A 135,981-nucleotide genomic window follows, 5' to 3' on the forward strand; every position below is an offset into this window, starting at 1 on the left:
ATTTCAAAAGTGATGAAAGGTGACATACTACTCAGAGTTACTATGACTGAGTAGAAGACTCGGTTATGAAAATGAACCGAGATGTAGACAGATATACTTCACTTTTGTGAAAGCCTCACTGAAGATTAGGTGTCATCACAGTTCCCACGACAATAGTTACATTTTAATCCTAGAGTATTGAAAGACTGTGCACAGGAGCACCTGAAGTCAACATTATACAATTCTTACCAAATGACGTGGTTTCAAAGTTTTGTCCAGAAAACTCAATCTCTCTGAGTTTCTTGCACGAAGCAAGCTCAGCCATGAGAGACTCACAATTCAATAGTAAATCACATTTTAGATGGAAGACATGAAGATTTGAAGAGTTCTGAATCAATTTAACTGCAAAAGATGAAATATTTTCAGAAATTAGAGAAGGCCACAAATTTCTATCAGAATTGGGCCCTCAGTCCATCAGTCCCAGCCACACTGATTAAACGGGCAGTGACACAGTGACGTGGTAACACATGGTGCACAGTGCAATTTCTCAGTGTCTAGAGCTCAGGCCATGTTGGGCTTGTGCTCAGCTTCTGGAACTGACCTGGGACAAGTTCCTGGCGCTCTCTGGATCAATTTTCTGTTCTCAGAATTCAACATCAAGGCTTGCCATCAACTAGCACTGGCTGCTCTTCCAAAGTTCCTGAGTTCAATTCCCAGCAACCACATCGTGGCTCACAATCGTCTATAATGTGATCTGGTGCCCTCTTCTGCTGTGCAGGCATACATGCAGGTAGAATAATGTGTAAATAGTAAATAAATAAATCTTAAAAAACTTTACAGATAATTTTGGAGAGAAAATAATTTTGGAGATAATTTTGGAAATGAAGAAAAACTGAGAAAATATGTGTTGTTTCAGTTACGCTGGTATGTTCAACAGTGGAAGGCAGGACTATGGCAGACCAGCCACTGCACAGTACTAGGTTAGGGTGAGGGGGTTGTTTCAGAGGGCGAGGAAGGAAGCCCAAGTATCAGGGAAATCGTGCTTCGTAAAGAGGTAGGAAGAAGAGAAGGAAAGGGTCTGCTTCCCTGAGTAAGGGTGTAGAAAATCATCAGGCTTATCATGGCAACATGGCTGTGGCTGCATAAGCAGCCTGTTGTAGCTGAGAAAACTTGTGGAAATCGCTTAACATCTTTCTTTCTGCCTTAATTTCTCCAGCTGCACAGTGGCAATAATTGCAATACCTCAGCTCACACACTGAGCACACTGAGTGCAAAGAGTGAGTTAATATTTGTTAAGTGCTCAGAACAGGTCTTAGTATATAGTAAAAACTCAAGGTTCTCAAATAAATCTCCAAGGAAGGTTAGTATTCCCACAGTTCATGCTGTGAAGCCCAGGGAGGGTTTAACTAATGATGATTTAACGGTTCTAACAATTACTAGCCAAGTAGCTTTTCCAGCTGAGACATGAGCTGGAGATTCAAGCACCATCCTTACCTAGTCTGGAGATGTCAGACTCCCTGGAAGTTTGGATGGATAGGAGGTTTGGAAACTCTCCAGGAAGGACTGAAAGCACATCTACTTTGCCGTCTAGTCTCACAGACATTTCTTTCAGGCTGGGAAACTTGTCAAAGTTAGCAAAGAGCTGATCTGGAAAGCAGCACATAGTTCCTATCACTCAAGGTCCCCAGTGGAAGTTCTCAAGTATGCTGTGACCTTCAGCCATTTTCATGCTTTCAAGATGAAGTTTCTCAGACTTCCTAACATCTAGGAAGCACATCCAGGAAGATACTGCCAGCTGCAACATCTACTGATCACAGAATGCAGGGGAAGCCCTGTGCTGGTCTCTAGATTCACAAAATAAATGAGACATCTCCCCAACCAACAGCATGGGAACAACTGTTTTTGCATATGCAAAAGAACACAGTTGGATTCCTGCTTCCATCTCATAAAAAGGTTAACTTGGATTGACAACATATGTAAGAGATAAAACTATAGAACTCTTAGAAGAAAACAGGTAATCTTTATGACCTTGGATTTCACAATGGATCCTTAGATATGCTATAAAAAGCAATAGCAAAAAAAAAAAAAAAAAAAAAAGACCTTGGGAAAGGCTTGGTTGTTAACTTCATTACATCTAAAATTAACTAAAACCTAAATGATTGGGCACACCTGTGAGGTTTTTTTCTTTTTTTTCTAATTAAATAATTTGAAGTGGGAAGATCAACTTCTAACTCGGACCTTTGAGTCGGGAAGAGCCATCTTTAATCAGGACCATACTTTCTCCAGGCAGCCTACTTAAGGACATAAAAAAAGAAAGTTCTCTCTCTCTCTTTCTCTCTCTCTCTCTGCCTGCTTGCTATGCCTCTTCTTAGCAAATCTGTTCTTTCACTATCATTAGAGCCTGTTTCTTCAGGATTCTAGCATATACTGAAAACCAGCTGAGACAACCAGCCTCATTAACTGAACAACTACTGGATTCTTGGACTAGCAATTGTAGACAATAATTATTGGACTAACTAGACCACAACTTGTAAGTCATTCGTATATGTATATGTATATGTATATGTATATGTATATGTATATGTATATGTATATGTATATGCTCTGTAAGTTCTGTTATTCTATGGGACCCTTGCTAGTACAGACCTTATCAAAATTAACAGTTGTTCATGCATCAAAGGACATTACAAGATGAAATGACAATCTACAGGATGGGAGAAAATGTCTTTCAAGCTACATCTCTGACTTTAGGTTTTGATAGATTTTTTTTTCAGGCTGTGACGGAACTCCAGGTCTTACAACTGGTAGACCAATGCTCTCCCAGTGAGATGCCTTCCCTGTCTCATAAGGGTTTAATATCCACAGTACACAAAGAACTCCTACAATAGAGCAACAATGATTTTGTTCTGTTTGTTTGAGATAGTTTTACTCTACAGCCTTGGCTGCCCCAGACCCATTATATAGCTCAAGCTGGTCTCAAAGTCAGGACTGCCTTCTTCCCTCACTCTGGATTCCTGAGAGTGCAGGTATAAACCTCCATACCTTGACAACATGTTTATATGGACAAAGATTTAAGCGCACTTTTCTCTCAGAAAGGTACATAGTCACATGAAGAGGCCCATACAGTCACTAGAGGAACGTAAATCCAAACTACAGATGAGAATGCTCACTTTCTAGAATGTGTCTAAGATAAGCAAAACAAAGGGAAAATGGGGTGGAAGATGTAGAAAAAGTGGAGGCTTGCACATTGCAGTGGGAGATACATGGGGTAGCCACCATGGAACACAGTTGGGGAGTTCCTGAAAGGTTAAACACAAAAAAGATATGGTGCCTCATAGATCTAACCCCCATGACTGGGAGGCTGAGGCTGGAAGATTCCTGTGAGTTCCAAGCCATTCTAGCCATAGAGAGAGACCCTGTCTCAAAAACATAAGAACTATATAAAGCAACAATTCTACTCGTGGGAATATATAAAAACCAATACAGCAGAGCTCAAACAGACACTAGTAACACAAACTATAACTGCAGCATTAAAACTCAGTGTCCACGAACAGATTAATAGATAAACAAAATGGCACGTGCACAATTATAAACCTACATACAAAGTAATATTATTATTATTCACTTACAAAAAGAAATGAAAGTCTAATATATGTTATGCCATGGTAAACTTTGAAAACATTATATGAAGGCAAATGAGCTACACATGGGGTTAATTATTATATGATTATACTTATATAATATATCTAGGTAGATAAGTTTGTTGGGACAGACAGTAAAACAGATTCTACAAAAGACTGATGGAACTATCCCTGATTTTAACCTGTACTACAGAGTGACAATGATAAAAACTGCACGGTACTTGCATTGAAATAGACTGGTGAATCAATGGAATCGAGACGAAGACTGAGAAATAAACCCAGACACTTATGGACACTTGCTTTTTTTTTTTTTTCAATGCAGTTTATTCAGGAACCTTGAATAATCATCTGACCCTGGGGAAAGCCAGCCCACAGCTTAAATAGCCTCTGGGTAGCCAACCCCAGCGTGCCACGTGGGCAATGCAGATAGGTCCACATACATGGAAGCAAGCCAGATCCTCAGCCTTAGCCAAATGTGGAATTGTTCATGACAGAGAGCACTCACCATCGGGAAGGTGGAAGGCGGAAACCAGCTCCATCTTTAAGGCATAGCATTCCGCAGCTCTCTACAGTTCCCCCTTTTTGTTTTAGACACATCAGGCAAGAGTAGAGGTCTGATCTCTGATATTAGAAATAAATTGGGACTTTGTACTGATGTTCATTTGCTTTTTGACAAAGGAACCGAAACCTTACAAGGGAAAAATAATAGCATCTTCAACAAATGACACCGGTTTAACTGAATGTCTACATGTTTAAAATGTAAATAGATACATATTTATCACCCTGCACAAAACTAAAGTCCAAGTGGATCAAGGATCTTAACATAAAGCCAGAGATACCAAATCTGTTAGAAGAAAAAGTGGGGAAGAGCTTTGAACGCATTGGCACAGGAGACAGCTTCCTGAACATGACAACAACAGCTCAAGCTCTAAGATCAACAATCAATAAATAAGACCTCTTGAAATTGAAAAATTTCTGTAAGGCAAAGGACACTGTCAACAGAACAAAATGATAGCCTACCGATTGGGAAAAGATCTTCACCAATCCTATATCTGACAAAAGGTAAACATCCAAAATATATCAAGAAATTAAACACCAACAAAACAAATAATCCAATTTTTAAAATGGGGCACAGAGATAAAAAGAGAATTCTCAACAAAGGAATCTCTAATGTCTGAGAAGCACTTAAAAATGTTCAACATCCTTAGTCATCCAAGAAATGCAAATCAAAACAACTCTGAGATTCCACCTTACACTAGGCGGAATGGCTGGGATCAAAAACTCAAGTGACAGAATATGCTGACAAAGATGTGGAGAAAGGGCACCACTCCTGCATTGTTCCTGGGAGTGAAAACTTGTACAACCACTTTGAAATTCAATCTGGCAGTTTCTCAGAAAATTGGGAATACTTCTACCTCAAGACCCTGCTATACCACTCCTGGGCATATACCAAAAGGATGCTCTATCACAAAACAAGGACATTTGCTCAGCTATGTGCATAACAGCTTTATTTGTAATAGCCAGAAACTGGAAACAACCCAGATGTCCCTCAACCAAAGAATGGATAAAGAAACTGTGGTACGTTTACATAATGAAATACTACTCAGCTATTAAAAACAAGGAAATCATGAAATTTGCAGGCAAATGGTGGGAACTAGAAAAGATCATCCTGAGTGAGATAACCCAGACCCAAAAAGACACACATAGTATGTTCTTACTTATAAGCAGATAATAGGATACAGGACATACAGGATAACCATACTACAATTCACAGATCCAAAGAAGCTAAGTAACAAGGACACAGGTGAGGATGCCTGAATCTCACTGAGAAGGGGAAATAGAATAGATAGAGGAAGTGCTCAAAGAGAGGGGACAGGATAGGAGAGAGAGCGCTGAGGGACATGAGATAGGGATCTGGTGTGGGAAGAGAAGGAGAGGTGGAAGGAGGACAGAGGGCATGCAGGAGAAGAGAAATCATGGCCTGGGCCATCTCTGAGAAAGGCTGGAGACCTACAATAGGGTAGGCTTCTGGGAGTCCTTGGGGGTGACTCTAGTGGAAAACCCTCCTAGCGAGAAACATGGAGATTAAAGAGGCCACCCACTAACTGGACAAGACTCCAAGTAGAGGGAGGGAAACACCAACCCACCTACGAAAACTTGGACCCAAAATTCACCCCGACTACAAGATATGCAGGGATAAACTTAGAGCAGAGACTGAGGTATGTACAAGCAATGTTTGGCCACACCATGGGAGAGAGGGAACCCCTAACACTATTAAGGGTTCTCTGCCATGCTTGTAGACAAGAGCTAGCATAGCTGGCTTTTGAGAGGCTCCACCCAGCAGCAGATTGAAACAGATGCTGAGGCTCACAGCCAAACATTGGGTGGAGCACAGGGAGCCTTGTGGGAGAGTGGGAGGTAGAGTAGAAGGACCTGGAGGGAACATGATCTCCACAAGAAGTCCAACAGAGCCAAATAACCTGGGCACAGGGGGCTTGAGGAGACTGAAATAACAACTAAGAACCATGCATGGAGTGGCTCAAGGCCCCTACTCATATGTACATGATGGACAGCTTGGGCTTCATGTGGGTCCCTTAGCAAAGGGAGCAGGGTCTGTCTCTGACAAGGACTCTCCTGTATGCTTTGTGGGGCTGCCATGCCTGCCCTCTGTAGTAGAGAATGTGCTCAGTCCTGGTATGCCTTGATGTGCTGGGAAGAGTAGGTGGGAGGTGGATTCCCTTTTATAAGGGGGAGGAGAGGAGGGATATGGGGAAGAAGGAAGGAGGGTGGGAGAAGAGGAGAGAGTGGGCTGAGATTGGGATGTAAAGTGAATAAATAAATGAAGAAAGAAAGAGAGAAAATGGGCTAATGAAGGGAAGAGTTACTGTTTAGGGCTGGAGAGATGGCTCAATGGTTAAAAGCCTGCTCTTCCTGAGTTCAATTCCCAAGATAAACATGGTGGCTCACAACCATCTATAATGGGATCTGATGCCACCTTACAACATGCTGTTGTACATGCAGGGTACACATATACACAAAGTAAATAAATGAATATTTTTTTTAAAAAATCTAAATTATAAACAATAAAGTTTCTGTTTAATGGAATCAAGTTGCTGGATGGGAGAATTAAAAGGTCCTAAGAAAGGGTAGGGGTGATGGATGGACAAGAATGTGGATGTTATTTATGCCATTAAATCATATATTTTAAATGGCCAAAACATTATTTTGTTGTTTGTAATTTGGTATAATCAAATTCAGGCAACAGGACAGGAGCGTAGCACAGAGGGCTGTTGAAAGACTTTACCCAGCAAGGTAAAGGAGATGCTGAGACTCATAGCCAAACTTTGGGCCGAGTGCAGGGAATATTGTGAAAAAAATGGGGAGACAGAAAGACCTGGAGGGGACAGGAGCTCCACAAAGAGAGCAACAGAACCAAAAAATCTGGGGTCTTTTCTGAGACTGATACTCCAAACAAAGACCATGCATGGAGATAACCTAGAACCCCTGCACAGATGGCATCTCAGTCTCCAAGTGGGTTCCATAGTAATGGGAACAGGGACTGTCTCTGACATGAGCTCAGTGGCTGGCTCTTTGATCCCCTCCCCTTGAGTGGGGAGCAGCCTTACCAGGCCACAGAGGAAGACAATGCAGACAGTCCTGCTGAGACTTGATAGGCTAGGGTCAGAGGGAAGGGGAAGAGGATCTCCCCTATCAGTGGACTTGGGGAGGGGCATGGAAGGAGATGGTGGACGGAGGGTGGGAGTGGGAGAGGATGAGGAAAGGGGCTACAGTGGGGATACAGTGAATAAACTGTAATTTATAAAATATTTAAAAATAAAGTGGAAATAATAGTTTAAAATAAAATATTTCTCTTTTTTGAGCAAGCCTGTGGTATTTCTCTCCCTGGCCAAAGCAGCCACTAAACATTTGATCCTCCTGCCTCTACCTTCTACATGCTGGTCTCACAGGCATGCACCACCTTGCCCAGATTGCAAAATTCTATGGCCAAACCCAGCTATTTGTGCCAGGCAAGTAATCAACACCTGAGCTTCATCTCCAGCTGGTTTACTTAAAAGTCAATCAACGTTTTTGTAATGAGTGAGTTGGTACTTATTAAATTTTGATGCTGTTTCAGAGCCAGGATGTGGTGCCATACCCTGCAATCCTGTAATCTAGTGCTGGGGAAATGGAGGCAGAAGGATCAGGTAGATAACCAGGATAAGGCCAGTCTAGACTACAGAAGACATCATCTCAAAGCATGTCCAACCATGCAACAGGCTGATGAAAAGGAAGCTTTACTATTCATTATAAAATAAAAAAGTTAAATATTTACAGTGATATCAACATGTCAAAATATATTGAAGGAAATCAGGTGACGCTCACCTATAATTCAGGAATAAATGGGAAGGATGGTGGCAATATTTTCCTAGTGTTCTCTGAGTTACTTGAAACCCATTCTAGGATTCAGGGCCATATACACTGCCCCAAACAGTGAGAGTATTCAGATCTCTCCTATCGAGGCAAATTCATGGCTTGTGCCTGAGAAGTTTTACTCATCTAACACTAAGAATGAGAAACAACAGAGTCAGCCAGAATGCTTGTGAAAGCACACTCAGGGATACCTGGTAGCTGGTTCATCCCCTAGACCTCAAGAGACTGCAAGGCAGGAAGGGTGAGAAGCAGCTCCTGTTCTGCTGTGCTGAGCTCCAGCCTGCACACAAAGCACTTGGTGACAGAGGTCTTATTCAGCTCTAGAGCTTGGCGGATGCTTTCAAGAAAGCCACTGCTGTCGGACAAGCAGAGCTCAATATTCTTTGAAGCTGAGAAGACTTCCATTAGGACTCCGAGCAGTGCTTGGTCTGCTGGCCCATGTTGGCCACTGCAACTTCCAACCTAGGGATCTTGTGTGGCTTGTGTGACAGTTTCCAGTACCCTTCACTGATGTCTGGGGGGGCCCTGGGTCGGATATTTACATATTTATTGATGATTTCCTCATTTTCAGTAAATGTTTTCTTCCAATCTTTAATATGTTCAAAAGCACATGTGTAGTCGTTATCTATAGCTGGTGGCTGTAAGTTTTCAAAATATGTCTTGAATGAATATAGATTATTCATTCAAGAAGACATTTTATTTCCTTTTATGGAAACCTGTAAACTCTTCAACAGTAACAGGCTTTCTGGGTGGTCCCAAAAGTACAGGAAATTCAATACTCTCAAAGCCAATGTTCTCCCTCGAGGGAATTGCAAAATCAATGGAGAACATGCAGAAACTGTGTTGCTTTCATAAGCAATGTTTAAAGCAATATCTAACAAATGTTCTGAAAGGAATGAACAGAAAGCTTCTGGAGATTCCTGGCACAGCGCCCTAACAAACTCCACCCACTTGAAAATTTCCAGGTAGAGCTTCTTGTAATTCTCATAGTCAGACATCTTCTCCAGCAACTCTTTCTCATCCACCAACTGAAGCAAATGAGACACAACTTCTGGCCCTGCCCTTGATGAATGGTGGCTTGAGACATACTTCAAAAAGTTGTTGTAGGTGGTCAGAGCCTTCAAGGGTGAGTTAATTTGTCTCAAATAATAAATTCCCAGGTATGGTCTTCCTGCCTGTCTGAACCCAGAGTTCAGTCAGCCTCATGGCAGCAAGAAATTCTTGGAAGAGAGGACTTAAATCCCGGTAGACTGGTCTCAGCCTCTGGGCGGTGAATTTGCTCATCAAGCAGGTGGTCAGGTCTTCATTTTCATCCACTCCAGCCTCTGTGAGGTCATCATTGTTGAACTCAAAGCATGAAGAAAAACACCCCCTCAAGGCCAGGTGACCACATGAGCACACAGTGGCCTTGAGGGCCTCAGCTGCAGCTTTGTACTTTAAGGACAGGTACTTCATATAGGACTTGAAAACTGCCACATCATGAAAGGGCTGGTCAGAAGGATTTTGAAACCAGTCAGTACAGACTGCAGCCATGAAGAGAGGAGTTTTGGAATTCCCTGTAAATCCACATTCTGTCCAAAGTAAATCATAAACTCTTGCAGAAGTGTTATACTCTGTGAGAAGAACTTCCACAATACAGAGAATGAAGTATAAAAAGGAAACTCTTTGATCTCTAGAATTGTATCCAGGTATGGACAGATGGACCTGGCCCTGTTTGTATGTACAGCTATCAATAAGCAGGTTTGTGACAAGTAGTTTTTTGTAATCATTGTCTCTAGGTCTTGGGGGAGTGAGTCCACCCATTATAGTCATCCAACCAGAACAGCACCTGGTGTTTTAACTGCTGGATGATCCTGCTCAGGCACGCTTCACTAACAGAGCCTCCTGCATCTAGGAGTTGGGCACAGATGATGCTGGACAGACCCTGGTCTGGTCTGGTGGAACTAAGGGAGAGGTAGAAGAACAGCTGGAACCTGTTCAACAGGTGAAAGCACCCTGATGACCAGAGAAAAGCTATTTTCTTCAGGAAGGTTGTGTTCCCACTGCCAGCTTTCCCCTCCACACACATGACTGAGCTGAGATTGGCGAAGACCTCGGGGATTGTCAGGGCCCCTTGCATTGGCCTGCTGATGTGCTTTGAAACGATGGACACATCCATAGCCAAGCAAGTGGTCAGTGCCTTGGCTGGAGCACAACTCTGGCAAATTTATGTGGTGGAAAGTGGCTTTGGTGTAGGTGCCTCACAGCTGCTCACTCAGACTCTTTGCCTCCTGAAACCACTGGGCTTCCCTCAAAGGCAAGACTGTGGAGAGAAGAGAGGCAGAGGAAGATGTACCTTCACATCTCTCTGATTGCTTTGCTTGTCTGCTAAGGGTGGATTAGGACTCTCCTCTCCTTCCCATGACCCCCTCCATACCCTAAGACCCTCTCATCTTTCTATAGCATCAGAATGTGGGGTAAACTGTCTAAGGCCTCTCATTTGACAGGGACTTGGATATCCTGGCACCCTAACTTCCCTTTAGGATCTCAAGTGACCAGCCTGCTGCACGATGCCTTTAACACTGGCTGCTTTGGATCTGGCATGAGGACCGCTGTCTGTAGTCCTGCATTCACTCTCAAGATGCCACGGGAGCACTCTCTCACCCACAGCTCCCTTCACCTCAGTGCTCTCCTCTAGGAGCTCCTTGGACAATTATAAACACACTTTCCTGTCCAATGTGCAAATACACAGAATCCCATGTGCTTTCATGTTCCTACCAGCCTCCCTGGGATGAACTGGGTCCTCCTGATTGCTTTCACTTGTGATTTCCTTTGAAAGAGAAATCCTTTATTAAATTAAAATTTGCATGATAGTGAGACATTATGTTATCATTGAGAACCCAATGTCTTCTAGACTTCACTCTGTTTGTGGCATGTATTCTACCAACAGAACAACATTTCCAGACCTTGCAATATTATTTTGAAATTCGCAAATATTTTACACATATCACATCAACCCAGAGTTGATTATATTTTCAGTTTTCACCTTTTTTTCTTCATTTTTTTCTGGTTTGTTTGCTGTCGGTTTTTTGTTTGTTTGTTTGTTTTGTTTTGTTTTTAGAGATGGGGTTTAATAGTATAATCCAGGCTGATCTTGTACTCATAGCCATCTTCTTGCCTCAGCTTCCAGAATGCTTTATTGTAAACATGAGCCATGATTCCCAGATTTGCTTTTGCTTTGTGGGAAGGCAATAATAGCACACCTACCAAACAAGTGGGGCATGCAGCAGTTGGTATGCCCATTGGATTGACAGTTGTGTCTTCTATTGCAAAAATAGATTTCCTGATTTACTACTTGGCATTTGGTTTTGTTCACAAAGCACAATCATAGGCCAGAAATGTATATCACTTCAGAGTGCTTGTGTAGCACAAAAGGGGTCTTGGTTTCAATACAAGAAACAACATCAAAATTCAAATCAGCTGGACATGGGTGCAGACAGTTGGAACCATAGCATTTTTAAGGCCAAGGCAGAGATCACAAGTTCCAGGTCAGGTTTGACTACACAGTAAATTCAAGATCAGCCTAAGGTGAAAATCTGAAAATCTGTCTCAAGCAAAAGTCGAACCAAGGAAAAGGACACATGACTTTAATGTTCAAAAGTTCTAGCAGAAAGTCAAGCCTACTGCCCTGCAGGAAAAGGGCAGATGGAATGTGTTTAGTCTGCATTTTAATCAAGTTGAAGTCTAAAAGAGTCTCAAGGGTCTACTTCTTCTGGGAGAAGGGCTCACTGTTCACTGTGAAGCCCCATTTATAGGTATTGTGTGGCAGCTGCTTCTTAGATTCTCGTGGACTCTATCTATTTATGATACATTTACAGTTCACAATTGCGGCTCAACCCCACAACCATGTGTTGCTGAGTCAGAGAAGGAGCAGGCTCATTACCATGGCTTCCAGAAGTGCATGGTGGCTCTCAAGGGCTGGAATCACTTCTGCAGAGGACTTCAGGTTTTGAAGAAATATGCAACTATGCAGAGAAGATAAAGTCGTGAAATGGTTCCATGCAGTTAAATGCCTGCATTAGCTTTATGGAGAACATGAAGATTCAGGACCAAGAATGAGGGAGAAAGTGAACATTCTCGTGACTCTGTCAGTTTGCATCCTGTATAACCTTCAGTCTGTGGGTTCCAATAACCAATGCATGCGGTTTGTAAAGTAATGGTGAGAATATTCGGGGAATGTGTTGGAGTGAGAACAGAGTTAGTGTGCTAGGCCCAGCAAGAGCCTAAATATAAAAAGGTATGAAGAGAACTCAGGACACTAATCATCCATCCATGCAAAATCACAAGAGGTTCATTCTTACCATTGGGCAATGGGGTCAACGCTGCTGGTCAGCAAGGAGTGGCACTGGGAGACAAAGACCTTAGGTTTTTAAAAGACAAAAGGCAGGAATCTCCTGGGGTTGCTATCTTGGCGATTCGGGATTGGATGAGGTGTTTAACTTTTAAAATAATCGGTTAGTTCTGGTCACCCTTATGTCCGGTCAGCCCTGTTGTAAATATCTCCTCTTCAAGTCCGTTTGGAATTTCCTGCCATATGAGATAAAGCTACAGTTAAAGTGGGAAAGTGATTAACTCATCTCAGTTTCCAAACAAACGTCATCTCACAGGCGCAGCTGGTGATTTATTCTCCATTTAGTAGGGATCTCTGCTTGTTCTCTTCATTATCTTTGCCCTAACAGATGGCTGATGTCAGGAACCTTTTCATTCCTCGGCTCTCTGGAGAAGCACTAAGAGGCTTTAATTAACATGGGCCTAAAACTTGAAAATATAAGTTATAAGGCAATTGAAAGAAACATAGGTTACAAACTTAGTCTGATTCTTTCAAGTGCCTGTCAGTGAAACCAGCTAAAATAATCTTAAAGAATAGAAAATAGTGACACAGAACTGTGGGTGCAGAGGCAAGAGGATAACTAGGGCTTGTTGGATGCTACCTTTGCTCTAGGTTCAGAGAGAGACCCTGCTTCAAGGGAACAAGAGGGTGACATAAAGGAGAGGAGACTCCCTGTCTCCCTTTGGCCCTATGTAGAACACACAATGCACACACAAACACACATTAACTAAGTTAACAAGGTAAAAATATAAAATAAAAATTCACAGATTATAAAATAAGAAAACTCTATAGAGTCATGAAAAAAGAACAACAAAGGACAGTAAAAAAATACTCAACAAAGTGTACAATTAAGAATTTAGTTAACAATAATTTTTAACTCTTGTCAAACTGTCAGAAACATACCCACAAAATCTGAGGGTGCCAACTACATGAAATTCACATTATGAATAAAAACATAGATATCACACAGTTAAATAAAAATTTAATGCTTGCTGGGCAAACATGGAGACTGGGCTCAGATCTCCAGCACCTGTGTAACAGCAAGGGAATAGGGACAGTGTAATCTTAGTGCCAGATAAGGAGAGACAAGAAGACCTTAGGGGCTCACTAGCAAGCCAGTAAATCTAATTGGCCAGCTCCCGGTTTAGTGAGAGACCTGTCTCACAAAATTAAGTTGGACAGAACTACTGACCTATTTCTGAATACACAGAGCATGTTGCTTTTAGGACAGAGAGGAATAAAGCTGGAACTGACTCAGAATTTCCTCCCTGCTGTCTCCCTGTCACAGTACTGGAAGAGGCTTTGCAGTATGCTGGGGGAGGAAGGCCACCTGCATTCACAACATCACCATCATGCCAGGCAAGATGTGGCCAACATTGAAGAGTGGCCTGAATCTTTGGGGAAACCGACTGCTTTTGAGTTGGACTTGAGGCTGCTTCACAGATGCTCTAATCGTGGTCAAGCTGGGTGTGGTGGTGCAGGTCTGTAAATCTCAGCACTTGGGTCTCAAAGACAGGTGGATCTCTGGGTCAAAGGCCAGACTGGTCTACATAGCAAGGTCAGAACAGAAAGGGGAATTCAGTGAGACAAAATGAAAGAAAACAAAACCTAAACTAAAGAAACTAAACTAAAGAAATTAAACCTAAAGAAAACAAAAACCCAAACTAACCCTGGTCAAAAGCCCATGGGCCAGAAAGTCTATAAAGGTCTTAACAGGGCAGGGTCTACTAATGCTATCTGGCTTAATGGACATCCTGTAAAAATTCCTTCTAAATATTTATGTTCCTATGCAAAGAATGATGCTGCTTTGAACCTTGGCTTAGTAAGCTTCTCTCTGTAGTACATGTTGTGGTGAACTGCAACGTTAGCAGCAGAGGTTTCAGACAGTGAAGTGGGAGTTTGGGGAAATGAAAGCCTGCAGAAAGAGTACTTTGGGGCAGGTCCTGAGACCCATAAACAAACTTTGGGCAGAGTGCAAGGAATCTTGGGAAAGAAGAGGGAGATAGTAAGACCTGCAGAGGATAGGATCTCCACAAGGATAGCAACAGAACCAAAATATCTGGGCTTAGGCGTCTTTTCTGAGACTGATACTCCAACCAAGGACCATTCATGGAGATAACCTAGAACCCCTGCACAGATGTAGCCCATGGCAGCTAATAAGGGGACAGTCTCTGACATGAACTCAGTAGCTGGCTCTTTGACCACCTCCCCCAGAAGGGGGAGCAGCGTTGCCAGGCCACAGAGGAGGACAATGCACCCAGTTCTGATGAGACCAGAAAAGCTAGGGTCAAATGGAAGGGGAGGAGGATCTCCCTTATCCATGGACTTGGAGAGGGCATAGGAGGAGATGAGGGAGGAAGGGCAGGATTGGGAGGAGAGGAGGGAGGGGACTACGGCTGGGATACAAAGTGAATAAACTGTAATTAAGATAAAATATGAAATTTAATTAAAAAAGAGTACTTTGGTGAAGGAGAGTTAGCTTTGGAAATGTGATATTTCAATGCCTATTGAAGATGTATCTATAGTCTCAGGCTAGAGCTGGAGATGGAGGAGATGGTGTAGACCTGGAACTCAAAGCCATTGAGCTGGATGAAGTGGTCCAGGAAGTGCACTTAACAGAGACGAAGTCAGGAGAACTCAGACTCCTACTTCCCCCACCACACATGTGGTCAGAGAGGAGAAACAGCAGGGGGCTGAGCTGCAGCTCTCTGAGGAGGAAACAGGAGTGATGCCTCAGGGAAGGTGGAGCAGGTGCTTCCTGAGGCCAGTGATGGGCCCCACTAGAGTTACCAGTAATGAAGTGGAATAAGGTACAAAAGGCCAATTAGTAATTATAGATTTATTGATTCCTTTAGTGAAAGCACTGCCCGTCCACCTTGTTGTCAAGCATAACTACACCTTGCTACCTGGAACAGAGTGACCTGTCATTTCTGTCTACTCACTGGATTCTGATATAATATTTAAACATTTCTGACAATAAAGTATTAACATGTCAAATCAGATAATAAACAAGATAATGTCTGATCCTATAGAGAGAGGCTGTCTCTGACTTTGAGAGACAGGTCTCTCAAACTTGGTCTACAGAGTGAGTCTAATAACAGCCATGACTACACAGAGAAACCCTGTCTCAAAAGAAACAGAGAGGGAGAACAGAAAGAGAAACAGAGAGAGAGACTGTCTTGGAACCAAACATGGGTTCTCCTTAAAAGTAACAAGTATTCTTAACAATCTCTTAACAAGTGTTCTTTTTTTTGTATTTTTTTAAATTTTTTATTTAACTTTTATTAATTACACTTTATTCCTTTTGTATCCCCCCATAAGCCCCTCCCTCCTCCCCTCCCAGTCCCACCCTCCCCCCCTTTCTGCATGTATGCCTCTAGTCCACTGATAGGGGAGGTCCTCCTCTCCTTCTTTCTGATCTTTTTTTTTTTTTGTTCTTCTCAATGCAGTTTATTCAGGAACCTTGAATAATCTTCTGACCCTGGGGAAAGACAGCCCACAGCTTAAAATAGCCTCTGGGTACCCAACCATAGCCAACCCTTGTGGGCAATGCAGATAGGTCCACATACAGGGAAGCAAGCCATATCCTCAGCCTTAGCCAAATATGGAGTTGTTTGTGACAGAGATCACTCACCTTCGGGAAGGTAGAAGGCGGAAACCAGCTCCATCTTTAAGGCATAGCATTCCGCAGCTCTCTACAGTTCTCCCTTTCTGTTTTAGATGCATCAGGCAAGAGTAGAGGTCTGATCTCTGATATTAGAAATAAATTGGGACTTTGTACCAATGTTCATTTAGGTGTCATCCACCCAAAGAGCATCAGACCTGTCTGATACCTTTTTCTCAGAGGTGGGACCTGGGGCATCAACCCACATGCAATCAGACATACTCTTCTCTGAGTCAGAAGCAGCTGACCCTGAGTGCAGTGCTTAGCCTCGCATCCTGAGCATAACATTTTAGCTTTTTATGGTAGCCAACCATGCTTGGGGAGACTGTCCTGCTTCAATGGCTGTAAAGGCCTGAATGATCATGGATGCATAGATGTGAGACTCTAATCTTGCATATACACCACAGGCAAACCAAGGAGACCAACACCAGAAGGCCTGCTAATGCTCCCATGCCCGCCCATTCCTTCAGATGATTCATGGCTGCAGCAATCCATGATGATAATCCTGTGGCTAGTCCTGCGTCCACTCTGGTAGAATTTACTGTGATGATGGCCACTCTCAGCTGCTCCATCGTAGTATCGAATTCTCCAGTCCAATTACCTAAAATATAGCTAGACAATTGTTTAGACATATTTGCAGCACAGGAAAAATTCTCATATTGTATGCTAGTGACACAAAGTCCAGCATACTTCCATTGACAGCCAAGTTGAGCAATTTGCCAGATTTGCCATAGGGTATCAATTTGCTCCTGCACGAGGTCAATCTTCTGATTGAACACCATCAAGCCTCCTTTTAGTTGAGCATTAATTCCTTTTTGTACATCTAATGCATGAGCTACATTGGCTAAAAGATTATTTAGGGTCTGAGCAGTCTGCATAGTATGACTCATGGCTAATGCTGCGGTGGTAGCTCCAACAGCCGCCAATGAGATGGCAGCAACAATGGCGGCTTTAACAAGTGTTCTTAACATCTCTCAAAGTCCTGAATCTTTATTTTACACATAAAAAAAAAATAAAAAAAAACAATAAAAAACACAGAGAACTGTAAGATAAAGAATAATACAGAAAGGGGTAGAATGGAAAGTAAGAATACTTTCTGACTCAACTTTACAGATATAATCAAAGATTTAAAAAAATTTTAGAGCTGTTTGGAAATATATTTCTTCAAAATTTATTGAGGTATAAATTGACCAATTAAAAGTATATATTTATGTTAAGCCAACACAAGTATCAAGGTAAGATTTTTATATACATATGGAATACTAAATGACTGTCAAACCAAGTTAATATATCCCTGAGTCCTTAATGTTTCCGCAAATATGATTTTAACAATCCTAGTCCTAGGAGGCAGAGGCAGACAGATTTCTGTGAGTTCCAAGTAGGCCCGGTCGACATATTCAGTTCCAGGCTATCAAAGGCTACCTAGTGAAAACCTGTCTCTAAACAACAAAATGGAAAAACAAAGGAAATCTTAAGACCATTACAGCACATGAAAACTTTTCAAAAGCCTCTGGAACAAAAGCAGTTTTCTCTAAGCCCATTTCCCCCCTCACATTGGCAATGAATGAGAGATGACAGCAAGCATGGCCACACCAAGGCTGGTGAACATACAAAAGCCCTGCAAAGAGTAAGCAACTCCTGGAAAGCCAGCTGCATCCTGTGGTGAAGTTGACTCGTGCTTCATCATGTATGAGACTGATGCAATACTAAACCGTCTGTTTCTTACCTCCATCAAATACTCCTTCCATGTTCTGGCTTTTATACACTGATGTTCTTTTCCCCAGCCTATTCCTGTTGACCTTGCAATGGAGTGGTCTCTAATCTTTAGACAGGAGGACCATACAAGGACTGCCAAGGCACTGTTCATCATTGCTGCTAAGTTTAGTGAGGAACAGGCAGGCTTCTAGAAAAGTATCAGCAGCCTACACCTTTAATAAATATTATTTCATATGATGGCTAGTTATGCCTTTATTTTTTTTAACTTTTATTAATTACACTTTATTCACTTTGTATCCCCCATAAATCCCCTCCCTCCTCCCCTCTAATCCCACCTCCCCCTTCTTCACACATGCCTCTCCCCAAGTCCACTGATAGGGGAGGTCCCCCTCTCCTCTCTTCTGATCCTAGTCTATTAGGTCTCATCAGGAGTGGCTGCATTGTCATCTTGTGTGGCCTGGTAAGGCTGCTCCCCCCTCAGGGGAAGGTGATCAAAGAGCAGGCTGATCAGTTAAGACAAGATCTTGCTATGTAACACAGGCTGGTCTGAACTTCTTGATTCTCCCACTTCAGTCTCCTAAATGCTGAAAGTACAGAGGAGTACCACCTTGCTTAGCTACAGTAAAATGTTTTAGGAAATCAGATATTTAAAACTGTCAGTAGCCTTCAGCTGCATCCTTCACTTCTGAATGACAGGAGAGAATGGCAGTACCCATTTCCAGAAGATAGTCAAGAGTTTGCACTGAGGATGTCTTTCCTTCATAGCATTCATCACTTTCATGTCCTCTTCATCCAGGAGCCAGCTGAGCATCCCGAGCCTGATGAGGCTGGGCAGTCTCATCACACACTGGCTCAGAGCCTTGACAGTGGTGGCCTGAACTTGGATGTATTCTGAGAGATGCCTGCTGATGTTCAGCTCTTGCAGGTTTGGCAAGTTGTTGAGGGCTTGAAAGAAATGTCTGTATCCTTCCTCTGTAATATTATGATTTACTGAAAGATTTAAGTTCTCAAGTTTCTGAAAGCCTCCACTGGTTGCTACCTTGGCTAGAAAACAAAACATTTATGAAATGAGACTCCTGAGGCTGTCAATAATGGTGACAAGTTACTGGTACTACTCCCAACCCTGACAATGAAAGTAGGAAATGGTCAACATGATGTTTTAGAGGTCATTCTTTGAAAGCACCAAACAGCTGCCTGGCCGATAGGGAATGACCTTGCCAAACTGCAAAGGGGAAACAGAAACCAGGAGGAAGTGCCAATACTGGTAAAAAAGAAACAAACAAACAAAAACACTGATCTATCAGAAAGATCTTACAACTCTACATGTGCTTTGCACTTAGCTTGAAGATATAAAAGAAAACTAGAGCCATAAGGAAGGCAGACAGGTGGCGGGGATCAATAGATTGAATGACTGACTGATTGATGGAATGACTGATTGATTTTTGTGGTGTTTGGGCATGATCTCAGGGCTTCACATAATCTAAATGAGTACTGCTGAGTACATCTCCAGTTTCACATCTGGAGATTTAAACACACCCTCTGGAAGTAATTATGGTGTAAATAATGGAATCTATCTCACATGGAATCATGCCCTTAGCTCCTCTTTTAAGGGTTAATTATGTGGGGCAGGTCAGGGACCTCAATAGGAGACCACCTTTAGGAAGATGGGTTCACCTTAAGATAATGTGTTTTTCTTCTTAGAATTTTTGAGCCCTAGTGCAGTATCCATGAGCCAAGTACGATCTATCTGGCTTCTGAGGTGCGTCTCAGAAAGGTAATCCATTTCTTTTTCCTCTCATGCTTTTCTTTCAGATGCTGGTCAATCTGAAAGATGTTCCTCAACTCCTCAAATAAATTGGTGCAGGATATGTGATTTCATTATGAACCCCATAATTGTGAACTGTAAAACCCTGTTTCTTATCTCGTTTGGTTGAGCTGAGAGTACCTGGCCTGACCCCCACCCCCCAAAAGTTACCATTGGGCATAACAAGCCCTATCACACACCTTTAGTCCAAGAATTTTTTATTGTGAACAGGTGATTATGGTGTGGTTCACCCAGCCCTAACACACACCCTTAATTCAAGACCTTTCTGTACACCAAATTTAATAAAGTTAACCTTATATCAAGAGGCAGAGCAATAAACAAGCTTATAGTGATTAAAGAATAGGAGGGACTTTGCATTGAGGGGTATTTAAAACAGTGTGGAGACATAGAAAGGAGCTATTACATCAAGCTCTAGCTTTATCTTAGGCTTCAGCTCCTCAGCTCCATGGCTTTGGGGCTTTGAACTAGCAAGCCCTCAGCCTTGGGATTTTTGGCCTTTGCTTCCTGAGCTGCCACTTGAGCTAGTAAACCTTTTGGGTTTTTCCATCCAGACCTGAGCTGAGAAGGAATGTCAGCTGGGTCCTTTCTCTGCCTCTCTGAGCTAGTAGGTTTTTATCCTGGCATCTGGCTCCTGAGTCTTTATTGGTAAAATTTATTGGTAAAAAATTGTTTATAACAACAGTTGTCAGGGACCACCTGTGGAAGCTCACCGACTTGCCTCAACTTGCCAGTTCCCTTACTTGCGGTAAACATACTGCTTGGCAGCAGCAGAGATGTGCTCACAGAACCGTGACTTATCACAAGATGTCTCAGGCCCCTGGCTGAGAAGAATCTGTAACTTTTCACCCATCCTACTTCCTCATCTTGAACCCTGTATAAAAGCTGATTTTGCTCAGTAAAGTTAGTCCTTGACAAGCACCTGTTTGCTTGGACTCCTTCTTTTCTCTCAACCATCTTTTCACAGGATCAGATATTCTTCTATCCCCCAAATAACAAGCTCTGCTGGCCGGGACAAAAAGTAAAGCTTTGGATTTTATTACCCATGAGAATCATCAGAGTAGCCAAACTACAAGGGTTTGACAATATTTACTGGGGACAGAATGTCAACCAACCTCTGTTGAAGGTAAAAGCTACCACAACACCATGGAGACTTTTGCTCCTGTTTCTTTGTTTGTGATCAGTCTCCTGTGACCCAACCTGGCCTTGAACTTGCTATTTAGACAAGGAACCCTTGAACCTCCTCAAGTGTAGGCTTACAAACATGTACCACATCTAAGCAAAAAACATGGTCTAATCAATATATGTGAGGTATCTCAGAAATTCCATCCCCAGAAATACCCAACACGTATATTTTATAAGAATGCTCTTAGAAGCACTTCACAGTAATCAGCTACTAGAAACAAGTCAAGTGCCCATTGAATAGACACACAGAGGACACATGTGGTCAAATAATGAACAGATGCATAGCAGTGAAATCAATGCACTATGGTCATATGTATTATTCTGAAATAAGATACAAACACAATTTTTGGTGAAAAAAGACAAAACATTGCCTATCTTATAGAATTCCCTTATATGAAAAGTCTAGCTGCAAATAAAGCTACAGTGAGAGAGAGCAGTGCAGTGGTCATTTGTGTATGGAAGTGGAGGGCGCTGTTGGAGAATGGATACAACTTGGGTTTTTGGGCACTGGGGAAGCTCTGTGCCCTAACCTGGTTCATTGCCACACTGACTTAGATGGCAAATGTTTCAGTAACATGGACAGGAAAATGGATGCAGCTCTATATTTCAAGTTGCTACAACTTGTTTACATATTGCCAGTATCCAGTTGACTAAAAGGGGATATGGCCAGATATCTGAAGCAACAAGTGTGGAGACATAGATTTTACCGTGGTGTGGTTTAGTAGCGGAACACTACTCTGGTGTATGTGAAGTATTGAGTTCAATCCCCAGCACTGGGAAAACAAACCACAGCCTGAACACTTCTCTACCTCCCCTCCCTTACCCTCCTATCTTGACCACCTCTAAAGACAAAAAAAAGGAGAACATTGACTTTCCACTTAGACCAAGATAAATCTAAATTTTCCAAAGGGCCTAAGAAGCAGCAGCATGATAGTGCAAAATGAAGAATGCTTTCGAAGCCTTTCTCAGGTCTAGACATTTGCAGCAGGTAGCACCAGGGACACCACTGCTTACACATGGGGGAAAACTTTTCTCTGAGGGAAGCTCACCAATTTCCATCATACTGTTGTCATCCAAGGTGTGGTGAAAAGCAAGAACTTGGAGACACTGAAGCTGCAGACACTGCTGGACAATCAGTCTGGCCACTTGGTGAATCCCGTTCCCTGTGGGAAGAAGCAGTTCCTCCAGGTTCCTGAGAGAACCCAGAGCCAGTGCTGTGGGAGACACAGCAAGCCATCCTCTGTAGTTGTTGCATTATGAGCAGCTGTGACCTAGTCATTCTGCACTCTAGGAGGCCCCACCTAACAGAGGCCCTCCTCATCACTGCCCTCTCAAAGAAGAAGACAAAAGGCGTTAGTGCTCAAGGATATTTGATCACACTGTGAACCCCGAGATTGTGTTGTTTATCAAAATATCCTGTTTCTACTTGTGGTGGGGCTCAGCCTTAGCACACACCTTTAATCCAAGAACTTACTTGAACAGGATTAAATAAAGTCAACAAAAGTTCAAGAGGTGGAGCAAGCAACCAGTTGATAGGGAGTGAATGTAGAAAAAAATAGTAAGAAAAAGCAGAAGGATGGATAAAGAAACACATGGGAAGTAGAAGGGTAAGACACTGAGTTTTGAGGGGTTTTTGAGATGGTGTTGGGAAAGAGAGTTTCCCTTTGTCACATAGGTTGAGGAGGAAGGTTAGCTGGATACTTTCTCTGCTCTGCCTCTCTCATACAGCAGCCTTTTTAAATTTTTTTTTACCCAAGCATCTTGCTCCTGCATCTTTATTGGTGAAATTGAGTGATTGAAATTTGTTTATATATAGTGCTTTAACACATGGCACAACCACATGGACAGGGAAATTATGCCAGTGCAGACAAACTGAGAAGCTATAAGATTTGTTAAGTCACCTGGAAGTTCTCCAAGAAAGAGTTAAGATGGGAAATACCATAATACAAGGTGCTAGGACCCTGCATAATCCTGCTTTAAATGGCTTTAAAACAACAGCAGTAAATGAAAAGATAAATGACTTAACTGAGATTGACATAATTCAGATTATAATTACACCAGCCTAGCAATTAATATTTTATCCTTAATAGCCATAGTAGATTTTTGTACCCTCTCAAAGGAAAAAAAAGAAAACTAGAGATATAGGGAAAATAAAAATATCAAAAGTGGACTGATATGATACAAGCTTTAGAAGAAAAATTAGAGATACTTATAAATAAAAATGAGAACAACACTCAGACAAAGACAGAGACATTTAGATAAGAACTTACTGTGCCACTGCATGATGAAACTGAAGAGGGGTAGCTTAAGTTTATTAGAAAACCAACCTTAGATTATACAGTAACTATACAAAAGATGATAGACATCCCCAATGTTCTGAGGAAGTTAAATGGAATCTTAAAGGCATATTGAATTTGAGATTTAAAGAAGTAATCATTTTATTTGGTATGCATTCACCCTATGTGAAGTAAATATTAAAGTTATTGGCAACTTAGAACAGAATTATCCTTTGTCTGGAAAGATTTGGCAACAGCAATATTAGAAGCCAGTTCTCAGTTACAATGGCAAACATGGTAGAAAGAGGAAACTAGGACTATAGAACAATGATATAAGACTAGATGTATTGGAGGAGGGGCAAGATGGCAGCACCTGGAGGACTCTCATTCTGAGCAGCAGCAGCAGGATCATCACAGTGACCAGCAATCAGAACTTGCAGCCATAAAACACAGTCATTGTGTTTCCCAGGTGAGAGGATACTCTATGGTGGGGGATTCAATCAGCTTTTAACTCACCCGGCTAAACCGCTGAAGAGATCCTGGTTCCGCCAGATGCTTGGCTGCTGGCCGCCAGCCCCAGCCCCAGCCCAGAGCCACAGCCAGTGTCTCTGGTCATGGTCCCAGATTGAACCGTGTGCATCACACTATCAGAGACTGGAATTTTCAGTCGAGAGATAACCCCACGATATAGGAAACAATTGGGACTGACCTTAGGTCACTCAGACATACACTGGAAAAGACTCGGGTTCCACAGGCGCCCCAGGAGCCAGCCTGGAGCCAGAGACGGGGACCCAGGCTCGGGGACCCAGAGCCTGCCTGCCTGTGCGCCTGATTCGTCACCTGAGATAGAACTGTGGACACCAGGGCACCAGTGAATGAGTTTCACACAGGGACGGAAAAGGCTGGTCTGATCTCAGAGCACTCAGCCGACAACCCCACCCCAAAAAGGTCTCTGGAAAATTACCCAGTTTAGGCAGACGCCCAGGCTCCCAAAGGCGGAAAAGGCAGACACAAGCAGTTTCTGCGCACCAGAGAGCTGGCGGAGACTGAGCCGCCATCACTTAGCTGTGCTCCAGACACAGGCAGTTTCTGCAGCCAGCTAGCTGGCAGAGATGGAGCAGTGCACACCAGGGCAAAAAAAGAGACTGGGATTCCCTGTCTCTAGAGAATCCACAGGGAAGGAAGGAAACTGTACTGACTTAAATCACCCAATCCTTCCTTGGAAAGTCTAGCAGACCGGCGGGGCCGAGTCGCCATCACTCAGCTCTGCTCCAGACACAGGCACAAACAGTTGTGCACACCAGATGTCCAACTGTGTCACAGCATCTGATCATTAAATTTGCAGCAAGAAACCCAGAAACAGGGCAGCTGTCCTCAGGACTTCCCTGGGTGAGAGGAGAACCCTCTCGACAAACAAAGACCACAGTTACCACTCAGATCTCTATCCCTGAGGTGAACAGCAGCAACTCCTGAAAAAATGCCAGCCATCCAGGGACTATACCCAAAAAGCTGAGAAGACATCCTTCAGGAAAAACCAGCTTTCAGCAAAGGGGATTCTCTTCACCACAGGATCCCCAGGAACCACCAGAAAATAACCCCAAACACCTAAGATAGCACAATGGGTAGAGGCCAGCGTAGAGGCTCAAGCAACAAAAGACAGAGCAATATGGCATCTCCAGAACCCAGTTACCCAGAGGCAAGTAGCCCTGGACACCCCAGCATAACTGAAATCCAAGATGACCTAACAACTATACTCATAAACATGATAACAGAGGAAACAAATAAGATTCGTAAAGACATAGAGGAAGATAAACTCAAACAGAATATTGCCATCCAAAAAGAAATAGAGGAAGCTGCAGCCAAACAGTTTATGGCCTTTAGAGAGGAAATGCTTAAAGCACTAAATGAAATAAAAGAAACTGAGTTGAAAGAACAAATAGATAAACAGGAAAGTACAATCAGGCAGGTGAAGGAAGTAAACAAAACAACTCAAGACCTGAAGATAGAATTGGAAAAATTAAAGAAAACACAAATGGAGGAAATAATGGAGAAAAAGAATCTAGGGAAGAAAACGGGAATTACAGAGGTAAGCATAACCAACAGACTACAAGAGATGGAAGAAAGAATCACAGGTGTAGAAGATACAATGGAAGAAATCAATGTATCTGTCAAAGAAAATGTTAAATCCAAAAAATTCCTGATACAGACCGTCCAAGAAATCCAAGACAATATGAAAAGACAAAACCTAAGAATAATAGGTATAGAGGAAAAAGAAGACTCCATTCTCCAAGGCCCAGAAAATATTTTCAACAAAATCATTGAAGAAATTTTCCCTAACTTGAAGGAGAAACCAATAAGAGTACATGAGGCCTACAGAACACCCAACAAATTTGACCTGTAAAGAAAATCCTCCCGCCACATAATAATCAAAACAGTAAGTATACAGAACAAAGAAAAAATACTAAAAGCTGCAAGGGAAAAAGGCCAAGTAAATATAATGGCAAACCCATTACAATCACACCTGACTTTTCAACAGAGACTATGAAAGCCAGAAGGGCCTGGATGGATATCATGCAGACCCTAAGAGAAAACAGCTGTCAGCCCAGGCTACTATACCCTGCAAAGCTATCAGTCCTCATAAACAGAGAAAACAAGATATTCAATGACAAAAACAAATTTCAACAATACCTACACACAAATCTAGCATTACAGAAGACACTGGAAGGGAAAATACAACCCCATAAAATTAGCTTCTTTCAAGAAAACACAGGAAATAATTAACTTTACTACAGTAAAACAAAAAGCAACCAAGCACACAACCTGATGACCACAGCCAACATCAAAATCAAGGGATCTAACAGCCACTGGTCATTAATCTCTCTCAACATCAATGGATTCAACTCTCCAATAAAAAGACACAGATAAACAGAATGGATACGTAAACAAAACCCAGCAATCTGTTGCATACAAGAAACACACCTAAGGCACAAAGATAGACATTACCTGAGGGTTAAGTGTTGGAAGACGACTTTCCAAGCAAACAGACCCCAGAAACAAGCAGGAGTAGCCATTCTAGTATCTTATCAAATAGACTTTCATCCAAAATTAATAAAAAGAGATGGGGAATGACACTTCATACTCATCAAAGGAAAATTCCACCAGGAAGAAATCACAATCCTGAACATCTATGCCCCAAATACAAGAGCACCCACACTTGTAAAAGAAACATTGATTAAATTTAAACCACGTATAGATACCCACACATTAATAGTGGGAGACTTCAACATACCCACTATCAACACAGGACAGGTCAACCAAACAGAAATTAAACAAAGAAACAATGCCTCTGACAGAGGCCATGAATCAAATGGACCTAACAGACATTTTCAGAACTTTACACCCAAACACAAAAGAATTTACCTTTTTCTCAGCACCTCATGGAACCTTCTCCAAAGTAGAGCATATAGTTGGTCACAAAGCAAGCCTCAACAGATACAAGAAGATTGAAATAATCCCTTATATCTTGTCTGATCACCATGGAATAAAGCTGGACCTCAACAATAACAGAAATAGCGAAAAGCCTACACACACATGGAAACTGAACAACTTGTTACTAAATGACAGCTGGGTCAGGGAAGAAATAAAGAAAGAAATTAAAGTCTTTCTAGAAATCAATGAAAATGAAGACACAACATACCCAAACTTGTGGGACACAATGAAAACTGTGCTAAGAGGAAAGTTCATAGCACTAAGTGCCTTCAAGAAGAAATTCGAGAGAGCTCATTCAAGCAACTTAATGGCTCACTTAAAAACCCTAGAAAAAGAAGAAGCAGACACACCAATAAGGAGTAAACAGCTGGAAATAATCAAACTCAGGGCTGAAAGCAATCAATTGGAAACAAATAAAACAATTCAAAGAATCAATGAAACCAAGAGCTGGTTCTTTGAGAAAATCAACAAGAGCGATGAACAATTAACCAATCTAACTAAAGGCAGAAAGACACCACCAAAATCAACAAAATCAGAAATGAAAAGGGGGATATAACTACAGACACTGAGGAAATCCAAACAATCATTAGGACTTACTTCAAAAGTCTATATGCCACAAAATTTGAAAATCTAAATGAAATGGACAATTTTCTTGATCGATTTGACTTACCAAAGCTGCATCAGGACCAGGTAAATCAACTAAATAGTCGTATATCCCCCAAAGAAATAGAAGCAGTCATCAAATTCTCCCATCCAAAAAAAGCCCAGGACCTGATGGTTTCAGCGCAGAATTCTACCAGACTTTCAAAGAAGATCTAACACCAATTCTCTTCAAACTATCCCACAAAATAGAAACAGAAGGAACATTACCAAATTCATTCTATGAAGCCACAGTCACCTTGGTACTTAAACCTCACAAAGACTCAGCAAAGAAAGAGAATTTCAGGCCAATCTCCCTTATGAACATTGATGCAAAAATACTTAACAAAATACTTGCAAACCGAATACAAGAACACATCAAAGATATTATCCACTATGACCACGTAGGCTTCATTCCAGGTATGCAGGGGTGGTTCAATATATGGAAATCCATCAAAGTGATCAACCATATTAACCAACTGAAAGAAAAAAAAAAACCACATGATAATCTCCCTAAATGCTGAAAAAGCATTTGACAAAATCCAACATCCATTCATGTTTAAAGTATTGGAGAGTTCAGGGATACAAGGCACTATCTAAACATAGTAAAGGCGATATACTGCAAGCCTATAGCCAACATCAAACTAAACAGAGAGAAACTTAAAGCAATCCTACTAAAATCAGGGACAAGACAAGGCTGCCCAATCTCTCCATATCTCTTCAACATAGTGCTGGAAGTCCTTGCTAGAGCAATAAGACAGTTGAAGGAGATCAAGTGGATACAGATTGGAAAAGAAGAAGTCAAATTATCACTATCTGCAGATGATATGATAGTATACATGAGTGACTCCAAAAACTCTACCAGGGAACTCCTACAGCTGATAAACACCTTCAGCAAAGTGGACGGATACAAAATTAATTCAAAAAAATCAGTAGCACTCCTGTATACAAAAGACAAAAGGGTTGAGAAAGAAATTAGGGAAACAGCATCCTTCACAATAGCCACAAATGACATAAAGTACCTTGGTGTAACCCTAACCAAGCATGTCAAAGACATGTATGAAAAAAATTTCAAGTCTCTGAAGAAAGAATTAGAAGAAGATATGAGAAGATGGAAAGATCTCCCATGCTCATGGCTTGGCAGGATTAACATAGTAAAAATGGCCACCTTACCAAAAGCAATCTACAGATTTAATGCAATTCCCATCAAATTGCCAACACAATTCTTTACAGACCTGAAAAGAAAAATTCTCAACTTCGTATGGAATAACAAGAAACCCAGAATTGCTAAAACAATCTTCTACAATAAAAGATCTTCTGGAGGTATCTCCATCCCTGATCTTAAGTTGTACTATAGAGCAACAGTTATAAAAATTGCAAGGTACTGGCATAAAAATAGAATAGTGGATCAATGGAACTGAACAGAGGACCCAGAAATAAACCCACACACTTATGGACACCTGATCTTTAACGAAGACATTTTTTCTTTCCATACAATGAAAAAAAAGATAGCATCTTAAACAAATGGTGCTGGTCCAACTGGATGTCTACATGTAGAAAAATGAAAATAGATCCATACTTATCACCCTGCACAAAACTGAACTCCAAGTGGATCAAAGACCTCAACATAAAACCAGACACATTAAATCAGCTAGAAAATAAAAAGTGGGAAATACCCTAGAACTCATTGGTACAGAAGAGAACTTCCTGAACAGAACACCAACAGCACAGGCTCTGAGAGCAACAATCAATAAATGGGACCTCCTGAAACTGAAAAGCTTCTGTAAAGCAAAGGATACTGTCATCAAAACAAAGTGACTGCCTACATATTGGGAATGAATCTTCACTAACCCTTTATCTGACAGAGGACTCATATCCAGTATATATAAAGAACTAAAGAAGCTGAAAAGCAGCAAATCAAGTACTCCACTTAAAAAATGGGGAACAGACCTAAACAGAGAATTCTCTGTAGAGGAATATTGAATGGCAGAGAAGCATTTAAAGAAATGCTCAACCTCATTAGCCATTAGGGAAATGCAATTCAAAACAACCTTGAAATTTCACCTTACACCCATGAGAATGGCCAAGATCAAAAACTCAAGTGACAACACATGCTGGAGAGGTTGTGGAGAAAGGGAAACCCTCCTCCATTGCTGGTGGGAATGTAAATTTGTACAACCACTCTGGAAATCAATCTGGCGCTTTCTCAGACAACTAGGTATAGTGCTTCCTCAAGATCCAGCCATACCACTCCTAGGCATATATCCAAAAGAGGCTCAAGTACACCACAAGGACATTTGCTCAACCATGTTTGTAGCAGCTTTATTTTTAATAACCAGAAGCTGGAAACAGCCCAGATGCCCCTCAACTGACTAATGGATGCAGAAATTGTGGTACAGCTACACAATGGAATATTACTCAGCAATGAAAAATAAGGAAATCATGAAATTTGCAGGTAAATGGTGGTATCTGGAAAGGATCATCCTGAGTGAGTTGTCCCAGAGGCAAAAAGACACACACGGTATATACTCACTCATAGAAACATACAACATAGGATAAACCCACTAAAATCGGTACATCTAAACAAACTAAGCAAAAGAGAGGACCCTAACTAAAATGCTCAATCCCCGTCCTGCAATGCAAAGAGGATGGACATCAGAAGAAGAAGAGATCAGGAAACAACCTAGGAACCTGCTACAGAGGGCCTCTGAAAGCCAGAAGAAGAAAACAGGAAACAACCTAGGAACCTGCCAAAGAGGGCATCTGAAAGCCTCTGCCCTGCAGACTATCAAAGCAGATGCTGAGCCTGATGGTCAACTGGCGGGCAGAGTGAATGGAATTTTATGTAAGAAGTGGGAAATAGCAAGAGCTGGAGAGGACAGGAACTCCACAAGGAGAGCAACAGAACAAGAAAATTTGAACACAGGGAACTTCCCAGAAACTCATACTCCAACCAAGGACTATTCATGGAGATAATTTAGAACCCCTGCACAGATGTAGCCCATGGCAGTTTAATGTCCAAGTGGCTTACATAGTGATGGGAAGAGGGACTGCCTCTGACATAAACTGATTAGCCTGCTCTTTGATCACCTCCCCCTGAGGGGGGAGCAGCCTTACCAGGCCACAGAAGAAGACAATGCAGCCATTCCTGATGTGATCTGATAGACTAAGATCAGAAGGGAGGAAAGGAGGACATCCCCTATCAGCAGAAAGGGGAGGTAGGGTGGGATTGGGAGGGGAGGAGGGAGGGGCTTATGGGGGGATACAAAATGAATAAAGTGTAAATAATAATAATAATAATAACAAGAAAAAAATAAAAATATCACATACTAACATAAAAAAAGACTAGAAGTATTAATATTTCCCAGGATCCATTGCTAGGTAAAGGTCAATATGATGAGGTACAAAGGTAGCTTGAATATGATAATCACACCATGACACTATGTTGCTTAGCAGCTTTAAATGTTTGGTACAAAGTTGAAGAACCAGGAAAGAGGTTGGAGTCATTTACTAAAATCTACAAGGACCAAAAATATGCCTATACTGACCCTTTTGCAAAGATTGACTTCAAATGTGAATAAAATAGTATCAGATTCACAAGTCAGACAAATTTTGATTGAATTTTTGGCTTTTGAAATGCTAATTCAGAGATGGGTGGTGTTGGCACATTTCTCTAATCCTAGCAGCCAGGAGGCTGAGGCAGGTGGATCTGTTAGTATGAAGCCACCCTGATCTGCAGAGTGAGTTCCAGACAGCCATGGCTACACAGAGAAATCCTTTCTCAAAAAACCAAAACAGAAAAAATGCTAATTCAGAATGCAAAAGTGTGAGCAGTCCTTTTAAGCAGGATTGGCACCAATAGATGAATGGACCAGAAATATGGCTGATATTGGATCTCATGATTATAATGCTACTCTGATAGCAGAAGAAATTTCTAACAGTCTTAAGAACAATCAAAATGTGAGATGTTTTAATTATGGTAAGCCAGGTCATTTTTAAAGGGATTGTAGGCAAGGCATTCTTAGAAACTATGGGGGTGTTTTTCCCCTAGAAATTATTGAAAAAGAAGGCCTCTCAGCTTTTTGGAGTATGCAAAAGGTGTGGCAAAGGATGGCACCGAACTAATGAATGAAGATCAACAAGTGACAACCATTAGGGAGGGGGAATGGGAGAGGTGAGACTGCATATCACTATGGTGTCCTCCAAAGGACCAGCATGACCCATAATTTGGTGGATCATGCACAGCCACCCAACACAGACTTGAAATAAGTCAATGAATGTAAACAAAAAAGGCCCAGTGAAAGGCCACTCCTCAGGCCTCATAAGACCCAGTCAGGAAGAGGCAAGTGTTCAGATTTCTGCGCTGAGTTTGAGATCTAGTCTCATCAAATAATGAGCATTTATGGGAAACACTTGGCACATCTACACAATGGAATATTACTCAGCAATGAAAAATAAGGAAATCATGAAATTTGCAAGTAAACGGTGGGAACTCAAAGGATCATCCTGAATGAGCTGTCCCAGAAGCAGAAAGACACACATGGTATATACTCACTCATATAGACATGTAATATAGGATAAACCTACTAAAATCTGTACATCTAAAGAAACTAATCAAGAGAGAGAACTAGAGAACCCTGATTAAAATGCTCAATCCCCATCCTAAAACTCAAAGAGGAAAGGCATCAGAAGAGGAAGAATACAGGAAACAGGCTGTGAACCTGCCACAGAGGGCCTCTAAAAGGCTCTGCCATGCAGACTATCAAAGCAGATACTGAGACTCATGGCTAACTGTTGGGTAGTGTGCATGGAATCTTATGAAAGAAGTGGGAAAGAGTAAGATCTGGAGAGGACAGGAACCCCACAAGGAGAGTCACAGAACCAGAAATTGAACACAAGGGTCTTCCCAGAGACTCATGCTCCAACCAAGTACCATATATGGAGATAACCTAGAACCCCTGCACAGATGTAGCCCATGGCAGTTTAGTGTTCAAGTGGGTTCCATAGTAATGGGAAGAGGGACTGCCTCTGGCATAATCTAATTGGCCTGCTCTTTGATCACCTCCCTCTGAGTGGGGAGCAGCCTTACCAGTCAACAGAAGATGACAATGCAGCCACTCTTGATGAGATCTGATAGACTAAGATCAGAAGGAAGGAGAGGAGAACCTCTCCTTCCAGTGGACATGGGGAGGGGCATGCATGAAGAAGGGGGAGAGGAGGGTGGGACTGGAAAGTGAGGAGGGAGGGGATTATGAGGGGATACAAAGTGAATACAGTGTAATTAATAAAACAATTAATAAAAAACAATTAATAAAAATTCCTTAAACAAAGATTTTGGTAATTAATAAATGCAAATATTGGTATGTAAAAAAAAAAAAAACGCAAGACAAATGCCAAAATAGGGTAGAGAGCTTTCTCTTCACAGTTCTCAGATTTATTGTGCATAAAGAGAGCCTGCGTTTCTCCTTGATCCCTTTTGTTCCTTTTAGGTAGAGATAACAACTCTGTGTGAGTGAATGTGTGTATGTGTGCACATGTGTGTACATGTGTGCTTTGTGGGGAGACTGAATAGATGAGTCAGTGTGCTAATGTATGGGTACATTCCACAAGCCACAGGCTGAATTTTTAAACATTGTGACTGTACCAAACACATACAGACTCTTCTCCCTCTTCAATATTCCCAGAAGAACACAGCATAACATTTGTTTACAGGGCAATAGGTATTGTAGGCAATGGAGAGATGGATTAACGTACATGGAGGATGTGTGGAGTCATGGGCAAACATGGCACCATTTTATATCATAGAGGATTTTCTAGTGTTTACAACAGCAGCAGGCCCTAGACACAACTGCCATGGGTGTCAAGGAACAACTATACACAACTTTCTTGGTGGTGGGTTCACTCTAGGAGGAGGGAGAGGAGAAGATGAAAAATAAATTAAGAAACAATGTTTTACAAACTTACCAAACTTTGCTGATATTTCTTTCTCTGGAAAGCATTGGTCTTTAAGATTCAATATCTTCAGAGAAACAAAATTTGGCAAGATGGTGACTAGGAAAGGGAAAATAAATTTTAGTTAGGTCAGACGAGTTTCCTATGAAATACAAGATTACCATTGAAATAAAGAGTATTTCAAATGTGATGAAAGGAGATATAATACTCAGGTTGAATTACTATGACTAAGTGGAAGACACTGCTCTGAAAATGAAAGATTTAAATTGTAGACAGATGTGTTTCACTTTTGTGAAAGCCTCAATGAAGATCAAGTGTCTTCACAGTTCCCACGATACCAGTTGCATTTTAATCCTAGAGTATTGAATGACTGTGCACAGGAGCATCTGTAGTCAAAGTTGTACAGTTCTTACCAAATGACGTGGTTTCAAAGCATAGTCCAGAAAACTCAGTCTCTCTGAGTTTCTTGCAGCAAGCAAGCGCAGCCATGAGAGACTCAAAATTCAACAGTAAATTACATTTCAGATGGAAGACATGAAGATTTGGAGAGTTCTGAATCAATTTAACTGCAAAAGATGAAAGAATTTCAGAAAGTAGAAAAGGCCATGAATATCTATCAGAATTGGACCCTCAACATCAATTCCAGCCACACTGATTAAATAGGCAGTGACTGGGTGGCCCAGTGCCTCTATGACACAGTGGCACAGTATCTAGAAGTCAGACTACATTCATTGGGGTTATGGTCAGTTTCTGCAACTGACTAGAGAGCAGATGACCCGGGGCAAATTCTTGACCCCCTCTGGAAACATAGAACTGAAAAATAAAACTATTTCTGTTCACTATATTTCACCCCCAGCGTCAGCATCCTAATGTCTCTATGTTTGCACACTTTACTGACACAATAGGAATTCTGTGCAAAGTAACATAAAAAAAGAGAACAACTCTGAAACACAACTTTAAAAACATGTAAACCTATTTATTTTGTCTGTGTGTATGTGGTGTGTGGAGATCATCCATGTGCCAAAGCACATATTGGGAGGTCAGGGGAAAACTGGGAGAACTCGATGTTTCCTTTCATCACACAGATCTATGGGACTGAAGCCAACAGGACTGACTTAAGCACATTTACCTTCAACTTGGAAAATGTTTTGTTTGCTTGCTTTTGTTTCTTTTCAGACGGGGTCTCATATTGTATCTCTGACTAGCCTGGAAATAACTACATTTACAGAGAGAGGCTGGCTTTGATATGATAGTCTTCCTGTCTAAGCCTTCCAAATGCTGGGACTATAGGCAGGAGCCTCCATACTCTAGTGACGTTTTGACATGCAAATCTGCCATGTCAGTTCCTAGCTTACATCTCCTTAGTGTTCAATGCTTTAAAAATTAAGGATCTGATGGTGCTTTTGTCATTTTGCTAAATGCATGTTCTAGAAAGATGGCTACACAGCTGCCTGTCAACAGGAGGCTGGGATGAAGAGAAATGGAGAAAAGGTTCTAACTGCTTCTTGGCTATTCAAGCCAACTCAAAAGCCCTGTACTCCCTTTGTAAACTTTGTGTACATTGTAAACTCACAAGGCCCCAGGCCTACAAGTAATAAAATTGTCTCAATTCCTGATCTCATCCCAAAAATCAGGCCACAGAATCCCTCCACTCCTAGACCTCCCTGGAAAGCTCTGCCACTCCAACCGCATACCATGCAACCCTACATAAACTCTGTGTTCCACCCAGTTCTCTGCTGCTTCTTGCTTGAGAAGAAGCAACCACCCTCCCAGGTTTTCCCTCCCAATAAATCTCTTGTGCGAGGTTTGTTATGTGGTGTGGCTTGGTGGTATTCCTTGGCTCTGGACTGCCAGGATATCTTCTGGAGCACACTGAAACCCTTTTGGCTGAGCAGAACTTTTGCTGGGGAAACCTTCCCAGCAGAAGCAGAGCTATTACACTTGCAATGGGGAAACTCTCCAGGCAACTGGTGCAGAACTCCTGTAGGGGAAGCCTTTCCCTTCAGAGTTGCAACACCTACAGTGTTCCCAGTCAGATTCCTTTGCCCTCAGTAGACAGATCTGCACTTGCCACTCAGACAGCAAAAGAAGAGGACTCCACACACTGCTTTGGAGAGGAATTGTCAGGAGTGTAAAGCTCAGGCTATGCAGTCAAACCTTCTGTTTGAAGACACATTTCCTTAGCCCTGAGCCATCTCTGACCTCATTTCCCAAGCTGACAATCAGCAATAATCATCAAACCTTCTCTCACACAGGGGCTGTGAAGACTGAGTCAGCGGTTGTGAAGGGCTGAGAACAGTTCCCCACATGTTAAAGACTTGGGTAACAAATAAATCTCTGCTCTCTTAAGGAGGAAGAGCACTGTTCCCATACCTTCCCATGGACACAGTTCACGCTTTGAAGCCCAGGGAAGCTTTAACTAATGATGGTTCTAACAATTACTAGCCAAGTAGCTTTTCCAGCTGAGACATGAGCTGGAGATCCAAGCACCATCCTTACCTAGTCTGGAGAGGTCAGACTCTGTGGAAGTTTGGATAGATAACTTCTCCATGTGGTGGAGGTTTGGGAACTCTCCAGGAAGGACTGAAAGCACATCTGCTTTGCCATGTAGTCTCACAGACAGTTCTTTCAGGCCGGGGAACTTGTCCAAGTTAGCAAAGAGTTGATCTGGAAAGCAGCACATAGTTCCCATCACTCAAGATCCCCAGTCTAAGTTCTAAACTATGCTGTCATCTTTAGCCATTTTTCATGCTTTCAGAACAAAATTTCTCAGACTTCCTTACATCTCTGTAGGAAGCACAGCCATGAAGATACGGCCATTTGCTTCATCTGCTGATTATAGACTATAGGCGAAGCCCTGTGCTGGTCTCTAGACTCACAAAATATATAAAATTTTCCCCAACCAACAAACAACATGGGAAACAACTGGCTTTCCACATGCAAAACATTATAGTTGAATTCTTACCTCCACCTTACGTAAAAATGTAACTCAGAACCTCTCCACCAACCTGATTCTGTGCATCCTCTTCCGAAGTCTGTCCAGGTACCTCTCCAACCCTCCTCTATCATCCATCCCCAAACTGCTAGATCTAGTTTGGATCCCACATCCAGTACCTCGGCCTAGTCCATCTATCTCTGCCTGTGTCACTGCCAAACTCTAGAATTCTTTCACAATCCACCCTGCCTTCCTTTCCATCCCCAACCTTCAGCCACATCCTACACAATCTTCTCCAGGGTCTAGCTGGGTGAGTTTTCCTGATGCTCCCTACCTCCCACCCTCTCCAACCCCCACAAGTTTGGATTAAAATGCATATCTTGCATATCAGCTCAGGCTCTGGTGTCCACCTGAGCCATATCCAACTTGGAGGCCCAATCTAACCCTCACAATCATAAAACTGATGGAATGACAAAGAAAATCCAGGATTTGAAAATAAAATTCAATAAAGATAGAAACACTAAGGAGGAGTCAAGCTAAATATATATATAATTGAAAAACCCAATAACTGAACTAAAAAACTCAAAGGACAGACTTACAAGTAGAATGAATCAAGCAGATGATTCAGTATGAGGACTTGAAGATAAAGTACATGAAATAAGAAAAGAATATGGGGGGAAACACAGCAAAGAAACATACAGGAAATGTGGGACACCAAGAAAAGACCAAACTTTTGAATTTGAGAAATAGATGAGGGAGAAAAAGCCCAAGTCAATGACATAGACCAGCTCTCCAACAACATCATAGAAGAAAACTTGCCCAAATCAAGAGAAGACATACCCACACAGAAGATACAGGAAGCACAGAGAACACCAAATAGAAAAAACCTGAAAAGAAACTCTTAATGGCATTTTTTTATTTCAATAATTTTATTACTAACTACACAATAATGCTGATGTCTTTTTTTAACCTTTCAACTATTACTGTTTCTTTTCTTTTTTATTTATTACACTTTATTCACCTTGCATTCCAGCTATAGCCCCTCCTTATCTCCTCCCAATCTGACCATCCCTCCCTCTTCTCCTCCCATGCCCATCTCTCAGCCCACTGATAGGAGAGGTCCTACTCCCCTTCCCTCTGACCCTAGCCTATTAGGTCTCATCAGGAATGCCTGCATTGTCCTCGTCTGTGGCCTGGCAAGGCTGCACCCTCTCAGGGGAAGGTGATCAGAGTACCAGCACTGAGTTCATGTCAGAGACAGCCCATATCCTCTTTACTAGAGACCCCACTTGGAGACTGAGCTGCCATAGGCTACATCTGTGCAGAAGTTCTAGGTTATCTCCATAAGTCGTCCTTGGTTGGAGTATCAGTCTCAGAAAAGACCCCTGTGTCCAGAATTTACGGTTCTGTTGTTGTCTTTGTGGAGATCCTGACCCCTCCAGGTCTTTATCGCCCTTCTTTAATAAGATTCCCTGCACTCTGCTCCATGCCATATTTTAATGAAAACATTAAGTATACAAAATATTTGAAAACATCAGGAGAAGAAACACAAGTCACACATACAAGAAAACCCATCAGAATAACAGATGATTTCTCAGTGAAAACATTGAATGCCAGAAAATCCTGTGTCACTGCATTCCAAATCCTAAAAAAAAAAAAAAAAAAAAAAATCACAACAGACAATCTAGATTAATACTGATAGTAAAACTATCTACCATACTTGATTGCGGGGAAAATTCTATGATATAAATAGGCTACAAAACCTATATCCAAAAAACCAACTTAAAGAAATTAAGGGACACAATATTTCAGACTGAAGAAAGGGGTGAACTGAGCTAAGAGATGAAGAAATTTGAAGGTATGATTACTAAAGTACAAATACTACTGAGAGCACAAACAACATCAGAAATCAACAACACATCATTACAACCAACATATGCACTTCAATAATATCTTCAAATATTAATGGTCCCAATTCTCCAATCAAATGATTTAGGCTGGCTGAATGAATCAAGAAATAAAATCATGTCAGGCAGTGTTAGCACAACCTTTAATTCCTGCACTGAGGAGGCAGAGGCAGGTGGATCTCTGTGAATGAGGCTAGCCTGTTCTACAGAGGAGGTTCTAAGATAACCAACGCCAAACAAAGAAGCCCTGTCTGTAGAAACATAATAATAATAATAATAATAATAATAATAATAATAATAATAATTTCATCAATCTCTTGTCTATGAGCAACATATCTTAGATTTAAAGATAGGCACTTACTAACTCCCCCTTTTTTCTTATGATTCCCTGTACTCTGCCCAAGGTTTGGTTATGAGTCTCAGCATCTGCTTTGATACACTGCTAGGTGGAGTCTTTCAGAGGCCCTTTATGGTAGGCTCCTGTCCTGTTACTTCTTTTCTCCTACATCCAATGTCCATCCCATTTGTCTTTCTAAGTGAGGATTCATCAACTTACCCTGGGTCCTCTTTCTTGTTTATCTTCTTTAGGTGTATAGATTTCAGTATGTTTATCCTATCTTATAGGTCTATATAAGTGAGTATATACCATGTGAGTCTTTCTGCTTTTGGGATACCTCACTCTGAATGATCTTTTCTAGATCCCACCATTTGCCTGCAAATTTTATGATTTCCTTGTTTTTAACTGCTGAGTAGTGTAAAAGTACCACAATTTCTGTATCCATTCCTCAACTGAGGGACATCTAGGTTGTTCCCAGGTTCTGTCTATTAAGAAATAAAGCTGCTACAAACACGGTTGAGCAAATGTCCTTGTTTTGTACTTGAGCATTTTTTTTTATATATATGCCTAGGAGTGGTATAAGTGGATCTTGAGGAATCACTATTCCTAATTGTCTGAGAGGACAGGAGCTCCCCAAGGACCAAATATATCAGGGCACAGGGGTCTTTTATGAGACTGATTCTCCAGCCAAGGACCATGTATGGAAATAACCTAGAACTCCTCCTTAGATATAGCCCATGGTAGCTCAGTATCCAAGTGGGTGTCCTAGTAAGTGGAACAGGAACTATTTCTGAGAGGAATTCAATGGCTGGCTCTTTGACGCCCTTCCTCCCCCCCCCCCCCCCAGGGAGGAGCAGCCTTGCTAGGCTACAGAAGAGGACATTACAGCCAGTCCTGAAGAGACCTGATAAGCTAGGGTCATATGGAAGGGGAGAAATTCCTCCCCTATCAGTGGACTTGAAAAGGGGCTTGGAGGAGATGAGGGAAGGATGGCAGCCTTGGGAAGAAATGAGGGATAGATAGGGCTACGGCTGGAATACAAAGTAAATAACCTGTGATTAATATAAAAAAATAAAAATTATTGTAAAAAAAGAATAAAGCTTCTATGAATATTGAGAAAATAGGAGGAGCTAAGATGGTGGCGCCAGGAGAGCACTGTGTCTGAGAAGTGGGACAGCACTGTTCATGCAGCGACCAGGAGACTGAACTCTGGGCCTTAAAACTAGAGTGATCCTGTTTCCCAAGTGAGGGGAGGCTCCCATGGTGTGGGAATCGGTCAGGTCCACTCTCGCCTGCCCAGCCAGAACCCGGAAGAAATCCCGGGTAATGCGGGCTTTGGGTCTCTAGGCTGGAGCCGCAAGTCTGTGTGTCCCGATCACTTTCCCAGTCTGATCGGTGGGCACAAGGGTGCTTGAGACTGGGAGTTCAAGTCTCAAGAAAACCCCACGAGGAAGCAAAGTTGCTAGTCTGATGACAGGTCATCCAGTCTTTCCCTGGGAGGTCTTTTGGACCGCAGGCACCTGCTGCCATCACAACTGAGCTCCCGCAGTGCAGACAGCTGCACACCCAGCTCACCGGTACAGAGGAGCTGCGAGCCCCAGTGCAAAAGAGACTGGGAAATCCCTGTCTAGAGAGGGCCCCACAGGCAAGGAAGAAACTGGGCTGCTTGAGTCATCTAGGCGGCTGCACGCCCAGCTCACAGGTACAGAGGAGCTGTGAGCCCCAGTGCAAAAGAGACCAGGAACCCTGAAATCAACCCCCAGATACTCCTCCAAGGGGCAACCAGTTATCCCTAACAAAACTGACCAAACCACGGGACACACAGGTTACAGCAGCTGATCACTAAATTTACAGCAAGAAACCCAGAAGGAGGGCAGCTGTCTCCAGGACTTCTCCTGGTAAGAGGAGAGCCCTCTTGACTAATCAGGACCACAGTTACCACCCAGGTCTCTATGCCTGAGGTGAGCTATAGCAACTCCTGAAAAACACTGGCCATCCAGTGACTATACCCAAAAAGCTGAGAAGGTTTCCTTCAGGAAAAACCATCTTCCTGCCAAAGGGATTCTCTCCACTACAAGAGTCCAGGAACAACCAGAAACTAACTTCAAACAACTAAGATAGCCCAATGGGTAGAGGACAGCATAAAAGTTCTACCAACAAAAGCCAGAGTAACTTGGCATCTCCAGAACCCAGTTATCCAGGGGCAAATAGCCCTAGACACCTCAGCATAACTGAAATTCAAGGAGATGACCTAACATCTATGCTCATGAAGAAGATAACAGAGGAAACAAATAAAATAGGAAAAGAAATAGAGGAAGCTGCAGCCAAACAGTTTGTGGCCTTTAGAGAGGAAATGCATAAATCACTGAATGAAATAAAAGAAACAGTGGATTGTTCAAACAAACAGCTGAAGGAATTGATGGAAAAAGATAAAATACAGTCAGACAGGTGAAGGAAACCAACAAAATAGCTCAAGACCTGACAATAGAATTGGAAAACTTAAAAAATGGAAGAAATGGTGGCGAGAAAGAACTTAGGGAAGAAAGCAGGAACTACAGAGGTAAGCATAACCAATAGGCTACAAGAAGTGGAAGAAAGAATCTCAGGTGTGGAAGATACAATGGAAGAAATAGATGTATCTGTCAAAGAAAATGTTAAATCCAAAAAATTCCTGACACAGACCATCCAAGAAATCCAAGACAATATGAAAAGACAAAACCTAAGAATAATAGGTATAGAGGAAAAAGAAGACTCCCTTCTCCAAGGCCCAGAAAATATTTTCAACAAAATCATTGAAGAGAATTTCCCCAACTTAAAGGAGAGGCCAATAAGAATACAAGAGGCCTATAGAACACCCAATAAATTTGACCAGAAAAGAAAATCCTCCCACCACATAATATTCAAAACCGTAAGTATACAGAACAAAGAAAAAATACTAAAAGCTGCAAGGAAAAAGGGCCAAGTAACATATAATGGCAAACCCATTAGAATCACACCTGACTTTTCAACAGAGACTATGAAAGCCAGAAGGGCCTGGACGGATATCATGCAGACCCTAAGAGAACACAGATGTCAGCCCAGGCTACTATACCCAGCAATACTCTCAGTCCTCATAGACGAAGAAAACAAATATTCAATGACAAAAACAAATTTCAACAATACCTACACACAAATCTAGCATTACAGAAGACACTGGAAGGGAAAATACAACCCCATAAAATTAGCTACATTGAGAAATATATACACATAATTAGTATACAAGTATATTAGAAATATATACATGCATATATGTATATATATCAATATCAGCAACTAGTTTTTAAAAATATGCCATAAATTTGAAAGAGACCAAGGAGGGGTATATGGAAAGGCTTGGATGGAAGACAGGAAAAAAGGACATGATAAATTTTATAGTTTCAAAAATAATTCTTTTTTTTTTTTAGGGCCACTGTGCCTGGAAATTAGCAGAAATGCCCACCTCTCCCTGGGTTTTCCCGTGTCTCTTTGTCCAATGGCATTAAAAGTTAGGAGGCTAATTTTTGGCACTAAGTGGAAGATTTTGGAGCCAAACTGGAATCATCTCTGTCTCTTTTTCTCTCTGGCACATAGAGTAGCCAATTTTGCAGTGGGGCTCATCCATCAACTTTGCCTCATTGATAAACAATGCTTGCTTGTGTAATGCAAACAAGAAATAAAACTGTTATGTGAAGCCTTGTGACTTTGAGTCTCTTGCCACATATCAATCTAACTTATCCTAGTAAACTCTGAGATGGTGACGATTATGGAATTCCTTGAGTTTTGCTCAGCACCTCTGTTAAGTGGCTTTTTGTTACTCTAACAAGTGCCTGAGACAATCATATTTTTTAAGATAAAAGGTTTATTGGGGCTTACAGTTTTAGAGGTTTCTATCTGTGATTGATCAGTACCATTGTTTTCAAGCCTATAGTAAAGCAGTACATAATGATGGGAGTATATGAGGGGGAAAAAGGAGTTTGTTCATCTCATGAAAAAGAGGAGAGGAAAGGAGAGGCAAGGTGAGGAGAGGGGAAAGGAAGGGGAGGGGAGGAGAGGGGAGGGAAGAAGAGGGAGGGGAGGGGAGGAACCAAAGAGAATAGGTACTTAGCTCTACTTCTTAAAAGTTGTATCACTTCCAAACAGTGCCAAGCTGGGAAGCAATACATGGGCAAATCCCAGCAGTACCTTCTATAGTCTAAAATTAACTATTCCCACACCTTCCTCTATCCCATGACTTCCTTTTCTTATAATGTTAAAACATTTGCCAGCCCCAGAGCACTCATCCCATCTGCAGCACCTGACCCTTTGAGACTAACAAGTAACCCCTGAATAAAGGGTACAAAAAGCATGACAGAACCTCCTCCTTGCTCCTCCTCCCGCACCCTGTCTCCCTGCCTCTGCCTAAACTAGCAATAGATGAAGCAATTGTGTTTTAATAAAGAACATTGATTTACCTTTTCAAAATTTTAACAAATAGCAGTACACACAGATCTCTAAAGACTTATGCCCACAATTTGCAAAATTATTTCTCTATCGATCAGCATGGGTTTGTTTTTTGTAGATTCAGTCAATTAAGTAGCAGTGTTGAAGTGGATGAACTAGTCAAGCCTAGAAAGTCCCCAGTGAAGGCAAACAAGTGTATTCTGAAACTGAGGTATGCCAGTGTATAAGCAGCATGGCCCAGGACCTTGTAAAACAAAGGAGATACCAGAAGGTCTGAGAGAAGTGAAATGTGGCAAGAGAGAAGGAGATTGTGAGTTAGTTCATCACCCAGGTATATCAGACCTATCATATGAAATCTTGTCTCAAGTAACTTATGCCTGAGTAGTAACATGTATGTATGTGACAATCCAAAAAAAAAAAAAAAAAAAAAAAGGTGTCCACCCAGTATTTTGCCACTGAATAGTAGCATTGGTGATTGGACAACTTGTCCCCTCATTTTGCTTCCCCATGAGTTCTCTAGGCCATAGCAAATTCTCAAAGCAGTTTTCTAGATCTGGTACTACCACTCTTTTCATGATTGCTCCTCTTAGGGGGTGTCTGACATAAATGTCTAAAAGTGTGTATGGATGGTCTATAACCTAAAAAAAAACAACAAACAATTCTAATATTCATTTAAGTTGTTTCCCCACACAAATATGCGAAAAGAGAAGTGAAACACACATTTTATTAATGAACAAACTAAGGCCAGCATTCTGATTCTCCAATCAAGTTTCTAAGACTGAAGAATCATGCTTGGTTAATTAAAAAAAACAAAAGCAAGAAAAGAAGGAGAAAGAGGAGGGAAGATGGAAAAGAAAGACATACCTACAATATGAACACCACACTCAATGCAGAAAATAGGAACACCACAGGGTCAAGAAAAGTGGTATAGAAGGAAGGCAGACGTGATGAGCATAAAACCAACACAGAACAGTGGTCAATGGTCCTATTCAGAGGTGTGGATGGGAAGAGGAAACATTTTACTCCGGAAGAAAGGAAATCAATGGTAGGAATTTTAGAAGGGTATATTTGAAAAGTTGACAGTTGGTACAAAGTGGGAAAGGTCAGCTAGGAGTCAACCCTCAGATGCTGGTTGAGATAAGCTTTAAAGGCAGAAAACTTTCTTAATGCTAAAGAAGAGGAGGAGGCTATGATGTGGAATTCCAGGGTATGAGACAGAAGGCCCATCAGACTTCAGTGCAGAGATGTCTAGACTGGCTCAACTCAAGCTCCGTGAAGAGCATCTCTGTGTCTCCAAACAAACAGCAGCACCCATGGCTGCGTCATCTCTAACCAAGAGTTGCCACGTCACAGTAGCAAGCTTCTCTCTGGCTCCCATTGCCAAATGGACATTTGGCTACTCACCTATCGTATGCCCTGCGGACTCAAACTTGTCCATGTCTAGCTTTCACTGGGACCATGACATACAAGCTGATGGTTAATCATTCTCTCAGTGGGAAGTTTTCCTTCTCCTCTGAGCAAATATGGACAAGTATCTTCTTGGATCTCTGTGTACTTATGCTTGTGATTCAGTGATATTTGTTCTTTCAATCACCCACAAATCTTTCATGTATTCATTCAACAAATATTTATCTGACTACATGTTTAATAAATACTTTGTTGCTATGTCACTTGTACTACTCAAAACCCTTCAAATGGCTTCCTGGGTTCATCAAAGTAAAAACCAAAATTCATATCAGTCTATAAGCTTCTGTGATGCTGCATCTCTCAGAAACCACATCTCTTTCTCTTTCACTCATCCCTTCCAGCCACTGAGATCTTGCCCTTCCTCCATTTATTATGCACTTCAAGTGTATTCCTATCAGTACCTTCTTACTCTTCTGCTTCTAGCATGAGAGGTCTCTCGGTCTCCATTACATAGAAGGCAGAAGTGATACCTTCCACATATCTGCCTCCTGATAGCCATGATTTGCTCCTAAAATTTCCCCATATCTCTGCTAACACATCTCCTTGTCCAACAGATATCCTCAGCCTCTTAAGAAAGAACAACAAGTGCTTTCATTATCCATCTTCTTTGGCAAGCTTCTTTCTTTATACAGTATTTGTAGCATCCATCACAGAATATGTTTAATTACCTGTGATATCCTTAATCCATTAAAAGCACCTGAGATCCAACAAGCCACCCATCCTATTGTCTCCAGTGCCTCAGATAGATTAGGACACAGAACTGGCTTGGTGCATATTTGTTCTATAAACTAATTAATGTGTTCAGGGATTCGTTAGAAGCTGGGTGGTAGCTGAGGTAGCACAGTGAATCTTTTAGCTACTTGCTGTTTCCCATGATCAGTTCTATTCCTTCATTTAAAGGGAAGCATGGCAGTGTGTCTGTGGACTGCCAATAAGAAGCAACTGAGTGAGACACTCAGCCCTGACTATTGTCAGAGACAAGACACAGAGCTAAATGATCCATTGTTGAGTTCTGGTCCAGCAGTTCTCATCTACCAAGTAATTGGATTGGTAATGGGATATGGAGACTTTCACCTTGAGGTCACTGCCTCACTTCTAGCCCAAGAGACAGCTGCAGCTGAAAAGCACTGTTCTTGGGGGGCAGTTCCAAGATCATTGGGAGACAGGTAAATCTGAGTTTCAATGTGAGGCTACAGCTACTTCCAAGAACAGAGATGGAAATTGTGTTTTCTACACCACCTTATATCCACAGCCACATAGAAAGCAACTCACAGCTTTGGCTTAATGCTTTCCTGGACTAAAGAGGATGATAAAAACCTGACCTGGAGGAGGACATTGCAGCCAGTCCTGGTGAGACCTGATAAGCTAGGGTCAGATGGAGGAGGAGGAGGACCTCCCCTGTCAGTGGACTTAGAGAGGGGCAGGGAGGAGATGAGGGAGGGAGGATGGGATTGGGAGGGAATGAGGGAGGGGGCTACAGCTGGGATACAAAGTAAATAAACTGTAAATAATATAAAAAAACCAAAAATTTAATTTAAAAAATTATATTACATCAAAAACACAAAGCCTGACCTGGCCCTGGAATGAATGCTACCCTCTGAAATAGCTTCTACACAGTACTGTTGGAGCAGTCAGTTAGGCTATGACTTTACCAGTCTCAGTGATTTTTCTTAGGTGATAGCCCCTGGGTATAGATTCTGTCTTCATACTAAGACTGTTCCATCTGGTCATAAGCAGTGCAGAGGAGGACCATGACTCTAAAGTCTAAAGCATGGCTTTCAGTCCTGGATTGGCTGCTTGCTGGCTACAACCTCAGACAAATCCTTTAATATCTCTGCATTTCTCTTCCGTTATCTAAAAACTAGGAGTGAGAACTCCCTCTGCATATCATTACTGTGCAAGCTGGAGACAGGGCTCCTTAGACACTGAGCACAGAGCTCAGGAAACTGCATCAAATGAGTGGCAGGGATCCTCTTATAGGGAACAAGAAATGGGTAGTTTATGACTCCATCCAAAAGTTCATTTGTCTCTCATCTGTCATAGTTTTCTTGAAAATCAACTAAGCAATAGGCACAGTACTAGATACAGGTTGACCACCCCTTAGCCAAAATGCTTTGGGTCAAAGGCATTTTGGAAGTTGAATTTTTCATATTTCAGAATGTTTGCAAAGACATAATGAGATGATGGCACTCAACTCTAAGGACAAAACTTGTATTTCATATACTCCTCATCCACACAGCCCACAGACAGATGACCTTATATAAAACGTTCAGCATGCCTCTTTTTTTGCCTTACATGTGAGGTTAGGTGTGGAATATTTCATTGTGATGATGCATCAGTATCCAAAAAGTTTCAGATCCTGGAGTATTTCAGGTGCTAGGGTTTCAGATTACAGATACTTAATCTGTATTAATTAAATAATATGCCAAGAGTTTGGAGTGCAGGAAACAGGGGAGAAAGCCACTGATCAAGAAACACTGGCTGCTGGCCACTGCTCCAGGCTCTGCTGTAAAGCTGGAAGCCATTGTAGGTACTTCCTCCAGGGTATTCAGGGGACTGGCACCTGAACAGGGCTGGGCACCATCTGTGCCTCAGCACCAATATCTTTACTCCCAGAGTCCTTCATGGTTGCCAACTAGTTTCATTTTCCTAGCTTTTCTCTGGGGGACAGCAAAGGAGGTAGCTGTTTCCTTGTATGGGGAAGAAAAATAAGACTGTCAAGGTGCCCTGATTTGACTCTAGCTTCCCAGTAACAGAGCCAGGGTCCTGCAAGTCAGGGTCTGCTGAGAGGAGAAGGAAGAAGAGAGACAAATTGGTAGGGTATGAGAAGGCTGTGTGGGCTCTGTTGGCAGAGCTGGTTCCTGCTTTCAGTATTGCTGCTCTGGCTGGCTTGGGCTCAGGTGCCTAGTTAGCTGCCCAGCTGGCTCAGCAAGTAAGCCTTCTCTACGGCTGTGCATGCGTCCCCGGGGACAGCACACATTTCCATCCTGACTCTACCAGAGGCTGGCCTTTGTGATGTCCTTGGTGTCCAGGTGCTAGGGCAGCAGATGTGTGGCAGAGGTTAGCCCTGGGAAATGCTAACCCCTTGTCAGAGTCACATCCCCAGATGGCCTAGCTTATACAATAGGGACTCTCTTTCTCTTAAGCCTCCAGCTCTTTACTCTGCAGTGCAGTCACATGCCTAAAATCAGGCCACTTTGTTAACTCTGCAGCCACACGCCACAGTGAGTCAGCTCAGCTCTTCTGTGGAGTTCCACAGACAGGGCTGCTGTCATTGGGGTGAGAGCAGCTGCAAGTGCAGGTCCTGGAAGCTGTCTCTAGCTGGGTAGGAAGAAGCTGGAGGTGCCCAGGACTGGGTGCTTGGCACTCCTTTCCAAGTATCTAAACACATCAAATACAATTTCAGTGCCTAGTATGCACTTTAATAAAAGACAGGGAAGGGCCACATGAGAATGAGCAAGGCAATCCCCAGTTCAGTGAGCTTCCTAGTACCAAAGAGATGTCTGTTTGTCTGTCTTTTTCATGGATGTGTGACTATTTGCTAATTCCAGTGTTTCTTGATCAGTGGCTTTCTCCCCTGTTTCCTGCACTCCAAAAATAATTCTTAAAAAGAAAAGGGAAGGGGCTGGAGAGATGGCTGAGTGGTTAAGAGTGCTGTCAGCTCTTCCAAAGGACCAGGGTTCAATTCCAAACACCTACATGGAAGTTCACAACTGTTTGTGATGCCAATTTCAAGGGATCTGACATCATCACACCAAATGCACATAAAATAAAAATTAAATAAATTACTAAAAAAACCAAAAACGTCATTAAAAAAGTTTTTTAAAAAAGTAAATGGACAATACAGACAGAGCAAAGAATACTTGAGCATATAGCAGGCTGCTAAAAAAAAAATCAAAGTTCTGCTACTAACAATAACAAAATTTAAAAATTAAATATTTGCCATGGTATAAAAACTGAGACATGAACTAAATGAAAGATAGTAAAGTCTAGGAGCTGAAAAGATGGCTCGGCAACTAAGAGCTCCTGCTGTTCAACAGAGGACCACAGTTAGGTTCCCATCACCCACATTAGGCAGCTGAAACAACCTGTAACCACAGCTCCAAAAGAACTGACACTCTCTTTTTACCTCTGAGGGCAACTAAACATCCATGCACAGGAACACACACACACACACACACACACACACACACACACACACACAGTGAAATAAATATATTTTAAAAGACATCATTATAAAGTCTATCCTGAAAACTATCAAACAGCGCTTAGAAGAAGACATAATTATTATTTATGCAGATTAAATGTCTTCTCTGGAGAAGCCATTTCCTCCTCTGGGCAGCGAGAGTGCAGAAGGTTCTCCAGCATCATCTGACACACAATGCCCCATTTACCAACAACAAGCTACTCAAGCACCCTTCTGAGGACCTTGAGAGATGAAATGATGGTGGCAATATTTTCCTAGTGTTGTCTGAGTTACTTGAAACCCATTCTAGGATTCAGGGCCTTATACACTGCCCCAAATAGTGAGAGTATTCAGATCTCTCTTATCAAGGCACATTTATGGCTTGTGCCTGAGAAGTTTACTCATCTAACACTAAGAATGAGAAACCACAGACTCAGCCAGACTGCTTGTGTAAGCACACTCAGGGATACCTGGTAACTGGTTCGTCCCTGAGACCTCAAGAGACTGCAAGGGCAGGCAGGGTGAGAAGCAGCTCCTGTTCTGCTGTGCTGAGCTCCAGCCGGCACACAGAGCACTTGGTGACAGAGGTCTTATTCAGCTCCAGAGCTGGGCAGATGCTTTTAAGAAAGCCACTGCTGTTGGACAAGCAGAGCTCAATATTCTGTGAAGCTGAGAAGACTTCCATTAGGACCCAGAGCAGTGCTTGCTCTGCAGGGCCCATGTTGGCCACTGCAACTTCCAACCTAGGGATCTTGTGTGGCTTGGGTGACAGTTTCCAATACCCAGAATTTATTTTGGGTAGATGGCTGCATTGGATATTAAAAAAACTGTATAAATTCTCTTCATTTTTAGCTAAAATTTCTGCCCATTCCTTCATATGTTCAAAGGCAGATGCATAGTCCTCATCTATAGTTGGTGGCTGTAGTGTTTCATAACACTTTTTCATGACTGAGTAACCTACAGTATGTGACATTTTATTTTCATTTTTGAAGACTTTAATACTTGCCAACAGTAAAAGGCTTTCTGGGTGGTCTCTAAAGTAATGGAAATTCAATACATTTAAAGCCAGTGTTCTCCCTCGAAGGAATTGCAAAATCAATGGAGAACATGCAGAAACTGTGTTGCTTTCATAAGCAAAGTTTAGAGCAATGCCCAATAAATTTTCTGAAAAAATCGAAGAAAAAGCTACAGGAGAAAACTGCCACATTTTTTTAATTGACTGTGTTATCAAGGAATGTTCTACTCTGTGCTTTACATAATCCTCTTCTTCAGACATGTTCTTCAGCGACTCTTTCTCATCCACCAACTGAAGCAAATGAGACACAACTTCTGGCCCTGCCCTTGATGAAGGGTGGCTGGAGACATACTTCAAAAAGTTGTTGTAGGTGGCCAGAGCCTTCAAGGGCGAGTTAATTTGTCTCAAATAATGAATTCCTAGATCTTGGTCTTCCTGTCTGTCTGAACCCAGGACTTGAGTCAGCCTCATGGCAGCAAGAAATACTTGGAAGAGAGGACTTAAAACCCGGTAGACTGGTCTCAGACTCTGGGCGGTGAATTTGCTCATCAAGCAGGTGGTCAGGTCTTCATTTTCATCCACTCCAGCCTCTGTGAGGTCATCATTGTTGAACTCAAAGCATGAAGAAAAAAGCCCTCTCAAGGCCAGCTGACCACATGAGGACACAGTGGCCTTGAGGGCTTCAGCTGCAGCTTTGTACTTTAAGGACAGGTACTTCATATAGGACTTGAAAACTGCCACATCATGAAAGAGCTGGTCAGAAGGATTTTGAAACCAGTCAGTACAGACTGCAGCCATGAAGAGAGGAGTTTTGTGAATTCCCTGTAAATCCTCATTCTGTCCAAAGTAAACCATAAACTCTTGCAGACGTGTTATACTCTGTGAGAAGACCTTCCTTAACACAGAGACAGTATTATAGAAAGGAAACTCTTTGATCTCTAGAATTGTATCCAGGTATGGACGGATGGACCTGGCCCTGTTTGTATGGACAGTGATCAATAAGCAGGTTTGTGACAAGTAGTTTTTTGTAATCAGTGTCTCTAGGGCTTGGGGGAGCGAGTCCACCCCAGTATAGTCATCCAACAGGAACAGCACCTGGTGTTTTAACTGCTGGATGCTGCTGCTTAGGCACGCTTCACTAACACAGTCTCCTGCCTCTAGAATGTGGAATCATTCCCACATTGGGCACAGATGATGCTGGCCAGACCCTGATCTGGTCTGGTGGAACTAAGGGAGAGGTAGAAGACCAGCTGGAACCTGTTCAACAGGGGACAGCACCCTGATGCCCAGAGAAAAGCTATTTTCTTCAGGAAGGTTGTCTTCCCACTGCCAGCTTCCCCCTCCACACACACGACCGAGCTGAGATTGGTGAAGACCTCGGGGATCGTCAGGGCCCCTTGCACTGGCCTGCTGATGTGCTTTGAAACGATGGACACATCACAGCCAAGCAAGTGGTCAGTGCCTTGGCTGGAGCACAACTCTGGCAAATTTATGTGGCGGAAAGTGGCTTTGGTGTAGGCACCTCGCAGCTGCTCACTCAGACTCTTTGCCTCTTGAAACCACTGGGCTTCCCTCAGAGCCAAGCCTGTGGAGAGAAGGAAGGCAGAGGAAGGTGTACTTTCACATCTCTCTGATTGCGTTGATTGTCTGCTAAGAGTGGATTAGAACTCTCGTCTCCTTCCCATGACCCCCGTCCATACCCTAAGACCCTCTCATCTTTCCGTAGCATCAGAATGTGGGGTACTATGTCTAAGGCCTCTCATTTGACAGGGAGTTAGATATCCTGGCACCCTAATTTCCCTTTAGAATCTCAGGAGACAAGCCTGCTGCACGATGCCTTTAACACTGGCTGCTTTGGATCTGGCATGAAGACTACTGTCTGTAGTCCTGCATTCACTCTCAAGATGCCACAGGAGCACTGACTCTCTCACCCACAGCTCCCTTTACCTCAGTGTTCTCCTCTAGGAGCTTTCCAGATAATTAGAAATATGCTTTCCTGTCCAATATACAAATACACAGAATCCCATGTTCTTTTATGTTCCTACCAGCCTCGGTGGGATGAACTGGGTCCTCGTGATTGCTTTCAGTTGTGATTTCCTTTGAAAGAGAAATCCTTTATTAAATTAAAATTTGCATGATAGTGAGACATTATGTTATCACTGAGAACCCAACGTCTTCTAGACTTCACTCTGTTTGTGGCATGTATTCTACCAACAGAACATTTCCAGACCTTGCAATGTTATTTTGAAATTCACAAATATTGTACACATATCACATCAACCCAGAGTTGATTATCTTTTCAGTTTTCACCCTGTTTTCTTCATTTTTTTTCTGGTTTGTTTGCTGTCAGTTTTTTTTTTTTTTTTTTTTTTGTTTTTTTTTGCTTTATTTTGTTTTTAGAGATGGGGTTTTATAGTATAATCCAGGCTGATCTTGAACTCACAGCCATCTTTTTGCCTCAGCTTCCAGAATGCTATATTGTAGACATGAGCCATGATTCCCACATTTGCTTTTGCTTTGTGGGGAGCAATCATAGCACACCTACCAAACAACTGGGGCATGCAGCAGTTGGTATGCCCATCAGATTGACAGTTGTGTCTTCTGTTGCAAAAATAGATTTCCTGATTTATTACTTGGCATTTGGTTTTGTTTATAAAGCACATTCAAGGGCCAGAAATATGTCTCAGTCCAGAGTTACAAAAGGGGTCTTGGTTTCTTTTTTTTAAATTTTTCATTAATTACCCTTTATTCATTCTGCATCCCCCCATAAGCCCCTCCCTCCTCCCCTCCCAATCCCACCTTCTCTCCTCCCTTTGCTTGCATGCCACTCCCCAAGTCCACTGATAGGGGAGGTTCTCCTCTCCTTTCTGATCTTAGTCTATCAGTTCACATCAAAAGTGGCGGCATTGTCCTCTACTATGGCCTGGTAAGGCTGCTCCCCCCCAGGGGGAGGTGATCAAAGACCAGGCCAATCAGATTATGTCAGAGGCAGTCCCTCTTCACATTACTATGTAACCCAATTGGACTCCAAACTGCCCTGGGGTACATCTGTGCAGGGTTTCTGGGTCATCTCCATGAATAGTCCTTGGTTGGAGTATGAGTCTCTGGGAAGTTCCCTGTGTTCAAATTTTCTTGTTCTGTTGCTCTCATTGTGGAGACCCTGTCCTCTCCTGCTCTTACTATTTCCCAGTTCTTACCTAAAATTCCATTCACTCTGCCCAACACTTGCCCATCAGGCTCAGCATCTGCTTTGATAGTCTGAAGAGCTGAGGCTTTCAGAGGCCCTCTGTGGTAGGTTCCTAGGTTGTTTCCTGTTTTCTTCTTCTTCTGATGTCCATCCTCTTTGCCTTTCCGGATGGGGATTGGACATTTTTGTTAGGGTCCTTTCTCTTGCTTAGTTTCTTTATATGCACAGGTTATAGTGAGTTTGTCCTATGTTGTATGTCTATATGAGTGAGTATATACCATGTGTGTCTTTTTGCTTCTGGGACAACTCACTCAGGATGATCTTTTCCAGATCCCACCATTTACCTGCAAATTTCATGATTTCCTTATTTTTCATTGCTGAGTAATATTCCATTGTGTAGCTGTACCACAATTTCTGCATCCATTCTTCAGTTGAGGGGCATCTGGGTTGTTTCCAGCTTCTGGCTATTACAAATAAAGCTGCTACAAACATGGTTGAGCAAATGTCCTTTTTGTGTTCTTGAGCCTCTTTTGGATATATGCCCAGTAGTGGTATGGCTGGATCTTGAGGAAGCGCTATTCCTAGTTGTCTGAGAAAGCGCCAGATTGATTTCCAGAGTGGTTGTATAAGTTTACATTCCCACCAGCAGTGCAGAAGGGTTCCCCTTTCTTCACAACCTCTCCAGCATGTGTTGTCACTTGAGTTTTTGATCTTGGCCATTCTCATGGGTGTAAGGTGAAATCTCAGGGTTGTTTTGATTTGCATTTCCCTAATGGCTAGTGAGGTTGAGCATTTCTTTAAGTGCTTCTCTGCCATTCGGTATTCCTCTACAGAGAATTCTCTGTTTAGGTCTGTTCCCCATTTTTTAAGTGGAGTACTTGGTTTGCTGCTTTTCAGCTTCTTTAGTTCTTTATATATACTGGATATGAGTCCTCTGTCAGATAAAGGGTTGGTGAAGATTTTTTCCCAATCTGTAGGCAGTCGCTTTGTTTTGGTGATGGTCTCCTTTGCTTTGCAGAAGCTTTTCAGTTTCATGAGGTCCCATTTATTGATTGTTGCTCTTAGAGCCTGTGCTGTTGGTGTTTTGTTTAGGAAGTTTTCCCCTGTACCAATGAGTTCTAGGGTATTCCCCACTTTTTTTTCAAGCCGATTTAATGTGTCTGGTTTTATGTTGAGGTCTTTGATCCACTTGGACTTCAGTTTTGTGCAGGGTGACAAGTATGGATCTATTTTCATTTTTCTACATGTAGACATCCAGTTAGACCAGCACCATTTGTTGAAGGTGCTATCTTTTTTCCATTGTATGGTTTTGGCGTCTTTGTCAAAGATCAGGTGTCCATAAGTGTGTGGGTTTATTTCTGGGTCCTCTGTTCAGTTCCATTGATCCACTATTCTGTTTCTATGCCAGTACCATGCAATTTTTAAAACTGTTGCTCAATAGTACAACTTAAGATCAGGGATGGAGATACCTCCAGAAGATCTTTTATTGTAGAGGATTGTTTTAGCAATTCTGGGTTTCTTGTTATTCCAGATGAAGTTGAGAATTTTTCTTTCCAGGTCTGTAAAGAATTGTGTTGGTAATTTGATGGGCATTGCATTGAATCTGTAGATTGCTTTTGGTAAGATGGCCATTTTTACTATGTTAATCTTGCCAAGTCATGAGCATGGGAGATCTTTCCATCTTCTCATATCTTCTCCTAATTCTTTCTTCAGAGATTTGAAATTTTTTTCATACAAGTCTTTGACTTCCTTGGTTAGGGTTACTCCGAGGTACCTTATATCATTTGTGGCTATTGTGAAGGGTGTTGTTTCCCTAATTTCTTTCTCAGCCCTTTTGTCTTTTGTATACAGGAGGGCTACTGACTTTTTTTTTTAGTTAATTTTGTATCAGGCCACTTTGCTGAAGGTGTTTATCAGCTGTAGGAATTCCCTGGTAGAGTTTTTGGGGTCACTCACGTATACTATCATATCATCTGCAAATAGTGATAATTTGACTTCTTCCTTTCCAATTTGTATCCCCTTGATCCCCATCAACTGTCTTATTGCTCTAGCAAGGACTTCCAGCACTATGTTGAAGAGATATGGAGAGAGTGGGCAGCCTTGCCTTGTCCCTGATTTCAGTGGGATTGCTTTAATTTTCTCTCCGTTCCGTTTGATGTTGGCTATAGGCTTGCTGTATATCGCCTTTACTATGTTTAGATATGTGCCTTGTATCCCTGATCTCTCCAATACTTTGAACATGAATGGATGTTGGATTTTGTCAAATGCTTTTTCAGCATCTAGGGAGATTATCATGTGGTTTTTTTCTTTCAGTTTGTTAATATGGTGGATCACATTGATGGATTTCTGTATATTGTACCACCCCTGCATACCTGGGATGAAGCCTACTTGGTCATAGTGGATAATATCTTTGATGTGTTCTTGGATTCGGTTTGCAAGTATTTTATTAAGTATTTTTGCATCAATGTTCATAAGGGAGATTGGCCGGAAATTGTCTTTCTTTGCTGAGTCTTTGTGAGGTTTAGGTACCAAGGTGACTGTGGCTTCATAGAATGAATTTGGTAATATTCCTTCTGTTTCTATTTTGTGGAATACTTTGAAGAGAATTGATGTTAGCTCTTCTTTGAAGGTCTGGTAGAATTCTGCGCTGAAGCCAACTGGTCCTGGGCTTTTTTTGGATGGGAGACTTTTGATGACCGCTTCTATTTCTTTGGGGGATATACGACTATTTAGTTGATTTACCTGGTCCTGATGCAGCTTTGGTAAGTCAAATTGATCAAGAAAATTGTCCATTTCAGTTAGATTTTCAAATTTTGTGGCATATAGACTTTTGAAGTAAGTCCTAATGATTGTTTGGATTTCCTCAGTGGCTGTAGTTATATCCCCCTTTTCATTTCTGATTTTGTTGATTTGGGTGGTGTCTCTCTGCCTTTTAGTTAGCCTGGCTAAGGGTTTGTCGATCTTGTTGATTTTCTCGAAGAACCAGCTCTTGGTTTCATTGATTCTTTGAATTGTTTTATTTGTTTCCAATTGATTGCTTTCAGCCCTGAGTTTGATTATTTCCAGCTGTTTACTCCTTATTGGTGTGTCTGCTTCTTCTTTTTCTAGGGTTTTTAAGTGAGCCATTAAGTTGCTTGAATGAGCTCTCTCGAATTTCTTCTTGAAGGCACTTAGTGCTATGAACTTTCCTCTTAGCACTGCTTTCATTGTGTCCCACAGGTTCAGGTATGTTGTGTCTTCATTTTCATTGATTTCTAGAAAGACTTTAATTTCTTTCTTTATTTCTTCCCTGACCCAGCTGTCATTTAGTAACAAGTTGTTCAGTTTCCATGTGTGTGTAGGCTTTTTGTTATTTCTGTTATTGTTGAGGTCCAGCTTTATTCCATGGTGATCAGACAAGATACATGGGATTATTTCAATCTTCTTGTATCTGTTGAGGCTTGCTTTGTGACCCACTATATGGTCTATTTTGGAGAAGGTTCCATGAGGTGCTGAGAAGAAGGTAAATTCTTTTGTGTTTGGGTGTAAAGTTCTGTAAATGTCTGTTAGGTCCATTTCATTCATGACCTCTGTCAGAGACATTGTTTCTTTGTTTAATTTCTGTTTTGTTGACCTGTCCTTTGTTGAGAGTGGGGTGTTGAAGTCTCCCACTATTAATGTGTGGGGATCTATATGTGCTTTAAATTTTATCAATGTTTATTTCACAAATGTGGGTGCCTTTGTATTTGGGGCATAGATGTTCAGGATTGTGATGTCTTCCTGGTGGAATTTTCCCTTGATGAGTATGAAGTGTCCTTCCCCATCTCTTTTTATTAATTTTGGTTGAAAGTCTATTTTATCAGATATTAGAATGGCTACTCCTGCTTGCTTCTTGGGTCCGTTTGCTTGGAAAGTCGTCTTCCAACCCTTTACCCTCAGGTAATGTCTATCTTTGTGTCTTAGGTGTGTTTCTTGTATGCAACAGATTGCTGGGCTTTGTTTACGTATCCATTCTGTTAATCTGTGTCTTTTTATTGGAGAGTTGAGTCCATTGATGTTGAGAGAGATTAATGACCAGTGGCTGTTAGATCTCTTGATTTTGATGTTGGCTGTGGTCATCAGGTTGTGTGCTTGGTTGCTTTTTGTTTTACTGAAGTGGGGTTATTTATTTCCTGTGTTTTCTTGAATGTAGCTAGCTTTCTTGCGTTGTATTTTCCCTTCCAGTGTCTTCTGTAATGCTGGATTTGTTTGTAGGTATTGTTGAAATTTGTTTTTGTCATTGAATATCTTGTTTTCTCCATCTATGAGGACTGAGAGTTTTGCGGGGTATAGTAGCCTGGGCTGACATCTGTGTTCTCTTAGGGTCTGCATGATATCCATCCAGGCCTTTCTGGCTTTCATAATCTCTGTTGAAAAGTCAGGTGTGATTCTAATGGGTTTGCCATTATATGTTACTTGGCCTTTTTCCCTTGCAGCTTTTAGTATTTTTTCTTTGTTCTGTATACTTACTGTTTTGATTATTATGTGGTGGGAGGATTTTCTTTTCTGGTCAAATTTATTGGGTGTTCTGTAGGCCTCATGTATTCTAATTGGCCTCTCCTTTAGCTTGGGGAAATTTTCTTCAATGATTTTGTTGAAAATATTTTCTGGGCCTTGGAGAAGGGAGTCTTCTTTTTCCTCTATACCTGTCATTCTTAGGTTTTGTCTTTTCCTGTTGTCTTGCATTTCTTGGACGGTCTGTGTTAGGAATTTTTCGGATTTAACATTTTCTTTGACAGATACATCAATTTCTTCCATTGTATCTTCTACACCTGAGATTCTTTCTTCCATCTCTTGTATTCTGTTGGTTATGCTTACCTCTGTAGTTCCTGTTTTCTTCCCTAGATTCTTCCTTTCCATTATTTCTTCCATTTGTTTTTTAATTTTTCCAATTCTATCTTCAGGTCTTGAGTTGTTTTGTTTACTTCCTTCACCTGTCTGATTGTACTTTCCTGTTTTTCTTTTAGTTCCTTCAACTCTGTTTCTTTTATTTCATTCAGTGTTTTAAGCATTTCCTTTCTAAAGGCCATAAACTGTTTGGCTGCAGCTTCCTCTATTTCTTTACGGATGGCAATATTCTGTTTGAGTTTATCTTCCTCTATGTCTTTACGAATCTTATTTGTTTCCTCTATTATCATCTTCATGAGCATACTTGTTAGGTCATCTTCTTGGATTTCAGTTATGGTGGGGTGTCCAGGGCTACTTGCCCCTGGGTAACTGGGTTCTGGAGATGCCATATTGCTCTGTCTTTTGTTGCTTGAGCCTCTACGCTGGCCTCTACCCATTGTGCTATCTTAGGTGTTTGGGGTTATTTTCTGGTGGTTCCTGGGGATGCTGTGATGGAGAGAATCCCCTTTGCAGAAAGCTGGTTTTTCCTGAAGGATGTCTTCTCAGCTTTTTGGGTATAGTCCCTGGATGGCTGGTGTTTTTTCAGGAGTTGCTCACCTCAGGGATATAGACCTGAGTGGTAACTGTGGTCTTTGTTAGTCGAGGGGGTTCTCCTCTCACCCAGGGAAGTCCTGAGGGCAGCTGCCCTGTTTCTGGGTTTCTTGTTGTAAATTTAATGATCAGCTGCTGTGACCATCAGGCGCGCCTCAACTGTTTGTGCCTGTGTCTGGAGCACAGCTGAGTGCTGGCGCCTCGGCCCCACTAGTCTGCTAGACTTTTTCTAGTGAAGGATTGGGTGATTTAGGTCAGTACAGTTTCCTTCCTTCCCTGTGGATTCTCTGGAGACACGGACTCCCAGTGTCTTTTTTTGCCCTGGTGCACATTGCTCAGTGTCTGCCAGCTGGCTGCCCGCAGAAACTGCCTGTGCCTGGAGCACAGCTGTGTGATGGTGGCTCAGTCTCTGCCAGCTGTCTGGTGCGCAGAAACTGCCTGTGTCTGACTTTGTGGCCTTTGGGATCCTGGGTGCCTCCCTAAGCTGGGTAATTTTCCGGGGACCTTTTCAGGTTGGGGGTGTTGGCTGAGTGCTCTGAGATCAAACCAGCCGTTTCCCTCCCTGTGTGTTTGCACCGGACAGTGAAACTCATTCACTGGTGCCCTGGTGCCCACAGTTCTATCTCAGGCAGCGAGTCAAGCGCGCAGGCAGGCAGGGCTTAATGCCGGAACCTGGGTCCCCGGCTCTTGCTCCGGGCTGGCTCCTGGGGTGCCTGTGGATCCCGAGTCTTTTCCAGGGGATGTCTGGGTGACCTAAGGCCGGTCCCAGTCGTTTCCTGTACCCTGGGGTTATCTCTCGACTGAAAATTCCAGTCTCTGATAGTGTGGTAGGCACGGTTCAGTCTGGGACCGTGACCAGAGACACTGGCTTGTGGCTCTGGGCTGGGGCTGGGGCTGGCGGCTGGCAGCCAAGCATCTGGCGGAACCGGGATCTCTTCCGCGGTTTAGCTGGGTGAGTTAAAAGCTTATTGAATCACCCACCGTGGGGTATCCTCTCACCTGGGAAACACAATGACTGTGTTTTATGGCCACGAGTTCTGATTACTGGTCACTGTGCTGATCCTGCTGCTGCTGCTCAGAATGCGGCGTCTTGGTTTCAATACAAGAAACAACATCAAAAGTCAAATCAGCTCGACTTGGGTGAAGGCAGTTGGAACCATAGCATTTTTAAGACTGAGGCAGAGATCACAAGTTCCAGGTCAGGTTTGGCTCCATACAAACTGCAAGATCAGCCTACGCTACAAACTGAAAATCTCTCTCAAGGAAAAGTACAACTAAGGAAAATGATACATGACTTTGAGGTTCAAAAGTTCTAGCAGAAAGTCAAGCCTACTGCCCTGCAGCAAAAGGGCAGATGAAATGTGTTTAGTCTGCATTTTAATCAAGTCGAAGTCTAAAAGGGTCTCAAGCATCTGCTTCTTCAGGGAGAAGGGCTCACTGTTCACTATGAAGCCCCATCTATAGCTATCGTGTGACAGTTGCTTCTTAGATTCTCGTGGACAATTTCTAATTATGGTACATTTATAGTTGACAATCACAGCTCAACCCCACTATCTTGTGTTGCTGAGTCAGAGAAGGGGTGGGGCACATTACCATGGCTTCCAGAAGTGCATGGTGGCTCTCAAGGGCTGGAATCACTTCTGCAGAGGACTTCAGGTTTTGAAGAAATACACAACTATGCAGACAAGAGAAAAGTCATGAAATGGTTCTGTGCAGTTAAGTGTCTGCATTAGCTTTTTGGAGGACATGAAGATTCAGGACCAGGAATGAGGCAGAAAGTGAACATTCTCAGTGACTCTGTCAGTCTTGCATCCTGTATAACCTTCAGTCTCTGGTTTCCAATAACCAATGCATGTGGTTTGTAAAGTAATGGTGAGGATATTCAGGGAATGTGTTGGGGTGAGAACAGAGTCAGTGCTTGTCTGTGAAACCAGCTAAAATAATCTTAAAGAATAAAAAAGTGACACAGCACTGTGGGTGCAAAGGCAAGGGGATAACTAGGGCACACTGGATGCTAGCATGTTCAGAGAGAGACCCTGCTTCAAGGGAACAAGAGGGTGACATAAAATAGAGGAGACTCCCTGTCTCCCTTTGGCCCTATGTAGAACACACAGTGCACACACAAATACACTTTACCTAAGTGAACAAGGTAAAAAAATAAAAATTCACAGATTAAATTATGAAAAAACGATAGAGTCATGGAAAAAGAACAACAAAGGACATTAAAACATACTAAAGAGAGTGTACAATTAAGAATTTAGATAACAATAATTTTTAACCATTTCAACTCTTGTCAAACTGTCAGAAACAAACCCACAAGATCTGAGTGTGTCAACTACATGAAATTCACATTAAGAATAAAAACATAGATATCACACAGTTAAATAAAAATTTAATGCTTGCTGGGCAAACATGGAGACTGGGCTCAGATTTCCAGCACCTGTGTAACAGTGAGGCAATAGGGACAGTGTAATCTTAGTGCCAGAAAAGCAGAGACAGGAAGACCATAGGGGCTCAATGACCAGCCAGTAAGTCTCATTGGCCAGATCCAGGTTTAGTGAGAGACCTGTCTCACAAAAATAAGTTGGACAGAACTACAGACCTCTCTGAATACACAGAGCATGTTGCTTTCAGGAATAAAGCTGGAACTGACTCGGAATTTCCTCCCTGCTGTCTCCCTGTCACAGTACTGGAAGAGGCTTTGCAGTCTGCTGGGGGAGGAGGGCCACCTGCATTCTACCACATCACTATCATGCCAGACAAGATGAGGCCAACAGTGAAGAGTGGACTGAATCTTTTGGGATAACCAACTGCTTTTGAATTGGGCTTGAGGCTGCTTCACAGATTCTCTAAACCAGGTCAAGCTGGGTGTGGTGGTGCAGGCCTGCAAATCTCAGCACTTGGGTATCAAAGACAGGTGGATCTCTGGATCAAAGGCCAGACTGATCTACAATAGCAAGGTCAGAACAGAAAGGGCAACACAGTGAGACAAAATGAAAGAAAACAAAACCTAAACTAAAGAAACTAAACCTAAACTAAAGAAAACAAAAACCTAAACTAACCCTGGTCAAAAGCACATGGTCCAGAGAGTCTATAAAGGTCTTAGCAGGGCAGGGTCTACTAATGCTATCTGGCTTAACGGACATCCTGTCAAATTGCCTTCTAAATATTTATGTTCCTGTGCAAAGAATGCTGCTTATTTGATCCTTGGCTAGGTAATAATTGATGATCAAGTGCTCAGCACTAAATGAGACATCCATGTCAACCTCACACCAAGGCTCTGGGAGCATCTCACGGCACAGCCATATCCATTGGAAACAGGAAAAGCCATGAAGCCAGCACAGCTGTTTGACACAGCTCTAGCATAGGTGAGCCAAATGCTGTAATCATTTTCATTCTTTCCCTCTTTTGTAGGTTTTTAGGCTCTACGTGTTTTATTTGGCGGAGGGGGGATCTTTTATGCATTATGATTTTTTCTCTCTTTTCCCAAGAAAATTATGTCTGAGTTATTTTTTTTTAGAAAAATGATATTATCTGGCCACTGTTGTGAAGGTTTCCTTATGCTTTGGAGATCATTGAGCACAGATTAGCACGTAAACTAGAAATTCTTTTATGAGGCCATTACTACAGGAATCTTTTGTGGATATCTGCCCTTAAGCAAACTCAAACAGAATAACTGGTGCAGGGGAAACAAAGACAAGGACAAACTCTGACTGGCCAGAAAACCAGGTAACAGATTCAAGGCCTCCCTTTACAATACACTTAGAACTCTCTGAAAAATGTAGTTTAAAGATAGGGGGTCATAGAGGGTACACCCCTGGAGGAAGAGAACTCAGTAAATAAGATAGATTGACTAAAATAACTTGTTCCTACTTTATAGTGTAGATGATGACACAAGTAGTAAAAGCAGTTAGGTATTAATATTTGCTCTTCATAAAAAAAAAAAGCTCAGGTGTTTTCTGTTTGTCTGGAGTGCCTTAAAACTACAAATACTGCCTGCCTAAAAGCAGGCTGTTATATAAGAAATGTGTTTGCTTTGGATAAGACAATCTTTAGATTCTATAACTTGGAGTTATAAGGCTTATAATAAGCATAAATCTGTTCTGTTTGTGTTTTCTAATCATGACTGAAGTTGTAACACTTCGTAATGAAAAATCAAACAAATCATCTGCACTTCTTGAACAGGTTAGTCTGTCATTAGTTGGTCTTTGTTCTGTGAAACCTGTGTAATAAAGAAGCAATCTCATTGCTAGTCAATCAGAACTGCAAAATTCCCCTAAGCGCCTCTCCTGACTCACTCCTCTCTCCCTCAACAATTATCTCCTCTGCACACCACTCTCTGTTGCTCTCGTTTATCCATAAACTCTGATCAAGTGGCAGAGCTTTCTGAGCCACAGTTTGGAAGCCTGTTCTTTTTTAAAAAGTATTTTATTCTTTGGAAATCACAGAAATATGTACAATGTATGTGGATTATATCAACCCCCACTGCCTTTCTTCAGTTTCCCCAGACTCCTCCTCAAGTCAGGTCACCTCCCAGCTTTGTATCCTCTTTTAACTGAATTCAATTAGTGCTGCTCATGGGTGAGTGGACACGGGGCCATCCAGCAGAGCTCAGGACACCTCAAGGCCCATGGTATGAAGAAGAATGACTCTAGCAGATACAAGTGTCAACAGCTCCCCTCCTAGCGGTGGGGCATGGCTTCTCTGGATTTGGCACAGGCTTGCATGGATAGGCAACCACAGCAACTGAGTTCCTGAGGAAGGACCCTGCTGTGTACCAAACAAGACAAACCCAAGCTGTCCTCTACAACCTCTGGGTCTTATGACCTCTTGGGCCCCTCTTCTGCAATGTCTCCTGAGTTTTGGAGGAGGAAGTGTCCTCCTTAGGAATGAACAATCCATGTAACATACTGTCTGCACTTTGACCTTGTTGTAAGTCTCCGGAATTCTGTTCTTGTTAAGGTCTGAATTTATGTTCATTCCAGACTCCCATTAGCAACTGAGAGCCCTGGGGTGTCCTAGAGAGAAACTTGTATGAAAGGATATGGTCATTGTTGCCAGTTGTCAGTTTACATCTTGCTATTGTCTATCTAAACAAAAGCTGGGGCTAAAGAGATGGCTCAGTGGTCAAGAGCACTGGCTGCTCTTCCAGAAACCAGGGCTCAATTCCCAGCACCCACATGACAGCTCACAATTGTCTATAGCTCTTGCTCCATGTGATCTGACTTCCTCACTCATGCAGATGAAACACCAATGTATAAAATAAAAATGAATAAGCTAAAAAACAAAAAAATGTTGGGTGTAGTAGAGCATACCTGTCATCGAGCACTTGGGATGTGGAAGCAGTTGGATGAGTTTAAGGCCATCCTCCCTAAATACTGAGTTGGAGGCCATCCCGGGTTATCTGGTGCTCTGTCTCAAACACCTCTCTACCAGTTGACACCCCCCCTCTAACAAACATAGCAGGCAAGCCAGTCAATTATGGTAGCACATGGCTGTGCATCTAGTATTCATGAGAGTAAGGCAAGATGTGAGTTCAGGGGAAATCTCAGCTATACTGCAAATCAAGATCAGCTACACAGTAAATGTTTTTAATTGTTTTTTTTTTTTTTTTCTGAAATAAGGTTTCTCTGTGTAGTCCTGGCTTTCTGGGACTCACTCTGTAGACATACTAGAATTCTGTCTTAAAAATTGTGAGGGCTGGAGCAGTAGTTCAGTGGCAAAGTGCTGCTTCTTACTCATGGCAGTCTGGATTCAACCTCCTGTCCCCTTTCACACACACACAACACACATAGAACTAAAATAAAAAGAACCAACAAACGACTGAAGAACAGGCAAAGCTGAAGGTTTATGTAGATGTGTGTGTGTGTGTGTGTGTGTGTGTCTGTGTGTGTGTGTGTGTGTTTGGTAAAAGGACAGTAACTGAAAATCAGGACTGTGTTTCCCCCTGGATGAGGAGGACAGCATCAACCAGGACAAGGGAGTGGCACAGTGGCCTCTAAGGCATTGAGAGACCTTGACTTCTTGACTTTAGCACTCAGCTCCCAGGATTTATTGTTATTGTCCTTTCAACCAGATACGTAAGTACAGTAGATATGCATTACATATGCTAGTTTTAATTAAAATAAAACAAAGTTTGTTGATAGATTCTAGAACAAGCTTTAAGTACAAAAAAATTCTCTCCCTCCTTGCCACACAGGGATTGAGAAGAAGGCCCTGGCATTCTCAACTATTTTCTACATACTCCTAAAGAAAAAAGAAAAAAAGTGGGGCCTAAAATATCTCAGTGGGAGAACAGTCACTACTCCTGGGAGGACTCAGGTTTGGTTCCCAACACCCATATCAGGCAGTTCACGGCCTCCTGTAACTCAGTTCTAGGATATTTGATGCCCTCATTCTGACCTCTGTGGGCACCAGGCATGCAAGTAGTACACAGATATACATGCAGACAAAACACCCAAAAGTCAAGTACTTTAAAAAGGAAAAGAAAAAAGTGAGCACTGCTGTATCTCTTCTAACTTCAAAATTAAATAGAAATATTCTGTGTATATATTTATTTATTTAAAACCAGGATAAATCTTGCTATAGCCCTGGGAGGACACAAAACATATGATTTTAGAAGAAAAAGACCTGAGAAGAGCTAGAGAGAGATAAGAGAAGGTAATGGGAGGACGGTGGTGAGCATGATTGTAGTAAACTGTAATATATATATAATAATAATATAATATATATATTATATAATAATAATAATAATATATATATGTAAAACATAATGTACATATATATGCAATGTTATTGTATGTATTAATGCATACTAAGAAAACATTTTTAAGAAATATTTTAAGTGATTCAGATACTATTAGCATGCTATCTCAAGACCAGATGGTTATTTAAACCTTTACATTTAAATGTTAATAATTAAACTTAAATCAATTTAGAGCACTTTTAGGTATGTGTTGGATGGAAAGAAAACACACTGGTGGAACTGACCACAGACTGCTGAGGCACCAACACAGTTGGAGATTTTCCTACCTTGCAAGGGAAACCGAATCAAAAGACTCTTATTTCTTTTTTTTTTTTTTTTTTTTTTTTTTTTTTTTTTTTTCAATGCAGTTTATTCAGGAACATTGAACAATCCTCGGACCCCGGGGAAAGCCAGCCCACAGCTTAAATAGCCTCTGGGTAGCCAACCCAGGCGTGCCACGGGGGCAATGCAGATAGGTCCACATACATGGAAGCAAGCCAGATCCTCGGCCTTAGCCAAATGTGGAGTTGTTCGTGACAGAGAGCACTCACCATCGGGAAGGTGGAAGGCAGAAACCAGCTCCATCTTTAAGGCATAGCATTCCGCAGCTCTCTACAGTTCCCCCTTTTTGTTTTAGACGCATCAGGCAAGAGTAGGGGTCTGATCTCTGATATTAGAAATAAATTGGGACTTTGTACAGATGTTCATTTAGGTGTCATCCACCCAAAGAGCATCAGACCCGTCCGATACCTTTTTCTCAGAGGCGGGACCTGGGGCATCAACCCGCATGCAATCAGACATGCTCTTCTCTGGGTCCAAAGCGGCTGACCCTGAGTGCAGTGCTTAGCCTCGCATCCTGAGCGTATCATTTTAGCTTTTTATGGTATCCAACCATGCTTGGGGAGAATGTCCTGCTTCAATGGCTGTAAAGGCCTGAATGATCATGGCTGCATCACACTGTTGTGAGACTCTAATCTTGCATATATACCACAGGCAAACCAAGGAGACCAACACCAGAAGGCCTGCTAACACTCCCATGCCCGCCCATTCCTTCAGATGATTCATGGCTGCAGCAATCCATGTTGATAATCCTGTGGCTAGTCCTGCGTCCACTCCGGTAGAATTTACTGTGACAATGGCCACTCTCAGCTGCTCCATCGTAGTATCGAATTCTCCAGTCCAATTACCTAAAATATAGCTCGACAATTGTTTAGACAGATTTGCAGCGCAGGAAAAATTCTCATGTTGTATGCTAGTGACACAAAGTCCAGCATACTTTCATTGACAGCCAGGTTGAGCGATTTGCCATAGGGTATCAATTTGCTCCTGCAAGAGGTCAATCCTCTGATTGAACACGGGCAGGAAAGGGAAATATCACACGGACAACAGTGTGTCGCTGGGAGCCTGCACCCTCAAATGCAAACAGTGGGAAGCGGGAAGCCAGGCTACAATAGAGGACAATACAGCCACTTTTGATGTGAACTGACAGACTAAGATCAGAAAGGAGAGGAGAACCTCCCCTATTAGTGGACTTGGGGAGTGGCATGCAAGCAGAGGGAGGAGGGAGGGTGGGATTGGGATGGGAGGACTCTTATTTCTTAATAACAAGTGCTGGATTTTAAAACAGATCAACTTTAGGGTAATTCATATCAAAGTATTTAATATAAAACAAAACTACATTTTTCTTCATGCAGCTTCCTGAGAGTTAGGACTTCATGTGTCAACCACCTTGCCCAGAAATACCCACTTTTCAATCAGCGCATATTGATATTTGTCTTTGAAAATTCTAATTACTACATAATGACAAATTTCATTGTGCAAGTGGACATTTCTAGGGTTTTCTTATGTAGAAGAGGAATAAAAATACATTTGAAGACTGACAGAAAAGGAGTCAGAGTAGCTCTATAGTAAAGTGATTGCCTGGTGTGCTCAAATCAGTGCTTTCACTCCCAACCCTGGAAAAAGAAAACCACTGAGGAAATCTTAGACAATAGAAAGAGAAACCTGTAAAGCATTCTAAAAGGAGGTGAGAAAAAAAAAAAAACTAGTTTGTACTCAAAAAAATCAGAAAGGCCTAGAACTGGCAGACATGATGTGGCCTCTGCAGTGGGCTTAGGTGGCTGAGGAAGGAGGATCATGAGATCAAGTTCCACTCGATAGAATTGTTATGACAGTCTGTGCTACACAGATCCGGTTTTTAAAAGTGTGTACATAGATCCAACAAAAACTAAGATCTTACTATAATGAGAAAAATAGCTAGACAGGGAGAGTATCAAGGGGGGAAAGAAATAAAGATACATGGATGTATTCTTCGCAGTGGGAACCAGAGAGTGAGCAGACACTACCCACAGATAACAAACCTGGACAGTGAGGGAATAACAGATGAAGTGAGTTCAAAGTCAAGAGAATTTACTTTGCTCACTTTGGGAAAAACTTGGTGTGGTCTGCTAATGGGTGGTCACCTTCCTCCCACTTCTCCATACATCCTCCACAGGAAAAACACTGGACAAGGTCCTTTTTGCCTAGGAAAAGGAGATGGGGTCAGCTCAACAGCACATACACCTGTCAACTCACAAGAATTCGACTCCAGATTTCACTAGTGAAATCCTGCTTGCTCCTCCAGTTGGGTTATGTGGCAATACCACGCACAGGACACATGAGTTCACACAAGACTCTTGGTCCTTCCGTGGGGTGGTCAGCAACAGTCAGCAATAGTTGCTGAAGGTTCCTGTGCACCGTGTGTTTTGATGAACCTCTCCCAAACCATGATCCTGAAAGATTTGCCATCAGGATCTGCAGCAGCAGCTCCATGAGGGCAGAGATTTCTTTCTGTTCTGGACAATGATGACATACGGGACATTCACAGACATAGGCAACCAACAAACAAGCAATTGCTTACAGAGTATATCGGAAGAATATACTTGTAGCTGGGGCAGGATGGAAGAGCAAACTTAGGAGCCTGTATGTAAGGCAGATTATGAAGAATCCCTGTCTCTGCTCACATTATTGCCAGCTCTCCTTCCCTAGAAATAGGAGTACTTCATCTGTGACACTCAGGCAAGGCTGGAAAGAGAAGACAGTGCGTTAAGACCAGGTGGTTTGTTTTCTGCCAGTGGAATAGACCTGTCGGATGAAGTGACCTCAGGATCCCCAAGCCCAGAGGCTGAGCACCGAGGGAACTATGGGAAGCTGAAGGTCTTATGAGGCCCCAAAGAGATCTATGACAAATGAAAATAAAGAAAAGTGCAATTCCGGAATTAGATATGTGGCAGACACAAAATTCTGACTCAGGTGCTAAAGAGATGCTCAGCATAAAGAGCACTGGCTGCTCTTGCAAAGGAGTCAGGTTTGTTTCCAGCACCACATGCTGGCTCTCGGCAACTGTATCTCCAGTTCCAGGATCCAACACCCTGTCTAGCCTCTGAGGGCACCAGGCAGGCATGTGGCACCCATACTTACATGCAGGCAACACTCACACACAGAAACGTACAAATAAGGGGGAAAACCCCCGACTGACCTGTGTAGAAAAGGCCTGCTTTGACGAGAGCTTCAACAGCCTCAGGTGACTCATGGGGCCAGTCCTTAAAAGTGTCCTTCCTCAAGTCTTCATTAGCAAAGACGCTGTCATTGCAGTAAGCTTGGGGAAAAGATGTGGGTGAGAAGAGCAGGCTTTGAAAACAAAGTTCAAGTTAGGTTTGTGTATAGGTGGAATGATGTCATGATCTGTGCTTGTGTCAGAATAATTGAGGGTGTTTAGAAGAGCAGGGAGAAATAAGAGATACAAGAAATACCATGTTAGAACTGCTGGAGCAGAGTGGTAAACACCGGGGTATTCCATTCATTCTATTCATTTCTGTGCATGGTCACTGTGTTAAAATGTAACTTAAGACTGTCCCCTGGTCATCTAGCATCAGGATAGAAGAATATTGAGAGGAGATTCCTATTTCCAGAGTCAGTGTGAAGATCTGAGAAAGGTCATTTCTTCTGTGGCTTTCTTAAAAACAGTCATTTTCATGGCTTGCTCTTTGAGATCACCACACTGGGAAGATCACTCATCCTGGCTCTGGGCCACTGGTCTTCTCCATATTGTGAGTACTTGAAAATTAAAGTGTCCTAACCTTGGTCTGACAAGATTCTCAAGATGAAATTCTGCTGTGTTCACACATAATCCTAGATTCCCCCTTTTTTTCCTTTTGCTTTAAGTATTTCTTTGGCATTTGGAATACTACACTTTAATTTAACCAGAAAACTATCTTTAGTGTCTAGAAACTTTTACTGACTTTTGACTTCTATTAAGCCAGAATGTCATAGCAAATAGATTCTACTGTTTTTCTTTTTTTTTCAACAATGTATCCTATGTATATTTTTTTTTTAATTTTTATTAATTATATTTTATTCACTTTATATCCCCCCATAAAGCCCACCTTCCTCCCCTCCCATTCCCACCTTCCCTCCCTCTTTTCCACGTATGCCCCTCCCCAAGTCCACTGATAGAGGACGTCCTCTTTTCCTTCCTTCTGATTCTAGTCTATCAGATCTCATCAGGAGTGGCTGCATTGTCTTCTTCTGTGGCCTAGTAAGGCCACTTCCCTCTCAAAGGGAGGTGATCAAAGAGCACCTACTAGAATCTGTACACCTAAAGAAATTAATCAAGAGGGAGGACTCTGGCTATAATGCTCAATCTCCATCCCGAAAGGCAAAGAGGATGTACATCAGAAGGAGAAGAACACAGGAAACAAGTTAGGAGCCAACCACAGAGGGCCTCTGAAAGGCTCTGCCCTGCAGACTTTCAAAGCAGATGCTGAGGCTTTTGGTTACTGTTGGGCAGAGTGCATGCAATCTTATTAAAGAAGTGGGAAATAGTAAGATCTGGAGAGGACAGGAACTCCACGAGGAGAGCAACAGAACCAAAAAATCTGAGCACAGGGGTCTTTCCTGTGATTCATACTCCAACAAAGTACCATGCATGGAGATAACCTAGAACCCCTGCACAGATGTAGCCCATGGCAGTTCAGTGTCCAAGTGGGTTCCATAGTAATGGGAACAGGGACTGCCTCTGACATGAACTAATTGGCCTGCTCTACTGTTTTTCTTAGTTCTCACAAGTATGTTTCTCTGGTTGGAGCAGGCTGACACTTGTGTCTTTCTTTGGCTTCCTTCTTTATCTGATCATTTCTTTCACCTATATTAGGAAGCTGTCTCAGGACTTAGAGTTCTGTGTGTGTTCATGTGTGTGCAGGTATACGTGCAGGTATATTGTTCAGATATCTGTGGAAGTCAGAGGACAACCTTCACTGTGTCTCCTTTGTTGTGAGGGGCTTTCACTTATCTGGGGTGGTTGAAGATCCCCAGGATTCTATCTTTCCCTGCTTCCCCAGCCCTGAGATTACAAATGCACAACAGTAACACCTGGCTTTGTCACATGGTTTCTGGAGACAGTTTGCAAGGAAAGCACCCTGCACTTACTGCCCATCCCTGACCCTTAGAGTTCCTAATCAGATAAATACTTTCAGTGATTCTCTTCCCAGGAATCCTGCTCATGAATTGCTTCTTTAATAAAAAAGAGCATGCTGGGTAACACTGTAGACTCTTCCAGTTTTGCTATGGTTGTATTCATGATCAGGCCTTTTTGACAGTCCATTCCCCATGGTGATAATATCAGTTTTTTTTTTTCTTTTTCTTTTCTTTTTTTTTTTTTGTAGACTCTTGCATATGTGGCCAAAGACACAGCTCTGCATTCAAAGACCAAGAGAACAAACATTGTCTGTGTCTTCTTTTTCCCTTTGTGTTTGTTATTTAGCAAGTTACTGGAAAAAGGTGTTTCCAGCCAGAAGGATGCCATCTCTCTCTCTCTCTCTCTCTCTCTCTCTCTCTCTCTCTCTCTCTCTCTCTCTCTCTCTTGCTCTGTTTGTAGATGTGTGTGTGTCTGTGTGTGTGTACACTCACTTGATTATGAATGTGTGTGTGAGTGTTTTGCCTACAGGAAGCATGTATGTATACCACAGGTTGGCTGGGGCCCCAGGTGGACAGAAAGGATGTTACATCCCCTCAAGACGAAGTTAGAAGTTGTTGTAAGCCACTACCTTGGAGACACTTTGAACTGAGCCTGAGTCCTCCACAAGAACAACAAATACTCATAACATCTGAGACATGCCTTCACCTCCTGCTTATTTGGGGGATGAGAGACAATGCTTTGCCATGTTGGCTAAACTAAGCTATCCTTAAACTCATCAAATTTCTGCCTCAGCTTTCTTAGTGCTGGGATTACAGGCATGGACCTCTATACTTGGCACTAACCTCATGCAGCCCATACTGGCCTCTAACCTGTTACAATATTCCTACCTGGTCATGGGCACCTCATTCCACCTTCCAAGAGCAGGAAATACAGGGAGAAGCACACTCATGTGACCATAGAATTCTTACTCTATTACAACTGTTTTCACCCATCTACTACCCCATGTTCCCATGTCTCTGACCTCTGCTGGAACTGGACTCAGAGCCTGTCCTACTTGGTATATGGATGCCCTACAACTGAGCTAGATTCCTAACATTAAGGTTTTTTTTTTTTTCCTTTGGATGTTGGCGTGAAACACAAGGACCTTGTTCATTCTAGGCAAGTGAGTAATATCCTTAGGCCTGTCACATCATTTTAATGTGAATATTCCTTAATTTCTTAACAGCACACTATGTCACTTAAGAATGCTTTTGGGGACTGGGAATGTAGCTCAGTTGGTAGCATTCTCTCCTATATTTCAGGAAGTCCTTCGTTCCATCACCAGCACCCAAGAAGCTCTGTCTCAGCACTGAGCAGGAGAAACAAAAGTTCAAAATTCATTTGCATTTGAGGCCAGCCTGGAATAGGAGAGATGCTCAAAAATGCTTCCAAAACATGTTATCCAAAATGTTAGCTGTTTTAAAGAAGCATCCATGACAGCGCCCACCCTACCACACTTAGCTGTGTTTACCTATGCTAAACAATGAGCCAGTTCATGGCTCCACAGTATAGATGCTTGCTGCTGAGCCTGACAAACTTTTAATTAATCCCTGGAACCCTCATGGCAGAAGGAGAGAAGCAACTCCTATGTTGTCCTCTGGCTTCCGACCTTCACACATGGACCCATGCATACACATATATGTTATGGAAATAACTGAATGTAAATTGGGTTTTATTTTCCTTCGTTTTAGAGACAGATTTTCTTCGTGTAGGCTTGTCTGTCCTGGACTAGTTTTGTAGACCAAGCAGGTTTCAAACTCAAAGATCCACCTGCCTCTGCCTCCCTGAGTGCTTGGATTACAGGCATGTGCCACAGTGACTGGCTGGGTGTCAATTTTTTAAAGATTTACTTTTAAGGATTCACTTATTTTTATTTTTGATGTAGGTGTTCTGTCTGCATGTTTGGCTGTACCATATGTGTGCAGTGGCCAAGGATGTCAGAGGACTGTATTGGATTCTCTGGAACTATACTTGCAGAGTTGTCAGCTACTAAAGGGTCCTGGGAACCTAACCCGAGTCCTTCCCAGGAGCGCAAAGTACATTAACCACTCAGCCGTCTTTCCCAGCCATAAAAAACAAAAACAAAACAAAAAAAAAAAAACTCATTCCATGATGGAGAAATCATTTATAAAAATATTTTTTGAAGAAAGTTGATGAGGGCTGAAGAGATGGCTCAGTGGTTAAAAGCACTTTCTACTCTTTTAGGGGACCTGAATTCGGTTCCCAGCACCCATATCGGACAGCTCACAAATGCCTGTTACTCCACCTCGAAGGGATCTGATGCCCTTTTCTGGCTTCCAAAAGCACCTGTATATGTGCAGCATGTGCACACAGAAAGAGAGAGACAGAGAGACAGAGAGACAGAGCCTGAGATACAGAGAGAGAGAGAGAGAGAGAGAGAGAGAGAGAGAGAGAGAGAGAGAGAGAAACACAAAAAGAAAGAACAAACAAAGACTTTGGAATGTGCCTGAGATTTTACCTGATACCATAGGTAATTCTCTTCTGATCCAGGAATTCACAAAATGTTCTCCCTGAGGAAAAGAAATTCAGGTTACTGCCTGATTGGCTGACTTACAAGATATACATCTATCTGTGGCCTGCAACTTAAGGTCTTCCCAAACTGAAGTGAATTTTCATTTGAGCAGCAGAATTTGAGCAAAGCAGCCCTTTAATTTTGGTTTGATTTCTATTGATCTTGTAAACTTTTATGCAGTGCCTAACATCAGTGAAATGGAAGCTTTCTCAGGGTCACTCTTACCACAAACCCTGCTCAACCACAGAACTGCAGTTATACACAGAGGTGTATTTTTTTACTCATGAGGAACTGAGACATGGGAAGGGAGCCACACTCAGAAGAACCTCTCCAACCAAGCAACTCTTCCTGTGAGAAAACTGCACCCCAACTGTCAGCCCATGCCCAGTCACACAATACAGTCTCCTTTGGCTTCAGTTTGAGGTGGGTACCCACTGCTTGCCACTAGAATGTCGTTACTAGTTTAAGGGTGTAAATAATCAGGTTCAGGAGCCAGCTTTGAGTGCCCAGACTCTGCCATGTATTAGGTCAGAAGATTGAGTCAGACATCCAGATGGAGGCGGCAGGAGGTAGCTAGAGTAGTGAGTGGAATCACTCAGAGGGAAGATGAAGGAGACAGCAGAAGCAACCCAAAGCCAGCCTGGAAACTGTCTAAGTGGTTCCAGCTTCACAAGACAAGAGTTTTGTTTCCTCTCTGCAGAGAAGAGGCAGGACAATGACAAGAGAAAGGAAGAGAAACACAGAGTATTTGGGAAAACAAACAAACAAAAATGAACATCACCCTGATGAATCACATATTATTAGGTAACAAACATAGGCTATTAGAAAGAGTTGGCACTTGTAAATTACCGTCACATGAACAAATCCCTCGTAGCTTTGAATATATTGGGCAATTTCCTCTGACGATTTCACACTTTGAAGAAATTCACATCTATAATTAAAAATATAATTAAAATATACTCCAAGTTCCTGGGGCTGTACCATTTCCCAGGACACACATCAATCTGCAGCCCTAGAGACCAGCACAGATCAGGGACCAACAGGTGAAACCTCCCCCACCCTTCCCCATCTACTGGCCTGCCAGCAATAGTAATGAGTTCTGCTCAGAGTGCTTGAGCTCCACTTCCCTGTGAGCTCTAAACTTCAGTTTCCCCGGCCTGTGCCATTTCCCAGGACACGCTCCGATCTGTGGCCTTGGAGATCAGCATTGATCAGAGAGCAGCATCAAGGATCAGAGAGTAGCAGACCAGCATGGATCAAAGAGCAGCAGGAAAAGCATAAGACTGAGGCCATCTGGGACCAAGATCTCCAGAGACCTGCTACCATCAGAGACCACCAGGCCTGCTAATACCAAAGTCAACCAAATTATTCAGAATCAGTACAAGAACACAAGCAACAAATCCCAGGGCCATGTGACATCACCAAAACCCAACTATCCTACCACAGTAAGCCCTGAGGACACTATCACACCATAAGCACAAGAAAACAGTCTTAAATCTGATGTTGTGAAAACAAATGATTAAAGCCTTAAAAGAAGTAAATAAATCCCTCAAAAGAAATTCAGGAAAATACAATCAAACAGGTAAAGGAACTGAATAAATCCCTTAGAGAAACACAGAAAAAACAGCAACAACAACAACAAAAAACAGCCAAATAGGAGAAGGAAAAGAATAAAACTGTCCAAGACCTAAAAAGGGAAACAGAAGCAATAAAGAAAACACAATCTGAGGCAATCCTGAAGATGGAAAGCCTAGGGAAGAGAACAGAAACTACAGACAAAAGCATCACCAACAAAATACAAGAGATGGAAGAGAGAATCTCAGCTGTAGAAGATACTATTGAAGAAATTGATTCATCAGCCGAAGAAAATGTTAAATATAAAACATTCCTGACACAAAACATCTATGAAATCTGAGACAATAGCAAAAGACCAACCCTAAGAATAATAGAAATTGAAGGAGAAGACTCCAAGCTCCCAGGCCCAGAAAATATTTTCAACAAAATCATAGAAGAAAACTTCCCCAACCTAAAGAAAGAGGTGCCTATAAATATACAAGCCTACAGAACACCAAATAGACTGGACCAGAAAAAAAATCCTCCCATCACATAATAATCAAAACAGTAAATGTACAGAACAAAATAGAATATTGAAAGCTGAAAGGTAAAAAGGCCAAGTCACATTAAAAGGCAGACCTATCAGAATTAAATCTGACTTCTCACCAGAAACTCTAAAAGCAAGAAAGGCTTGAGCAGCTATGTTACAGACACTGAGACACCACATATGTCAGCTGTGACTAATATGTCCAGCAAAACATTAATCACCATAGAGGGAGAAAGCAAGATATTCTATGACAAAAACAAATTTAAACAATACCTAACCACAAACCCAGCCCTACAGAAGGAAAACGACAGAGGGAAAACTGCAACCCCAGCAGGGTAATCACACCCAGATAAACACAGGAAACAAATAACCCCACAACAATAAACCAAAACAGGGAAGGGACACACACACACACACACACACACACACACACACACAGCACAACAAACACTACCACCACCATCAAAATAATGGGAATCAACAACCAGTGGTCATCAATCTCTCTCAACATCAATGGCCTCAACTCCCTGTTAAACACACATACACTCACACACACACGCTAACAGAATTGATGTGTAAACAGGACCCATCATTCAGTTGCTAACAAGAAACACACCTCAGTAACAATGATAGACATTACCTCAGAATAAAGGGCTGGAAAAAGGTTTTCCAAGTAAATGGTCACAGAAGCAAGCTGGAGTGGCTATTCTAATATCTAACAAAATAGACTTTCATCCAAAATTAATTAAAAGAGATGAGAAAGGGCACTTCATACTCATCCAAGGAAAAATCAACCAAGATTATATTTCATTTCTGAACATACATGGCCAAAATGCAAGAGCACCCACAGTCATAAAAGAAACATTACTAAAGCTTAAATCACACATTGAACCCCACACGTGGGAGGAGTTCAACACATCTCTCTCACCAAAGACAGATCATCGAGACAGCAACTAAACAGAGAAATAATGAAACTAATTGATGTAATGAGTCATTTGGACCTATCAGAGATCCACAGAACATTTCATTCAAACACCAAAGAATATGCCTTCTTCTCAGCACCTCTTGGAATCTTCTTCAAAATTGACCACATACTCAGATACAAAGCAAGCCTCAACAAATATAAGAAAATCGAAATGACACCTTGTATTCTATCAGAATACCATGAATTAAAGTTAGACTTCAACAATAACAGAAACAGTAGAATGTCTACAAACTCACAGAACTTGAACAACTCTCTAGCTAATGACTACTGGGTCATGGAGGAAATAAAGAAATTAAAAGCTTTCCAGAATTCAATGAAAATGAAAGCACAACATACCTAAACTTATGGGACACAATGAAAGAAGTACTAAGAGGAAAGTTCATAGCACTATGTGCCTTCATAAACAAATGTAAAGAGCTTATACTAGCAACTTAATAGCTCACTTGAAGGCTCTGTAAAAATGGAAGCAAACACACCCAAGAGGAGTAGGCATCAGGAAATAATCCAACTCAGGGATAAAATCAATAACCTAGAAACAAAGAGAACAATACAGAAAATCAACAAAACAAGAGCTGATTCTTTGAGAAAATCAACAAGATAGACAAACCCTTAGCCAAACTAACTAAAAGAGAGAGGGAGAGTATCCAAATTAATAAAATCAGAAATGAAAAAGGGGCTATAACAACAGATACCAAGGAAATCCAAAGAATCATTAGATCATACTTCCAAACCTGTATGCCACAAAATTGGAAAATCTAAATGAAATGGATGATACTTACCAAAGTAAAATCAAGATCAGGTTAACAATTTAAATAGACCTATAACCACTAAGGAAATAGAAGCAATCATCAAAAGCCTCCCAACCAAAAAGAGCCGTGGACCAGATGGTTTTAGCCTAAATTTTAACAGACTTGCAAAGAACTAGTACCAACACTCCTCAAACTACTTCACAAAACAGAAACAGAAGGAACATTGCCAAACTCATTCTATGAGACCACAGTTACCCTGATACTGAAACCACACAAAGACCCAACAGAGAATTTCAGATCAATCTCCTTTATGAACACTGATTCAAAAATACTCAATAAAATACTTAAACTGAATCCAAAAACACATCAAAATTATCATCCACCATGATCAAGCAGACTTCATCCCAGAAATGCAGGGATGGTTCAACATATAAAAATCCATCAACCTAATCCACCATATAAACAAACTGAAGGAAAAAAAATCTCATGATCATCTCATTAGGTGGTGAAAATGCCTTTGACAAAACCCAACATCCCAAGGGGGATCCAAGATGACAGTGACCAGCGGCATAGTATCTGAGAGGCTGAGGACCTGAAACTCCAAAATTGGTGAGTGGAGGGGCAGCTAAAGCCTGAAAATCGACAATGAGGCTTCCTGAACAAGAGGGGGCATCACATGAGTTGAGACCTTTAGATTCAGGTCACCTGAGGACTTCTCTGGGGACAGAGAGAAGCGAACTTTTGAACCCTTTGCATTTCCCTTTTTCGGGCCTCCCTCCCCTCGGAGTTGGCCCTCAGTGCCAGAGATTCTCAGCACAGAACTCTCTGCCTGGGGATTGAGACAGCAGAGGCGGAGCTCCTATCTCCTCAGCTGTGTGGCTGCCAGCCTTACCCACCTTCCGAGTCCCAGATCCAAGGTACCAGCCTTCCTGGTCCCAGGTCCTGGGTCTGCAAGCAGCTGTACAGACTCTGCAGGGTCTGCTAGCCAGTGACTGTATGTCCCCTCAGTGGTGGACAGCTGGCTGTACAGCCACCAAAATAACCAAGTACACCAGGTGCCAGGCCACCTAGGTCTGTGGACCAATGTTGTGGTCCCCCAGGACTTCCCAGCAGGCACCTTAACCAGCCTCCTATTCTGATGCTGCGGTTGGACTCCCTACTTTGGTGGTTGCAGCACCACTGAGCTGACGGAGCTCATCCTCCCATGTTTGACTCAGCAGGTCCAAACCTGGAGTAGAGAGCAGGGGTACCAAGGTGGTTGCCGATTTGACCTGCTAGAGAGAGAGTGTGCCCTCAAGTCCCTGCAGAGTCCCAGATCCAGGGTCCTTCTAAGATAGCAGCTGGTCATCAGATCCCTCCCATCCACACATCCACTGTGGGAAACAGGGGGATTCTTGGGACACTGAAGCCCCTGCTCTGCGGGGTCCACCAGTGGAGTTCAGGCAAATAACATCTGGAGCTCAGACAGAGCCAGATACCAGTAGCCTGTAGGACACTGAGGTACTGAGGGAATTTTCATAAGCAATTATCACCAGCCTGTGTGACACTTTCAGTGCCTGCAACCCCTTTGGTGCCTGCAAGGCAGCACCCCTCCCACACACTCAAGGCTTCTACATTATTTACCCCCCTGTCTCCTTTAGGTACAATTCCGGCCATGTGCGAACACACACCCTTGCCCAAACTTGTCCTGCTGTGCCCTAGGACTTTCCTCCCACAGGTACAGCTGAAACACCAATGCACATGCTGAAACCACTGGACCTCTCTCATCTTCCTGAAGAATTCTCCAGACTCCAGAGAAAGACCATACAGTCTGAACTGCAGAATCCAGGAAAAACAGTGAACGTTACAGATAAGCAAATGGCCAGAGGTCGGCGAAAGAACACATCCAACAAAAATCAGGACATTATGGCTTCACCAGCAACCACCCAAATCAATGGCTATCCAATCCATCTGAAACAGGAAAATGACTGTAAAGATATGCTTATCCAGTTAGTAGAGGCACATAAAGAGGAAACAGATCTCTCAGAGAAATACCATACAAATAGAGACAGTTAAAGAGGAAATGAATACATGTCTCAAAGAATTGGCCACACAAGTGGAGGCAAATAAAGAGGAAATGAATAAAGCTCTCAAAGAAACACAGTCAAATATAGCCAAACAAAAAGAGACGCAAGTAGAGGCACAATTACTGGAATAGAGAGAGGAAACGAACCAAAAAATAATTGAGGCCATCATACAGAGACAGGAATCTACCTTCAAAAAGGTGAAGGAAATGGTGCAAGGCATAAAAACAGAATTAGAATCAATAAAACACACACACACACACACACACAGAAAACTTCTAACATGGACTCTATTGCCTGGTTTGGATCAGCTCCCCATGGCAGGACTGTGTTTCCTGGCCTCGGTGGACGAGGATATGCTCAGTCCTGATGTGACTTGATGTCTTGGGGAGGGCTGATAAAAGGGAAGAGGACTCTCATTTTCTGGAAGGAAAGGGAGAAGGGGGAAGGAAGAAGGGGGAGAGGAGATTGGGAGGAAAGGAGTGAAGGGTCACCCTTATGATGTAATACAAATGAATTTAAATAAAAAAAAGAAAATTTTCTTTATTAAAAAAACTCTATAAACAGAGATGTTCTACACTGCAAAGACCGTTTAATAAAACCTCTCAAATTATTGGACTTTATACATTACTAATACTGTCAGGAAAAATACTTGCAAACACAAGACCTGAGTAGGTCCCAACCAGATGGAGAACCAGCACTGAGCAGGGAAGTGGACACAAGGACTCTAACCAAGAAGCTATTTCCAACTGATCCCTGCTGATGAGGGGACAATCAGTCTCCAGTGCAGTGTCCCTGGGTATAACCACACACTTCAGGGCAGGCCTATGCCCAGGAATACTTGCCAACACAAAACACACTCCGTGTTTTTTTTTTTGTTTTGTTTTGTTTTGTTTTGTTTTTTTGGTCATACTAATTTTTTGATTGTTATGATTTTCTTGTGATGAGGGGCGAATTCAAAGCATAATAAGAATAGACAAAAAAGTCCATACCAGGGACACCAAGATGGCAGCGAGCAGAGCGCACCGTTTTGGAGAGGCAGAAGACATGAATCTCCTTAATTGGTGAGTGGAGAGTCAATCAAAGCTAGAATTTGGAGTGTGGGGCTTTCTAAAGGAGAGGGGCCACCACAGAAGCGTGGAATGCTAGTAGATTTAGATGGGGCACGGACTTCTCTAGGAAGGAAATAGGGCGCTTCCCTTGTCTGGGGCTCCCGCGGGGAAACCCGCACACAGCACCAGGCAGCTGAGCACAAAACTCACATTCAGGAGATCAAGGCAGCAGAGACAGTGCTCCGGGCCCCTTACAGCAGCGGTCTGCTGTAACCACCTGTTGAACACGCGACCCCTCCTGGGACACGTCCCGCTTGGGGCCCTCTGGTCCAGAGGATCGTCCCCTCCCCGATCCCGATGACGGGATCCCACGGTTTAGACAGCAGCAGGAAGTGCAGCGGAGCTCATGCCCCAAGTGGCCAGAGCGCAATAACCCCAGAAACCTCCACACAGGAGGAGCGCAGGCCCAATCACAGAGCTCCAACCACTGAGCGCTAACCACAGAGACTCAGATCCACAATACCATTCTTCCTGGATACCAAAGCCGCAAAGCTCAGTGCCTGGGACCCAAGATGGGTGGAGGCAGGGAGGCAGGGCTCCAGACCCCACAGCCGCAACGGAGAGCAGTACTGAGTGCTGACCGCCACTACTCAGAGGAGAACACACCCGACCTAGAGCCCTCTCGCCGAGCTCTTGACCCGCGGAACACACTCCCCACCACCACCACCACCATCACCCGGCTCTGCAGGAGTGCACCCACCACCGAAACTCCACCCCACCAGAGTGCACGCCCAATACAGTGCTAGCCACAGAGACTCAACCCGTCCCAGATCCCAAGCCTGCAAGTGGCAGCACGGACTACACAGGGCTGCCCAGCCAGTGACTCTATGGGCCATCCAACCCCTCAGTGGCAGAAAACCAGCTGAAAAGACACCAAAGACCAGCAGACCTGTAAAATCAATACGCGCACGCATTCTTCAACAGCGCTTGTGATCCCTTAGCGCCTGCAACAACTTCAGTGCCTGCAAAGCACCCCTCTTACACACTGAAGGCCTCTTCATTCACCAACTCCCTGTCCCTTAGGACACACCCACAAGCACACGCTCAAACACACGCTACCCCGCATTTGCCCTTCTGCGCCTGCGAACTTTCCTTCTACAGGTATAGCTGAATAACCAACGCACACACTGAAACCACTAGACCTCACTAGACCTTCATTTTCCTGAAGAATTCTCCAGATACCAGAGAAAAAACAGTCTGACCTGCAGAATCCAGGAACAGACAGTGAACACGACAGATAACCAAATGGCCAGAGGTCAGCAAAAGAACACAACCAACGCAAATCAAGATATCATGGCTTCACCGGCAACCTCCAAAATTATTGGACACTCCAACTCAGCAGAAACAGAAAAAGAAAATGATTTTAAAGCTATGATTATCCAGTTATTTGAGGCACATAAAGAGGGAACCAAAAAATCTCTCAGAGAAATAGTCATAGAGATTCAAATAGTTAAAGAGGATACAAAAAAATCCCTTAACGATCTGGCCTCCCAAATAGAAACAAAGACAAACGAGGTGAACGAAGAAGCTCTTAAAGAAACACATGCAAATATGGCCAAACAATTGGAGGCAGAAGCAGAGGTACTAAGAGAGGAAATAAACAAAAATATACAGTCCATCTTGGAGACACAGGAATCCACACTCAAACAGATGAAGGAAATGTTGCAAGACATGAAAACGGAATTAGAAATAAGAATAAAGAAAACACAAACTGAGAAAACCCTGGAACTGAAGAACTTAGAGAAAAGAGAAGGAATCTCAAAGGTAAGCATTACGAATAAAATTCAAGAGATGGAAGAGAGAATCTCGGGTGCTGAAGATACACTCACAGAAATTGATACTTCTCTCAAAGCAAAAATAAAATCAGAAAAATCCCAAACACAAACCATCCAAGAAATCAAGGATGCCATGAAAAGGCAAAATATAAGAATAATAGGAATTGAAGAAGAAGAGGAGTCCAGGTTACAAGGTCTAGAAAATATTTTCAAGAAAATCATAGAAGAAAATTTTCCCAACCTAAAGAAAGAGATGTCCACAAACATACAAGAGGCCTACAGAACACCAAATAGACTAGACCAGAGAAGAAACTCCTCACGCCACATCATAGTCAAAACACTTAATCTACAGAACAAAGAAAAGATACTAAAAGCAGCAAGGGAAAAAGGCCAAGTAACATATAAAGGCAAACCTATCAGAATCACACTGGACTTCTCATCAGAAACTATGAAAGCCAGAAGAGCCTGGGGAGAGATCATGCGGGCCCTAAGGGACCACAGGTGCCAACCTAGACTACTTTACCCAGCAAAGCTTTCAATCAACATAGATGGAGAAAATAAAATATTCCACGACAAAACTAAATTTAAGCAATATTTGAACAGCAACCCAGCCCTACAGAAGATACTAGAAGGAAAATTCCAATCCAATGAAAACAAACACACCCAAGAAAACATAGGGTAAAGATAATTTCCAACAAAAGACAAAAGCAAACAAGCAATGATTCACAGTAACATCGCCAACTCCACAATAATAGGAAATAACATTCAATGGTCATTAATATCTATCAACATCAATGGACTCAACTCTCCAATAAAAAGACACAGGCTAACAGAATGGGTGCGGAAACAGGAACCAACATTCTGCTGCATCCAAGAAACACACCTAAGCAACAAAGATAAACATTACCCCAGAGTAAAAGGCTGAAAAACAGTTTTTCAAGTAAATGGACCCAAAAAACAAGCAGGAATGGGTATCTAATAAAATAGATTTTCAACCAAAACTAATCAAAAAAGACATAGAGGGGCACTACATTTTCATCAAAGGAAAAATTCACCAAGAAGACATCACAATTCTAAACATCTATGCCCCAAATACAAGAGCACCCACATTCACAAAAGAAACATTATTAAAGCTTAAACCACACATTGATGGCAATACCCTAATAGTGGGTGACTTCAACACCCCACTCTCACCAAGGGACAGATCAACTAGACAGAAACCAAATAGGGAAATAAAAGCACTTACAGAGTCCCTAAATCAAATGGACCTAATAGACGTCTACAGATCTTTCCACCCAAACTCAAAAGAGTATACCTTCTTTTCAGCACCTCATGGAACCTTCTCCAAAATAGACCATATAGTTGGTCACAAAGCAAGCCTTAACAGATATAAAAAGATTGAGATAATACCTTGTATTCTGTCGGACCACTATGGACTAAAGCTGGACATCAACAACAATGGAAACAAAAAAAAGCCGACACGCACATGGAAACTGAACAACTTGTTACTCAATGACAGCTGGGTTAAGGAAGAAATAAAGAAAGAAATTAAAGACTTCTTAGAACTCAATGAAAATGAAGGTACAACATACCCAAATTAATGGGACACATTGAAAGCGGTGCTCAGAGGAAAATTTATAGCACTAAGTGCCTACAAGAAGAAATTTATAACATCACATACAAGTAACTTAATGGCCCAACTGAAAACCCTAGAAAAAAAAAAAAGAAGCAGATACACCCAAGAGGAGCAGAAGGCTAGAAATAATCAAACTCAGGGCTGAAACCAATCAATTAGAAACAAATAAAACTATTCAAAGAATCAATGAAACAAAAAGCTGGTTCTTTGAGAAAATCAACAAGATAGACAAACCCTTAGCCAAGCTAACTAAAAAGCAGAGAGAATCTATCCAAATCAGCAAAATCAGAAATGAAAACGGGGACATAACTACAGACACTGAAGAAATCCAAACAATCATTAGGTCATACTACAAAAGTCTATATGCCACAAAATTTGAAAATTTAAACGAAATGGACAATTTCCTTGATAGATTCCATCTACCAACATTAAGTCAAGATCAGATGGAAAGACTGAATAGCCCTATATCCCCCAAGGAAATTGCAGCAGTCATTAACAGCCTCCCCTCCAAAAAAAGCTCTGGGCCAGATGGTTTCAGCGCAGAATTCTACCAGACCTTCAAAGAAGTGCTAATACCAATTCTCCTCAAACTATTCCACAAAATAGAAACAGAAGGAACATTACCAAACTCATTCTATGAAGCAAGTTACCTTGATACCCAAACCACACAAAGACCCAACAAAAAAAGAGAACTTCAGACCTATCTCTCTTATGAATATTGATGCAAAAATACTCAATAAAATACTTGCAAACCGAATCCAAGAACACATCAAAGATATCATCCACCATGACCAAGTAGGCTTCATCCCAGGCATGCAAGGGTGGTTCAACATACGGAAATCCATCAATGTAATCCACCACATAAACAAACTGAAGGAAAAAAACCACATGATCATCTCCTTGGACGCTGAAAAAGCATTTGACAAAGTCCAACACCCATTCATGTTTAAAGTATTGGAGAGATCAGGGATACAAGGCACATACTTAAACATAGTAAAGGCAATATACAGCAAGCCTACAGCCAACATCAAACTCAATAGAGAGAAACTTAAATCAATCCCACTGAAATCAGAGACAAGACAAGGCTGCCCACTCTCCCCATATCTCTTCAACATAGTACTTGAAGTCTTAGCCAGAGCAATAAGACAACTAAAGGAGATCAAGGGGATACAAATTGGAAAGGAAGAGGTCAAAGTGTCCCTATTGGCAGATGATATGATAGTATACATGAATGACCCCAAAAATTCAACCAGAGAACTCCTACCGCTGATAAACACCTTCAGCAAAGTGGCTGGATACAAAATCAACTCAAAAAAATCAGAAGCCCTCCTGTATACCAAAGACAAAAGGAAAGAAAATTAGGGAAACAACACACTTCAAAATAGCCACTAATAACATAAAGTACCTTGGGGTGACACTAACCAAGCAAGTGAAAGACCTGTTTGAGAAAAACTTCAAGTCTCTGAAGAAAGAAATCAAAGAAGATCTCAGAAGATGGAAAGATCTCCCGTGCTCATGGATTGGTAGGATCAACATTGTGAAAATGGCCATCCTGCCAAAAGCAATCTACAGATTCAATGCAATTCCCATCAAAATACCAATTCAATTCTTTTCAGACCTTGAAAAAAAGATTCTCAGCTTCATATGGAAAAACAAAAAACCTAGAATCTCCAAAACAACCCTATACAACAACAGATCATCTGGAGATATCTCCATTCCTGATCTCAAGCTGTACTACAGAGAAATAGTAATAAAAACTGCATGGTATTGGCATAGAAACAGAAAGGAGGATCAATGGAACTGAATTGAAGACCCAGAAATAAACCCACGTACATATGAATACTCAATTTTTGACAAAGCAGCCAAAACCATTCAATGGAAAAAAAGATAGCATCTTCAACAAATGGCGCTGGTCTAATTGGATGTCTGCATGTAGAAAAATGAAAATAAATCCACATTTATCACCCTGCACAAAACTAAAGTCCAAGTGGATCAAAGACCTCAACATAAAACCAGATATGCTAAATCTGTTAGAAGAAAAAGTAGGGAACAGCCTAGAACTCATTGGTACAGGAGACAACTTCCTAAACAGAACTCCAACAGCACAGGCTTTAAGAGCAACAATCAATAAATGGGACCTCATGAAACTGAAAAGCTTCTGTAAAGCAAAGGACACCATCATCAAAACAAAACGACTGCGTACAGATTGGGAAAGAATCTTCGCCAACCCTCTATCTGACAGAGGGCTAATATCCAGTATATATAAAGAACTAAAGAAGCTGAAAAGCAGCAAAACAAGTAATCCACTTAAAAAATGGGGAACAGAGCTAAACAGAGAATTCTCTGTAGAGGAATATAGAATGGCAGAGAAACACTTAAAGAAATGCTCAACCTCACTAGCCATTAGGGAAATGCAAATCAAAACAACCCTAAGATTTCACCTTACACCCATAAGAATGGCCAAGATGAAAAACACAAATGACAACACATGTTGGAGAGGTTGTGGAGAAAGGGGAACCCTCCTCCACTGCTGGTGGGAATGTAATCTGGTACAACCACTTTGGAAGTCAATCTGGCGCTTTCTCAGACAATTAGGAATAGCACTTCCTCAAGACCCAGCTATACCACTGCTAGGCATATACCTAAAATTTGCTCAAGTACACAATAAGGACATTTGCTCAACCATGTTTGTAGCAGCTTTATTTGTAATAGCCAGAACCTGGAAGCAACCCAGATGTCCATCAACGGAGGAATGGATACAGAAATTGTGGTATTTTTACACAATGGAATACTACTCAACAATCAAAAAGGAGGAAATCATGAAATTTGCAGGCAAATGGTGGGATCTAGAAAAGATCATTCTGAGTGAAGTATCCCAGAAGGAGAAAGACAAACATGGAATATACTCGCTTATATAGACCTAAAAGATAGGATAAACATAATGAAATCTATACACCTAAAGAAGATAGTCAAGAAAGCAGACACGGGGTATGATGATCTATCCTCATTTAAAAAGACAAATGGGTTATGCATTGAACGTATGACAGGAGTCTACCGCAGAAAGCATCTGACTCTACCTAGCAGTGCTCCAAAATAGATACTAAGACTCACAACCAAACCTTCGGCAGAGTGCAGGGAATCATATGAAAGAAGGGGAGTTTGATGTGGAAAGGATAGGAGCTCCACAAGGACCAAACGTATCTGGGCACAGGGTCTTTTCTGAGATGGACACTCAACCAAAGACCATGAGAGGATAAAACCTAGAACCTCTGCTCAGATGTGACCCATGATAGCTCAGTAATCAATTGGTTTCCCATAGTAAGGGGAACAAGGACTATTTCTAACAGGAACTCAATGACTGGCTCTTTGACCTCCCCACCTCCCAAGGGAGGAGCAGTACTGTTAGGCCACAGTGGAGGACTTTGCAGCCAGTCCGGAAAATACCTGACAAAAGGGAGTCATATGAAGGGGAGGACGTCCTCCCCCTATTAGTGGACTTGGGAAGGGGCAGGGAGGAGATGAGGGAGGGAGGGTGGGACTGGGGAGGGAATGAGGGATACAACTGGGATACAGAATTAACAAAATGTAACTAATGAGAAAAATAAAATTATAAAAAAAAAATTAAAAAAAAAAAACAAAAACGTCCATACCAGGGTCCAAGTTCCAGAAAATATCTTCGAGAAAATCAAAGAAGAAAAATTTCCCAATTTAAAAAAAGGAGATGTCCATAAACATATAAGAGGCCTATAGAACACCAAATAGACTAGACCAGAAAAGAAATTCCTCATGTCACATCATAGTCAGAACACTGAATCTACAGAACAAAGAAAATATATTAAAAGCAGCAAGGGAAAAAGGCCAAGTAACATATAAAGGTAGACCTATCAGAAACACACAAGATTTATCAGAAACTATGAAAGCCAGTAGGGCCTGGGCAGATGTCATGCAGACTTCATGGGACCACAGATGCCAACCCAGAATACTATACCCAGCAAAGCTTTCAACCAACATAGATGGAAAAAACAAACCATTCCATGACAAAACAAAATTTAAGCAATAACTACACAGGAAGCTAGCCCTACAGGAGATATTAGAAGGAAAACTCCAATGCAATGAAAACACTACACTCAAGAAAACATAGGATACAGATAATTTCCCAACAAAAATTACAAGAAAACAATCAATGAATCACAGTAAGTCCACCAATTCCACAATAAAAGTCATTGGTCACTATTATCCATCAACATCAATGGACTCAAATCTTCAATAAAAAGACACAGACTAACAGGATGGTTGCAGAAACAGGATACAACATTCTGCTGTATCCAAGAAACACACCCCTGCAACAGAGATAAACACTACCTCAGAGTAAGGGGATAGAAAAATGTTTTTCAAGCAAATGGACCCAGAAAACAAGCTGGGGGTAACTATCCTAATATCTAATAAAATAGACTTTCAACCAAAATTAATCAAAAAAGATGAGGAGGGGCACTTCATTCTCATCAAAGGAAAAATCCACCAGGAGTACATCACAATTTTGAACATCTATGCCCCAAATACAAGACCACCTACATTTGTAAATGAGACATTATTAAAGCTAAAATCATTCATCCATCCCAACACCTTAATAATGGGAGACTTCAACACTCCACTCTCACCAAGGGACAGATCATGCAGACAGAAGCCAAACGGGGAAATAAGGGCACTTACAGAGCTCCTAAATCAAATGGACCTAATAGATGTCTACAGAACTTTTCACCCAAATTCAAAAGAGTATACCTTCTTTGAGCACCTCATGGAACCTTCTCCAAAATAGACCATATAGTTGGTCACAAAGCAAGCCTCAACAGATACAAGAAGATTGAAATAATCTCTTGTATCCCGTCTGATCACCATGGAATTAAGCTGGATCTCACCAACAACAGAAATAGCAAAAAGCCTACACATTCATGAAAACTGAACAACTCCCTACTCAATGACAGCTGGGTCAGGGAAGAAATAAAGAAAGAAATCAAAGACTTCGTAGAATTCAATGAAAATGAAGGTAAAACATACCCAAACTTATGGGACACAATGAAAGCAGTGCCGAGAGGAAAGCTCATAGCACTAAGTGCCTGCAAGAAGAAATTTGAAACATCCTATACAAGCAACTTAATAGCTTACCTGAAAGCCCTAGGGAAAAAAAAAAAGAGAAGCAAACACACCAGTAGACAAACTGGAAAAATTCAAGCTCAGGTAAGAAATCAATAAATTAGAAACAAATAAAACAATTCAAAGAATCAATGAAACCAAGAGCTGATTCTTTAAGAAAATCAACAAGATCGACAAACCGTTAGCCAAGCTAACTAAAAGGAAGAGAGAACCTAAAAGAGGGACATAACAACAGGCACTCAAGAAATCCAAACAATCATTAGGTCTGACTACAAAAGCCTATATGCAACAAAATTTGAAAATCTAAATGAAATGGACAATTTTCTTGATAGATTGCACTTAACAAAGTTAAATAGAGATCAGGCAGAAAGATTGAAAAGTCCTCTATGCCCCAAGGAAACAGAAGGAGTCATCAACAGTCTCCCTTCCAAAAAAAAGCCAGGGCCAGATGGTTTCAGTGCAGAATTCTACCAGACCTTCAGGGAAGAGCTAACTCCAATTTTCTTCAAACTATTTGACAAAATAGAAACAAAAGGAACATTACCAAACTCATTCTATGAAGCCACAGTCACCTTGATACCTAAACCACACAAAGACCCAACAAAAAAAGAGAATTTTAGACCTGTCTCTCTTGTAAAACTACTCAATAAAATACTTGCAAACCGAATCCAAGAACACACACAAAAAAAATCATCCACCATGACCAAGTAGGTTTCATCCCAGGCATGCAAGGGTGGTTCAATATACAGAAATCCATCAATGTAATCCACAATATAAACAAACTGAATGAGAAAAAACACATGATAATGTCCTTAGATGTTGACATTTGACAAAATCCAAAATCCATTCATGATTAAAGTCTTGGAGAGACCAGGGATACAAGGTACATACTTAAACATAATAAAGGCAATATAGAGCAAGCCTACAGCCTACATCAAACTAAACAGAGAGAAACTTAAATCAATCCCACTGAAATCAGGGCCAAGGCAAGGCTGCCCACTCTCTCCATATCGCTTCAACATTATACTTGAAGTCCTAGCTAGAGCAAGAAGACAAATAAAGTAGATCAAAGGAATACAAATCAGAAAGGAAGAAATCAAAGTATTACTATTCACAGATGATATGATAGTATACATGAATCACCCTAAAAATTGAACCAGAGAACTCCTTCAACTGACAAACACCTTCAGCAAAGTGGCTGGATACAAAATTAACTCAAAAACTCAGAAGCCCTCCTGTATAAAACAGGATAAAACAGCCGAGAAAGAAACTAGGGAAACAACATCCTTCACAATAGACACTAAAAATATAAAAGTTCCTCAGTGTGATTCTAACCAAGCAAGTGAAAGACCTGTCTGAAAAAAACTTCAAGTCTCTGAAGAAAGAAATTGAAGAGGATATCAGAAGATGGAAAGATCTCGCATGCTCATGGGTCGGTAGGATTAACATAGTGAAAATGGCCATCCTGCCAAAAGCAATATACAGATTCAATGAAATTCCTATCCAAATACCAACATAATTCTTTACAGACCTTGAAAGAAAAATTCTCCACTTCATATGGAAAAATAAAAAACCCAGAATCTCCAAAATGATCCTGTACAACAACAGATCATATGGAGGTATCTCCATCCCTGATCTCAAGCTGTACTACAGAGCAATAGTAATAAAAACTGCATGGTATTGGCATAGAAACAGAATGGTGGATCAATGGAACCAAATAGAAGACCAAGAAATAAATCCATACACTTATGGATACTTGATTTTTGACAAAGCAGCCAAAACCATTCAATGGAAAAAATACAGCATCTTCAACAAATGATGGTGGTCCAACTGGATGTCTACATGCAGAAAAATTAAAATAGATCCATGTTTATCACCCTGAACAACACTAACTTCCAAGTGGATCAAAGACCTCAACATAAAACCAGACACACTAAATTGGTTAGAAGAAAAAGTGGGGAAGAGCCTAGAACTCATTGGCACAGAACGCAGATATCCTGAACAGAACATCAACAGCACAGGCTCTAAGAGCAACAATCAATAAATGGGATCTCATCAAACTAAAAAGCTTCTGTAGAGCAAAGGACACCGTCATCAGAAAAAAAAACGATAGTCTACAGACTGGTAAAGGATCTTCACCATCCCTATATCTGACAGAGGACCAATATCCAGAATATATAAAGAAATAAAGAAGTAAAAAGCAACAAATCAAGTAAACTAAAAGGATCTAAAAAGAGAATTCTGTGTAGAGGACTATAGAATGGAAGAGAAACACCTAAAGTAACACTCAACTTCCTTGGCCATCAGGGATATGCAAATCAAAATGACCCTGAGATTTCACCTAACACCCATCAGAATGGCTAAGATCAAAATCTCAAGTGACAACACATGCTAGAGAGGATGTGGAGAAAGAGGAACCCTTCTCCATTGCTGGTGGAAATGTAACTTGTACAACCACTTCGGAAATCAGTCTGGTGCTTTCTCAGACAATTAGGAATAGTGCTTCCTCAAGATCCAGCTATACCACTCCTAGGCATATATCCAAAGATATATGTACACAACATATATATATGCTCAAGTACACAACAAGGACATTTGCTCAACCATGTTTGTAGCAGCTTTATTCATAATAGCCAGAAACTAGAAACAACCCAGATGTCCCTCAACGGAGGAATGGATACAGAAATTGTGGTACATTTACACAATGGAATGCTACTCAGCAATTAAAAACATGGAAATCATGAAATTTGCAGGCAAATAGTGATCTAGAAAAGATCATCCTGAGTTAGGTATCCCAGAAGCAGAAAGACACAAATGGTATATACTCACTTATAAGTGGATACTAAGCCTATAAGATAGGACAAACATACTAAAATCTGTACACCTAAAGAAGCTAAACAAGAAGGACGTTCCAGAGTAAGATGATCAAACCTCACTTAGAAAGACAAATGGGATGGACATTGGAAGTAGGAGAAACAAGAAACAGGATAGAAGCATACTATAGAGGAGCTCTGAAAGACTCTACCTAGCAGTGTATCAAAGCAGATGCTGAGACTCATAACCGAACCTTGGGCAGAGTCCAGGGAATCATATTTAAGAAGAGGGAGTTAGTATGACCTGGAGAGGATGGAAGCACCACAATGACCAAATATATCTAGACACAGGAATCTTGTCTGAGACTGATTCTCCAACCAAGGTCCATTCATGGATATAACCTAGAACCCCTGCTCAGACGTAGCCCATGGCAGCTTAGCATCCAAGTGGATTTCCCTAGTAAGGAGAACAGGGACTATCTCTGACATGAACTCAATGGCTGGCTCTTTGACAACCCCACCCACCCACCCAGGGAGGAGCAGCTTTGTTAGGCCACAGAGGAGGACATTGCAGCCAATCCTGATGAGACCTGATAAGCTAGGGTCAGATGGAAGGGGAGGAGGACCTCCCCTATCATGGACTTAGAGAGGGACAGGGAGGAAAGGAGGGAGGGAGAATGGGCTTGGGAGGGTATGAGGAAGGGGGCTACAGTGGGGATACAAAGTAAATAAACTAATTAATATAAAAATAAAAATTAGACAAAGAAAGGCTAAAAAAAAAGAAAAGTAGTGGTTACAAGATTGATTAAAAAAAACTAAGAATGTATTAAAAATATCCTTTATGGATCAAGCCAATAAAATCACTCAATAATCCAGCAAAAAACAAACAAACAAACAAACAAACAAAAACTTTAAAAATAGAAGAAAAAGCTAAGTTTGTGTGATTCAAATTTATCACTATGTGACCACTTAAAAAGTTCTGGGGTGACCCCGTATAAGATAGGAGGAAGATCAGAACTCAAGGGAATACCCCAACAATGTGGCTTTTATCTCTAGGTTTATTTTGCTCTGTAAAACATTAAAAAGTTTACTCATGAAATACGATCCACTTACTTGGGGAACCACTTGGCATGCTACTTCCAGGGATCATCTCCTTCTTCCCAGTTTCCCAGGCATCCACCGCAGGAGAAGTACTGCACAGTGTCCCTTTCACCTACAGATGCAGGGAAGACCAGGTGTGTCTTGGAGCTGATCATACTGAACCAGAGCAACACAGACCCCAGCATGCTTGCTCTTCCATGTTCCCTCTGGCTGAATCTCTGGCCACATCCCACTGCCCTAAATGACCCACTCCTGAGTCTGGACCTCCCATCCCAGCCATGGCCATCCTCCATAGACACAGCCCAGGGCTTTGGAGGTCCTACCTAGGTGATCTAGCACTCAGCTATACACTCAGCCCACGGCCGGTACTCTTAAGGTCTAAATGTAAAGAAAAGCAACATTTTACTTTACACACATATGTGTGTGCATGTGTGTATGCTTATACATACATATCTATAGCAAACCAATAATGTTTCATTAAATGTGCACTAAAGCAGAAGCAAAGTTATTAAAGTTGAAATGTGATGAAATACACATTATGTCTAATGTAACACAGTTCATTAGCAAAATACTGCCCACAAAATGGAACCTAACCCTTAACCACCACAGAAAACCTCACAAAATGGGACCCAGTTAGTTACCTGTAAAGACAATGCTGGCTGTGGAGAGTACACATGACGAGGTCCTATGGGCATAAAACGGCCACTTCTCAAAGGACTCCAGCCTTGCCTCCTCTTCTTGGTACTGTGCTTTGCCGCCTCTCAGCGTCTTCTCTGGACTCTTCACCCTTATGTCATACTTGCCGATGTTACCGACATCTTTGCCCAACAGGAACTCACATTCTGGACGAAATTTCTTGTGGATTTCTATGGGAACTTTCCTGAGGCTGGTGTGAAAGAGGATTAAGCTACAGCAAAAGCACTGCACCCCAAGTTTCACCTCAGTAAGGTAAAACCCAGCAGCTGCCAAGTCCTGAGGCGTCCATGACCTATATGGGTCATAGGTCACAAAAGTCTTTAATCTCTTAGCTTCACTGCGCATCTATGAGTTAAATCCTTTCTTCATTTTCATTCGTTCTTTGTGCTCTTCTTTTACATGGCTCTTGGCCAACTGCACTGCATCCACACCAAGAAGAGCAGAGAGCTCATGGAGATGATCATAATCAAACTCAGTAACTGGCTCCTCAGAGGCCTCCCCGTGCTCTAAAAGGCCATCTTCTAAAAGAGAAAGGAAAACAGATAATGGTGATAGCAATGCTTTGCTATAAAGAACATGAATTTAGGTCCCATGAGGTGGCTCAGAGGGTAAAAACACTTGCAGCTAAACCCAGGACATGGAAAGAAGAGAACTGACACCCACAAGTTGTCGTCTGACTTCCACATGGACATGGGAATACACACACTCATACCCCTGCCCCATATGTCAAAACAAAGGGACTAAAAAGAAATAATTGCTGTGTCAACTTGTATCTCAAGCAAGTCGACTAGGCCATGAGGACCAGCTATGAACAAGACAAATAGGCCTGTTTCCATCCATAAAGGCTCTGCCCACCTTTTGTTTCTTTGTTTGTTATTCTGAGATAGAATTATGCTATGTATTCCATGCTGGTCTAGAACTTGTGGCCGAGGCAGGCGCCACAGGAAGGTGTTTACCCTGGGACCCTCTTTGGTTTGAGTTGTGCACATCTCCCTCTTGTAATAACCTACATATACCACAGACACCCTGCCACTTTCATTGAGCCAATTTCTGGGCTTTTGGATTTTTTTCTTTTCTCTTTGGTGACAGACAGTCAAGTGTAGGCAGTCTCTATTAAAGTGTGGCACCAATGCATTAAGAAGGGAGAATGGACAGGCTGATCTCACCTGCACACTAGTTTGCGGTGCATATGCAGGAAAGTAAAACTACTTTCTCACATTTATGGAAAGTTCCCTATTGAGCATCTTATCTTTCACATAATTACTTATGCATATGAAGAAAGTCAGATGTGTTATGTGAAGGACATGCTCAGGGACTAAAGGCTTGGTTAAATTCAGCCTGTCAGACAAAACAAAGAACCTGTCTCCTTTCTTGTAACTTGATCCCTCCATTTCCTCAACCCCATGAGTGAAAGCCCAAGCAATAATCAGGGTGTGTCAGAACTCTCATTCACACAGCCATTTGTGCATCTTGACAGTGTATCCTGCTCTAATCTGTAGCTTCACTTTGCTCCACATAAACCAATTTAGCTTCTTTTGAAAATCTTAGAGCCTTTGTTTTCAGTTGTGTGAATTAAAGGCCAAGAGCTTGAAAACAGACAGACCACATCAGCCTACAGGATGCTACACAGTTTGTTTCACCAAGACCTGTTCCAAATGTGAATAATGGCCCCATTGTTGTGATGCGGGCACATATTTGCCATGCATGTTAGAGAAAAATGTACACGAAATCCCATAGTCTTGTAGAGAAAATGTGGTAAAATCACCCTGTTCTTTAAAACCCTTCTCTTCCATTCACTTTTCAGGGCTAGTGCTCTGCGTGTAAGCTGTGTTAGGTCCACAGTGGCCTCCACAGTGGTAGTGCCAATAACCATGTCCTATCTCAGGCAGGACTCTGGCCAGGGAAACAGAAGGTTATTGAGTAAACCAGGGGGTAAATTCAGCATCCCTCAGGAACCTCAAAGGCACCTTTCTGTTTACCAGGAAAATCACCACTTTCTTTATCCAGCTGTCCCTAACAGTCACCTACCTGGGGCATGGACATCTAGTTCCTGTTAACCCCGAACAGCAAAAGCCTGCACTAACTCCCAGGCTGTTTTGAGTCACACCTCTCCTCCCTATTCCCTTAATATTGACAAGGCTTTTTCTGTGCCACTGTTCCCTGGCCTCCAAGTGAACACCTGGCACTTTAATTTCCTAAACAAACTTTTTTTTACCCATGGGTGGTCCAGTTCAGTGGTTTTACTCACCCTTGCTTACAAACTCCAGATGTAGGGGAGGATTTGAGTCTGGTAGGCAGCCACTGAGCTTCCCAAGATCTTATACCTCTTTACGGTGGGTTGTATGAAGCACAGGGATGCTTACAGGTAAGGAGATAGTTTATTAAAGGAGACATTCTAATCAGCTAAGAATGCTGCCTGGACTGTGACCCAGACCCGAGAAAGGAAAGGGACAGCTCTGCATGACACTTCACACAATATTTGCCTCTCCCAGTGTTCTCACAAAGCTAGCTCTTCTTCAGCATGCTCCTTTGGTTGAAATGAAGCCCAGGTCAGGAAGGACTTCCAGTCTTCCACTGTTGCTGTCTTTCGTATTAATCTCTGGAACCTCCTCCTCTACACTATTCCCTATTCTATTATTATATTAGAAGAACATAATTATTATTATAATTGCTATAGAATTTATCTTATCAATTATTTTTCTCTAAGTTAAAATGTTGCATTGTCCCATTAGCCTATATAGATATAGACATGGACATACAAAGACATAGACATAGATACAGACATAGAGACAGAGACATAGATATAGACATAGACATAGACATAGATATAGACAGACATAGACATACGTATAAATGTACATATACCTGCAGTGTACTGGGGTGGCTGTTAGGGATCGAGCCCAGGTCCTCTATTTTGCCTAACAGACTTGAACTAACCAAGCCCTTAGTCCCTTCAGTAGTCCAGGGTGGGTGTATAGCACTGAGCCCAGGACCTTTTGCATACCAGGAAATTACCCCACCTCTGAGCTGCCTCAGCCAGCACAGCCATGGGTAGTACAGGGACATGGCAGGGTAATAGTAGACAGAGACACAAGTCTCTGGGTTTCCTGCAAGAGTAAATGATTCTCATTTTCCCACTGTGTATTTATTGGTTTGCTAGCTAATAGAGAGCCCTGCAGTCAGGGCTTGAGCAAACAGGATTTTCATCCCCTTATCTGAGTTCTTCCTTTTGCACTTCCTGCCCTTGTAGACTTTCTGATCTGCTCTGAGGATTAGAACATTACAGATAATGTCCCTTGCCAGTCACCCAGCCAAGAGACCATTCCACAGGGAATCTGACTCACCAGAAGTTGGGAGGCATAATTATTTCCTCAGAAGATAATGTTTGTATTTACAGAGCTTTCACCCCTCAGCACTGCTAAACCTGCCCAATTTTCTTAGTTCTAACAGGGAAACTGTAGCTTAGGGGGTCGAGGGTTACAAACACTGGATGCTCTTCCAGAGGACCTGGGTTCCATTCCCAGTAAACCCAAGTCCCAGCTCACAATGGTCTCTACTCCAGTTTCAGGGAGATCTAGCGCCCTCTTCTGGCCTCCATGGGTGCCAGGCATGTATGTTGGTTGCACAGACATGCATTCAAACAAGACTCACCTACATCCAAAATAAATGATGAAAAAAAAAATTCTTTAAGTCTGTAACTTTTCCTTTTTCTCAGTTTTTCTTCTTCTTCTTTTTATTTATTTATTTTTTTTTTGGATACTGACCAAAAGCCTAAGCGTGGTCTCCTGACACATTAGACCACTAGACTCCATTTCTCTGAAGACCTCCACTCCCAACCCACACATTGCTTGTTGAACTCCACTGCTGAATTTGCCTGTGTCCTTGGGTCCTAACTCAAAGACGTAACTTTCTCTCCTCTTCTCCATGTCTCTCCTTCTGGAAGCTGCTGTAATTTATACCTTACCTGCCTCATCATTTTTCTCTGAAACTCTAATAAAATGATCCCTGAGCTTCCTTCTGATTCTCTACTTTTTTTTTAATTAACAAGAACAAGAACCCAAGCAGGGAACCTTGATTTCCCCCTAATAGGTTGTGTGTGAGTGTATGTGATTTGTGAGTGTGGGCATCCCTGGCCACAGTGTGTCTGTGAGGCTGGTTTTTCCCTCCACAGTGGAACACAGGGATTGAACTCAGGCTTGCAAGGCAATCTCTTTTACCCGCACTGCTTTGGGCTTTCGTTGCTTGTGTGTTGTTTAGTTCATTGACTTCTGAATGGCTAATCACTCCCCTACAATGGAGCACTTATGCCACTGCCATTTTCTCTTCATAGACAAAGATGGGTTCAAGATGCTAAAAACAAAACCTTTCCTCAAGTTTAAACATTTTCTCAGAGTAAATTCCTGAAATAAGAATTGCTGAGTCAAACACATGCATCCTCTTAAGGGTTTGGGTGTCTGTCAGGCACTGGGTTTGCTTATGGTCATCTGGGCTCCTTTTGCCTTCAGTAAGGTAACGGTCCTGCTTCTTCTCAGGTGGTTTCCTGAAATGGGGATTCACATATCAGAATTCCATGTTTCTCTGTAACAGAAATTAAAGTCTGCTTACAAACCAAAATCGAATTTCCCAAGGAAAAAAGCCTGGTCAGGCGTCTCAGCGACGTCCAAGTCCAGCACCCCAGTGGTCATCCTGGGGGACAGGCATGGCCTCCACGTGTGGCCATAAGTAAGTGAAACTGAGCTTGTGTGGTTCCATCATAATCTATTGCTCAGTGGCTACTTCAAGTTCCCAAAGAACCTCCTGTTCTTCAAAGCCACATATAAAGTGAACTCCAAACACCCACCCACCCAAGCCAACTTGGGTAACTTTGAAAATAGAGGTTTGCAAAAACTTTCAAACATGATATGTGATTTCTCCAGCAATCAAGAAACAAAGCCAATTTTTAGTCTATCTTATCTCCATCTTGTATCTAGTAAAATAATTCTGAAAATTGGGTTTTTTTAGAGTAACCCAAATAAAATTTTTTCCCATTTGTGAAGCCCTGTTTATCTCAGCCAACCAGCCCCTCCTACTGGTTAGCTGATGAACTAGAACTTTCAGTTCAACCTGATTCCTTCCTGCAATGAGGCAGTGCTTCCCAGTTGAATCAAATGGACACTTTCATCAACAGTTTGTAGCAGTAAGCAAGAGGGTTTCCACTGCCTCTGGAATAGCCAGTGTGGTGGTACACACCCCAAGTGCCATCACTCAGGAGCAGAAGCCTGGATTCAGGCTATTCTGATCTATAGAGTGAGTTCCAGGACAGCCAGAGCTAAACTCTGTCTTAAAACTCCCTTCTCACAAAAATGAATAATAAACAAATAAATGAATAATCCTCTGCGAGCATCTTAAATCCTCTCCTCTTGCATGGCTTAATTTTTACTTTTCTGCTAAAATAAGGTTAATAATAATGGAAGCATGTGCCAGCTGCTCAGAGCACCAGTGTCCCCAAGCTTATAGCACTCTTGCTATATAGTCTTGGCTAGCCTTGAACTTGTGATAATCCTCATGCCTTGCTCTCCCAAATCCTAGATAACGTAGTTAATTCTTTTCATTACATTTGGAAAGTATGTGTGTGAGAGTGCATATCAGGTCTCTCTTTCTGCCAGGTGTATCCCAGGGAGCAAACTCATGTTATCAGGCTTCCACACAGGTACCTTTACTTGCTGAGCTATCTAGCCAATACGTTCTTAAAACCCTATCAGTTCAGAATGAAGCAAGTAGAAGGTTACACTTTAGTACATCCACTATTAGCTACAATTCATTTGCTGTATCATCAACTTTTTATCACACCCCATAAAAGATTTTTAAATAATTCATAATGGTTATCAAATATACTGTGTCTTCAATGAAGGCTGCATCTCTTGACATTCCCCAGAGAGCCTATAGATCCATGGTTTTCAAACTGTGGGCCTTGAACCCTTGTGGTCAAAGGCCCGTTTCACAGGGGTTGCCTAAGACCATCAGAAAACACAGATATTTACATTAAGATTCATACAGTAGCAAAGTTGGACTTGTGAAGTAGCAACGAAGATAACTTCATGTCTGGGTCACCACAGGAGGAGCTGTATTAAAGGGTCTCAGCATTAAGAAAGTTGAGAAGCACTACAATAGAGTGTTTCAAAGTAGATATGTAAGTAGGCCTCAGTGATTCAAATGTTTCTATCTAGCACCTGCAAACAGCCAAAAAGTAGTTATTCATAAACTTTTTTCCTTAGAGCTGGGATCAGGGGTAGGTTCTCCATTCAGATACCTTATCATCCTTTCTAGTAGTTCAGGTAAGATACAATCATGCAGTTTATCACATACATTCCTTCTTTCAAGCATTTTCACTATTAATATTACAATGTTATTGGGACACAATGCACACATTATACGTTCTCCTCTTTGCAATGCAGTTTATAGATTTTAGGACATTCACAGACTGGTACAATCAGTGATTTTCAAACAACTTATCACTCTCAAAAGAAAGAACTGTATCTATTAGTACTCGTTGGTTTTCCATTTCTCCTCAATCTTCTTAGCCCTACAAAACTTCTAATTCACTCTTTTTTTTTTCAGTTTTACAGGAAAAGTTGATGCAGTCATTCAATTATTTGAAAACAGCAACATGAGAAAACCACCTTGTATCTCCTTGCACAAGCCACAGTCCTTGGGCAGAAACAAAGATCCCGACGTTCACCTCAGTGGATATCAGGGCTCATGACCATGACGGCTGCACACTGAGCCTCCACATGGCATTTCCTATGTGAGCAACTAATTTTGTATCCACACAGTTCTGTTGATGAACTCACAGACTGAAAGGCTGGGGTGTGACAGACTTCTGGGAAGCATTCAGCAGCTGTCTGGAGTAAGGAGTACCCATGCTTTAGCACCACCTGCTTGGGACAGTTTGGGCTGGCAATAGCATCAGGAAGATGCTGAGTCATTTCCTTTTCTTATCCCACACAGAGAAGCTGCCACTCTCTTCTGGTCTGTAACAGGCAACTCCTTAACTCTCTCCCTGCTAAATGGCTTAGAAAAGTGCTCAGCTAAAGCAACCCTTCCAGTAGTTGGTGGTATACAAGTTAGTGGCATACAACTTATAGAAGAAAGTATTTAAGTGGGTTCATGGTTCCAGAGGTTTAGAGTTCTTGATGGTGGAGTGAAAGCAGAATGACAGGAACAGCCTAGAGTTCACATTTCAAATCACAGGCAGGAGAGCAAGAAACAGAGAGTGCACTGAGAATGGTTAGGCTTTTGAAGTCTCAAAGGCCATCCTTGTGACACGCGAAGTCACCTTCTAGCCCTTCACAAACAGTTCCACTAACTGGGGACCAAGTATTCAAACACACAAACCAATGAGTCATTCTCACCCAAACCACCTCATCCACAGCTCCCTTCAATCCATTTTTTGCTACCTAAGAGTCCTACTGTTGTTTCTACAGTTCCAGGACTAATGGGTTATGTCTCTGAGCACTGAACAAAAGAAATACTTTCATGAGCACAAAAGCAAGAACAAAGTTAGGCTGTGTAAATGGCTCAGGAGGTGAAAGTGCTTGGCTCCAGAACATGATGACCTGAGTTCAACCCCTGAAACCCACCTAAAAGGAAGTGGCCATGGTGATGCATGCTTCTGATCCCAGCAGTACAGAAAGACAAACAGGTGGATTTCTAGGTCTATCTGAACAGACAGCCAAGCCAAAGAATTGTACCCTTAGGCCAGTGAAAGGACTTTCCCGAAAGAACAAGGTGGATATCCCTGACAAATAGCACCAAGGCTCACCTCTCAGCTCTGTATACTCATAGTGTACACACATGCACCACACACCACACAGAGAAGGAAAAAACTAAAAGAAAAGCAAAGTTATTGATGTGTGCAGAATACCCATTGAGTGTCTGTAATTGTGAGAAAAAAAAGCCAAAGATATTATGTAAGAATAGTGTTTCAACTCAGATGTGTATGAGACAGATAAAGAGACAGTGAACCCCATTGGCTTATGGAGGCAGGGGGAAGGTTGGTTTGTCATGTACCTCCTTAGTGTCTCTGGGTCAAAACAAGTCACAGAACTAACTGTTCTCATGAACCTCTGTCTCAGGCCATTTGTGAATCTGGACATCCTCCCCTCTGTCCACCTGTGCAGTGGAGCATCTTAACTCTCCTTTATTACATGTCAACCCATTCCATTGCTCTCTATATATGTTGTTCTTAGGGTTTTTTTTTTTTTTTATCCTTAACAGGTGGTGGTAACTTTACTCTGGGTTCTCATGTAGCCACCAATAGCTTTATATTTCTCCAAAGAATCTCTGATGAGAGAGGCACAGTGGTGACATAGTGGCATGACTGTTACAGGGGTAGTGAATGGCTTTCTCATTAGATTTGAGGCCTGTTCCACCTGGGAGAAATTCACACCTGTTACTGTGAACCAAGCTAAAACATTTGGTTAAACTGTGTGTGGCATCACCTGTCTTTAATCCCATCACACAGAAGGCAGAGGCAGGAAGATTTCTATGAATTAGAGGTAAGCCTAGTCTACGTAGCAAGTTCCAAGCCAGCTAAGGCTGCAGAGTGACAGCCTTTGTTAAAATAAATCTTTTTAAAATGCCTGGAGCTGGGAGGTCATAGACCCTAGGGAGAAACTGCTCTAATTGCTTTTCTTCTATGACAGTGTGATAAATACCATGACCAAAAGCCAAAAGCCACTTAGAAAAATTCTAGACTATGTCAAGGTGACCTCCAAAGCCAACCAGGGCAGCAACCCGTCACTGATGTTTTACATTAGGTAACACCAAACTGCTGTCTGAGTATTAATATTTATTCCCATGGATTAACTCTGCTCTCAGTCTTGGTCAAAGAAGTTCCTCTTGCAGTGAACAGAAAATTATAGATTCATATAATATACATATATCTATCAATGTATAGATTCATATCTGGTCAAAGTGTTCAGAATATGTGACTCTTGAATGTTTAGCCCTAAATGAGATGTCCACATCAACCTCACCCCATGAGGCTTAGAGAACATCATAAATGAGAGGGCAGAAAGAACGTAAGAGCTAGAGAATGAGGAAGAAGCTGAAAATGTTGTTTTTAATGACATGGACATTGAACTCATGAACTCAACAGCACCTGTAGTAAATTGCATAAGACCTTATAGGATTAAGCCAGTCAACATTGTAGCGCAGACAAAGTTGTGGGACCTCAGAATGTCCCACCCCAAATGAATAGCACATTGGCAGTTTATGGGTGCTTTGGGACAGAGTCTGTATTTTTTTTTTATTCTCCCTGAGATGTGGACAGATGTAGGTTCTCCATGATATAGAGGATGGCCCCACACCCATACAGACAGCACTAGTTGAATTCAGTTAATTATGTTAAAAAAAAGAAGGAAGGAAGGGAAAAAAGAAAGAAAGAAAGAAAGAGAGAGAGAGAGAGAGAGAGAAATAGAGAGAGATGGAGGAAAATGAAGATGAGAAAGGGACCTGTGTGGGATGTGTGAGCAAGCTTCACGGTGTGTATGATCCAGACACATTACATGAATGTATGAAATCTAAAAGAATAAATTTTAAAAGCTTTAAAGAAAATAGCCAAAGAATTTTAACTGACAAACTCACAAAATATGTAGTCAATAAATTTTGGAAAAAATAAAATATATATGTATTTAGCATATATACAAATATATGACATATCTTTAATCAAATGTATATATACTTGACACCCTCAAACAATAAGTTAAAAAAAAGGCACATACTTAAACATAGTAAAGGCAATATACAGCAAGCCTATAGCCAACATCAAAATAAATGAAGAGAAACTTAAATCAATGCACTGAAATCAGGGACAAGGCAAGGCTGCCCAGTCTTTCCATATCTGTTCACCATTGTACTTGAAGTCCTAGCTAGAGCAATAAGACAACTAAAGGAGATCAAGGGAATACAAATTAGACAGGAAGAAGTCAAGGTATCACTATTCACAGATGATATGATAGTATACATGAGTGACCCCAAAAATTCAACCAGAGAACTCCCACATCTGACAAACACCTTCAGCAAAGGGCTGGATACAAAATTAACTCAAAAAACTAAGAAGGTCTCCTGTATACCAAAGAAAAAAGGACTGAGAAAGAAATTAGGGAAACAACACCCTTCACAATAGCCACAAAGGACATAAAGTGCCTCGGTGTGACTCTAACCAAGCAAGTGAAAGACCTGTCTGAAAAAAAGCTTCAAGTCTCTGAAGAAAGAAATTGAAGAGGATATCAGAAAATGGGAAGCTCTCCCATGCTCATAGATCGATACGATTAACATAGTGAAAATGGCCATCCTGCCAAAAGCAATATACAGATTCAATGCAATTCCCATCAAACTGCCAACACAATTCTTTACAGACCTTGAAAGAAAAATTCTCAACTTCATATGGAAAAACAAAAATCCCAAAATCTCCAAAACGATCCTGTACAACAACAGATACCTCCATCCCTGATCTCAAGCTGTACTACAGAGCAATAGTAATAAAAACTGCATGGTATTGGCATGGAAACAGAATGGTGGATCAATGGAACCAAACAGAAGACCCAGAAATAAATCCACACACCTATGGATATTTGATTTTTGACAAAGAAGCCAAAACCATTCAATGGAAAAAATACAGAATCTTCAACAAATGGTGCTGGTCCAACTGGATGTCTACATGCAGAAAAATGAAAATAGATTCATATTTATCACTCTGCACAAAACTGAAGTCCAAGTGGATCAAAGACCTCAGCATAAAACCAGACACACTAAATTGGTGAGGAGAAGAAAAAGTGGGGAAGAACCTAGAACTCATTGGCAGAGAACACAGATATCCTGAACAGAATATCAATAGCACAGGCTCTAAGAGCAACAATCAATAAATGGGACCTCATGAAACTAAAAATCTTCTGTAGAACAAAGGACACTGTCTTCAGAACAAAATGACAGCCTACAGACTAGGAAAGGATCTTCACCAACCCTATATCTGACAGAGAACCAATATCCAGAATATATAAAGAAATAAAGAAGTTAAAGAGCAACAAATCAAGCAATCCAATTAAAAAATGGGGTACAGCATAAATAGAGAATTCTCTGTAGAGGAATATAGAATGGCATAGAAACACCTAAAGAACTGCTCAATGTCCTTAGCCATCAGGGAGATGCAAATCAAAATGACGCTGAGAATTCACCTAACACCCGTCAGAATGGTTAAGATCAAAAACTCAAGTGACAATACATGCTGGAGAGGATGTGGAGAAAGAGGAACCATTCTCCATTGCTGGTGGGAATGTAAACTTGTACAACCACTTCAGAAATCAATCTGGCACTTTCTCAGACAATTAGGAATAGTGCTACCTCAAGATCTAGCTATACCACTCCTAGGCATATATCCAAAGATGCTCAAGTATACAACAAGGACATTTGCTCAACCATGTTCATAGCAGCTTTAATTGTAATAGCCAGAATCTGGAAACAACCCAGATGTCCCTCAGTTGAGGAATGGATACAGAAATTGTGGTACTTTTACACAATGGAATTAAAAACAAGGAATTAAACAGCAATTAAAAACAAGGAAATCATGAAATTTGTAGGTGGGATCGGGAAAGGATCATCCTGAGTGAGCTTTCCCAGAAGCAGAAAGACACACATGGTATGTACACACTCATATAGACATATAACATAGGATAAACCTACTAAAATCTATACACCTAAAGAAACTAATCAAGAGGAAGGACTCTTGCTAAAATGCTCAGTTCCTATCCAGAAAGGCAAAGAGGATGGACATCAGAAGAAGAAAATGGGAAACAAGTTAGGAGCCTCCCACAGAGGACTCTGAAAGGCTCTGCCCTGCAGACTACCAATGCAGATGCTGAGACTTATGGGCAACTTTTAGGCAGAGTGCAGGGCATTTTCATTTTATATTCTTTGTTGTTTTATTTCATTTTAGAAAGAAAAGAATTTTTTTTGTACACTGCAAAGACAGCAGCAGGCATGGCATTAACAGAAGAACTGCCTACTGGGATCTTTGTTGGTATAATATTCTTTTGGAATGTACACAATTTACCCTCATTCATTCAAATGTTGATTTCTCTACCCCACTATATGGGTTCAATTAGGACATTGCATTGTGATGCTTAGAATAAGCATCACAAACTGTCTCAAGTTTGTGTAAACATGCCACCATTTGCTTTCTGTATTGTCAATTAAACAACCAGCCCCAATGCTGTGCAATGGAGAGGATAGGGTGGGACATCCTGGTCCGGAGGGGAAGGAAAGGAAGCCAGGGAGTAGGAGCAGAGAGGTCGGCAGGAGAGGTCTCGAAACTACATGGAGAGATGAACCGAACCTAAGATATGACTAAAAGCAAGTATAATGGGTGAATCTGAATGGTAGGAAACTACGTCATCTTGGAGGTTTAGGATGGAATAACTATTGCCCAGCATTGTGTTCTAGGTTAATTAAATAAATCACAGTCTCTGTGTGCTGATTTGGGTATACAGCTGGTCTAGGACTAACCGCTGCTTAACTAAAAGATATATCAATAATAAATATTAAATAACCACAACAGATCTTTGATTGATTCTTTCATATATACATTTGAGACAGGAACTGAGCATATAATCCACAAGTTCTCCTGCCTCCATTTCCTGAATGCTGGGAAAAATGGGGATTTTCCACCATTTGCAACCATCATATTGCTTTAAGGAGATGGCCAATTCTGCTTTTGTGTCATCAGAAGGTAAGACTATAATGAATTAGAAATTCACCCTGGTGCTTTGACAGTTGGAGGAGTTGGTGGAACAGACCCTGTAGCCAGTCATTGGCATAAATTATCACATCATTTGAAATTTCAGAAGGAACCCCACTTTTTTCCTCCTTTCTGGATGTCATGTCTAAGGATTCACCTGCACATTACCATCTGGCTTACTAGACCTGAGATTTTTCATTCTCATTGATCATCATACAACACAATTTGTAGCAAATGACTAATTTAGCCTACAACAGCCTATCTCATCTTCCCCCAACATCAGACCCATATGTAGAGTTCATCTGCTTAGAGAACTTCTGAAAAATGAATCGTTACTTAAACCAAAGGCTTAAGCCAGAAGACACAATTGTGCAACTGCAGCTTCCTCTTCCACCCTTTATACACATAGACCAATCCTCAGGCCTTGTCTGCATTCTCAGCATTTCAGTATCCCACAGGAGTATCCAGCTTAACACTTGAGCTACAACACTTGAGGACAGACCTTCACATGTTTTACACACTCTACCTTGATCTATCTCATCCAGTTGGGAATTTTTCTACTACCCATATTTCTGCAAAAAACCACAACAAACTGAAGGCTTTAATTTCTTCCATCTGTTTTTATTCTGTTTTGGGGACAGGGCCCTGCTAGATGCCCAAGTTGGCCTCACTGTTGACATCATCCTGCCTCAGTCTCCTGAGTGTTGGGATTCTCTGCATGTGCCACCATGCTAAATTGAAGACCTTAAAGGTAATGAAGAGTGCACCTTTTCATTTAAGGGTACATATGGCAACCAACCATGGAGAAATGATCACATTTAACAATACCTAATAAGATTTTTTAAAGACTCCTTATCACTAATGTATAAAATCCTCCAGGAATCATGCCTCTGAGGCCCCGCACAGCTACTCACCTCTTTAGTTCTTTTTAGTTGTCCCCCGATGCCCTCTCCTTAAAGTCCCCTTAATGACAATGAGACAAAAGACACACTTGCCCAATTCTGGCTTCCTGTTCCAGGCCTCTGCAGAAGGAACTGGCCATGACTTGGCAGCTCTGCTTAGTTACTTCATGTTTGCCCACACAAGCTGCAGTATTCCTTTTGCTGGGACAAGCTACCTTGACAAAAGCAACTAATGAAGAAAGTTGAAGTTCTAAATTCCATCATGGCAGGGAAAGGGTGGGAGAAGGAGCAGAGGTTACTGGTCACATTTCATCCTCAGTGAAGAAGGAGAAAAAGAAAGTAAGAAGTTGGGCCAGGCTATAAACCCTTCAGGCTGTAACCAAGTACTCATTTCCTCCAGGGAGGCTCCACCTGTTAAAGGTTCCACAAACTGCCCAAAGGGCAAGAAATATCCAAACCCAGGAGCTGCCTATAAGGACTATTTTATAATTATGTCATAATAATCAAGAACCAGTACCCTCTACTAACTTTCCATATATATGAACAGCTTCCTTTCCCACTGCATCTTTATGCTCCTCTTCCTTTTATAAAAAAGTTTTATTGCATTTTATTTATTTTGCATGTGCTCACAAGGTATACACGTGCCACATAGTGGAGGTGTGTGGTGAAGATCAGAGCTCTCCTTCAGCTAGCCAAATCCTAGGTATAGGTCTTTGACAGCTACTGTATCGGATAGTCAGTGGCCTTTTCAATTAGAGCACTTGGCTCTACCATCAAGCATGGGAAATCATTGTCTATTATTTGATTATTTTTCATGTCATTCTTTTTCTACTCTTTTCTCTCTAGTAACCCAATTTTAGGGAAATAAAATTGTTAATTTACATTGTTACCATTTTTTCCTCGTATTTTCTCAGTATTGTGCTGGTTTCTGGGTTTCTTTACATGGGGAGACAGGATCTGTCACTGACATGGGGCCATCCAACAGAGCTCGGGAAACTTCAAGACCCACAGGCTGAAGAAGACTGACTCCAGCAGAAACAAGTGTCAACAGCTCCCCTCCTACAGGTGGGGCCTGGCTTGGCTGGATTTGGGGCAGGCTCGTATGGATAGGCAACCACAGCAACTGTGAGTTCCTGAGGGAAGGACCCTGCTGTGCACAAAACAAGACAAACACAAGCTGTCCTCTACAGCCTCTGGCTCTTCTGACCTCTTGGGCCCCTCTTCTGCAATGGCCCCTGAGTTCGGGGGGAGGAAGTGTTTCCTCAGGAATGAGCATACCCTGTCACTTACTGTCTGCACTTTGACCTTGTTCTAAGTCTCTGGAATTCTGTTCTTGTTAAAGTCTGAATTTATGTTCATTCCAGACTCCCATTAGCAACTGAGAGCCCTCGGGTGTCCCAGAGAGACACTTGGATGAAAGGATATAGTCACTGTTGCCAATTGTCAGTTTACATCTTGCTATTCTCTATCTAAACAAAAGGTGGGGCTAAAGAGATGGCTCAGTGGTCAAGAGCACTGGCTGCTCTTCCAGAAACCAGGGCTCAATTCCCAGCACCCACATGACAGCTCACAACTGTCAATACTTCTGTTCCAGGGTATCTGACTTCCTCACACATGCAGACAAAACACCAATGTACAAAATAAAAATAAATAATCTAAAAAACAAAGCAAAACAAGATCTGGGTCTGGAGCATGCCTGTCATCCAGCACGTGGATGGTGGAGGCAGGTGGATAATTTTAAGGCCATCCTCCCTAAACACTGAGTTTGAGGCCATCCCAGGTTATCTGGCACTCTGTCTCAAAGGCCCCTCTACCAGCTGACCACCCCCGAACAAAAACAGTAAGTAAGTCATGTATTATTGTAGCACATGGCTGTGCTTTGAGAACTCATGAGACCAAGGCAAGAAAATGTGAGTTCAAGAGAAATCTGAGCTATACTACAAATCAAGATAGTAAAATCTTTTCTTAAATTGGCTTTTTTGAAACAGGGGTTCTGACTATTCTGGAATTCTCTTTGTAGACACAGTAAAATCTTAGCTCAAACAATTTGAGGGCTATAGCTATAGCTCAGTAGCAAAGTGCTTCTCACTCTTGGGCAAGGCCTTCAATTCCAGGTCAAATATCTTACAGAGGAAATACAGGAAAACCAAGCATTTCAAGATTAGGGCAGCGGTTTAGTGTGTACTTAGTAATCATGGCACCTAGATTCAATCTCTCTGTCTCTCTGTCTCTCTCTCTCCCACACACACGACATAGAACTAAAACAAAAAGAAACACAAACAACTGAAGAAGAACAGGCAAAGTTGAAGGTTCATGTAGATATGTAGATGTGTGTGTGTGTGTGTGTGTGTGTGTGTGTGTGTGTTTGGTAAAATGACAGAGAACTGGAAGAGGAGGACAGCATCAACCAGGACAAGGGATTGGCACAGTGGCCTCTAAGGCATTGGGAGACCTTGACTTCTTGAATTTAGTGCTCAGCTCCTAGGCTTTATTGTTATTGTCCTTTCAAGCAGATACGTAATTACAGTAGATACGCATTACATATGCTAGTTTTAATTAAAATAAAACAAAGTTTGTTGATAGATTCTAGAACAAGTTTTAAATAGAGCTAGATTGTTTCCCAACTTGCCACAGGGAAGAGGGATTAAGAAGAAGGCCTCTATGTTTTCAACAATTCCACATACAAAGAAAAAAAGTGGGGCCTGAAAAATGTCTCCATGGGAGAACAGTCACTACTCCTGCAGAGGACTCAGGTTTGCACCCAACATCCATATCAGGCAGTTCACAGCCTCCTGTAACTCAGTTCTAGGGGCTTTGATGCCCTCTTTCTGACCTCTATGGGCACCAGGCATGCAAGCAGTGCACAGATATCCATGCAGACAAAACACCCAAAAGTCAAATACTTTAAAAAGTAAAAGAAAAAGAAAAAAGTGACCACTGCTGTCACTCATCTTCTAACTTCATCTACCTATCTATCTGAGTTGAGGATAACTCTTGCTATGTAGTTCTGGGCTGGTATGAAACGTGTGATTTTAGACAGAAGGGGAGCAGGAGAACTAGAGGGAGATACAAAAAGGTAATGGGAAGTTGGTGTTGAGCATGATTGCAGTAATATATATAATAAACATGTAAAAAATAGTCTATATATGAAATGTTATTGTATATAATTAATGTACACTAATAAAACGTTTTTAAATAATTTTTAAGGGTTTGGGATATTATTCCTGTTCTATCTCAAGACCAGATGATTACTTAAACCTTTACATTTTAAAGTTTAACAATTGTCCTTAGATGCTGACAAAATCCAACATCCATTCATGTTTAAAGTCCCGAAAATATAAGGGATACAAGACACTTACCTAAACATAGTAAAAGCAATATACATCAAGCCTATAGCCAACATCAAACTAAATGAAGAGAAACTTAAATCAATCCCACTGAAATCAGGAACAAGGCAAGGCTGCCCACTCTTTCCATATCTCGTCAACATAGTTCTTGAAGTCCTTGCTACAGCAATAAGACAAATAAAGGAGATCAAGGGAATACAAATTAGAAAGGAAGAAGTCAAAGTATCACTATTCACAGATGATATGATAGTATACATGACCCCAAAAATTCTACCAAGGAACTCCTACAGCTGATAAACACCTTCAGCAAAGTGGCCGGATACAAAATTAAATTAAAAAAAAATCAGTAGCCTTCCTGTGTACAGAAGACAAAAGGGCTGAGAAAGAAATTAGGGAAACAACAACCTTCACAATAGCTACAAAGGCATAAAGTACCTTGGTGTAACTTTAACCAAGCAAGTCAAAGATTTGTATGAAAAAAAAAAATAAACAAACTTCCAGTCTGTGAAAAAAGAAATAGAAGAAGATATCTGAAGATGGAAAGATCTCCCATGCTCATGGCTTGGCAGGATTAACATAGTAAAAATGGCCATCTTACTAAAAACAATCTAAAGACTCAATGCAATTCCCATCAAATTACCAACACAATTCTTTACAGACCTTGAAAGAAAAATTCTCAACTTCATATAGAATAACAAGAAACCCAGAATCGCTAAATCAATCTTCTACAATAAAAAATCTTCTGGAGGTATCTCCATCCCTGATCTCAAGCTGTAATATAGAACAACAGTAATAAAAACTGCATGGTCCTGGGGAATAGAAACAGGCTGGAGGATCAGTGGAATTGAATAGAAGACCCAGAAATAAAACCACACACTTATGGACACCTGATCTTTGACAAAAATGCCAAAACCATACAATGGAAAAAAGATAGCATCTTCAACAAATTGTGCAGGTCTAACTGGATATCTACAGTAGAAAAAATGCAAATAGATCCATACTTATCACCCTGCACAAAACTAAAGTCCAAGTGGATCAAAGACCTCAACATAAAACCAGACACATTAAATCTGTCAGAAGAAAAAGTGGGAAAGCGTCTTGAGCTCGTTGGCACAGGAGATAACTTCCTAAACAGAACATCAGCAGCACAGGCTCTAAGAGCAACAATCAATAAATGGGACCTTATGAAACTGAAACATTTCTGTAAAGCAAAGGACACTGTCATCAGAACAAAACAACAGTCTACAGATTGGGAAAGGATCTTCGCCAACCCTTTATCTGACAGAGGGCTAATATCCAGAATATATAAAGAACTCAAGAAGTTAAACAGCGACAAATCCAATTAAAAAATGGGGTACAGAGCTAAACAGAGAATTCTCAATAGAGGAATATTAAATGGCAGAGAAACACTTAAAGAAATGCTCAACATCCTTAGTCATCAGGCAAATGCAAATCAAAACGACCCTAAGGTTTCACCTTATACCCATCAGAATGGTTAAGATCAAGAACTCAAGTGACAAGACATGCAGGAGAGGATGTGGAGAAATGGGAACCCTCCTTCACTGCTGGTGGGAATGTAAACTTGTACAACCACTTTGGAAATCAATCTGGCACTTTCTCAGACAATTAGGAATAGCACTTCCTCAAGATCCAGCTATACCACTCCTAGGCATATATACAAAAGATACATATACAACAAAGACATTTGCTCAACCATGTTTGTAGCAGTTTTATTCATAATAGCCAGAACCTGGAAACAACCCAGATGCCCCTCAGCAGAGGAATGGATACAGAAATTGTGGTACATTTACACAATGGAACTACAAACAAGGAATTAAACAGCAATGAAAAACAAGGAAATCATAAAATCTGCAGGCAAATGGTGGGAACTAGAGAAGGTCATGCTGAGTGGCCTATCCCAGAAGCAGAAAGACACACATGGTATGTATTCACTTATAAGTGCATTTTAGATGTATAAAACAGGACAAACATACCAAAATCTGTACACCTAAAAAAGCTAAGCAAGAAGGAGGACCCTGGGTAAGATGCTCAATCTTCATTCAGAAAGGCAAATAAGATAGACATCAGAGGAAGGTGAAAACAAGGAACAAGAGAGGAGCCTAACCACAGAGTGTCTCTGAAAGACTCTACCCAGCAGGGTATCAAAGCAGATGCTGAGACTTATAGCCAAAATTCAGGCAAAGTGCAGGGAATCTTCTGAAAGAAGGGGGAGACAGAAAGACCTGGGAAGGTCTGGAGCTCCACAAGGAGAGCAACAGAACCAAAAAATCTGGGCACAGGGATCTTTTCTGAGACTGATACTCCAACCAAGGACCATGCATGGAGACAACCCAGAATCCCTGCATAGAGGTAGCCCGAGGCAGCTCAGTCTCCAAGTGAGTTCACTAGTAAGGGGAACAGGGACTGTCTCTGACATGAACTCAGTGGCTGGCTCTTTGATCACCTCCCCCCGAGGGGAGAGCAGCCTTTTCCAGCCCCCCTCAAAAGACTGTGAAATACAGTCCTGCTGAGACCTGATAAGCTAGGGTCAGATGGAAGGGGAGAAGGTCCTCCACTATTAGTGGACTGGGCAAGGGGCATGGGAGGAGATGAGGGAGGGAAGGCAGGCAGGATTAGGAGGTGATGAGGGAGGGGACTATAGCTGGGATCCAAAGTGGATAAATTGTATTAAATAAAAAATTGTATAAAAAATAAAGTTTAACAATTAGATTTAAATCAGTTTAGAGCACTTTTATGTATGCCTTGGAATGGAAACAGGACACACCTGTGAAACTGAACACAGACTGCATTATGAAAGCTCTCTAGAAAGAAGCAACTTTCCTAGTCAGTTTGAGACTGATTTCCTTATGTGTTGCAACAAAAATATTTGTGTATAGTCTTGTTCCAGAGCTTTTGTAGCTGTCATTTTCTTTTCCTGGGAAGTTCCCCCTTCTGTTTTAGGCAGAGTTTTCTAAAGGAACAGAACTGATAGAATATATAAATATAGGTCTAGATAGAGATATACATATGCAGACATAGATAGATATATAGAATAGATGTGCAAGTGTATCTATATATCCAAATACATGGCATTTATGAGACTGGCTTACAGGATGTAGCCTGGGTCATCCAGCAATGGCTGTCTCACACTGTGAGGCTGAGAATCTGGCTGTTGTTGACTCTAAAAGGTGGGATGATGACTCAGCAGTCCCAGTCTGGCACTGGAGTCCTAGGGGATTCTTGGAGAGGGCTGGTTGGTCTTCAGTCTACATTTTACTCATGAAGAAGTTGGTTCTAATACCAGTGAAGGAATGCCACAGAAGCAAGATAGATGAACTTGCCTGTGAGAATGAGTATAAGAACAAAGCACTTCCCTTCTTCCATGTCTCCTTATCTGGGCTGCCAGCAAAGAGTGCTCATTGTCATTAGGATAAGTCTTCCTCCTTCAAGTTCCTGATTAAGAAAACTCCTCATGGGAATGTCCAGAGCTTGCATTTTATTTGATTCCAGATGTAGTCAAGCTGACAACCAAGATTAGCTGTGCCATGATGGTTTGATAGTTCTGTAAAGGGTCATGTTTTGAACTGGAGTCCTCATTGTAAGAGTCTAGGAGTGGGAACTTTATTGTGTTTCGAGGTGGGATCTATAGAAAGAAGGTCATTAAGGTGAAGCTCCCATTGGATCCTGGTAACTTCCTAAGATAGACCAAAAAATGGTCCATGTGCACAGACACATGGTAGGTAGAATAATTTTAGAAAATTAAAAGTGAAGACTATGACAAGGAGGAGAGTGGGAGGGAGATTCACATACAGAGGTTACTGGAGGACACTGTCTCTGGATTTATGTGGTCAGAATGTGAAATGTCCTCGTGCGCAGCTCATGTGTTTGAGCATTTGGTTTCCAGCTGGTGATATATTTTGGAACCTTTGAGAGGAGGAGTCTGGTGGAGGAAGTGGGTCACAGGGGACATGGCTTTGAGACTTTAGAACCTGGTGCCACTTCCTGTTCATTTTCTCCGCCTCTTCGCTGCTGATTCACTGTGACCAACTGGCCTGTCTTCTGTGCCACGATGAAATAGCGATCTTCAAACTGTAAGCCAGAATAAGCCTATTCTCTGTGGGCTGCTTTTGTCAAGGGCTTTTATCCCAGCAACAGAAAAGTAATGACAGGCTGCACTAGTGAAAATGGAAATTCACCAAGCACAGCCTTAGGCTGGCAAGTCCTGGCCAGTTCCTTCTGTAAAGCGAAGGAACAGGAAGCTAGAGTAGGGTAATTGTGTCTATAGATAAGAACATGACTTTTGTCTCATGATTGCTAACTAGACTGTAAGGTGTGGTGTATCAAGGGACGAGTTCAAAATTAACTAGACAAGATATTGAGTAGCCTGAGGGTTGATAGAAGTCCAGAAGGACCATTGCTGGGCACTTCGCATGCTAGTGACGAGGAGTTCTTTTTATCTTATTAGGGATAGTCAAAAGTGGTTATCTGCTACGCTGGGCAAACTCATCATAAAAATTGTCGATGAAAGAGTGTGCTTTAAAAGGTTCAACTTGGCCAGGTATGGTGGCACATACTTCTAGTCCAACCACTCAATAGGCTAAGCAAGATGATGTCAGCCTTGAGGCTAGCATGGGCTGTAGAGCAAAACCCTGTCCCCCAAACAAGTGAAAACCTTCAGTTTGCAGCAGCTTTTGCAAAAGTGTAGCTAGGTAGGCAAATTCCAAATTGAATGAGGTAGATAAAGCATCGTGTGACAGCGCTACCTCTACCCAAAAATAGATTTGATATTCCTTTGAGAGCACTGAAATGTGTAGATTGGTCATATGCTTGCACAAAGGTGTTCCTCATTTTGCCCTATTTAAAAACTTTTTGATAGTTTCATATCTGAGAACTATATTTACATTATTTCTACCCACCCCTCTATGATCCCACCAAATTCCTGACTCCTTCTTTAATTATGACACAGACACATACACACACACATCCTTACTGAGTCCATTTAGTGTTCCTCAGATGTATATGTGTTTGGGGCTGACCAGTTGGGACTGGATATCCTATCAGGGGCTTGTCCCTCTTTCAGCAGCTGTTCACTGCCCAGACTTCTTACAGCGGGGAGGCCTTGCGACATTCCCCCATCTGCACTGGCATGTTAAACTTGTGTCCTTCTGCAGGTCTTGTTTAGGTGGCCGTATTGTTGATATTTCCCAGGGGCAGCTTCCCTGCCACAGAGGTAAATGAGCCCCTCACTGTAGAGGCTCCCGGCTTTTCTGAGGGGTAGGAGTGCTGATTGCTTTTCTCCCGTGGCAGCCTGCATAACACCTTCAGATACCATGAGAGCTAATCGTCAAGGAAGAGGTTTCCAGACCTCTTTGAGGCTGATCCCTCCAAGGACTATGTCCAAAGTGTGTGACATCTTTAGCAGTAGGGTCTTTTACAAGTTCTAGAAGGAAACCAAGGGCAAAGGCAATAACCTGCTTTTGGGATTCTTGTGGGAGACTCAAAGGGAGGTTATACATGTCTGGCACTGGGATTTTTATTAGATATTCTATAACTCTTTGGAACAGCATCACCTCGTGCTTTATAACTTAATTTAAATTATATACACATACATACATATATATGCAGTTTTAAAAACATAAAATAATGTTTCCTTATGGCTTTTTCAAACATCCCTAGAGTTATTTATCCACCATCCCTCCCTTTCCCTCTGAATTTTCCTCTATCTCTCTCTCTCTCCCCCCTCCATTTTCCCCTTTCCCCTCTTCATAGCATCTGTGTCCTATCCCCCTCTCTAGAACCCCCTCTCCCCCTGCACATGGCCTCTTCCTACCTGCCTGGGTTTTGCACTTACTCCAGGTTACAGATTCACATCTAAGGTTCAGAACTGGGGACCACAAATAAGAGAGAACTTGCAGCATTTATCCTTCTGGGTTTGACTCTGCTCACTCAGTATATTTTCTGCTTTCACTGTTTATCTGCAGATTTCATGGTTTCATTGTTTTGCATCTTTAGAGCTGAATAGAGTTCCACTGCCTGTGTGTACCACACTTTCCTTATTCACCCATCAGCCAACAGAGATTTAGGCTGTTTCTGCTCCCTAGCTATCATAACTAGAGAAACCATGAACGGGGCTGAACAAGTCTGTGGAGTGGCTTGCTGAGTCCTTTGGGCACATATGCTAAGGAGGGGCATAACTGGGTCAAATTGTAGGTTGATTTTTAGCCTTTTGAGGATTCTCCACGCTGGTTCCCAGAGTGGTTGCACCAGTTTGAAGTCCTGACTGATGGCTCCCTTTCCCCAACATTTTCTCCAGCAACTGATGTTTTTGATCTTTCCCATTCTGGCAGGGGTAAGATGAAATCCCAAAGCAATTTTGAATTACATTTTCCTAACTGTTAAGGATGCTGAATACTTTAAAGATATTTTGTGACTATTTTTACTTATTCTTTATTGATTTATAGCTCATTTCTTGATTGGGTTATTTGTTTTCTTCATTTTTTGAAGAATTAATAAATGGACAAGATATGTTGTATTTAAGTACTTGTGTGTGTGTGAAATGACAACAGTCAAAGAAAAAACAGTCATTAGTTTGGGAAGGATTAAAGGTGGAGAGATTAAGGAGGAACTAGAAGGAGAAAAGGGAGCTGGGGGAATGATGTAACTTTTTATTAACTAAAGCTTTAAAAAGAAAGAAAATTCTCCACAGTGTTGTCTATTGGCTAATATGATGAAAGTGTGTTATTTTTAAGAATTTAATTGTTATTTATTTTTTCCTAAATTTTTTAATTATTATTATTAATTACACTTTATTCATTTTGTATCCCCCCATAAGCCCCACCCTCCTCCCCTCCCGATACCATCCTTCCTCCCCTTCCTGCATGCATGCCCCTCCCCAAGTCCACTGATAGGGGAGGTATTTCTCTCCTTCTTTCTGATCTTAGACTATCAGTTCTCATCAGAAGTGGCTGCATTGTCATCTTCTGAGGCCTGGTAAGGCTGCTCTCCCATCAGGGGGAGGTGATCAAAGAGCAGGCCAATCAGATTATGTCAGAGGCAGTCCCTCTTCACGTTACTATGTAATCGACTTGGACACTGAACTGCCATGGGCTACATCTGTGCAGGGGTTCTAGGATATCTCCATGAATAGTCCTTGGTTAGAGTATGAGTCTCTAGGAAGTTCCCTGTGTTCAAATTTTCTTGTTCTGTTGCTCTCCTTGTGGAGTTCCTGTCTTCTCCAGCTCTTGCTCTTTCCCACTTCTTACATAAAATTCCATTCACTCTACCGGACAGTTGGCCGGCATCTGCTTTGATAGTCTGCAGGGCAGAGACTTTCAGAGGCCCTCTGTAGCAGGTTCCTAGGTTGTTTCCTGTTTTCTTCTTCTGATGTCCATCCTCTTTGCCTTTCAGGATGGGGATTGAGCATTTTGGTTAGGGTCCTCTCTTTTGCTTTGTTTGTTTAGATGTACTGATTTTAGTGAGTTTATCCTATGTTGTATGTTTATACGAGTGAGTATATGCCGTGTGTGTCTTTTTGCTTCTGGGACAACTCACTCAGGATGATCCTTTCCAGATCCCACCATTTACCTGCAAATTTCATAATTTCCTTATTTTTCATTGCTGAGTAATACTCCATTGTATAGATGTACCACAATTTCTGCATCCATTCTTCAGTTGAGGGGCATTTGGGCTGTTTCCAGCTTCTGGCTATTACAAATAAAGCTGCTACAAACATGGTTGAGCAAATGTCCTTTTTGTGTACTTGAGCCTCTTTTGGATATATGCCTAGAACTGGTATGGCTGGATCTTGAGGAAGTGCTATTCCTAGTTGTCTGAGAAAGCGCCAGATTGATTTCCAGAGTGGTTGTACAAGTTTATATTCCCACCAGCAGTGGAGGAGGGTTCCCCTTTCTCCACAACCTCTCCAGCATGTGTTGTCACTTGAGTTTTTGATCTTGGCCATTCTGATGGGTGTAAGGTGAAATCTCAAGGTTGATTTGAGTTGCATTTCCCTAATGGCTAATGAGTTTGAGCATTTCTTTAAATGCTTCTGTGCCATTCGATATTCCTCTACAGTGAGTTCTCGGTTTAGCTCTGTTCCCCATTTTTTAAGTGAATTACTTGGTTTGCTGTTTTTCAGCTTCTTTAGTTCTTTATATATACTGGATATGAGTCCTCTGTCAGATAAAGGGTTGTTGAAGATTCTTTCCAAATCTGTAGGCAGTCGCTTTGTTTTGATGACGGTGTCCTTTGCTTTACAGAAGCTTTTCAGTTTCAGGAGGTCCCATTTATTGATTGTTGGTGTTCTGTTCAGGAAGATCTCTCCTGTACCAATGAGTTCTAGGGTATTTCCCACTTTTTTTTCTAGCCAATTTAATGTGTCTGGTTTTATGTTGAGGTCTTTGATCCACTTGGACTTCAGTTTTGTGCAGGGTGATAAGTATGGATCTATTTTCATTTTTCTACATGTAGACATCCAGTTGGACCAACACCATTTGTTCAAGATGCTATCTTTTTTCCATTGTATGGTTTTGACATCTTTGTCAAAGATCAGGTTCCCATAAGTGTGTGGGTTTATTTCTGGGTCCTCTCTTCGGTTCCATCGATCCACCATTCTGTTTCTATGCCAGTACCATGCAGTTTTTAAAACTGTTGCTCTATAGTACAACTTAAGATCAGGAATGGAGATACCTCCAGAAGATCTTTTGTTGTAGCGTATTGTTTTAGCAATTCTGGGTTTATTGTTATTCCATATGAAGTTGAGCATTTTTCTTTCCAGGTCTGTAAAGAATTGTGTTGGTAATTAGATGGGAATTGCATTGAATCTGTAGATGGCTTTTGGTAAGATGGCCATTTTTACTATGTTAATCCTGCCAAGCCATGAGCATGGGAGATCTTTCCATCTTCTCATATCTTCTTCTAATTCTTTCTTCAGAGACTTGAAATTTTTTTCATACAAGTCTTTGACTTGCTTGGTTAGGGTTACACCAAGGTACTTTATGGCATTTGTGGCTTTTGTGAAGAGTTTTGTTTCCCTAATTTCTTTCTCATCCCTTTTTTCTTTTGTATACAGGAAGGCTACTGATTTTTTTGAGTTAATTTTGTATTCGGCCACTTTGCTGAAGGTGTTTATCAGCTGTAGGAGTTCCCTGGTAGAGTTTTTGGAGTCACTCACGTATACTATCATATCATTGGCAAATAGTGATAATTTGACTTCTTCCTTTCCAATCTGTATCCCCTTGATTTCCTTCAACTGTCTTATTGCTCTAGCAAGGACTTCCAGCACTATGTTGAAGAGATATGGAGAGATTGGGCAGCCTTGTCTTGTCCCTGATTTCAGTGGGATTGCTTTAAGTTTCTCTCTGTTTAGTTTGATGTTGGCTATAGGCTTGTTGTATATTGCCTTTACTATGTTTAGATATGTGCTTTGTATCCCTGATCTCTCCAATACTTTAAACATGAATGGTTGTTGGATTTTGTCAAATGCTTTTTCAGCATCTAGGGAGATTATTATGTTTTTTTTTTCAGTTTGTTAATATGGTGAATCACATTGATAGATTTGTGTATATTGAACCACCCCTGCATACCTGGGATGAAGCCTACTTGGTCATAGTGGGTAATATCTTTGATGCGTTCTTGTATTCGGTTTGCAAGTATTTTGTTAAGTATTTTTGCATCAATGTTCATAAGGGAGATTGGCCTGAAGTTCTCTTTCTTTGTTGAGTCTTTGTGAGGTTTAGGTACCAAGGTGACTGTGGCTTCAGAGAATGAGTTTGGTAATGTTTCTTCTGTTTCTATTTTGTGGAATAGTTTAAAGAGAATTGGTGTTAGCTCTTCTTTGAAGGTCTGGTAAAATTCTGTGCTGAAGCCATCTGGTCCTGGGCTTTTTTTGGTTGGGAGACTTTTGATGACCGCTTCTATTTCTTTGGGGGATATAGGACTATTTAATTGATTTACCTGGTCCTGATTCAGCTTTGGTAAGCCATTAAGTTGCTTGAATGAGCTGTCTCGAATTTCTTCTTGAAGGCACTTAGTGCCTTAGCACTTAGCACTGCTTTCATTGTGTCCCACAAGTTTAGGTATGTTGTGTCTTCATTTTCATTGAGTTCTAAGAAGAATTTAATTTCTTTCTTTATTCCCTGACCCAGCTGTCATTTAGTAGCAAGTTGTTCAGTTTCCATGTGTGTGTAGGCTTTTTGCTATTTCTGTTGTTATTGAGGTCCAGCTTTATTCCATGGTGACCAGACAGGAAAGAATGGATCATTTCAGTCTTCTTGTATCTGTTGAGGCTCACTTTGTGACCAACTATATGGTCCATTTTGGAGAAGGTTCCATGAGGTGCTGAGAAGAAGGTAAATTCTTTTGTGTATAATGTTCTGTAAATGTCTGTTAGGTCCATTTGATTCATGACCTCTGTTAGAGACATTGTTTCTTTGTTTAATTTCTGTTTTGTTGACCTGCCCTTTGTTGAGACTGGGGTGTTGAAGTCTCCCACTATTAATGTGTGGGTTCTATATGTGGTTTAAATTTTATCAATATTTCTTTTACAAAAGTGGGTGCTCTTGTATTTGGGGCATAGATGTTCAGGATTGTGATGTCTTCCTGGTGGAATTTTCCTTTGATGAGTATGAACTGTCCTTCCCTATCTCTTTTTATTAATTTTGGATGAAAGTCTATTTTATCAGATATTAGAATGGCTACTCCTGCTTGCTTCTTGGGTCCATTTGCTTGGAAAGTCGTCTTCCAACCTTTAACCCTCAGGTAATATCTATCTTTGTGCCTTAGGTGTGTTTCTTGTATGCAACAGATTGCTGGGTTTTGTTTACATATCCATTCTTTTAATCTGTTTCTTTTTACTGGAGAGTTGAGTCCATTGACGTTGAGAGAGATTAATGACCAGTGGCTGTTAGATCCTTTGATTTTGATGTTGGCTGTGGTCATAAGGTTGTGTGCTTGGTTGCTTTTTATTTTACTGTAGTAAGGTTAATTATTTCCTGTGTTTTCTTGAAAGGTGCTAATTTTTTGGGGTTGTACTTTTCCTTCCAGTGTCTTCTGTAATTCTAGATTTGTGTGTAGGTATTGTTGAAATTTGTTTTTGTCATTGAATATCTTGTTTTCTCTGTCTATGAGGACTGAGAGCTTTGCAGGGTATAGAGGCCTGGGCTGACATCTTGTGTTCTGTTAGGGTCTGCATGATATCCATCCAGGCCCTTCTGGCTTTCATAGTCTCTGTTGAAAAGTCAGGTGTGATTCTAATGGGTTTGCCATTGTATGTTACTTGGCCTTTTTCCCTTGCAGCTTTTAGTATTTTTTCTTTGTTCTGCATACTTACTGTTTTGATTATTATGTGGCGGGAGGATTTTCTTTTCTGGTCAAATTTGTTGGGTTTTCTGTAGGCCTCATGTATTCTAATTGGCCTCTCCTTTAGCTTGGGGAAATTTTCTTCAATGATTTTGTTGAAAATATTTTCTGGGCCTTGGAGAACGGAGTCTTCTTTTTCCTCTATACCTATTATTCTTAGGTTTTGTCTTTTCATATTGTCTTGCATTTCTTGGACGGTCTGTGTTAGGATATTTTCGGATTTAACATTTTCTTTGACAGATACATCAATTTCTTCCATTGTATCTTCTACACCTGAGATTCTTTCTTCCATCTCTTGTAGTCTGTTGGTTATGCTTACCTCTGTAGTTCCTGTTTTCTTCCCTAGATTCTTCCTTTCCATTATTTCCTCCATTTCTGTTTTCTTTAATTTTTCCAGTTCTATCTTCAGGTCTTGAGTTGTTTTGTTTACTTCCTTCACCTGTCTTATTGTACTTTCCTGTTTTTCTTTTAGTTCCTTCAACTCTGTTTCTTTTATTTCATTCAATGCTTTAAGCATTTCCTTTTTAAAGGCCATACACTGTTTGGCTGCAACTTCCTCTATTTCTTTATGTATCTTATTTGTTTCCTCTGTTATCATCTTCATGAGCATAGTTATTAGGTCATGTTCTTGGATTTCAGTTATGCTGGGCTGTCCAGGGCTACTTGCCTCTGGGTAACTGGGTTCTGGAGATGCCATATTGCTCTGTCTTTTGTTGCTTGAGGTTTTATGCTGGCCTCTACCATTGTGCTATCTTAGGTGTTTGGGGTTATTTTCTGGTGGTTCCTGGGGATCCTGTGGTGGAGAGAATCCCCTTGGCAGAAAGCAGGTTTTTCCTGAAGGAAGTCTTCTCAGCTTTTTGGGTATAGTCCCTGGATGGCTGGCATTTTTTTCAGGAGTTGCTGCTGCTCACCTCAGGGATAGAGACCTGAGTGGTAACTGGTCTTTGCTAGTCGAGAGGGTTCTCCTCTCACCCAGGGAAGTCCTGAAGACAGCTGCCCTGTTTCTGGTTTGTTTTTTTTTGTTTTGTTTTGTTTTTTTTTTTTTTTGCTGTAAATGTAATGATCAGCTGCTGTGACCCAGTTGGACATCTGGCACGCAGCAACTGTTTGTGCCTGTGTCTGGAGCACAGCTGAGTGATGGTGGCTCAGCCTCGCTGGTCTGCGAGCTTTTTCCAGGGAAGGATTGGGTGATTTAATTCAGTACAGTTTCCTTCCTTCCTTGTGGATTCTCTGGAGACAGGGTCTCCCAATCAAGTTTTTGCCCTGGAGCTTACTGCTTTGCCTCTGCCAGCTAGCTCGTGCACAGAAACTGCCTGTGTCTGCCTTTCTGGCCTTTGGGATCCTGGGCTTCTGCCTAAAGTGGGTAATTTTCCCGAGACTTTTTCAGGGTGGGGGTGTTGGCTGAGTGCTCTGAGATCAGACCAGCCATTTCCCTCCCTGTGTGTTTGCACCAAACAGTGAAACACAGTCTCTGGTGCCCTGGAGCCCACAGTTCTATCTGGGGCAGCGAATCAGGCGCACAGGCAGGACTCTGTGTAGGAGCCTGGGTCCCTGGCTCTGGCTCCTGGCTGGCTCCTGGGGTGCCTGCAGAACCCAAGTCTTTTCCAGGGGATGTCTGGGTGACCTAAGGTTGGTCCCAATTGTTTCCTGCACTGTTGGGTTATCTCTCGATTGAAAATTTCAATAGTGTGATGCGCACGGTTCAGTCTGGGACCGTGACCAGAGACACTGGCTTATGGTTCTGGGCTGGGGCTGGGGCTGGTGGCCGGCAGCCAAGCATCTGGCAGAACCGGGATCTCTTCCAAGGTTTAGCTGGGTGAGTTAAAAGCTGATTGAATCCCCCACCGTGGGGTATCCTCTTACCTGGAAAATAGAATCACCTGTGTTTTATCGCTGCAAGTTCTGATTGCTGGTCACTGTGCCGATCCTGCTGTGCTGTCGCTCAGAATGAGAGTCCTCCTGGCGCCGGCATCTTGCCCCCTCTGTTGTTTATTTTTTAATTTAATTTTATTTTATTAATTACAAGTTATTCACTTTGTATCTCCCCATGAGCCCCTCCCTCCTCCCCTCCCAATCCCACCTTCTTTCTCCCTTCTTCATGCATGTCCCTCCCCAAGTCCACTGATAAGGACTCCTCTCCTTCCTTCTGATCTTAGTCTATCAGAGCTCATCAGGAATGGCTGCATTGTCATCTTCTGTGGACTGGTAAGGCTGCTTCCCCCTCAGGGGGAGGTGATCAAAGAGCAGGCCAATTAGATTATATCAGAGGCAGTCCCTCTTCCCATTACTATGTAACCCACTTGGACACTAAACTGCTATGGGCTACATCTGTGCAGGGGTTCTAGGTTATCTCCATGCCTGGTACTTGGTTGGAGTATGAGTCTCTGAGAAGACCCCTGTGTTCAAATTTTCTGGCTTTGTTGCTCTGCTTGTGGGGTTCCTGTCCTCTCCAGATCTTACTATTTCCTACTTCTTACATAAGATTCCATGCACTCTGCCCAACAGTTGGCCATAAGTCTCAGCGTCTGCTTTGATAGTATGCAGGGCAAAGCCTTTCAGAGGCCCTCTGTGGGAGGCTCCTAACTTGTTTCCTGTTTTCATCTTCTTCTTCTGTCCATCCTCCTTGCCTTTCAGGATGGGGATTGAGCATTTTAGTCAGGGTCCTCTCTCTTGATTAGTTTCTTTAGATATACAGATTTTACTAGGTTTATCTTGTTATATGTCTATATGAGTGAGTATATACCGTGTGTGTCTTTCTGCTTCTGGCACAGCTCACTCAGGATGATCCTTTCCAGATCCCACCATTTACCTGCAAATTTCATGATTTCCTTATTTTTCATTAGAGAGTAATACTCCATGGTGTAGATGTACCACAATTTCTGCATCCATTTTTCAGTTGAGGGGCATCTGGGCTGTTTCCAGCTTCTGGCTATTACAAATAAAGCTGCTACAAACACGGTTGAACAAATGTCCTTTTTGTGTACTTGAGCCTCTTTTGGATATATGCCTAGGAGTGGTATGGCTGGATCTTGAGGAAGCGCTATGCCTAGTTGTTTGAGAAAGTGCCAGATTGGTTGTACTAGTTTACATTCCCACAAGCAGTGGAGGAGGGTTCCCCTTTCTCCACAACCTCTCCAGCATGTGTTGTCATTTGAGTTTTTCATCTTGGCCATTCTCATGAGTGTAAGGTGAAATCTCAGGGTCGTTTTGATTTGCATTTCCCTAATGGCTAATGAAGTTGAGCATTTCTTTAAGCGTTTCTCTGCCACCCGATATTCCTCTACAGAGAATTCTCTGTTTAGCTCTGTTCCCCATTTTTTAAGTGGATTACTTGGTTTGCTGTTTTTCAGCTTCTTTAGTTCTTTATATATACTGGATATTAGCCCTCAGTCAGATAAAGGGTTGGTGAAGATTCTTTCCCAATCTGTAGGCAGTCGTTTTGTTTTGGTGACAGTGTCCTTTGCTCTCCAGAAGCTTTTCAGTTTCATGAGGTCCCTTATTTGATTGTTGCTCTTAGAGCCTGTGCTGTTGGTGTTCTGTTCAGGAAGTTATCTCCTGTATCAATGAGTTCTACGATTTTCCCCACTTTTTCTTCTAACTGATTTAATGTGTCTGGTTTTATGTTGAGGTCTTTGATCCACTTGGACTTTAGTTTTGTGCAGGGTGATAAGGGTGGATCTATTTGCATTTTTCTACATGTAGACATCCAGTTAGACCAGCACCATTTGTTGAAGATGCTATCTTTTTTCCATTGTATGGTTTTGGTACTTTGTCAAACATCAGGTGTCTATAAGTGTGTGGGTTTATTTCTGGGTCTTCTGTTCAGTTCCACTGATAAACATTGTTGGAATAATGTTTTTTTTTTAATGTACACACCTTACCCTTGTTCATTCAAATACTGATTTCTCCTCCACCCCCAACTCTCTGGTTTCAATCCAGATATTGCATTGTGATACTCATTCTAAGCATCCTGTCCCAACTCTAGTGTAAACAGGACAAAATAAAGCCACTAGATACAATGTAATGAATGAGAGGAGGCAGAGGACAGGAAAGAGGGGAGGAGCTAGAGAGCAAGAAAGGGGTGAGAAGAGAAGGAGGAGAAGGGGCATGAGGAGAGCTAGGAGAGCAGAGCTGGAGGAGAGATCTTGGAGGACGTGGAGCATGAACCAGACCTAAGATTTCACAAAAAGCAAATATAATGTGGGAAATCTAAATGTTAGGAAACTGAGGGCTTGGAGGTTTAGGAGGGAGTAAATATTGCCCAGCATTGTGTTCTAGGTTAACTAAAAACCCAGTCTCTGTGTGGTGATTTGGTTATACAGCTGCTGAGGATTAACAGCAGCATTACCAGAAGATAAACCAATAGTAAATATTAATAACCACTTAAAACACACCATTCTGTTTCTAGGCCAGTAGCGTGCAGTTTTTATTACTGTTGCTCTATAGTACAGCTTAAGATCCAGAATATCTTTTGTTGTAGAGGATTGTTTTAGCAATTCTGGGTTTCTTGTTATTCCATATGAAGTTGAGCATTTTTTTTTTCAAGGCCTGTAAAGAATTGTGTTGGTAATTTGATGGGAATTGCATTGAATCTTTAGATTGCTTTTGGTAAGATGGCCAGTTTTACTATGTTAATCTTGCTAAGCCCTGACCATGGGAGATTTTTCCATCTTCTGACATCTTCTTCTAATTCTTTCTTCAGAGACTTGAAATTTTTTTCATACAAGTCTTTGACTTCCTTGGTTAGGGTTACACTGTAAGACCTGGGGTCTCACAGCTCAGGAGTTCAATCACGCCCTTCCCAGAAACTCCCCCAGACCAAGACTTGTTGCAAAAGCATGAGGTTTATTAACCATTGTACAATGGGGTCACCCCTGCTGGTCAGCAAAGAGTGGCACCGGGAGACAAAGGCCTTTAGGTTTTTAAAAGAAAAATTGCGGGAGATTTGAAGTTCTAGTTTTGGCAATTTAGTATTAGATGAGGAAGCTATAAAGTAAGATAATTGGTTAGTCTTAGGTGTTCAAGCTTGGCCAGTCCTGCCAAGTGTGGATGCAGCTGCAATTGAAGGTGGGGGTGGTTAGCTCATCCTTGAAAATTAGGGCTGTGAGCTCTTGGCTGGAGGTCAAAAGCTAATCAGAAGAAGTCTAGGTTCGTTGCTAAGAAACGCTATCTCAAGGACAAGGGTCTGGTCCTTCTTTTGGTGAGTGAAGGTCATTGTTTGCTTGCCCTTTTTTTATATCTGTCCTCACGGATAGGGTCACATTTCTTCACTCTCTGGAAAGGTACTAAGAGGCTTAAGCTTAACCTGGACCTAAAACTCAAAACTATAGGCGTTAGAAGACATATAGGTTACAAAGTTAGCCTAACCCTTTCATTTCCCCCTTCTCCTTGTAACTGCTTCAATCATGAAGCAGCTGCAGAGTGAGAATTTTATCTTAAGAATTTTTTTTTCTTTTGACTCAACATTTCAGCCTGTAGAATGGGACAATGGGCCGATGATCCGTCTTCTGGAATTTCTTCATCCTGATGATGGATCGTTGAAATCTCAGTTTAAAAGAGGCTGAAATGCTGGTCAAAAGTTGGGGAGAGTACATGGGTAAAGATTACTAGGAGCCAGTCAAAGGCTGGTCAATGAGGCAGTTCTTAACAGTCTCTGGTTAGTTGATCCAATTGAAGAGAGAGGGAGCAGTCATGTCAGCTTCCAACAAGTCCAGATTTCAGTTTGCAGCCCAGAGTCAACCAGGTGAAAAATCTGCTGAGACAAAGTCAGACTAGAGACAGAAGTTAAGATTTGTCTGTTAAATGGAAAAAGTGAGGAATCCCAACACCAGGGAAAAACTCTTCTGGAATCCATTTGAGCTATGCCAGATCTAGGTCTTATGACCTTTTGATTTTTATAAACTTATATAAATTTTTGGTACACAAAAGGAAACTCAGAAAAGTAACATATCAGCAAATCTAATACAGCAACATTTTGAAAGTAACAGATAAAAACTATATCCAACAGAATTGGTACCAGTCAGCTGTTTGTTTTATATCTTTTATAAACAACTTAAGTGTGTCCATGTGGCAGCCTTTTTGGAGTTAACGGCATCTGAGCAGCGGAACTCAGACTCTTGGCTATTTTTTAAAGTCCAGTCTCTCACAGACTGACCTTGGTGGTCTTACAGTGGACTGCTCTGACCCTGAGAAACTCCGTGCAACCATAGTAGCCAGACAGCAGGCTCTGTGCAACCTTGAGTAAACCCTCCTATATTTTGGCTAAGTAAAACTGCCTGCGTGAGAAACTGCTTGTACTTTTTTTTTTACTTAAGTGTTAACCTAACGTCCATTAAATTGACACTTTGATCAGTATGTAGATAAACATTTTTTAGATTTTTATAACCTGAACTCCTATATCCTCAGACCCTATATAAACTTTGTATTTTTTTATTTAACTATTATTATAAGACATTGGCGACTGATTTAAAGCCTGTGAGCAGGGTAAACCTGTTTTTATTCTTTTTTTTTTTTATAAAAAAGATATAGTACCCAGTAGTTTTAACTAACTAATGAACTGTCCAATGAGCTGATAGTGAAACTAACTGTCTCCTCTCTAACTGCCAAGTTACTGTTAACTAAGCCTAGCCTTTTAGCCTAGCTGTCAATGTGATCAGAGACCTGAGAAGGATAAATTATGAGCTAAGTAAATGTATCGATCAAAATGACAGAGATGACTAGTTAGTCCATCACCTAGGCAGTGTCCCTTGCTCCTATGGTCTCCTGGCTTTCTGAGCAGAGGCAGTCCAGCCATCAGGCATAGAGAATGAGAAACTGCTGCTGTGGAAAGAGGAACAGAAGAGATTGACCTCACCTTGCCTCTCACAATGTGAGACAATGGCTCTTCAGGTGTCCCCGGCTTTGTCCACAGTTTAGGCTGGTCCCTAGCAGTGGGCCAGTTGGGGCAGTATTGCCCAGTGGTTAGCATACCACAATCCAGAGTTGCAGTCATCTGTCATTGTCCAAATCTTCTCGGAGACCTTGGGGAGCTACTGCCAGGATTTTGGGACTTTCTGTCACAATAAACTTACATATGTTAAAATGTAAAATTCATCAGATCTCTGATAAGCTTGAGGGCCAGCATATCTGAGTTACTCTTTGTTTTTATCATCTGTTTTAAACTGTGTCTTATAAAACAGAATGCTATTTAATCTAGTTTTAGCATATTTCTGAGATGCATGTTTTAGAACTATATATTTTAAGACAAATAGGCAAACTTTATAGTTACCCATCCTAGGCTTAACCTTAAAAAATCCCTATACAAAGACACTAGGTAGAGCTCAACATCTTAACCAACTGCAGTCGTTAGCATAGCTTTAAGTCTGCTCTTTCTGAACTAAAATTAAAACAAACATTTTAATCAGATACAGTTTATAGAGGGGCTAGCAAATCTTGCTGATCCTACCACTTTGTATTAAAATTGAACAGTAAAAAGCTTTGCACTTAACACTAATCAGAGGACTGAACATAACTGAGAGACCTAAACAAAATGGTGGTAAACTCATGTCTCCACCCTCTTTATCTCTGAATCAGCATGGCGGCTGGCCACGTGTAACTGAACTCAGCTGGAAGTCCTAAACAAATATGGCAGCAAAACTACAGCTTCACGTGCTCTCTATCCCTGAACTATCATGGCAGCTAGCTATGTGTTAGCACAGGCTGTGACTGACAATACCAAAAATAGCCATTAGGTACTGTTGATGATACAGCAAACACTGTGGAGCATCCATAATCCCCCACAACCAAAAGTTCTAACATAGTGATCAAATAAGTTTTAGAACCAACTGCATAACAGAACAGTACAGAACACTTTTAAACTGTATGAATTATTTTAGCCATACCAAACCTATCAGCCAGAAATTTTTTCCCCTTAAAAGAGCATAAAAAAACATTTTGCAATGAAGAATCACCAGCCTTTTAAATGAATTATAACATATTTAAATATAGTTTTTTTTTTTTTTCAAATCATATTAACTCTCTGGCTTTTTATAATACATCCACTAACCTTCTGCAACATCCTATATACCTTCAGGTTCCTAGCTTTCTTTTTCTGGCTTAACCGACATTTTTGTTTTAGACAAGCTATTTTTTTTTAATATTCCTTGCTCACTCTTTTTTTTTTCAGACAACAGGAAAACTCTCATTAATTTTTTTCCCCAAGGGTTGGGAAACTGTTTTAAGTTCGTTGTTGGACTGCCCAAGAGTTATTGCTTAAAAATTCTGATAAACTGTAAATGTTTTATCCTCTTAAACATCTAAACAATTTTTAAAACTTGTCTCTGCAATATCAAAGCAAAGTATCTTTTTTAGGACTGAATTTACAAAGCATAACCATAATTTTAAAAATCGAAACCAGATTTTAAAACCAAAATTTATCAGTGAAAACAACCCAATCTTCAGAACCAATATCAACTTAGAATAAGACTTTCTTCTTATCCTAAAAGGAAATAAAATCATTTTGACTCAGAGATTTTGCAACCTTTGTTCTTTTCCTGAGCCACACCATGTGGCAATTTACATTGTTGTTATTTAAATATATGCATTTATAGACCCTATAAACACATAGGCACATATACGTGTTTAAAACAAGAATTTGAATTTAACCTTAAAACATACCCAATTATTTTTTTATCATATTAACCATTTAAGACCAGTTGAAAACAATTGTATAATGGCCATATATTTAAACAGACAGACTCAGCTGTAATTCTAAACATTACAGCAAGTGCAGGTTTTTTTTAAATTACTGTTTGATCTGTAAGTTGCAAGCCCCCTAGGTGGGAGGAGGGAAGAGAGGAGCAAGAGGGCGTGGTGAGCTCTTGCTGCTCACTTCCCTGCTAAGCTGGCATGAAGGCAAGGGGGAGGAGTTTTTCCTCACTCTCAGCAGCCAGAGCAGCTCCTATCATGGAGCAGCTACGGTGCCAATCCCCACCTAGCCATGTCTAAGGACTTCCACCCAGCAAGCCCATGAGCCTTGCCTGCTCCCTTGGCTCCCTTGTGAGCTCTACTATAGCTTACCTCCCCCGCAGGTCCTGAACCTGCTTCCTGGCTGGGCCTCTCCCCTCCCCCGTGCTCTTTGGCTGTCCATCGCAACAAGGGGATGGCGCATCAAGCCCATGCCCTGCTTGGTGTGCAATGTTATTCCACAGACGCTCAAGTGCCTGAGCACTGCCTGCCCAAGCTCCAGCCCCAGCTCCACACGTCTCCCCAGCCACCCGAAAGCATTCCCTCCTTGGCTCCCTCGGGAGGGAGAGCACACTGCTTGGTGTCCTGCCATACAGCCATGTGCATTCCCGGGCCGAGAACTAGTTCTAATTTTAACTATCCTCTGTCCGAATTTTTATCAGTCCAAGTCTACCAAGAAACAGACACAGAAAAATACATACATACATGAGAAACACAGGATTTAAATTGCTGGGGGAGCAGAATCTCTCTGCTCCTCCCTGTTCACAGAAAGGGGCAAGCTGAGTATCCTACAGGATGTCCCATGAACTTGGCATTAATGACAGGTTTGTCTGCCTTAATGAAACCGTTCTAGGCGAGTGGCCTCGAACCACTCAGGGGACTCGAACCCCTTCTACAGATGCTTTCAAGCTAGACCATTTCCCTGTCAAAAGAGTCAGAGAGGCAACAACAACAGAAACACAAAGAATCAGGCAAGTAATCAAGCAAGGACACCCTTCTGAGTGGTACCACAGTGCTCTGATAGAACGGCTGCCTGGTGGCGGTCGTTCTCTACGGAAATCAGACGGGAGGAGGACCGTCTCAGATCCAACCTCCCAAACAGAAACTTGGGGCATCCCCCAGTTCCCAGTCAAGCGATATTCTGACACCATCTGTCAATCGCAATGACTGATCAGATGACCAAAAAGATCCAGATAGGCGCCTAAACTGAAACAGATGGGTACCACAGAAATCTAATTGAGAGGCTGCCTCATGGCAGCCATCTCTGACAAGAAACAGATTGGTAAGACAGAAACAGACTAACCTGTTCTGAGCTTGACCTCCGAGTTCAGTCTGATGAGGGTTGGGGAAGGGGCACGCCCTTTCCCGGCCAACGCACCAAAAATGTAAGAAGTGGGGTCTCACAGCTCAGGAGTTCAATCACGCCCTTCCCAGAAACTCCCCCAGACCAAGACTCATTGCAAAAGCAAGAGGTTTATTAACCATTGTACAATGGGGTCACCCCTGCTGGTCAGCAAAGAGTGGCACCGGGAGACAAAGGCCTTTAGGTTTTTAAAAGAAAAATTGTGGGAGATTTGAAGTTCTAGTTTTGGCAATTTAGGATTGGATGAGGAAGCTATAAAGTAAGATAATTGGTTAGTCTTAGGTGTTCAAGCTTGGCCAGTCCTGCCAAGTGTGGATGCAGCTGCAATTGAAGGTGGGGGTGGTTAGCTCATCCTTGAAAATTAGGGCTGTGAGCTCTTGGCTGGAGGTCAAAAGCTAATCAGAAGAAGTCTAGGTTCGTTGCTAAGAAACGCTATCTCAAGGACAAGGGTCTGGTCCTTCTTTTGGTGAGTGAAGGTCATTGTATGCTTGCCCTTTTTTTATATCTGTCCTCACGGATAGGGTCACATTTCATCACTCTCTGGAAAGGTACTAAGAGGCTTTAGCTTAACCTGGACCTAAAACTCAAAACTATAGGCTTTAGAAGACATATAGGTTACAAAGTTAGCCTAACCCTTTCAACATCAAGGTACTTTATGGCATTTGTGGCTATTGTGAAGGGTGTTGTTTCCCTAATTTCTTTCTCAGCCCTTTTGTCTTCTGTATACAGGAAGGCTACTGATTTTTTTTTTATTTGGGTTAATTTTGTATCCGGCCACTTTGCTGAAGGTGTTTATCAGCTGTAGGAGTTCCCTGGTAGAGTTTGTGGGGTCACTCATGTATAGTATCATATCATCTGCAAATAGTGATAATTTGACTTCTTCCTTTCCAATCTGTATCCCCTTGATCTCCTTCAACTGTCTTATTGCTCTAGCAAGGACTTCCAGCAATATGTTGACGAGATATGGAGAGTGGGCAGCCTTGCCTTGTTCCTTATTTCAGTGCTATTGCTTTATGTTTCTCTCTGTTCAGTTTGATGTTGGCTATAGGTTTGCTGTATATTGCCTTTACTATGTTTAGATATGTGCCTTGTATCCCTGATCTCTCCAAGACTTTTAACATGAATGGATGTTGGATTTTGTCAAATGCTTTTTCAGCATCTAGGGAGATTATCATGTGTTTTTTTTTTTTCTTTCAGTTTGTTAATATGCTGGATCACATTGTTGGATTTCTGTATATTGAACCACCTCTGCATACCTGGGATGAAGCCTACTTGGTCATAGTGGATGGTATCTTTGATGTGTTCTTGGATTTGATTTGCAAGTATTTTGCTGCGTATTTTTGCATTAATGTTCATAAGGGAGATTGGCCTGAAATTCTCTTTCTATGTTGGGTCTTTGTGAGGTTCAGGTACCAAGGTGACTGTGGCTTCATAGAATGAGTTTGGTAATGTTCCTTCTGCTTTTATTTTGTGGAATAGTTTGAAGAGAATTGGTGTTAGCTCTTCTTTGGAGGTCTGGTAGAATTCTGCGCTGAAACCATCTGGTCCTGGGCTTTTTTGGGATGGGACCTTTTATTTCCTTGGGGGATATAGGACTATTTAATTGATTTACCTGGTCCTGATTCAGCTTTGATAAGTTGAATTGATCAAGAAAATTGTCCATTTTCTTTAGATTTTCAAATTTTGTGGCATATAGTCTTTTGAAGTAAGTCCTAATGATTGTTTGGATTTCCTCAGTGTCTGTAGTTATGTCCCCTTTTTCATTTTTGATTTTGTTAATTTGGATGGTGTCTTGAAGAGTTTAATTTAGCCAGAATATAACTGCATTTTCAAATAAAGATTTTGACTGGGAACTGAATTCAGGTACCAGGAATTATCACAGAATGTACACCTGGCAGAAAACAAAGTTAACTCTCCTAGCAACAGCCTCCAGGAAATATAACAGAATAAAAGCTTCCTAGAAAATAGAGACAAACTCCTTGGCAATAATCAATGTGAATCAATTGAGAATTGGGTGGGAAAATTCTCCCCAATGTTTCAGATTTGGTTTAGAAAAATAGCCATTGTGATTATATGCCTTAGCCATTGTGATTGTGTGCCTCAGAAAAGGTCACCCTGCCCTGCTAAACTTCAACCAATTCTGTAATGCCACCGCTTGTGCCCCCCTGCTTGCTGCCATGGAAACCCCCTGCTCACAGACTTTCCCTTTAAAAATCCTGTTCACTCAGAGCTCAAGGTCCCACTTCTCTACTGCTGCATCAGTGAGACTTGGTTCCCAAGTTTGATCGCTCTCGTAATAAAGCTCTCTTGCAATTGCATCAAGTCATCTCCTTAAGATTACTTGGTGGTCTCTGAAGGTCCCGTGAACCTGGCATAACAGTCTCTCTGCCTTTTAGTTAGCTTGGCTAAGGGTTTGTCTATCTTGTTGATTTTCTCAAAGAACTAGCTCTTGGTTTCATCGATTCTTTGAATTGTTTTATTTGTTTCTAATTGATTTATTTCAGCCCTGAGTTTGATTATTTGCAGCCGTCTGCTCCTTTTTGGTGTGTCTGCTTCTTCTTTTTCTAGGGTTTTTAAGTGAGCCATTAAGTTGCTTGAATGAGCTCTCTCGAATTTCTTCTTGAAGGCACTTAGTGCTGTGAGCTTTCCTCTTAGCACTGCTTTCATTGTGTCCCACAAGTTTGGGTACGTTGTGTCTTCATTTTCATTGAGTCCTAGGAAGACTTTAATTTCTTAACACTGCTTTCATTGTGTCCCACAAGTTTGGGTATGTTGTGTCTTCATTTTCATTGAGTTCTAAGAAGACTTTAATTTCTTTCTTTATTCCCTGACCCAGCTGTCATGTAGTAGCAAGTTGTTCAGTTTCCATGTGTGTGTAGGCTTTTTGCTATTTCTGTTGTTATTGAGGTCCAGCTTTATTCCATGGTGACCAGACAGGATACAAGGGATTATTTCAATCTTCCTGTATCTGGTGAGGCTCACATTGTGACCAACTATATGGTCCATTTTGGAGAAGGTTCCATGAGGTGCTGAGAAGAAGGTAAATTCTTTTGTGTTTGGGTATAACATTCTGTAAATGTCTGTTAGGTCCATTTGAATCATGACCTCTGTTAGAGACATTGTTTCTTTGTTTAATTTCTGTTTTGTTGACCTGCCCTTTGTTGAGACTGGGGTGTTGAAGTCTCCCACTATTAATGTGTGGGGATCTATATGTGGTTTAAATTTTATCAATGTTTCTTTTACAAGTGTGGGTGCTCTTGTATTTGGGGCATAGATGTTCAGGATTGTGATGTCTTCCTGGTGGAATTTTCCCTTGATGAGTATGAAGTGTCTTTCCCCATCTCATTTTATTAATTTTGGTTGAAAGCCTATTTTATCAGATATTAGAATGGCTACTCCTGCTTGCTTCTTGGGTCCATTTGCTTGGAAAGCCGTCTTCCAACCCTTTACCCTCAGGTAATGTCTATCTTTGTGCCTTAGGTGTGTTTCTTGTATGCAACAGATTGCTGGGTTTTCTTTATGCATCCATTCTGTTAGTCTGTGTCTTTTTATTGGAGAATTGAGTCCATTGATGTTGAGAGAGATTAATGACCAGTGGCTGTTATATCCTTTGATATTGATGCTGGCTGTGGTCATAAGGTTGTGTGCTTGGTTGCTTTTTGTTTTACTGTAGTGAGGTTAATTACTTCTTGTGTTTTCTTGAAAGTAGCTAGTTTTCTTAGGTTGTATTTTCCCTTCTAGTGTCTTCTGTAACACTGGATTTGTGTGTAGGTATTGTTGAAATTTGTTTTTGTCATTGAATATCTTGTTTTCTCCGTCTATGAGGACTGAGAGCTTTGCAGGGTATAGTAGCCTGGGCTGACATCTGTGTTCTGTTAGGGTCTGCATGATATCCATCCAGGCCCTTCTGGCTTTCATAGTCTCTTTTGAAAAGTCAAGTGTGATTCTAATGGGTTTGCCATTATATGTTACTTGGCCTTTTTTCCTCGCAGCTTTTAGTATTTTTTCTTTGTTCTGTATATTTACTGTTTTGATTGTTATGTGGTAGGAGGATTTTCTTTTCTGGTCTAATTTATTGGGTATTCTGTAGGCCTCTTGTATTCTTATTGGTCTCTCCTTTAAGTTGGGGAAACAATCCTCTGTATCTTTTATTTATTTCAGTGATTTAAGCATTTCCTCTCTAAAGGCCACAAACTGTTTGGTTGCAACTTCCTGTATTTCTTTACAGATGACGATAATCTGTTTGAGTTTATCTTCCTCTAGGTCTTTTCGAATTTTATTTGTTTCCTCTGTTATACTCTTCATGAGCATACATGTTAGGTCATCTTCTTGAATTTCAATTATTTCTTTTCTGGTCTAATTTATTGAGTATTCTGTAGGCCTCTTGTATTCTTATTGGCCTCTCCTTTAAGTTGGGGAAATTCTCTTCAATGATTTTGTTGAAAA

The 135,981-nt window shown here is 41.6% G+C and overlaps 2 pseudogenes; both read right to left on the reverse strand.

Annotated features, from left to right (window-relative positions):
* Window positions 1-9,502: 9,502 nt before the first annotated feature.
* LOC132654825 (baculoviral IAP repeat-containing protein 1a-like) lies at window positions 9,503-17,832 on the reverse strand (annotated as a pseudogene).
* A 357-nt stretch (window positions 17,833-18,189) lies between these two features.
* LOC110543463 (baculoviral IAP repeat-containing protein 1a-like) lies at window positions 18,190-93,456 on the reverse strand (annotated as a pseudogene).
* Between the last annotated feature and the right edge of the window lie 42,525 nt (window positions 93,457-135,981).

Source organism: Meriones unguiculatus, chromosome 6 (assembly GCF_030254825.1).
Source record: "Meriones unguiculatus strain TT.TT164.6M chromosome 6, Bangor_MerUng_6.1, whole genome shotgun sequence".
Classification (NCBI taxonomy): domain Eukaryota; kingdom Metazoa; phylum Chordata; class Mammalia; order Rodentia; family Muridae; genus Meriones; species Meriones unguiculatus.